Below are 144,179 nucleotides of genomic sequence, written 5' to 3' on the forward strand. Positions count from 1 at the left end.
TGAGAAATGATTCTTGCTTTCTAAGTGACGTACAAATGCTCCAGACAGCTGAGTGCTTATAAGTGTTCTGTTCCTTTCTACACTTGAAATAGTGCAGAGCACCAAAGAAAGAAATCTTACAGTAGAATGAAAATGACAGCAAGATATGGGCATCCTAAAGCAAAAGTAAAAGAAATTGCCTCCTTGCTTCACTATGTATTTTCTGTATAAAATAAGTACCCCATTTTACCTTTTGTCACTAATTTATATGCAGTAAAATATACCCAAAGGCTATTTTATTGGCAGAAATATTTAAAAAGGAAAGAAACATTAGCCCTATCTTCATATTCCTCTATTGACTTAAGTAAATAAGTTATCTAGGCCGGGCATGGTGTCTCACGCCTGTAATCCCAGCACTTTGGGAGGCTAAGGCAGGAGGATCACCTGAGGTCAGGAATTTGAGACCAGCCTGGCCAACATGGCAAAACCCTGTCTCTACTTAAAAAAAAAAAAAATTAGCCAGGCGTGGTGGTACATATCTGTAATCCCAGCTACTCGGGAAGCTGACGCACAAGAATCGCTTGGACCCAGAAGGTGGAGGTTGCAGTGAGCTGAGATCGTGCCACTTGCACTCCAGCCTGGGCAACAGAGGGAAACTGTCTTTCAAAACAGAAGAAGAAGAAGAAGGAGGAGGAGGAGAAGTAGTTATGCTTTTAAAGATACATTTTAACATCGAAGTTAATAAACAATTTCAAGCACAGTATATTTGTGTAATTTTATATTAATGTTAACAGTTGCTTAAAATAGTATCTGATTTTAATTGTGTATACTTTTCAAAAATTAGTAGTAGCAGCCAACAAGTCAAAAGATGCTCAATTTGGTCCAAAATTTGGGAAACATTCATCAAAATGAGATATTATTTTAAAATTATGAAATTATTTTTAAGGTGGATAAATCACAGTTTTATTAGGTATTTCTGGAAAATCAGCTCTCTTAATATAGGTTGGTGCAACATTTTGGAAGGGCAATTTGGCCATCTAACAATTAAAATCACACCTTGCAACTGGGAGAGGTGGCTCATACCTATAAACCCAGCATATTGGGAGGCCAAGGAGGGAAGATCACTCAAGCACAGTTCAGACCAGTCTGTGCAACATAGTGAGATCCTGCATCTACAAAAACATAAACAAAATTAGCCAGTCATGGTGACACATACATGTAGTCCTAGCTACTCAGGAGGCTGAGGTGGAGGATTGCTTGAGCCTGGCAGATCCAGGCTGTAGTGAGCTATGATCATGACACTGCACTCCAGCCTGGGTGACAGAGCAGGACCTTGTCTCAAAAAAAAAAAAAAAAAAAATTACACACTGCTTTTGATCTAACAACTCCTCTTTAGGGAATTTATTCCATGCATATAATCACATATGTGCACAAGGAAGGTCACTGCATCTGCATCCTTTTTAATAGTTAAAAAAATGGAATTAACCTAATTGCTCATCAATGAAATAATTAAATTATCTTGTGTTATACTGTCGAATACCACACAGCCATTAGAAAGAATACTGACATGAAAAGATTTCTAAATGAACTATTAAGGGAAAAAAGGAAGGCAAAGAACTGCCCAAATAGGAGGTATGAGCTGATTTGTTTCAGAAAGTGAGAAGCTGATGTAACCATAAATGTTTATATATGAGAAAAAAATTCTTAAAGGACAAGCAAGAAACTATTAATATCCCTGAGTGTAGTGAATGGGATAGAACAAGAGGTCAGAAATGGAGGAAGAAAATCTTTACTTTTTATTTTATGTCTTCCTTTGCTGCTTGAAATTTTTACCACAAACAGAGATTATGTTTATAATTTAAAAATTAATAGCACGTAATTCTCAATTATAGGGACTATTGAAACCATGGACATTTGAAACTCACAGATGAAAATTTTAACTGGCTCTCTTCCCTCTCCATTTACCCTTACATGTATAAAATGAAAAATGCCTTTTTTCATAGCAGATAAATACAGAAAAGTTTTGAACTGCCTTCCTTCTATCCCTGCATACCTCTTCTGATACAGCTGTTAATAAGTAATAAAGTTATTATCCTCAGCAAGTAACCTTGCTAGAGAATGCACAAGGAAGGGATTGGAAAATGCACATTTATTGAAAACATACCCACTATGTGCCAGGCATTGAACTAGGGCTTAGGGTCCAAATGATTCACAAAACAAACACTTGGGATAATCAGGAAGATCTGAAGAAATTATGACAAGTTAGCTCTAATTGTTTTAAAGTTCTTTATGCCCATTGCTGAATGGAGCCAGAAGGAAGGTATTCAAGCATTTTTTATAAAATTGGTGAAAGGGACATAAGTTGAAGAAAAGAAAGAGAAGACAGAATTAGACAACCACAGGTCTAGAACTGTATAATCTGAAAGGCCCTGGAGTGTTAGTTAGAAACGCAGGTTTCCAGTGCCCAACCTCAATGTACTGAATAAGACTTTCTAGAGGTGTGACCTGAGAATCTGCATTTAAGTCAAATTGTCTAAGTACTCTTTATAAGACTAAGTTTGAGAAACTCTGCTCTAAGGTTATTTCCACTCTGAAGAATAAGTCCTACCTGGAGATACTCTCCTTATGTTTATTTTCTCCTTAGATTTCTAGGAAAGTCTTAGGGCCCATATTAGGGAGTGAGCTAGATGTTAGGGAAAAAACTCAATCTGTGCTTTTTAAAATTTTGCCATCTCTCTTACATTTTGTCACAATACAGATTTTTTTAATTATCTCAAGAGATTCCAAATTTCCAATCCAATTGTTTCCTTAACATGATTATTTTCTCAGTAGCTTCATCATGAGTTTTTCCCTTAAGTTTGTGAAAGAGAAAGCTAGAGACCATGTATTTGCAGTTCATCTGTTATACTGTAATAACTGAGCATACATCTTGTCTTCTTTTGACTTTACTTGTGTTATAACTTTGATTATAGACAATTTTGTTGATAAATCATAGTCCCCTAAAATATTTGAAAGACTATTATAAATAAGGTCCTAAAGTTTAGAAGGCATCTGATCTCTCTGTAGAGTCTAGAATATTTTAGATAATAATGACGATAAGTATAAATCAATATATGACTGCCAAGTATAAACAGAATTGAATCTAGTTCAATGTGCATTTATCCATTACTTATTATACTGCAATTTGCCAAAGGGTATTAGAGGAGATAAGCTGGTTATAAGATACAGTTCTACCCTCAAAGGGCTTACAGGATGGTGAACAAGGCTCATCTATAGACTAACTTTAATAAAAGGCAAAATGACAGATTTCAAATAAAAATGCAGTAAGCAGTAAATCAAAACAATAGGAGCTTTGGAGAGTGACTATTTGTGAGGCAGGTAACCTAAGGAAAAGCAGAACAAATAAGTCAAATCTACTCTGTTTACAGATGTTGCACCCAGATTTTACTCCACCAGAGCACACCAAGCACAACAGAGAAGGCTTCACAGAGGAGCCTGGTTACAGAGAAATTTATGAGTATGAGGATTTGAGGAGAGGAGCAATGAGTAAGATAATATTTTTGTGAGGCCGTGCGCGGCGGCTCAAGCCTGTAATCCCAGCACTTTGGGAGGCCAAGTCGGGTGGATCACCTGAGTTCAGGAGTTTGAGGCCAGCCTGGTCAACATGGTGAAACCCCGTCTCTACTAAAAATTCAAAAATTAGCCCAGTGTGGTGGCGGGCGCCTGTAGCCCCAGCTACTCGGGAGGCTGAGGCAGGAGAATCGATTGAACCCGGGAGGCGGAGGTTGCAGTGAACCGAGATGGAGCCACTGCACTCCAGCCTGGGAGACACAGTGAGATTCCATCTCAAAGAAAAAAATAAAAATAAAAAAAAAGAGAGAATATTTTTGTAAAGATGTGATAATGTGACAGAGGGTAAACACTTGGTGGGAACAACAATTCTGGCCTGATACATGAGCGGAATACTACCCAAAATGATATTATTTACATTATTATTATTGTTGTTATATTGAAGAACATATCTATAAGAATTACAGAAACCAGCAAAACTAAGAAGTTGATGTCCCAAAATGGGAAGAGACCTGGGAATTTCCAAGTTTGTCACATCTGCACAGTATTATTTCTTTAAAAAGCCAAATGCCACAAAAGTTGTATTTTCTAATTTTTTTTAATAATCTTGAATTTCTGATGTGGCAAATGAGGCACAGTGATTAAAATTTAGAAATATAGGAAAAGAAAGGCACTTTAAAATATTTATTTCTCTCTGATTCTTCGGAGAAATGCTGTGAACCAACTCCAGGATTCTCTATAGAAACAGGCTGGGTGTGGTGGCTCATGCCTGTAATCCCAACACTTTGGGAGGCCGAGGCGGGCTGATCATTTGAGGTCAGTAGTTCGAAACCAGCCTGGTCAACATGGTGAAACCCTATCTCTACCAAAAATACAAAAATTTGCCTGGTGTGGTGGTGGGTGCCTGTAATCCCAGCTACTTGGGAGGCTGAGGCAGGAGAATCGCGTGAGCCCGGGAGACAGAAGTTGCAGTGAGCAGAGATCGCGCCACTGCACTCCAGCCTAGGGAGACAGAGTGAGACTCCGTCTCAAACAAACAAACAAAAGAACAATGTATAACACATTTATGCATCCAAGATTTTATTTTGCTTTATTTCACAATTATTTTCATCTTGGTTAAATTAGAAGTTAGGATAATTGAGGCTCTATTAAAAGCATTTTCTTTAAATATTATTCTCCTTATTTGCATTTGGCTTTTCCTCAAATGGAAAGGAAAACGATATCTAAATAGACAATTTTTAAAAATCCCTCCTTAATTACCTGTTCATATAAATATATGAAAATATATATGCTAGCCTTTTTTTTTTTCTGGGAAAAACTCAAGGGCTACAATTAATCCTCTTAAATGTGAGTCCCATGTTTTCTCTGCTTTTGGAATCACTTCAACATGTGGCACAGCACCTGCCTTAATATTTTTAACATTATATTGACTCCTTTTGCTGTTCCTCTCGAAGAAAATGTCTTCCTTGGAAAAGTGTGGTGTCTAACCGATCCCAATAGCGCTTTAACCCATGCTCTTTCTCTTTGCATCTGTGGGCACAGCACTGGTTCCCAGACTCTGGGGGTGGGGGTGGGGGGTTTCTACTGGACCAAACCCAGGATAGACTCCGTCCCTCACTTCTGAGATCCAGAGGCTGCCTGTCTGTTGCTGGGCTGCCCAGCCCTTTGGAAGAGAGTAGGTTGATGGAGCCTCTTCGAAATCAGGCAGCAGTGCCCGCGCCACGGCCTCTGCAGGACAGACTCCAGCATCCCCGGGGTGGGTTTCCGGAGGCCCCGCTCCCCGCCGCACCCTGGAAAGGCTCCAGAATCTCTCGGCCTGGAGGCCCCTGGCGGCCTCTGCTCCCAAGCGGGGAGTCGCAGCCAGGCTACAGCGGGCTTGATCCTCAGTGCTGGGTGGAAAAACCGCGGCGGCAAACGCCGGGCCTGCAACTGCTGGGTGTCGGCGTTGCTGGCTCGCGGGCGGCGGCGGCAGCGGCAGCGGCTCCGCGACAACAGAGGACGCGAGCAACCGGCGCAGCGCCCAGCAGGGCCTTGGCGGGGTGGAGGGGCGCAGGCTGGGTTAGCGGAGCAGAGCGGACCGATCTGGTGCCCTCCGTGGCCCGAGGCCTGCGGACCTTCTCCGTTCTCCGGCCCAGGGCGAGAGCGGGGGAAGAGACAGCGCCCCGATAAGTGGCGCACGCTCTCCGCCATCCCCGGGCCTCGCGCTTTCACCTCGCGTGCTGGGGCGAGGGCGGGGCTGCGGGGTGTACTGGGCCGGGGGTAGGAAGGACCTGCCAGGCCTTAGCCCTGAGCTATCCGTCATCCGCTAACGCCGCGCTCCCTGCATCCCTGGCTTGGCCCCCAGGCTCTGCGCCGCTTGTCTGTAGCAGACACAACTCAGCTCCCTTACTGTCCTCAGGCCCGGCTATTTCAAGAATTCCAGAAAAAGAGTGCACCGGCGTGTGCGGGCCGGTGCTGCCCGGAAAACCCGTGAAGCAGGCACGTACGGCCCGGATGCAAGCACATCTGTCCCCTCCCCCAAAGGTCTCCCCAGCTTTATTGATCGCGTGGGTGCGGGTAGGGATCTAAATTTGTCTCCCAGATTTTCTCTGAAATCGAGTCTCTTGGGAGTGAAAGTCCATATGATTACACCACGTCCATAGCAGTCGCGTTGTGTTCAAAATGGGCATGGGTGCTCGCGGCGCGGATACTGAGTTCCCCAGAGACGCGGAGTCTTTTGCCCCAGGGGCTTATTCTTGTTTTCTCAATGGAACAGGTCTTCGAATCTCCCCAGGAACATCTCAGTAAGTAGGGGTGTGCGTGTTTGTGTGTGTGCAAATGGTTCCTATGAGCTGACAGTTTAGTATTTAAAGAACAAATGGACATAAGCACAGAAGTCATGACTTTTCTATGGATAAGATTGAGATTTCTGAGATTTCCAAGACAAGGTTGACCTGTCACGGGATAGTATTTTCAATCCTTCTCATTAAAAAAAAAAAAAAAAAAAAAAAAAAAAAAAAAGCCTGCACTTCTGTAGAGATTCGTTGGACATTCTTGTTAGTATCTGAGATTACTTTGATGTTCTAAGTTGAATACAGGCATGCATTTTCATAATAGAACATTTGTCATATCGTATGTATTCCCATTGCAGATCATTTTCCCACAAAACTGTAAGCTTCTTCAAGGCAGGAAGAGCTTTTATTCGCCTCTGACTTGTCCCAAACCAAGTAGTGCCTGCAAATATCAAGTACACAATAAATGAGTGTTAATTACACCACTCACCCCCAATCCTTACATTTCCTGTAGGCTCTAAATATTTCTATGTGTGTGCAAAGGAGAAGAAATGGAGGAATGTGGACATAGGGTTCACAGACACTAAATAAACATAAAGACATGGCCATCCATGCTGATGGACATTTACCAGATAGTAATGGTGCTCAGAATCAATTTGCTAATCAAGTCTCCATAGTTTTAGGGTTGTTAGGTGCAAGAGGTAGGAATGACCTACATTATCAGGCAATTCTCTTAAAAATCAATATCTGGATATATATGTCTCCCACCCCTCAACCCCCATTTTTTCTTCCTTTCTATAGATTAGGTGTGGTGTAAACCATTATACTTGAAGTGGAAATGAGCTTGCTAACCTGTGATACCTTACCTTGGATTTACGGGTACATTTGGCTAACCTCATATTTCCGTTTCTGCATTTTTTCACTGGAATCCTAAGATAACATAAACTGGTGAAACCTGGTTTGGGTATCTAAAATACTTAACTTGGGAAAGTGAACTGCAAATATTAAAAATCATTAGCTGCCTTAATTGTTGCTTTTTCAACTCAGTGATACTATTATATCCTCTCTTCTCAGCCTTTGAATGCACTTCCCAGTCTCTTCCATGAGTAAACATTTGAAGATTAAACATTTGAAGATTCTACCTTGTTAATATGTAATATTAACTGATACTGTTTTTCATAAGGGGTTTAACTGTGCCTGGTCACCTTGTATAATGCCGCTTTAAAAACATCACCATCACTGATGCGTTATAAAACATTTATTCTGGACAACATAGTATGTAGAACACTTTCCCTTAATTACTAGAAATCTTTTGAAGAGGACACTGCCCACAATGGGAATTATTTTTATTTTAGATCCTTGTACTAAAAAAATATACTTCACTCAGAGTAAATGAAAAGACTGGGTGCCTCATCAATATCACTGTTTCTAAATTTCTGTAGACTATTCAGTTGCAAGAGAGATAGGTCTTTTGTCTAATGCTCTAACGGTAAAAAAAAAATATTAGTTTTATTAAGAACTTTAGGATTAAGCTCTTGGATTTTTGTAGCACCTCTTCTACTCTTTTGTTCAAGTGCCAAGTATTAATTCCTTTCAGCTTGTAAGTAAAATGTGGTTCAGAATGCTACCTCTATTTGTAGCATTAGGGAAAAAAATGCTGTAGATATTTATAATAATTCTCGACAATATTGTTTTATTTTAGCATCAATTTCCTCTCCTCCGTTATGATTTTTAATGGAGTCCTTATTGGTGTTTTTTTTTTCCTTGACCTACTTTCTTTTCAATAGCTTTCATATATAGCCTGTTGTCATTGTTGGTGATTTCTGTAGAGTGTAGTAGAGTCTAAATCACGGTGAAACAGAGTAGTTAGTTATCACTTATTCTAGAAATGTTTTCGTGGTTTAAAAGTCATCTGGTCTGTTCATATTCTGACTTCTTTTAAACTATGCTTTTCATGAATTTGCTCCGTTCTCCAGACTGAGGATTGAACCTCATTCTGCTCTGACCCAATTGTTCTTTTCCTTTGTCGCCTCCACCCCCTAGAGAATGTGTTTCCAGGGGACAGGCGTTCTTGGTGCTGAAGAGGAGGAGAGTCAAGTGAGACGAGATCTGGTACCTCACGCACTAGATCCCTCCTCTCCGGCCTGGTGAGAAGTCAGAGACAATTTTGACAGTTCATAGTCCTGCCTTGGCTCTCACGCTTGCGGTCCATGGGCGGGTTTTACCTTCTCTCTCTTCCTCTGCTTCTGGCCTGCTTACAGGCCAACAGCAAATGCAGCCATTGCCCGAGACCACTCAGAACTCTCCCTGTGCCATCCTCTTGGGGAACAGGAGGATATGTCCGTAGAAGACTTCGTGGACTGGGGAAAGCCACGCCGGGATCGGGACGCCGGAGAGGGTCGCCCCTCCCTAGGCTTTTTCCCGTCGCGGCGCCCACGTGACCGAGAGCAGGCCTTCACCAGCCCGCCCCTTTCGGCCGCTGCTGCCCACTTCCCGCTCGGGGTAAGTAAACCGCCGTTTTCCGCACCGCCCCAACCCCGCCCTTCTCCTTTCCCCTTGCCTTCACCTCCCTCGGGCTCTCTCGCGCCACTCTCCCCACCCCCATATCTTCCCCATCGGGCCCTTTGTACGTGCTCGGCGCCGTGCAAGCGCGCCCGGCACGTGACCCCGCCGAACGTGGCATTGTGTTATCACGTGACCCAGGTGCGTACGCGACGGAGCGGGGTGTGAAGATGGCGGACGAAGAGGCCGAGCAGGAGAGGTTGAGTCGCGGCGAAGGCGGCTGCGTCGCGGAGCTGCAGCGCCTGGGCGAGCGGCTCCAGGAGCTGGAGCGACAGCTGCGGGAGAGCCGGGTACCGGCCGTGGAAGCGGCCACCGACTACTGTCAGCAGCTGTGCCAGGTGAGGGCGCCCGGTGGTCCCCTCCCCCTTTCCCCAGCTAGAGGGGGAAGAGGGCGAGCGAGCGCCAGGCGGCCGAGAGGTGGTCGCCGCTTCCTTGGCATCATCGGCGCCTCCGCCTGGGTGGGAGCGGGAGTAGAAGGAAGGCGCCTTTGTGTGGCTGCAGTTGTGGCGGTTGTTGTCGTCTGCAGCTCCTGGCTGGGGGAAGGGAGTTGTGGTCAAGGCGGAAAATCCCCCCTCCCCTTTCCTTCCCTGAACTCGGGACTGCGCGGTCCCCGCGGCTGAGGAAATGTACACGGTGCGGATTGGAGAGAGTAGGAGGAGAATGGAGGCCAGGTTCTCTTCCTCCTCCTTTTATTGTGCACTGGGGATTACCGCGCCTCCCGCCTCTGCGCCTCTGCTTCCCACTCCGACGGGCCTCCGCCCCCACTGGTTTGATTCCTTTGCCTTCCCCTGCTTTCATCCGTCCCGCCCCCAGCCCCGGCCCTGTCCTGGCTGTCTCCGGGCCTTTGTTGTTCGAGTTTCGCCTTAGGACTGAAGGGGCCTTTGTTGATGTTCGGAGGAGCAGTCCCCGCCGACCCCTTCTAGTTGAGCTAGACGTTCGGGAGGGGGTGCTTGGCGGAGGTTGTCCCCTCCTGCCCATACTTGCTTGCTTGGTGCATCACTTCTGTGGTAAAGCTTTATCTCGTTAGTGTAGAGGAGCTGTGCCTGTACATCTGTCTCAGGTTGAGTGTCCTTTTGGGGCGGCTTTTCCAGAGTCCGTTTCTCATTTGCTTTCACCCTTCGAGGAGTATGATTTCCACTATCCTTTCTGTCCCGATCACCCCCTCACCCCTGTTTCTTGGAGTCCTTCCTATTTGGCTTCCTGATGAAGTGGGAGAAGACTGAGATTCATGAAGTGGGAGAAGACTGAGATTCATGTGGATCTGTGCTTTGGGTAGTTTCAAATCTTTTCTTTGCTTGCCCAAGGGCACTGCTCACCAGTGACTGCATTCTGACCAGAATTTGGAATGTTAATAACACTGTTTGCTAGTGATGAAAATCATTTCATCCATGGTGAAAATCGGAGAGTTTGGGACTACATTTGGACTTCATTACGAGCCTTACACTTAGGTTTAAAATTTCAAGGTAGTGTTGCTGGCTCTGGTGAAGACTTTGATTTGATTGTCTTGAGGAGGAAAAAGAAGACACAATTTACACAGGTCATATTTAGAGTTAACTTGTGAGTGTGTCATTACAGAGAATTCGTTTTGGAAAAATATTGATCTTAACGTAGAACAATGGTTGACCATTTTAGCTGAGTAGATTACATTTTCACTTATTTTTTAGCTTCCAAATATTGAAATATTTCCTTTATTATGTCGGGGATACGTGATCACATACAAAAGAATCTCCGTTGCTGTATGCACTTTATTGTCACAAATTATTTGATGGCTGTTCATAATCTTAAAAACAAAAACTGTGAGATCAAGTGGTGACGTCTAGGAGGATGTGCAATGTGAAAGCTCCCTACTTAGGTAAATAGGTCTGGTGAGTACCTGTGGCAAAATTAAAGTCTCATTCCTTTGAATTTTAATATTAAAAAATTGTTGAAATTTCTCAGTTTCTCTACCTTGCAGTACCCACTCATTCTTAATTGGTCTTTAAAGATTTATTTTAGAGATAAAAAAATTTCTCTAAGATACCCGTAATAGGAAGTATTTCATTTGTAAGTCGAATCAGTTTTTATATAATAATCAGTGAAAACTATTAAAGTCTAGCTTTGCTGAAAGACATTTTCCCCTAATAGTGTCCACTGATAGTTTTAAGGCTAATTACTGTAAATTCTTTTTTGTCAGCAGTATTTGTAAGCAGGATTAATAATTCTGGGAAAATAGAATCTCATGCAAGCTGGACTCCACCCCGCTTTTTTGTGAGTGTGTGACGTTGTAAAGTTATCACTTAAAGATTTTTATTTATTTGTTTATTTTTGAGAGATGGAGTCTTGCTCTGTCACCCGGGCTGGAGTGCAGTGGTGCGATCTCAGCTCACTGCAGCCTCCATCTCCTGGGTTCAAGCGATTTTCCTGCCTCAGCTTCCCAAGTAGCTGGGACTACAGGCGTGCGCCACCAAGCCCAGCTAATTTTTGTGTTTTTAGTAGAGATGATGTTTGGGGTTTCACTGTATGTTGGCCAGGCTGGTCTCGAACTGCTGGTCTCGAACTGCTGACCTCAAGTGATCCACCCACCTCTGTTTCCCAAAGTGCTGGGATTACAGGTGTGAGCCACCGCGTCCCGCCAGACTTGAGTTTTTTAATGAGTGAAACAGCATTTTAAAAATCAGAATGAAAGTAATTTCCTATATCAGTTTCATTAAGTGATTAGTCTTGCCACATAAATTGTTATTGATGCTACTGACAAAAAAAATCAAACACTAATGAAACAAATGCTGGATTTGTGGATTTCAAAAATTATAAAATATTTCATACACTGTAAGCTCAGAATAATTTAAATACACTTAAAAGTAATCTCCATTTGAAACGATACAGAGTGTGTCTGATTTCTTCTGGAACGTTTTCTGGGGTGGGGTTTTTTGTTTTGTTTCTCAGGTAACCTATTTATGTTAGTGATCTTGTCAAGTGGAGGTAACTTGAAACAATTGTTTATTTATGTTTATTTGCAGGGGTGGAGGTGGCTCACACCTGTAATCCCAGCAGTTTGGGAGGCCGAGTTGGGCGGATCGCTTGAGCCTGGGCAACATGGCGTGGCCCCTTCTCTACAAAAAATACAAAAAACAAAACAAATCAAAAAAATTAGCCAGGGATTAGCCAGGCGCTGTGGCGAGTGCCTGTAGTCCCAGCTACTTAGGAGGCTGAGGTGGAAGGATCATTTGAACCCGGGAGGCAGAGGTTGCAGTGAGCAGAGATGGTGCACTGTGCACACTCCAGCCCGGGTGACAGAGAAAGATCCTGTCTCAAAAAGATAAAAAATAAAAATAAAATTGTATCTTAGCAGTTATCACCTAGCATTTTGATACGAAGTTGAGTGAAGCAATGGTTAACAATTAAAGAATTTATTGGCGCAATCTAAATATAGTACCAGGGATACTAGGAGCTAGAAATTATGTCTTAGTTTCTAACCTTGAGATTATTATTTAACTTTTTCTGTTTAAGCTTTTCCTGTAAAACTGGGATAGTCACACGCTTCAAGAAGGCAAAGATGAATAAACGTTTGTCAAAGTTAATGGGCTTCAGAATTAATATTCTGTCAGTGTTGATGCTCAGTGCTTGTGTAACCCTTAGTTTTGCATTTACTTTAAAAAATGAGTTAGTTTACATTCTATGTAATTTTTATGAGCAAAAGTTCGGTTTCTGGAGAATGTGGTGAAACCCACAGAAACAGGAGTTGCTTATGATCCCTAGTTTATAGATTTTTATTTTTGAGTGAGGTAGAAGATTAATAGATTTTTTGAATTCTGAGTAGCAGAATAGAAACGAAAGGCATTAAATGTTTTTCTTATTAACAGTGTTGTTTTGCTCATTCTGGAAATAAGCCACATGCCGCCCCTTTGCTTATTTAAATGAGAATTTGCTTAAAGCTTAAGTGGGAGGAGGGAAGAGTAAGTAGAGGATGGGCATAGTAGAGCGCCCGTCATAAATTTTAAATTTTTTTTATATATTTTATTTTATTTTTGAGAGATGGGGTCTTGCTACATTGCCCAGGTATGATCATAGCACACTACAACCTCAAACTCTTAGGCTCAAGTGATCCTCCTGTCTCAGCTTTCTTTTCTTTTCTTTTCTTTTTTTTTTTTTTTTTTGAGATGGAGTTTAACTCTGTCACCCAGGCTGGTGTGCAATGGCGCAATCTGGGCTCACCACAACCTCCGCCTCTTGGGTTCAAGCAATTCTCCTGCCTCAGCCTCCCGAGTAGCTGGGATTACAGGCATGTGCCACCATGCCTGGCTAATGTTGTATTTTTACTAGAGACAGGGTTTCTCCTTGTTGGTCAGGCTGGTTCCGCCCCTCTCGGCCTCCCAAAGTGCTGGGATTACAGGCGTGAGCCACCACGCCTGGCCCTGTCTCAGCCTTCTAAGTAGCTGAGACCTCAGGCATACACCACCATGCCCAGCTCTTAAATTTCCTTGTATCTTTTCAAAGTTAGCTTTAATATGGGCAATATAACCAACTCGTTTTCTTAAAATTGACTTAGAATAAGTATATAGAATAACCAGAAGTAATTTCTTGCATTTACTTGTTTTAGGATTATTACTGTATTTATTATACAAAAATTGGTTATAATTGGAACCTTTTAGACTAGTTAATTGTATTAGACTGGGCCAGTAGTCACTCGTTCAACATTTCTGTTGAACATCTACTGTATACAGGCTAGGCAAGGATGATCATGGTCCCTGGCTTCAAAGAGTTTATAGTCCCTGGAGGAAGGTAGACAGATAATCGTAGTAAACTATGATTTATATATTTTATCACTGAGATGAGTACAGTAAAGAGGGAGGTTATTTGGGAGTTTTAAAAGAAGCATTCCAACAGAGGAGTTGTTCTAAAGAGATTTTAAAATAATAGTTCATTGGAAAAATTGGCCATTGTAATAGTTGATTTGTTGGAGTATGATATTTGCTGACAGCACTATATACTGGACTGGCTGGCTGACTGATTGTAACTGTTATTGACCATTGATCAGTAGTGATCTGGTGGCTGACGATTGTTTTAAAGGGTTGAATTACAGTCGTGTGTGTATGTGTATACATACGTACATGTGTTTGTATATATATCTGTGTGTGTGTGTGTGTGTGTGTATATATATATGTATATGCAAGGACCTAGGTTTAGATGTTACAGAGGATAAAAGATACAGGAGACTCTAATAAAAAAAAATGTGTTTGTGTGTATATATACATATATACGATGTGTGTGTGTATACATACATGTATACGGTGTGTGTGTGTATATATACATATATATGATGTGTGTGTGTGTACATATATATAATTTTCTTAGTTCATATAAGCAGGGCTTCTCAACTGGGCATAGTACTTTCCCTACCTCCAGTTCTCTCTTTGAGGGCACTTAGAAATATGTGGGATCAGGTTTTTGGATGTTGCTATGACTAGGGATGTGGTACTGGCATTTAGTGCCCATGAGCTTCAATGCTAAGTTTTCTGAAGTGATCAGGACCGTCCCAACAAATGAAAGCGTAATTCCTCTAAGTACCCTTTTCAGAAACATTGAACAGAAAGAAAAATAGTATATTTAGAAGATTTTAGTCCTTCTACTCTTTTCATATTGAGATAGTTAAGCTCCAGAAATATACTTTATTTGGAACAGGTCCAGGTAAATGATATTCAACAATATTTAAGTATAATTTATACTGACCATGAGAGGTCAAGAAACTTTCTACTTTCTTAGCAGAAATTACAAGCAATTACATAAACAGTAAAACAACTTTTACTAGGTTAAAGAGGGGTAGCAAATTCAGCATAATTATCCTGATTAAAGAAAAGATTTGACATTTTGATATAATAAATTCTGTACTTTTAAGAAAGCATTTATATGCAAGGACCTAGGTTTAGATGTTATAGGAGATAAAAGATACGGGCAACTAGTGGGATATAAATTAGTAAGATAATATTTAAATATCACTTCAAAATGACAGCTGAAAAGATGTCAAAAGGCAGTGTATTAACTAACAAATTTGTTTTGCTTTATTTTTATTTTTTTGAGACCGGGTCTCCACTCTGTCACCCAGGTGGGAGTGCAGTGACACAGTCACGGCTCACTGCATCCTTGACCAACTGGGCTTAAGCGATCCTCTTGCCTCAGCCTGAGTAGCTGGGACCACAGGTGCACATCAACATGCCTAACTTTAAAATTTTTTGTGGAGACAAGATCTCCCTACATTGCCCAGGTTGGTCTCAAACTCCTGCGCTCAAGCAGTCCTCCCACCTTGGTCTCCCAAAGTGCTGGGACTATAGGTGTGAGCCACTGCACCCAGCCTGGTTTTGCTTTTTTGTTGTTTGTTTTGTTTTGTTTTGTTTTGTTTTAAATTGAAAATGTACTAATTGAAATGGTTTTTTAAAATTCACCCTGAGAAGGGGCATACAATGAAAACTTGATCTTTTTCCCATTCTAGAGTTCCAGTCTCATTTCCACAAAGACAAATCCCCTAATGGTTTCCAGAACTAGTTTGCTCTTTTTAAGAAAATAAAGATAACTACACTGTATCTTGCTTTCCCTCCCCCCAAAAGCATCTTCTAGCTCATTCCATAGCTGCTCATGTAAGTTTTTGGCTTTCCGTATTATAGTATATAGTAATTCTAGTCTATGGCTGGGTCTAATTAATCAGTTCGTTATCAGTGGATATTTAGGAGAGTAAGTTAATTTTATGTATAGCAACTTAAAGAGTTCAAAGTAGGTAGTAAGCACTTCAGGCTGGGGTATCAGGGAAGGCTTTACTGAGGAGGTACTATTTAAGCTAGTCTTCATTACCTTTGTTAGCCATTATTGGTGCCTGATTGGTATAAGAAATAAAAACCAAATTAAAACTGTTAGAGCTACAGAATGTTTAGATTACATATTTAGGACATTTCTTTGTATATTTTATGTCTCATCAGTTTGATACAAGTTGATTCTTTTGTTTATATACATGTTACATTATAACTGCAAGATCTTTGAAACTAAGCATTTTCCTTAAAAATTAGACTTTCTTTTTGACTATTAGAGGCTATCTTAATTTGTAGGACACTTTAAATCAGAAGAAAAGACAGCTTGCTTGTTAATTAGTGATAATTACTTTAGGTATTGAGGGAGCAATAAGTCATTTAAACTTTTAGAAGTTTAGATAGTGCTCATGGGAAATAATTTTTTAAATGTTCATAATTAGTATGATTGCATGTTAGAGATAATAAATTCTACTTTGCAGAGTATGCTTATATCAATTTTAGCAAAACTAAGCTTTGCTTGCCCCCTTCTTATCCTTTTTGGTCCTAAATTAAAATGAGGGAAGAGAAGATTTATTCTGCAGCTGTACTTCATAACATTTACTAACCTGCCAAAGAGGATTTTCATAGGTTTTTAACTATAAAACTGCTGCTCTACTTATTTTCTTGAGATTCTGTCAAAGGTGAGAGGTTACATTATTTTTCCCAACTCCTACAGATAAATTCAGTTTATAAAATTAACCAATCAGTGTGAGTATCCTCTTATAGTTGTAAAATGGAAAGTTTGCTTTCATTAATATGTTTGTCTGCATACATACACTGTGACTTTTAACAATGTATTATTTTCCAGGAGAGCCTCCTGATTCATTGTTTTTCTTTTGGCATTGGCAGTTGCACAATGTATCTCAAAAGAAAAATGTTACCTTTTCCCCCTTGACTTACATTAAAAAAAGAAAGACTAAAGTCTCTAAGTATATATGTTCAGCTAAGAAGATTTGTTAAAATTCAGTTACATACATAGGGGTCGGGCGCGGTGGCTCACACCTGTAATCCTAGCACTTTGGGAGGCCGAGGCGGGCGGATCATGAAGTCAGGAGAGCGAGACCATCCTGGCTAACATGGTGAAACCCCGTCTCTACTAAAAATACAAAAAATTAGCCGGGTGTGGTGACGGGCGCCTGTTGTCCCAGCTACTCGGGAGGCTGAGGCAGGAGAATGGTGTGAACCCGGGAGGCAGAGCTTGCAGTGAGCCACGATGGCGCCACTGCACTCCAGCCTGGGTGACAGATCGAGACTTCGCCTCAAAAGAAAAACCCCCCAAAAAACTACATACATTTTAGTTACATATATCTTTTGATTTATTCTAATCAGATGTTTAAATTGTTCTTCTGTGGGAACACTAAGGTAGCTATGGAGAATTATGGAGTGGACCTCCACCCGTAAAGAGCTTGCAAAATCTATAGCATGTATCAATTGTTAAGTGACAGTATTAGATAGTAAGGCATCTAGCGGGGTAGTAAGTATGGATTAAGAGAAGTAGAGCATCTTGAAATTATTTTAGCTGAAAATTGAGCAGGAAAGGAAAACAGTATTTACATTGGATCTTGAAGGATTTTGGATAACCAAAGAGAAGTGGGAGGGATGAGAATAAAAGCTCAGATAAATGGACCAACTATTCAAACTGGCATTTTTGGAGAAAAATGCCAAGTGATAGGATTGAAAGGATAGATTAAAACCAGACTAAGACTTTAGGATGCCAAGCCAAGAAGTTTTGATTAATCTTGTAAGCGTAGATTTATGGTTACATGGCCTAAAGACTCATCCTTCTGAGTTTGAGGCATTGAAATAAAAGTTAAATTCAGAATGTTACAACCCTTGTTTCCCCCACCTCGCCCCCCCAAGTATCCTGTATCAGTTATTGTCATGTTACAAACTATCCAAAAACTTAGTACCTTTAAAAGAACAGCCATTTTTATTACTGTTCACAAGTCAGTGGGTCTGCTGAGTGGTGCTGCAGTCAGCTCTCATGTTTTCTGGGGCTGAATAGTCCCAGATGGTTTCATTCATATGTCTGGTGGTTGTCAGACAGGCTGGTCTAAAGGCTTCACTTGGGCTGGCTCATTTTTCTGTTCGTAGCCTTCTCTAGTAAGGTAGTCTGGATTTCTTTATGCAGCATCAAGAGAGTAAGTTCTTTTCCACACATGCTTTACTTTGTATGCCCCTCCTGGTGTCATATTTATAATGATGTCCCGTTAGCTACTGCCAATTAAGTGGTCAAACTCAGCCGCCTTGTGGGAAGGGGACCACACATACTATGGGTACAGGGAGATGTGATTCTTTAGGGACCATTTCTATAACACTCTACTACATGTCCCTTTTCCCTTTATTCCCTACTGTAGTGTGAGGCACTTTTATGGGACACAATGAATTTTTTCTCCTTTCAATAGCACTGCTTCTGCTTTCTTTTTTGTCACTCATCTTCTCTAACCACATCTGACTGTCCCTTCGATTGGCAAAAGTCATTCGCATTCCTGCTTTCTGATCTCAATCTCTAAATAGAAGAGAGGTATCCCCGCCCCATCACTGAGACTTTAGAAGATTTGTGGAATGACCTCTTTTTTTTTTTGATATGGAGTCTCGCTCTGTCGCACAGGCTGGAGTGCAGTGGGGTGATCTCAACTCACTGCAACCTCTGCCTCCCAGTTCAAGCGAGTCTTCTACCTCCGCCTCTCAAGTAGGTGGGACTACAGGCATGTGCCACCATGCCCGTCTAATTTTTTTTTTTTTTTTTGTAGGAGATGGGGTTTCACCATGTTGGCCAGGCTGGTCTCGAACTCCTGACCTCTTGATCCGCCTGCCTCGGCCTCCCAAAGTGCCGGGATTACAGGCGTGAGCCACCTCACCTGGCCAGAATGACCTCTTTATTTACCATGGTTGTTTACCTTGATATTAAACCTGGTCTGAATTTGTTTTGTTACATTATCTCTACCTTGTATAGTCTAATAATGACATCCTAGTTCTTGTCCCAATGAACTTGCTTTTAACATTCCTTTCGGTTTTTGAAATTCCCCAAAGTTCTGTTTTTGTCTTTCTCAGTGGCAGTCTACTTCTTGTAACAGTGTTTCTCAGATTTCAGTTTGCAGAAATCAAAAAGAGTAAGTCTGTAGATCTCAGTTAGAGTTACAAGTTATTAACCTCAGCTTATCCAGGTTGAGCATTCCAAATCTGAAATGGTAAACACTTCTGGTCCCAAGCATTTTCAGATAAGGGATACTCACCCTGGAGTAAGATATAACTTTATTTTACTTCACCATTTAGTTGTCACACTGAAACAAAATGACCACAAAACCATACTTATCTTTACTATGTGTGGCACATTCAGTTTTTCACTTATTTTAAAATGTTGCTCTTGATTTTATAATCCACCAATAGGTCATAACCCACAGTTTGAAAAATACTATTTTAGAGGGTCACTGGGATTCAATTCAGCAGTAAGTAAAAAAGTAGGCAGTTCCTATGTTTAAGCTAGTCTTTTAGTCTAGTTGGCCCAGAACATTCTTTTATTTAGGAGAAGCATCAAAATTAAAATATAGTTTTACATTTCTTTTTTTTTTTTTTTTGACATAGAGTTTCGCTCTTGTCTCCCAGGCTGGAGTGCAATGGCATGATCTCAGCTCACTGCAACCTCTGCCTCCAGGTTTAAGCGATTCTCCCGCCTCAGCTTCCTGAGTAGCTGGGACTACAGGCAGGCACCACCAAGCCTGGCTAGTTTTTGTATTTTTAGTAGAGACTAGGTTTCACCATGTTGGCCAGGCTGGTCTCAAACTCCTGACCTCAGGTGATCTGCCTGCCTTGGCCTCCCAAACTGTTGGGATTACAGGCAGGAGCCCTGTCACCTGGACAGTTTTACATTTCTTAAAGTGAATGCTAGAAACCCAACATATTATGTTCACAGAACCCGATTTGAGAAATACTGATGCATAGGAAAAAAATCTACATTTAAGCATGAACCCAGTGCGCTCTCCCTCCTTCATTGTTTACTTTTTTCAGCATTACTTTTTATTATTCTACAGGAACTTCCTGCTCCCTTTAAATTTATTAATTTCCTCACAAGCATATCTGTTCATTTTACTGCCTTTGTGACTGCTTAGATAACTTTGCAGTGTTACAATAGTGGAAAGCCAAATGGCTTTGAGTTCAACTATGAGCTCCCCCACAATCTGGGAGAAATATTTAGCTCTGTAAGTCATGCTTTCTTTGAAAAAATAAGGCTGAGGTAAGGGATGATAAACACCTACCCATAGAGGGTAGTAAGAGACACTGGTGAAGGCTCCCAGCACAGTGTCTGGCACAAGGAAGACATCATAAACAAGTAGTTTTTGAATCATTCTCAACTCTACTTGTACCTTAAAGCCCAGCATGATCACGTATTTTCCAAGTATACCCTTCTCTGGTCTGCACTTGCTCTGAGAGTTACTTTTGACTTCTGTCATTGACTATGTTATGTTGCTTGTATAGCATGGATTTTTCAGTATAATTTAACTTTATTTTCAATGTTTGAAAATTTTTTCAAGCTTTGTCAATTTTGGTTAGAAAAGTATACATGAGTCATAAATATGTATGCATTTGTTGCCTTTTGTTTCTGTATTGCATGCTCTATGTCCTCAGATTTTGGATTCCTTCATTGTACATACAATGCTTTGATGTAGTAAGTTCTCCATAAGTATTTCTTTGAGATTTTTTCTCAGAGCTTTACTTGTCCTCAGATATTAACACTTTTGAGTTTTGATTTGCCCAAGGTCCCAGAGTTAGGATATGGTTAGAATCCAGGTTCAAATTAAGTATATTTTGCTGCCTGTGTTTTCCGTGTTCTATTGTTAAAGAGTTACTTGACTCTTTTCCTGCAATAGGTTATACTGTTTTATTGTAGTAGTGTTGGAAAACTATTTTAATAGTAAAAATACTACCATTTATTTCCTTAAACTAGGAAGTGAACTGCAGGAAAAATCATTTATTTATTCCATTAGCAGTTACTTGGTGTGTGATTTGTGGCAGACACTGTACTATTGGTATAGGAAAAATTTGCTGTCACTTCAGCGAAAAACTTGCAAAAGTTAAACTTCTGAAGGCAATCCTGAAATCTTTTTTCCCTCAGTACATTTTGTTTTCAGTTAAAGTAAAGCTGACTCTTGAATCTTCTGTTTTAGGCCAGGTGCAGTGGCTCATGCCTGTAATCTCAGCACTTTGGGAGGATGAGATAGGTGGATCACCTGAGGTCAGGAGTTTGAGACCCACCTGACCAACACGGTGAAACCCCATCTGTATTAAAAATACAAAAATTAGCTGGGCTTGGTGGCACATGCCTGTAATCCCAGCTACTTGGGAGGCTGAGCCAGGAGAATCACTTGAACTAGGGAGGCGGAGGTTGCGGTGAGCCAAGATCATGCCATTGCATTCCTGCCTGGTCAACAAGAATGAAACGAAACGCTGTCTTAAAAACAAAAAACAAAAAACTTCTGTTTTAATGACAACCTTGCTGTTTGTACATTTAGTTTTCCTGTAATACTTTTGAAATTATGAGATTGAGGAGAGCTATGTTTGTCAGATATATTTTACTGCTCTTTATGTGGTTGAGAAAGTAATTTGAACTAAGATTGTGTAGGAATTCTTGGCTGATTCAGAAAATGCCACCTAACTGGCATTCAAAATTAAAGCAAATATGATTATCCAGAGTGTAGTCCTTTCTTTACCTATAGAGGCAGAACCAAAAGGACTCTTATTGTAGCTTCTGCATTGTCTTTGGTTGAAGGCACCTATCCTCACTCAGACTGTCATTGTCCAAAATCAGTAATGTTGTTTTACTTACAAGTTAGGAAATTCAGTTACCTAATTTCCATAATCTGCAAATGGGCGGAACCTTGGAGTTAGAGGCAAGACCAACCAGATTGAAGAGAAAGGGAATCAGTATTCAGAACAGGCACTGTTAGATGCTTTACTAACGATGAATTGTTTAATCTGAAGACCTATGAGATCATAGGATTCAAGAACCATTTAGTTTGTTTTAGTGTCCAAGTTAATTCAAATTGCCTTGTAGGACCTCATCATTACTACTATGTAATACTTGCTCAGTATGACCCAGTGTCATCAAAAAATGTTAAATTTTATTAAGTGATTGTTTAGGAAGACTGAGGCATATGGTTAAATGGCTAAAACTAAGCAGTGCTTTAAAAAATAAAATTTCAAATACCTGAAAAATGTCTTCATGTGGAACATTTGGCATCCTTATTGATGCCTGATACATAGGAGGTGATGTTATATATTAGCTTCGTAATAGTTTTTTTTAAGGTCGAGTTTCGCTCGTCAGGCTGGAGTGCAGTGACATGATCTTAGCTCACTGTAACCTCTGCCTCCTGGGTTCAAGTGATTCTCCTGCCTCAATCTCCCGAGTAACTGGGATTACAGGCGCGCACCACCATGCCTGGCTAATTTTTCTATTTTTAGTGGAGACGGGGTTTCACCATGTTCGCCAGGCTTGTCCTGAACTCCTGACCTCAAGTGATCCGCCCACCTCAGCCTCCCAAATTGCTGGGATTACAGGTGTGAGCCACCGTGCCTGGCCAATAACAGGTTTTATATTTAGAAAGAGGTAATTAAATTTAAAAATGTATGATCATCCCTCGGTATTCGTAGAGAATTGGCTCCAGGACCCCCCTTAGATTCCAAAATCCCTAGATGCTCAAGTCCCTTAAATGAAATGGCATAGTATTTGCATATAACCTAGCACATCCTCCCAAATACTTTCTCTGTAGATGCTATGTAAATAGTTCTTATATGGTTTTGGTTTTTTGTTTGTATTTTTATTGTTGTATTGTTACTTTTTATTGCTTTTTTTTTTAATTTTTATTTTTTTGAGACAGAGTCTTGCTCTGTTGCCCCGGCTGCAGTGCAGTGGCACCATCTCGGCTCACTGCAGCCTCCGCCTCCCGGGTTCAAGCGATTCTTGTGACTCAGCCTGCCGAGCAGCTGCAATTACAGGTGCGCCACCATGCCCAGCTAATTTTTGTATTTTTAGTGAAGACGGGGTTTCACCACGTTGGCCAGGCTAGTCTCGAACTCCTGACCTGAAGTGATCTGCTCGCCTCAGCCTCCGAAAGTGCTGGGATTACAGGTGTGAGCCATGGCGCCCAGCCTGCTTTTTTTTTTCCAGTGTATTTTCCATCGAGTTTTGTTCAATCTATGGGTATGGAACCCATGGATACTGAAGGCCCCCTGTAATTAACAATTGGCTTGGTTCCTCATTGCAGACAGTGTTATACAGATAATCAGAAAGCTATTATATCAGCTATTTGACATAAATAATCTAAATTAAGTCTAGCACTAATTTTGATTTACCAAAGTTAATTGAAGTAGTTATTTGTGATATTGAGAAAATTATTTCCAGTAAATAGGAATGATTATGCTACTTTTAAAAGATGAGCCATTAGCATTTAGTTGTTTTTTTTTGTTTTGTTTTGTTTTGAGACAGGGTCTCACTGTCACCCAGGCTGGAATGCAGTGACACCATCAGAGCTCACTTCAGTGTCCACCTCCCGGGCACAAGCGATCCTCCCACCTCAGCCTCTTGGATAGCTGGGACTACAGATGTGCGCTACCATGCCCAGCTAATTTTTGGAAATTTTAGTGGAGACAGGGTTTTGCCATGTTGCCCAGACTGGTCTTGATCTCCTGGGCTCAAGCAATTTGCCCATCTCAGACTCCCAGAGTGCTGGGATTACAGGCGTGAGCCACCGTGCCCAGCCTAGAATTTGTATATACTCAAAATAGTTTACATTTTGCATTTTTCTATATGAACATATGCATGTATTGCTGATCTTTCCCTACTTTTTGCAAATATGATAGATTTCACTATATATAAAACTTAAAACATTATACATTAACTCAAAAGCATTGTCAATTTATATTCTGAAATAATGCAAATTTTAATTTTTTTAAAAACAAAACTTCTACAAGATTATTATATTATTTTAGGAGACTAAAACATAAAAGCCTGATACTTAAGTAGTTTGAATCTGGTGATTTATTCCATGACTTAACCTATTCATATTTGTATAATCTTATTTTAAGCCTTGGCTTGGGATTTTTTTTAATTGCCTCCCTAAAATAGGATAGTGCACATTGCATAAAATGACATTGTCAATAAAATTTATATCCTCAAACTGACCATGAAGTTCATCAGCATGAAGATATTTTGTAGAAAGCATTTCTGAATGCATATGTCATAAAACTGCTTCTTTAGTAATTAAGAATTAACCCTAGTAAGTGAAGTTGAATATGTTGGCAATAAATTGATCAGTATATCCAGTATTGTGACTTGCTTATGAAATATTTTTGAAAAGATTACCTGATACTGCAAATTCTGCCTAAGGAGAAATTATTTTCAACACCAAAAGACCTTTGAGGATTTACCTATAATTGAATGAAAATATTTGTGGTGTGGGTTTTTTAATCCATGAAAAACATCCTTTATAAATCTTGTTTTATTTGAGCAAAAGAAACTACATCCTAGATTTTGTCTTTCATATATAGTTTGCTTGACAGCCCATTAGATACTGTGAATTAAAATCTTGGGATTCTTAGGATGTTGGTTTTTTCACATATTGTTTATTGTGACCTTGGCATGCCACTTGTAGCTTTTCTTTGTTTCTTTATCCTTCAAATGGGGACCTTTTATGGTTGTTATTAGAATTGATGAAAGCCATAATTATTTTAAATGATTGTTGTAATATAAAGTAACATTTTCATTTACACTTAGACTACTTTGGAAACACTTTGGATGTTTTATGTATGATATGACCTAGCATAATTTTAAAACATTAATAATTCCACTGTTTTCAAGTTACCCATGATTATCACTTTTAAAAATAACATTAAATTACTGATTAATTTGTTTGAAGCCTACCTTTTAAAGAAAGTAGGATTAGACTTTATAATAATTTATAAAAGATACTTTTGCATGTGTGTGGTGGAGGGTTTGGAGTTAGTTGATGGGAGTGAATGTGCCAGGAGATTAGTGTCTTTATAGTTGAAACCTTTCCTTTGTCCAAAATTTTAAACTAGAATTTGAGAGGCTGGGGATGAGAGAGAAGCTGGGATTATATAGTAACTAAGAGAACAGATTTTGAACTATGATTTGAATTCCAACTCTGGCACTTCCTGAAGGACTTCAGGGTTGTGGTTTTTTGTTTGTTTTTTTGTTTGTTTGTTTTTTTAATCTCTGTTCTTACATATAGACTAGAGGTAATAATATCTGCTTAAAGCTGTTGTGATTAAGGCATAATGTTTGCTGAGTACTTTGCTTATTATGGTGCTAGAATTACAGAGTAATTGTTAGCTATTAATACATTTAAGAGGAGTAGATCCAAAATGTTCCCTCATGAAATAACATTAGTTTTAAAAAGTTATTTAACCCACTATACCAAAAATGTTGTAATTTCACCAACATAAAAATTGACATAGTTTACAGTCTTTTTTGTACATCTTCAAAGTCTGGTATGTATTTTATACTGATGGCATATGTCAGCTTGGACTAGTTAACATTTCAAGGGCTGTATACTCACATGAATCTCAATTGTAATGAAATATACTGGTTTGCACCCTTTCATTGTCTGGCACATCTACTTGTAAACCAGTGGGAATGTCTGCCACTCTCCAACCTCTATATCCTATCATCTAGATTTAAATCAAGATATACCACTAGCGGAACATACTTATTATTGAACATTAAACTATGAGATTAGCACTATGTCTGGTACTAGTTAAATGGCAACAAAAATGCCTGACATGGAGAGTTCAATTCAACCATTTATCTGTTTGCAAATACTAACAAAGGTAACTGTGAATGGGCAATCTCTTTTTCTTCATAGCACTTAGCACAATTACTAATTTTCTGTAGTCTCTTATACTGTGTACTCTTTCCCCATGATACCCTATGAGGGAAGGAACTGCATCCACCTTGTTTGCTACATTTTCTTAGTGAAAGCAGTGAACAGCTGTTTTTCTCTTTAGAACAATTTATGATAGCCTATCCCAATCATTAAAAAGTAATCAGGAAATTTCCCAGTAGTCAGAATCACATTTATCTTGCTTTCATCTGACTACTCCTCCAAGACACACCAGAATCAGAATGGTTGAGACACAAATGGACAAGTAACAAAAGAACAGCTCTTTTCATCAACCTCTTAGACTTAAAGAAAAAAGAAAACAATACATATGCACCTGGTGGGAAAGAATAGTGAGTATTGTTGCCCAGGAGTCAGTGAGTGGCATGGTTCATTAGCACCCTGGAGACTAATTAAGCTTTCTTTAGAATGTTTAACCATTCTAAGTTAAACAATAGAAGTACTGTAGTAGTCATGATAAAGGGAAACCTAATACCAATAAATGCCCTGAGTTTTTCAAAATGCAGAATAAAATAGGACCAGGCATGGTGGCTCATACCTGTAATCCCAGCACTTTGGGAGGCCAAGGCAGGTGGCTTACTTGAGCCCAGGTGTTTGAGACCAGCCTGGGCAACATGGCAAAACCTCATCTTTATAAAAAATACAAAATATTAGCTGGGCGTGGTGGTGCACACCTGTAGTCCCAGCTACTCAGGAGGCTGAAATGAGAGGATCACCTGAGCCTGGGAAGTCGAGGTTGCAGTGATCCAAGATTGCACCACTGCAATCTGGGCGACAGAATGAGACTCTGTCTCAAAAAAAAAAAAAATTTTTTTTTTTAATTAAAAAATGAAATGGCATGTAATGATTAAAGGTGAAATCTGTTTCAAATAAAATTTAAAACCTATACTTAACTCATTTTTAATGATATAATATTGTATTATAATTCTTTTTGATAGTCTTAAGATTATAGGAATAACTTTATGTAGTATAAAACCTGGAAAGATGGAAGAGTTGAGAGTGACAGCAGCTCTTACTTTTTTATTCTATATACAGTAAAATGGCACTTTAATAATATTGGAATTCTCCAGATTAATTTATTGTCAGTTTTGTAATTTTGGCACAAAAAAAAAATCCAACTCCTTATCAAGTGTTCCCTGTTTTGTAAACTGCTGATGTACACTAGCATTCCATATCATTCAAAACATTTATTCATCCATTGTGTATGTCAATCTTTTAAAAACTGAATCATATTTAAAACTCCCTAAGGAAGATTACTTTTTTATTTTCTGTTTAGGCGAGCATTCCAGAAGTGGGGTAAATTTAGCTTCCTCACTGTGTTTCTTTCTTTTTTTTTCTTTCTATGGTCACTTTGATAACCGCTGGAGTCACTGCTTTGGAAAACAAGGTCCTAGTCCTGATGCTTTTTCTTTTTCTCCTCCTTTGGCTCATCTTCCCAGAGGCTATTCACATTAGTAATAATCTGTAAGTCTAACTCTTCCTTTGGGGTGACATCTGCAAAATTTGCTAGCTTGTGGTACCATCATCCACTTCATTGATCTCTGGGTCTTTCTGGTTTCTCTTTTTCTTCTTTGAAAGTTTTTCAAAAGCTTCTTCAGTGCTGGTTTATCAGAAACTTCAGAGCTCTTGGGTTGTAAACTAGTGATTGTTTTCCCTAAATGCAGAATATTTCAGTAGCATCTTAATCTAGATGAAACACTTCATATTCTGGTTCATCACCCACATTTATCTCCACAGCCTGCCACTGCTCAGCTGACATCTCAGGTTTAGGGATGGACGTATTAAAATATTTTTGTACAAAATAGCCAGTCTGACTAGAAGACACTTTGTTAACTGTACTATAACCTTTTACCCTGGTTCAGGGCAGAAAATAACAAAATCTGCTTCAATGTTAAGATTAATGTGTCCTTGATCATCATAAATATCTCCCAGTTCACCACAACTTTCATGTTATATGCAATGGGGACACCTAAAAGGCTCTCAGAATAGTGCAGGAGCTTCACATTCAGCTTCTCTGCAATGCCAGTGTATTTCCTGTTAAGGTAGCAGAGTGATGTGCTTTTGGCTGGGCCACCAGGCAGGAATTCACCAACACCCAAGCAGCAGGATAGGTCGGCAGCTCTGGGAAAGGAAGGACATGTTCAGCCTGCGGCAGCACCTCTGAACAACCTGCAGCCGTGTGGCTTGTCCAAGAACATTAATCTTAGTGTTAATAAAACACTGTTCAGTTTCTTGTCATCTAGATAGTGGTTTTACAGTTAAAAAATAGAATAGGGAAACTCCCTTTTCTCCGCAGTCTTACCTGATACCTTGATGTATAATATAAAAAAGTAACTGATGCAGAGCAGTTTGACAAGTAGTGCTCTAGAATATAACAGCACTGTTGGCAGGGGTCATGAGGGGAGTTAAAGTGTAGTTCTCTTCTGACAGTATTTTCTTCCTAAACTGGTGTTTTTTCCTCCTATTTCCTCCTTCTACTGCTTGCTTGTCTGTACTAAGATAGTGAATGTTCTTGTCCTAGAGTCATAATAAAGCCATTCCTGAAGAGTTTCATACCTTTGATTTAATTTTTAAAGACTTATGCTGCTTATTCTTGTCTTACGTACTAAGGCCCATTAAACTCATTTTTTTGGTACCTAAGATTTTAAATATATTTCTCTGGAATCATGACACTGATGTGTATATAGTATGAATAGGGGAATTATACTTTATCAGAGGAACAATATTATCAAACAGTGAAATTTATGCAAATATACTCAGTGCTAATGTTTCTAAAAATTTATTGAGAAGACCGAGGTTATCTTACACATTTCCCCAAGTCGTCATCTCAGATTTTCTCTGGACTTTTCATTTCCTTCCTGGGAAACCTAAGGAAGAAGTGGCTGTTTCCTTTCCAAAGTGCATCTTCTCGTATGTGTACTTGATCCCCACCACTTCAGAGAACCATCCCACTTTTTTGAGTCTTCGTCACTTTTCATCACTTCTGTCTTTTAGCCTATGGACGAATACATGTCTTTCTCATCTTTTTGCTTCACTGGTCATCTCTCTTCAGATTTTGCCCCTTCCTCTGACTTCTTCTCTCCTTATGTGAAACTTCTCCTTCCTAAAAAAGGTTTTCCTTAATTCTTTTTTTTCCCCTCATCGTTATTGCCAGACTTCTTGGAAAGGTATTGTTTTTATTGCCTTCATTACTTTTTCATTGCAGTTTGGATTCAACTCCTCACCATACAAAAGAAAATGTTCTCTTTTTTTGAGTTGGGGTCTCACTTTTACCCAGGAGTGCAGTGGTGCAGTCATGGCTACCTGCAGCCTTGAACTCCTGGGCTCAAGTGATTCTCCTGCCTCAGCCACCTGAGTAGCTAGGATTACAGGCCCACACCACCGTGCCTGGCTAATTTTTAAGAATTTTTTTTGTAGAGACAGTGTCTCACTATGTTGCCCAGGCTGGTCTTGAACTCCTGGCCTCAGGCGATCCTCCTGCCTTGGCTTCCCAGAGTGCTAGGAGTACAGATGTGAACCACCACCCTTGACCAAGAAAATGTTATTTTAATGGTCACCTGGTTTGGCATATCTGTAGTACTTGTAGACCTGCATAGCAACCCAGCAGTTCAAAGACTATTCATGTGCCTATACATTGTTTTAAAGAAAATTTGTCAGCATTTAAAAAATCATAAACTTTCATATTGAAATGAGAGTTTGGGGCTTTTGGAAAATCAGAAGATCTGGCAATATTGAACTAATGCCTGGCTGTGGATTGAAATGGCTTCCTGGCCAACTCCTCTTGGCTGTTTAAAATGTTTGTGACCCCACCTAGACTTACCTTCAATTTATTTACACTAGGCTCCTGGTTCTACGTTTGTGACTGTTTATTGTCTTTACTCCTTTCACCTTCTGGAAGGTAAATGGTAGCTATTATTAATATATTAAAGAGGACTAGATCCAAAAGTTTGTAGTATATGTGTGGTGGGGGGGGGCTTTCCCTCATAGGGAAGAAAAAGTATTAGCTTTTTCCCACCTGTCACTAGGTTCGTGGCTGAGTCACCTTTAACAGACTACAGATTAAGAAGAGAAAATAACACAAATTTATTTAATAAAAGTTTTACATGACATGGAAGTTTTCAGAAATGAAGACCCAAAGATACAGGGAAACCTGTGTATTTCAGTGCTTAGATTTGATGAAGAATAGACAGTGGTGGGGAAATGTGATTGGTCAAAGCAGGTAGGATCTAATGGTAATAAACTGGAGGGGAGCTTAACAAGGCCTGTTTGTGCAGATTCTTAATGTTCCTGTGTTTTCAGAGATAAGGACATTTCCTTTCCTCAGGGAATAGCGAGGGCACCTCTGGAATGAGGGTCTTATGACCTACTTTAGAGGAAGGTCAGAAAATTGTTTTATGGCCTGTTTCAGGGGAGAAGGGTGGGAGGAGGTCAGAAACCTTCCTGCTTCTGCTACTTTCTCAAATACCAAGGTACCATATTTTGGGGTAGCATTTACTGAACCCTATCACCCTCAATGTTTTCTTCCTTTCACTCTTCACTAGCAGCACTCAAGCATTTTTCCCAACTCATCATTATGTCTGAGGCAGGACTTTCTCCTCAGAAAGTGGTTCCTGATGACCTGGTTGATAATCCATACTTTACATACTCATCTTCAGCAGTCATCCACTCTGACATTATCTCCCATCACTCACTCTGGATAGGATTTCCAGGTGTCCATTATTTTTATAGACTTTTGGCCCTTGGCTTCCATTTTCAGTCACCTGTGGAACTCTTCCTCGTGGATGTTTAGTAAGTACTTCTAATTAAATATGTCTAAAATGGAACTCATCCACTTTTCCCTCCATCCTCCCACCAATAAGAAAGCCTGTTGCTATTCTGATGCACCGCCTCCCCACACACACTTAAGTTTTTAATCCTTGGCCAGGCACGGTGGCTCACGCCTGTAATCCCAGCACTTTGGGAGGCCGAGGTGGGCAGATCACCTGAGGTCAGGAGCTCAAGACCAGCTTGGCCAACATGGTGAAAACCCGTCTTTACTAAAAATACAGAATTAGCTGAGGGTGGTGGCACATGCCTGTAATCCCAGCTACTCAGGATGCTGAGGCGGGAGAATCACTTGAACCTGGGAGGCGGAGTTTGCAGTGATCCGAGATCGCACCACTGTACTCCAGCCTGGGTGACAAGCGAAACTCCATCTCAAAAAAAAAAAATGTTGAATCCTTCAGTCATTTTTAGCTCCTCCTCTCATTTCCACAGGCCAGTTACCAAGTTTTGTCAATTTTATTCCTGTACTATTTCCTGTATCCTTTGCTGCTTAAATTTGATATGTCATTACTGGCTACATAGTTTTCTTGCCATAGGAAAATTTAACAAATATTTGTTTTTTCATGAAGGTACTTTTCTGTCCTCCATTCACTTCTTTTTAAATCTGTCTTCTATACTGTCACTAAGATTATTAGTTATCCTTCCAAAGCACAGATACCATATTTGTTCCTTAAAGACTTTAAAAGACTATGTGATGTTGAAGAATTCAAATTCTGGGTTGGACACCATGAGTTAAAATCCCAACTTCACCATCTACTAGTTATGAGCTCATTTTCTTAATTTCTTTAATGAGGATAATAGTCATATCTACTTCATAGGTTTGTAAGGATTAAATGAGGCATCAGTACAGTGCACATCACATTAACAAGCACCATGTAAAATGCTATTGTTCCATGAAAACTAAAATTCAAGCTCATTAACCTTACATTCAGGAATCTTTCATGCTTCCAGTGTCCCATCCTAACTGATTGGCACCATATCTCTTATTTTTTTGTAGTCTTAGGGCTTTGTAGTCTGTTCTTATACTACAGCTTATGTATCCTCCCTCACTTCTGTGCATTTGCCTTAGCTTTCTCCTTTAGTGTTTTCTTTTTTTTTATTGACTTGGTTTCATCACATCTCTTTGCTTTAGTCTATGGTAAGGCTATTCAAATTCTACATTTTCATTAGGCCTTCCTATGCTACTAAAGGGATTTAATTACGTGTTCCTCATTCTTTTTATTGAACTATGTATGTTTTTCATAGTTTCTTTGTATTATGATTGTGTTTCTTTCTTCTACCTCCCAAGCTGGTGTTCTTAAAAAGAGGGACCATGCCTAGTTTGCTGAGTTGTAAGTAATTAAATCTTGTTGAATGGTTTTCTCCTTGAATAGGTGGTTTCAATTTTTGGAAGAAAGGTGAATTTTGTGCCTTTAAGAAGCTGTTCTTTACTGAAATTATGTTACTTTTGACTATTCTTATTTCATCTCATTTCTGAAGTGGATATCTATATTCAGGGCAAGGATTCAGTTTGATCAAACAGTTCTTATAAAGCAAATGTGAGTGTATAATAAGTAGTAGTACTCTTATTAGCTTACATTTATTAAAGTTATATGCCAGGAACTGTTACGTTTGTGTGTTGTGTATGTCTGCCTGTGTGTATAAGAGAGAGGGAAATTATTTATTTAGTCCTCAGCACCTCTCTGAAATAGGTGGTTACTATCCCTGTTTATTTATGAGACCACTAAGGTACAGAGATGTAAAATAACGACCTAGTCAAGTAACTAGGAATTTTTAACAACACAAGAAAAGCAGAACCCAAACTAAGTAAAACATTTTATTTCTTTTTTTAGGGACAGTGTGTAGGTGTGATTGTTGAAGTTTGCTTTAGGGTACTAAAGGAATTTGTGAAAGAAAACTTGAATCTTTTGAAACTTAAGTTTCAGGAAAGCAGAATGTAAGCATTTTACCCTTGTGGAGTCTGAGTGTACCCTTATTTAAGAATGTGCTAATTAGGGTTCTTCGTTCTATAGTAGTGGGAATTTCATTAGTTTTGAATTTAAGTGATGTATAGGCCCTTTAAAGTTGAACAATACATGTTTATGAACTATAGTGATAGCAATTTGTTGAAGACATTGTTTCCCAATCTTTAAATATTAATAGAAGATTAATTATTTGTTTTACTGGATTAAACAAAAACAAGTCTGTATTTGTGATATATGTGGCTTTTTTTTTTTTTTGGGAGATGGAGTCTCACTCTGTTGCCCGGGCTGGAGTGCACTGGTGTGATCTCGGCTCACTGCAACCTCCACCTCCCAGGTTCAAGAGATTTTTCCTGCCACAGCTTCCTGAGTAGCTGGGATTACAGGTGTGCACCATCATGCCCAGCTAATTTTTGTATTTTTAGTGGAGACAGGGTTTCACCATGTTGGCCAGGAGGGTCTCGAACTGCCAACCTCAGGTGATCCGCCCGCATCAGCCTCCCAAAGTGCTGGGATTACAGGAATGAGCCACTGTTCCTGGCCAATGTGGACTCTATATGGTATAAAGGAGTATGTAAACTGTGGAGAGAAGTAGGGCTATTTTCTACAGCAGTGGTCTTTAAATTTTTTAATTGGGTACCTTACCAGCAAACATTTGAATAGAAAACCTCAATATAAGTATGTCTAATTATAAATCATACGTATAAATATATATACTATTTCGGCTTATGTAGTTTTTCAAGTCTGTTTATGATGTAATTTTATGTTTTAGAACAATTTAATATAATTTTTTTTCCTGCTGTACTTCAGTGTACATCCTCTGTTTGGAAACCACTAGTTCATAGTGCTATGAGTAATGAAGTTTTCTAAGAATACATTATTAAATAACTGCCTGATTTATTTGCCCTATTTCCTCCATGTACAGAGACATTACAGCAACAGCCCAGTCAGATTTTTTCATGCTATCTTTTAGTCAGATTTAATTTACTGTGTATTTCTAGTTTATTGCTTCTGCCATGTTTTATTCTTTATGAAGATCCCCGAGTATTGAGTGTGCCAGTTATCAGATTCTCTCCCAGCTCTAAATTACCTCTTCATTACTTGATCTGCAGTATTGGAGCCTAACCCTTTAGGCCAGGGGTGTCCAATGTCTTGGCTTCCCTGGGCCACATTGAAAGAATTGTCTTGGGCCACACATAACATACACTAACAATAGCTGATGAGCTGAATTGCAAAACAAAACAAAACAAAAAAACAGAACAAAACAAAAACCTTATAATGTTTTAAGAAAGTTTTACTAATTTGCATTGGCCCGCATTCAGAGCCATCCTGGGCCACATGTTGAACAAGCTTGCCTTCGGCATTTCTTCTTTGTATGATGTTAATTTTGTGAGTAGAGAGTGCTGGAAGGACAGTGCACAAGGGCGGACTTATGGTTTTGTTTCTTCTTACTGTGAATGCATGGCTGCCAGTAGTGTGGCTATGGATATCCAGGGGTCCTCTGCCCCAGGTATGTGCCAAGAGCAGACAGACCCTTGTCTAGCTCACAGCCCCAGCCTCAGCTTAGTGACCTCCTCTCTGTAGTTTTCCCAGCATGAGGCTGCACACCCCAGACCTCTTGCCTGCCTTCTGGAGAGCCAGCTGCCAATATTCCAACTTCCCTTGCATGTCTGCTTACACTCAGGAGGGCTTTCCTCGTGCAGGCCCTGCTGGTAATGAGATTCTCAATGTCCCAACTGACTGTGTGTGCTCAACCTCGAGCCCCTTAAGCCCCAGCAACCACACAGGGAGAACTACTTTGCCATCCAGTGGGCTGCAGCCATACTTCCAATAAGGCCTGAACCCTAGTTATGGGGAGGGGGGACCCTCTTCTAAGTTTGTTCCTTCCGTGGATACCCTCACTCAGCCCTTGAGTACTTGAGTATTCTTCAGAGTCTTCATTACACATTGATAGTTATTTTCCTATTACAATTAATAATTGTAATTGAGAGTTCCCTGATTCCCCTTGCAGGACGTGTGACAGAGGTGTGGCTCACCTGCTTGGTCACCCTGCAGCTCAAACCCCTAGGGCGAACATGCAGACAGGTAGGTGCAGAGACCAGGATGGAAGCTTTGGGCTCTTGGCCCCATGGTAATGTCTAGGGGTGAGTGCCTGCAACCCCACTGTTACAAAGCTCTTTCTTTCAGCTTTGCCGTCTGCAGACGGCTTTGAGTGTTAATCAGCTCTATGGACCCTCTGCTTTATTGCAAGGAAGAGGGCCAGTGTGACAGCCTTCCATATCCCAAGCTGTTCCCTAGCGTCCTGGATCACACTCAGGCTCGAAGGATGAGTGCAAGATTTTACTGAATGGTGGAGGTGGCTCTCAGTGAGATGGATGGGGAGCCAGAAGGTGGAGGGGTGGGGGATATAATCTTCCCCTGGAGTTCAGCTGTTCTCAGCCCAACTCCTCTGAATATTCAGGTGCCTCTTTCCTCCTCTGCCATGCCACCCTGCTGCTCTCTGCCGCTCTCCACCGCTTCTCTTGACATTCAGCAGTTTGTGTGTGTGCCCACTAAGGTCTTGGGTTAAATGGGGGCAAGATGGGGGAAGTGGTGGGCCAAAGGCAACTTTTTGGGCGCAAAAACAGGAATGGCTGTCCTCTTTTAGGGCCACTGGTCTTCAGACTTGAGCGTGGGGCATTTGCCGGGGATCCGCCCTCTTCTACCCAGTATTTTCCTGTCTCCTGTTCATGTGTGTATGAAACTTTGCCTGTTCAAGTTAGGGTGTGGTTCTTTTTTTTTTTTTTTGGTTTTTTTTTGGTTTTTTTTTTTTGAGATGAAGTCTCACTCTGTAGCCTAGGCTGGAGTGCAGTGGCACTGTCTCGACTCACTGCAACCTCCGCCTCCTGGGTTCAAGCAATTCTCCTGCCTCAGCCTCCCAAGTGGCTGGGATTACAGGCACGCACCACCACACCCAGCTAATTTTTTTTATTTTTAGTAGAGACGGGGTTTCGCCATGTTGGCCCGGCTGGTCTCAAACTCCTGACCTCAGGTGATCCGCCCATCTCGGCCTCCCAAAGTGCTGAGATTACAGGCGCCCGGCGGTTCTCATTTTTTTGATTGGATCCTACCAGATGCAATGGGCTAAAGTGAATTAAATTACATATTATCCTTGTGCTTGAAAACTGAAGATTAGTACCAGTGCTTCCTCCTCAGCCACTCATATACAGGGCATATTTGGGTCACTGCTAGTCCATGGTAATTAGCTTTGTTATTAAAAAATATCATGGTTGTAAATGCAGTTATTCACTCTAGTGGAATATTACTATGTAGGAGTAGCCCTTCAAAGTCATCGATCCCAAAAATGGTTGAGCCGAGAGAATGGAATAATTGTGTAAGTGTGTTTCCATAGTTAAAAGTCTATTATATTGTAATTTAAACAAGAAACATCAAATGAGAACTTTTCAATTCTATTACTTTATTATCATGCTTGGTAGCTTAAAAAATTTCCACCTGGTTATTTCCTTTTGAGTAAATTAGCAAATGACAGTCATGTAAATTATCTTTTAAAAATTTCCCCAAGTAGGAGGCTCGGGTAAAAGAAAAGCACTCCTACACTTTTAGAGGATGTGGGGTTGGTGAGGCAGAGAGACAGAAGATGAACTATTGTGACTAATTTATTAGTGCTAACTTGTTACTAATAGATGGTTCATTTGTAGACATCTAAATATGATTGTGTTCATTTTCATATTTGGCTTTTCCTTTGAAGTTATATGTGTAAAATAGTTGGTGATGATATGTTTCTAGAAATTGAAGGAGGAAAGAATAAAAGCAAATTAACAATCACATTATTGATTCCATAGCAACGTGTTAAATTTGCTATATCCAGTAGCCTTTACATTAGTATAGAAGTAATGAACCTGCATTTTGTATTAAGTAAATTATATTATTTTTAATAAATCAGTAAAACAGCAGGACACCAGAATCTTTTTGAGAGATTTTCTACTTCCTGGTCCTACTGCTTTAACTTCACTGTTTGTGACAACTTTGTGTAGAGAGATATTATTGAAGATAAAACTGATGGCCCTGGCTCTGTAGGTGATCTTCCCAATGAAACACTGATGGAGATAGTATTTTACATAAATTTTTAAAAGCAGTGATGACTTCTGTGTAGGAGTCAGTTTTTTTAAACTTAGATTATAAATGACTGTGTATACAGTGAATGTTGCTGAAAAAGAAAAAATGCTTGCAATAAAGTTACAAATAGTCATTTCCCCCCTGCAATTGGAAGAATGACGCTTCATTCAAGTCTTTGACACCTTAGAGTCAGTAAGGGTGTTAAGTACTAGAGGAAGTTTATAATTACAAAGAGCTGCATCTAATAATCTTAAAGGCAAATAGAATGCTTTGCAATAGACAGTAACAGGGAATAAAATAATTTAAAATATATATTGCTATCAAATACTTTTTTTTTCTTACAGGCTGGCCCCTGCAGGAAAATATAACATGAAATTCAAGCATATTGTATCTAAGAAGTGACTGTTTAAAAAAATAAAATGGTCCCTTCAGTTGGGGTTGAATCATAATTCTAAAAGACACAGTCCTGAACACCATAATCCCAAATGTTGAAATCCTGAAAGATCAAAATCCCTAATGTCTGAAATCCCAAAGGATTGAAATTCCATTAATTCTGGAAAAAATAATTTTTACAAACTTTTTAAAAGATGTTTATTTACATTTTTAAAAGGGGATTTGAGAATCATAAAATACCACAGAACATAAACCACTTTACACCATAAAATAGGCAGTAATGACATACATATTTTTGCAAGCATAAATAGATACTCTAAGGATAGTCACATGGGTATAACAGTTATAAGCAGATAAGCCATATTCATAAAGAAATAGGTCACAAAGTGAAATGTGTAAATACATATCACTATGGTTGGTAATTGTATACACGCAGTATTATAACTGTAGTCATCTCAAATACCATGATGGACAACTGAGTGTTTTGATGAGGTCAGCCAAAAACTGTAGTGATTCACCACCACATATGCAGTTGCCCAGAGAGCCAAGATCTCAAGAGATTTTGTCTTTCACAAATACAGATGTAAAAAAAGGACATCTCCATTTATTGAGGAAATTTCAACGTTTTCACATATACACACAGTGCTTACACACAAAGTGAGTGTTGTGATAATACACTTTTGTAGAGTCACATTTACTAAAATGCATATAACAAATTAGAACTCTCTAAACCTTTATACAATTTATACCTCCAAAATTGGAAATGATGTGAAGATGAAAGATAGCATAGCTAATTGGCACAATGTGTGAAGGGGCAGAAGTAATACATGATTGAATAATTTGGCATGGGAGATTTCTCCTACTTTTTGCCTGCATTTTCACTTCTGTGAACTTTTGGAGAGTGGTGTACTCTACACATTTTGTAAGTATATGTTGTCTATTTGGAAGTCTGGTTATTGTTTGGCCATTGCAATTAAGTATTTTTCTGCTTTCACATCACCAGTAATAATTAGCTTTTAAACTTCTGTCTTTCACCATTAAGGAGCTTAGTGCGCTCAACTTACCATAGGCTTTTTTTTTTTTTTTTTTTTTGAGGGGACAATTCCATAGATGTCTTCCATTGTGTTGTAAGGAATACAATAAGAAGGAATGATTGGCTTCTCCAATACTAGGTCTGTATTAGGGTTCTCCAGAGAGAGAACCAATAGGATATGTATATAGATATATGAGAAGAGATTTATTAGGAGAATTCACGTAAGAGATTCTGGTGGCTGAGGAGTTCCACAACAGGCCATCTGCAAGCCAGAGACTCTGGGGTTGCAGTAGCAAAGCTCAGTCCAGTTCCTAAGGCCTCAACCAAGGAATCTGGTGGTGTAACTCTCAGTGGGAGATTGAAAGCTTCAAGGACCCTGAGGGGCTGCTTAGTGTAAGTCCTGGAGTACAAAGGCCCGTGAGCCTGAAGTTCTCATATCCAAGGAAGCAGAAGAAGTCTTGTCCTAACTCTCAGAGACCAATCCATTTTCTGTATTTGCTCTCTTGGCTTCTGGCCAATTGATGGTGCTCGCCCACAGTGAGGTCAGATCTTCCCTACCTAGTCCACTCAGACTCACCCACTAATGTCCTCTGAAAACATCCTCCCAGACACACCCAAAATAGTGCTTTAACAGGTTTTTAGGTATTCCTTAATCCAGTCAAGTTGACACCTAAAATTAAATCCATAAGTCTACCCTTTGACCACGTACCCATACGCATTTCCTTAAACTATACTTAGTTTCCAAATAAAGACATTAACAAAGGAATAGTTCCACCTAACATTGATGCAACTCATATGATGCAGATATCCTGTGTACAACCCAAAAATGTGCTAAACCTTTCCCCAGAATTCGACTTTCAGGATTTTGACATTTCAAGATTGATTTTCAGGATTTTAGACTTCCGGGATTTTGATATTTTGGATTTCAACATTTAGGATTGTGTGTTTTGGGATTATGATGAGCACTGCTTTCGTTACCGGTGTCACAATTTAATTAATACAGTAATTTAATTCTGTTGGTGTACCATTTGTATTCTAGAATATTCTAGAACTTGAAGCATACTTTCTTTGAGAGGAGGTCTTGCCCTGTAACCCAGGCTGGAGTGCAGTGGCACAATCTCACTCATTGCAACCTCTGGCTCCCGGGCTTAAGTGATTCCTCCCACCTCAGCTGGGACTACAGGTGCGTCCCATCACACCTAACTAATTTCTTGTATTTTTGATAGAGACGGGGTTTCACCATGTTGCCCAGGCTGGTCTTGAACACCTGAGCTCAAGCGATCTACCCACTTCAGCTTCCCAAGGTGCTGGGATTACAGGCATGAGCCACCACGCCCAGCCCTCTATTTTTCTTACTTTTTATTTTTTAAACATTTGCTAATTTATTATAAAGGATTTTACAAAGTATTGACAGGAAGAGATGTATAGGACAAGATATGGGGGAAAGGGGCTCAGGGACCTTCCACGCCCTGCCTGGGTACACCTCCCTCCAGAAACCTCATGCACGTTCGGCTATCCAGAAATTCCTGAACCTAGTCCTTTGGATTTTTATGAAAGTTTCATTACCTAGGCATGATTGATTACATAATTGGCCATTGGTGACCAACTTAGTCTTCAGCCCCTCTCTGCTCTCCAGAGGTTGGGGGGACGGGTGGGGATAAAAGTCTCAACCTTGTAGTCATGCTTTGGCCTTTCTGATGTCCAGCCCCTGTCCTGAAGTTACCTATGGGCTGCCAGCCATCAGTCAACTCATTAATATACAAGGATGCCTTCAGGCATATTTTTCTAGGTTATTAATGGAGGTTAAATTCCCAGACTAGTTACAAAAAGTATTTTTTAAATTCACAGTAAAACTGTAATCTTACTTTATATTCTAGGAACAGGATACTGTGTAGGAAAGACCACTGTCAAATTCAGAGTTTTGTTTTGGGAATGCCTTACCACTTCATTTTCATTCCCTCTTCCTTCTCCAGTCCTCTTTCTCAAGTAGCTGATGTTCTCATATTTTCTGTGAGTACACTTTGCATCTTCACTCAAACCTATTCCTTCAATATAGGAGAGCTCAGTTAGCTGCTAAAGAAAACAATATGAACTAACTTATGATACTGTATGGATGTGCCTTAAGTAAATAAGATTTCAGGTAGATAATAAGTATGGGGAAATGGCCAGGTGCAGTGGCTCATGCCTGTAATCCCAGCATTTTGGAAGACTGAGGTGAGAGGATCACTTGAGCCCAGGAGATTGAGGCTGCAGTGAGCCGTGATCATGCCACAGCACTACAGCCTGGGCGATAGAACAAGACCTGGTCTCAAAAAACAGGCAGGGAAGTACAGGTGATTTGGAGGAAGGATAATTTGGAGTGGAAGGATCTCCAAAGAGGCAAGCCTCTCAGTTGCTGCTGTGTCCAGTCTTTTGTTATAGTTGTTCCTGTATTCCAGAACTTAAAGTTTCTCTGAACGCGTGAACTAAAAATTTTTCCTCCAACTACTCATGTTACATTAGCAGCAAGGGTTCATGGGATAAATGAGGAGGGTAAGACTAGAGCCTTTGGTGTGTATGATTTTCTCAGTTCAGGACTGTAGTTGTATATCATTCTAGTCTTTTTTAGTTATTAATATTATATGAGCTAGTAAATTAATTTTTTCCTCACTTCAGTGACATTGCATTTAATTTCTAATCTTAAGACAAACAGTAATCCAAAGTTTTAGAAAAAAGAAATTCCTGCAGTAACTAGAAAAAGTTGTCAGTCTTCTCTGATTTAAATGTATATTAAGTACTATTAATTATGGGTCCAGGTCAATCATGATAAATATCAGTAAAGTTTAAAAGAAAATCTTGTTCAGTAACTCACTTTACTAAATCTCTGTACTCATGATAAATATCAGTAAAGTTTAAAAGAAAATCTTGTTCAGTAACTCACTTTACTAAATCTTAATGCTTGAAAACATACATATTTACAGCCAGGTCTTAAACTGGAGAGTGGTTGAATGAACCCACTCTGTGGTCAAATGTTTGATATTTGGCCAGGTACAGTGGCTCACACCTATAATCCTAGCACTTTGGGAGGCTGAGGTGGGCGGATCACCTGAGGTCAGGAGTTCAAGACCAGCCTGGCCAACATGGTGAAACCCATCTCTACTAAAAATACAAAAATTAGCCAAGTATGGTGGCGCATGCCTGTAGTCCCAGTTCAGGAGGCTGAGGTGGGAGGATCACTTGAACCCAGGTGGCGGAGGTTGGCAGTGAGCCAAGATTGCACCATTGCACTCTACCCTGGGCAACAGAGTGGGACTCTGCCTCAAAAAAAAAAAAAAAAAGTTTGATATTTGCTGTTGACTTAATGTAGTTTGATGCTCCTAGATTAAAAGCTGTGTTTACTACTTAGCTGTTTCCCTATATGAGTAGTTGCAACATTAAATTAAGCCTGTAGACCCCAGGCATGTAAATTAATGACTTGGGTAGAGAAAGGACAGTGGGGAACAAGAGAGCTCTTACCCTAATTCACCAACTGCTACCTATCTGCTTATTACTGCCATACGGGAATGCTGGCCGGTGTTTGCTGAGTCTTCTGATTTTTCAGTGAGAACTAGGTCCAGTTGCTTGTGTATAGTGTCTCAATTTTGAAATATTGGCAATTAATTCAAAATATCTGGGGGAAAAGACCCCAAAAGACTGTATGAGCCAAATAAAACATGCCTGGGGAATTTATTCTTAGATATTTTGAGCATTCTCTAGTTTGCCAGTTGTACATGAAAAACAACTGTCTGATAGTGAGTTTTGATTCTTTAATTCTACCGTGGTCTCTGTGCTTTCATCATTATTCACATACCTGGAAGTTGTACAGTTATGAATGCATTTGGAAACAGGTGTACAAATGGTCAGCATGGCTAGGGAAGGGAAACAACTCAGGCTGTTTTGATACCTTGAGCAAAGAGAAATCGCTAAGGTAAAGATACCCAACTGACAGATAATGTAGAAATCCCTTACTGTCTTCCTGGCCTTATATTTCTATTATAGGCCTCTATGCTTTAATTTATCCTGAGATCTCAGATTTTTAACCAGTATTCTAAGCTTCCAGAACTATATAAACATTGTATATATCCAAGAGTGATTTTATGAGTATTTCAGTGGAAGGATGGAGGAGAGCAAATCAGATAACACTAATTTGTAACCATGTTAACTTGAAAATTATATGATTATTTAAAGTTCTTACAAAATGCTTATGTTAAAATTAGTTTTTAGAATGTCAGTTTTCTTGTTTAATTTTCTGCATTGTATTAATATATAGCCAGCCGTACTAATTTTTTTTTATTAAACAGTTTAATTCACTGTTGTTTTGGCTGTTTTTACTTGAAAAACAACAGTGAATTAAACTGTTCAATAAAAAAATTACTATGGCTGGCTATATATTAATCTAAACAAGACTTTTTTAATACAATGTAGATAAATTATTATAGGTTTGAAAATGAACATAATAATGAAGACTTTTAAAAAGTCTTTTTCAGGCCGGGCACCGTGGCTCTTGCCTGTAATCCCAGCACTTTGGGAGGCCGAAGCGGGCCGATCACCTAAGGTCAGGAATTAGGGACCAGCCTGGACAACATGGCAAAACCCTGTCTCTACTAAAAATAACAAAAATTAGCCGGATAAGGTGGCGAGCGCCTGTAATTGCAGCTACTGGGGAGGCTGAGGCATGAGAATCGTTTGAACCCGGGAGACAGAGGTTGCAGTGAGTTGAGATCGCACCACTGCACTTCAGCCTGGGCGACAGAGTGAAACTCCAACTCAAAAATAAATAAATAAAAATAAATAAATAAAATAAAAAATGTCTTTTTCAAAATAAATTTTTTATTAGTTTTAAATTTGTAGAAGCATGGGGAAGATAGTATAGTGAGTTCACATATAGCCACAGCTTCCCATTAGTCAGATCTTATATTCACACAGTATGTGTCACAATTAATGATCCAATATTCATATATTATTATTATTATTAACTAAGTCCATACTTGATTCAGATCTCCTTAGGTTTTTCTTAATTTTTTTTTCTGTTCCAGAATCCCATCTAGGATACACATTACGTTTGTAATATCTCCTTAGGCTCCTCTGAGCATGATTATTTTCCAAACTTTTCTTTTAGGAGTAATGGCCATGTAATGTAGTATGTAGAATATATGAATTTGTCTAATATTTTTCTCATTATTAGACTGGGATTATGTTTTTTTTTTTTTACAGGGTGGGGGGAAGAAGACCACAGAGATAAAGTGCCATCATCAAAGATGTATATTCTCAACATGACTTAGCACAGTTGATGTTAACTTACCTGGCTGGTCTAATACTGTTTGTCAGATTCTACACTGTAAAGTTATTCTTCACCCTTCCCCTTCCATACTGTACTCGGAAGGAAGGAAGCCACTATTTGTAGCCCACACTTAAGAGGTTAGGCTGTTTCCTTGAGGGCAGAATCTAGATAAACTATTTGGGATTCTTCTACATGGGAAATTTTTCTTCTCCCACATTATATTTATTCAGTGATTTATTTATGTCAGTATAGACTCATGGATATTTATTTTATACTTTGGTTAATAATCCAACACCACTTTATTTTGTTGCTCAAATTGTTCCAACTTTGCCCACAGGAACTCTTTCACTTGTATGTCCCTTTGATACATTCCCTAATCTTTGTGTGTGTATGCGTGTATGCATATGTGTGTATTAGAGGGATATTCTAGTCTTTGGATTGAGAAGAAAATTTGTAAGATGTAGGTTTCATATACAGACAACCTTCCATTTTTATATCCTTGCTAACCATAATACCACATAATAACTAACAAAATTTATTGTGTTTATGCTTTACTGCTAGCTTTCTTCATTCAAGTACTTTCAGAAGCATTAATGAACATTGTCTTAGAAGTGAATATTGTTAAGAAAGATGCTAGAAGATTTTTAAGTTATTAGAGCAGTGAAGATTACCTATGCTTGCTTACAGGGAAATTTATCAGGAAATGGAGTTGTTAGGCCAGTGAATGTGTATTTTCATTTTTTATTTTATATTTTTATTTATTTATTTATTTATCTATTTTTGAGACGGAGTCTTGCTCTGTCGCCCAGGCTGGAGTGCAGTGGCACGATCTTGGCTCACTGCAACCTCTGCCTCCCGGGTTCAAGTGATTCTCCTGCCTCAGCCTCTTGCGTAGCTGGGACTACAGGTGCTTGCCACCACACCCAGCTAATTTTTGTATTTTTAGTAGAGATGAGATTTCATCATGTTGGCCAGGCTGGTCTGGAACTCCTGACCTCAGGTGATTTGCCCACCTCAGCCTCCCAGGATATGTATTTTCAAGAAGACTGGAGAAAAATTTCTCCAAAGGAACATTTAAATAGTTAATAAACATCTTTGAAGCTATCTCTCTGGTACATAGTATTAATAGTCTTTTTGCATTTTTTCTTTACTGTTTCTTCTGAAGTTATAAAAGTAACATTCTTCTTTAAAAATGAAGCGATACAAATATCTTCCTTAAATTGTTCCACTCTTCAGAGGTAGCTGTTTACAAAACTGAGTATACTAGACATTTTCCTATGCATTCACACAAATATAATTCATTTGTACTTATATGTTTATATTTAAATAGTGGGATCATATAATACATAATATTGTGTACCATACTTTTTTTTTTAACCTAATGATAAATCTTGGTCATGATTCCATATCAGTGTATTCAAAGCTACTACATCCTTAAATATAATGTTTCATAGTATGGACACTCTATAATGTGTTAAACCAGAAGTGTTCAATGTTTTGGCTTCCCAGGCCCACACTAGAAGAAGAATTGTCTTGGGCCACACATAAAATCCACTAACACTAATGATAGCTGATGAGCTTAAAAAAAAAAAATCACAAAAAACTCATAATTTTAAAAAAAATTTACAAATTTCTGTTGGGCCACATTCAGAGTCATCCTAGGCCACGGGTTGGACAAGCTTTTATTAAACAGTCTTCTATTAGTGACACTTAGATTGTTAACAATGTTTGGTTAGAGTTTGTGTCAAGATACCCTTATATTAATATCAGTATCTTTACATGTATGTGGCAATAGTTGGTTAGAATTGTTTTCTGAAACCAGAATTTTTGGTTCAGAGAGTATGCCTATGTAAAGTTTTGCATTCCCAAATTGACCTCCAAAAGTGCAGTGATAAACATTCTACAACACTTGTTTTTGAAGCTTTATAATTTATAATTACAATCATGTCTCCTTGTTGCTTTTATTTTATTTATTTATTTTGAGACAGAGTCTTGCTCTGTCACCCAGGCTGGAGTGCAGTGGCGCAATCTCGACTCACTGCAATATCCGCTTCCCGGGTTCAAGCGATTCTGGCTCAGCCTCCCAAGTAGCTGGGGTTGCAGGAGTGCCCACCACACCCAGCTAATTTTTGTATTTTACTAGAGACGGAGTTTCACCATGTTGGCCAGGCTGGTCTCGACCTCCTGACCTCAGATGATCCACCCCCCTTGGCCTCCCAAAGTGCTGGGATTACAGGTGTGAGCCACCATGCCTGGCACTTTTAATCTTTATGTACCTGATACTGGGGAGGTTTGAGAATTTGTTTCTCATAAACATTTGCTTTGTAATGGGGAAGCCTTTCTAAGGGTAACACAAACTTAGAAATGATTAAAGATTCACTGACAGATTTGACTACAAAAACATTTATAATGTCTTTATAGTGGGAACCACAAAAGGCAAAACAACAGACCGGGGAAGAAAATGCTTTTAACATAGAACTTTGTTTTTATGGTTTACGGATTAATTTATCAGAGAATGAGTTGCAGTTTCTCATTGGAACTTTTGCTGTATGTAAGAAGGTCCAATAAAATATCTCAACAGTCTTTCTAGAGCTACTGGAACAATTCTGTTATTTTAAAAAGTGAATATAAATCTAGATGCACTTTTTAGGGTGAGGGTGGTTTTTTTTCTTTAACCCTAGCGAAAATAACTTTTTTGGTAAGTTTCTTAGAATTCCATCATTGATAAGTCAGTTATTGTGCTTCCATGCATGTTGCACATTCCAATATACACTGTAATTTTTCACAAAAAGGACGATTTTACGTTTTTTATCATGGACAGTCTTCCACATACCCAGACCCCTCTAGGAAACCCTTATTCACTTAGGTTTGTGCCCTTCCGTAATTTTTTAAAGATCCTGTAATTCTGTACACACACGTAGATACATCCACACATATAGGCAATGCCTTTGTCAGTTCTGATTTTTCAAAAATGGAATTATATACTTCATTGCATTTAATTATTAAATAAATAATGGCTCATGTGAATGTTTCCATGAGAATCTTATAGTAACTGTATCACAGTTTATTCATTAATTCTCTACTGATGAACGTTTACTTTTTTGTGAGATCTTGACCATCAGGAACAGTATTGCATTGCACGTCCCTGTATTTTAAGTTCACATATACTGGTACTTTTATTTCAGTGGGCTGGATTTCCAGGGATCTTAATGGATAAGGAATAGATTTGACCAGGAATGAGTTCAATTACTGTTATATGAAGAATCTTGAAGCAAAAAACATTAAATATGAGGAAGTTATTTTCTAAAGACAGGGTTTCATTCCTGTTGCCCCAGCTGGAGTGCAGTGGCAACTCGGCTCACTGCAGCCTCCACCTTTGGGCTCAAGCAGTTCTCCTGCCCTAGCCTCCAAGTATCTGGGATGAGGGTAGTTTTAAGTACAGGTTGAGCTTCCCTAATCTAAGAACCCTAAATTAGAAATGCTTCAAAATCTTAAAGTTTTTGAACACCGACATCATGCCACAAGGGGAAAACGTACCTGAGCTTATGTAACAGGTCACACAGCTGGGTATGGTGGTATTCCTGCAATCCTAGCACTTTGGGAGGTGGAGGCAGACAGATCGCTTGAGCTCAGGAGTTTGAGACCAGCCTGGGGAATATGACGAAAAACATTTCTATCAAAAATTCAAAAATTAGCCAGGCAGTGGCACACCTGTAGTTCCAGCTACTCGGGAGGCTGAGGTGGGAGGATTGCTTGAGCCTGAGAGGTTGAGGCTGGAGTGAGCCAAGATGGCACCACTGCACTCCAGCCTGGGTGACAAAGTGAGAGACCTTCCAAAAAAAAAAAAGAAAAATGCAGGCGCAGCACAGTTTATTCAGTGTCCCCAAGGGAAAAAACAACCTGCGCCCTTCAACTGTGATGTATGTTTTCTGCACATGCATACTCAGATTCCCACACAAGCACGCCCTCCGAGGGTAATAAGACAGCTCGGTGTGCACAACCTTTGTTTCATGCACAAAGTTATTTAAAAACATTATATAAAATTACCTTCAGGCTAAGTGTAGAGTTTACATGAAACATAAATGAATTTCATGTTTAGACTTGGGTCTCATACCGAAGATATCCCATTAATGTGTATTTAGATATTCCAGAATTTGAAAAAATCTGAAACACTTCTGATCCCAAGCATTTTGGATAAAGGATACTCAGCCTGTACTAATTTATCGTAACGAAATCTAGGAACTAAGATGAGGAGAGATAGAGGAGGGAGATAAAACATCTTAAAGGTCTAATGGAGGAAGAGGAAAAACAAGAACAGAGGAAATAAACTAACCAACCTAAAGGGCTCATCCTTTAGGAGGATAACTAGGGAGAATTGGAGCACAGGAAATTCAGTGTGGAAACTTTTTCATGTCGTATGTCTAGAAAAGGCACAGCTATCAGAATGAATTTAGAACTTCTAAATAAGTTCTAAATAAGTGGAAAGCAGAATAAAAACAAACTTGGTAGCACAAATAGGGAAAAGAAAGGGGGAGATTAAGTGATAAATATGGAAGGAATAAAATTAAATGTGAATAATTTGAGTTCACTCTTAGACATAAAAATGCTGTTTACAAACACTTTTTAATTTAAAGAGTGAAAAATGAAATTTAATATTTATGTAACATTAGAAAAAAAGTTCAAATTAATGAAGCAGAAATAAATAGAATTAAAAATAAATGAATTCTTTGAAAAAGAGTAAATTTGTAAGTAAGTTTAACTTGCACATCTGACCAAGTGAAAAAAGAGAGAACAGAAGTAGGCAAAATCAGGAATAAGGAGACAACCATGGATCTAGGGGCGAGGAACTAAGTTTGCTGCTCTGTAGCACCAAATTTGAAAACAAGAAGAAATGGTGGATTTCCATTTAAAATACAAACTACTGAAATTGAGTCAAGAAAAGTCTGAATGGATACAAGTTCTATTGTTAAAACTGTTATAGGCCATAAATAAAAGCTTCCAAATTTATTTTACAAAGTAATATCAAAACCTAACAAATAATGTTTAAAAAGAAAACTGTAGGCCAATTTCACATATGACAGAATATATATGCAAAAGTTTAAATAAAATATTAGGAAATAGAATCCAGCAATATATGCGAAAAATCCTTATAACAAAACAGATGGTATTGCAGGAATTCAGTGCTGGTTCTGTACCTGAAAATGTCTATATACTATATTAAATTGAAAAGCTCATTTGAAAAAAAAAAACCTGTATTCAGTAGATGCTACAAATGGCCTTCGATAAAATCACCATTCCCAATAAAAACTCTGTAAAATGGGAATAGAGGGAAATTATCTAAATGTAATAGGGACTGTTTTAGAAAGTAATAGGACATAATTTTAAATGATAAAATCACAAAAATCTCCACTGTAAACAGGTTACAGATAGGCATCCCTGTTAGTACTATTTTTATTTAACATAGTGTTAGTAGTTTAAGACAAAGTAAAATGTTGAAGAATAGATTAAAATAACTGTGCAAAAGATAGTAAAAGGAGGATTTGCCTTTTCGCATTTTAGATTATAGCAATATGTAAACATTTAAGGAATAGAAAAGTATATTAGTAGAACAAGTAGAGAGTGAAAAAATTCTGGTACAAATTGGGAAATTAGTATATAACAACATAGTGTTAAATTCAATGGGAAAAGTTTAATAAGAGGATTTGTATCAACTGGCTGTCCAAAGATAAAAATGGACTGTCACATCACATACAAAATTGTTTTTTAGATAAAGATTTAAATACAGGCACTCCTTCATTTGCGTGGTGCACCTTGAGGTGTTGCAGAAATGATGAGAGCTGAAACTGCAAAGCAGTTTTAATACTTTATCTGTTGGAAATTTTATAGTTTTCCTGTGACCGTTAAAATTTTCATTAAACTATTAAAAACACCCATGACTGGTCATGAATGTATTGGGAAATGGAAAATAATTAATACACTAAAAATACAAAAAATAGAAAATATTTAAAATTATCTAAAAATTTGAAACATTAGAAAAATTGAGAACTAGGCAGGGCGTGGTGGCTCACGCCTGTAATTTTAGCCCTTTGGGAGGCTGAGGCAGGTGGATCACCTGAAGTCAGGAGTTCGAGACCAGCCTGGCCAACATGGGGAAACCCCGTCTCTACTAAAAATACAAAAATTAGCCGGGCATGGTGGCACATGCCTGTAATCCTTGCTAACCAGGAGGCTGAGGCAGGAGAATCGCTTGAACCCGGGAGGTGGAGGTTGCAGTGAGCCGAGATAGCACGACTGCACTCCAGCCTGGGCAGCAGAGTGAGACTCCGTCTCAAAAAAAAAAAAAAAAAGAAAAAGAAAAAAAATTGAGAATTAGGATGTTCTATTTGTAAAAAGCTTATCAAGAATACTTTCAATGATGCTTGCTTTCTAATTGTATAACTTAAGATATGGAACAAGCATCTCTTCTGTGCCTTGCCAAATTGTCATTTTCTTTTCTAAATTTGTATTAGTTTTCAACATTTTATATAGTACATTGCATTTCCAAAGTCATGAAATATTTCAGAGACCTCCTTTAATGTGATGTTTTTTTCCTCTGGGATATCTTCATCTTTTGGTCATAACCAGTTTCCAATTCCACTTTCAGCATTGCCACTTTTTGTTTCCTTGCTGCACTTTCATTTTTGTTGGTCAGTCCCCTCTTTTGACTGTTTACTTTTGTAAAATGTCAAAGTCAGTGTATCACTGGGAGACAGGAAGGCAACACAGTTACACACTTTGCTGTTCATGCATGTACTGAGTAACAAATAGGTGCCCAGTAACCAGTTGCTGTCAAATTTTGGGAAAAGTTATGTGATTGCTTACTGATCATGATGCACATCTCTTATTTACTTAGTGATTTGTGGACCAAGCGTCCAGAAGCTATGCACTTACTTAAAGTTGATTTACTGTGGTAACTAAGTGTTGAACCAGGTTGTTGCGGACTGTTATTTATACTGTGATGACTGGTACCTGTGTATTTCAGAACTGTGCAAAAGCAAAGACTGCTTGTGTTCATGACACACACACAAAATATTGAAAGATAATCTGAGAGACTGCGTATTTAGTCCTTCCTAATGAAGACTTTCTAGTCTTTATATTATTCCCAGAAAGCATAAAAAGACGGACATATTTCATAATATAAAAATGAATTTTTATAGTAAAAATAACAAAGCCAACAGGGAAAACAATAGATCCAGAAAATTATTTCTAAAACTGTTGATGAACAAAAGGTGAATTTCTGTAATATATTAAATTCTTGCAGTGTGACAAGAAAAGAGACCATCAGTGTGATAGAGCAACAGACAAAACAAATCCAAATGTCCAACAAATGAGAAAGGAGGTCAGATTCATTATTAGTTAAAGAAGTGCAAATTAGAGAAACTGTAGAATTTAATAGGCTGTATATGACTTCTTGCTAGAGGTAATATAGAGAAAGGCACTCTCAAACTTTGGTGAACATGAGAAAACAACCTTTTGGGAAAGCAATGTGGCCAGTAAAATAAACCTGGCCAGTAAATGTGTTAGTAAAATAGCGTATCTGTTTGCTTTATTCTAGCAGTTGCTCTTCTGGAAATCTATCCCATAGTAGAAAATTTAGTATTTCATTTAATTGCAGTAGGTTAGGTAGTACCATAAATGTTTTTGAAATCTGAGTACAATTTGAGAATATCAGATTTTTAACATTTGGGGTTTTTTTTTTTTTTTTAAAGCATTAAGTAAGGCTGGGCACAGTAGCTCACACCTGTAATCCCAGCACTTTGGGAGGCCAAGGCGGGTGGATTACCTGAGGTCAGGAGTTCGAGACCAGTCTGGCCAACAGGGTGAAACTCCGTCTCTACTAAAAATAAAAAAAAATTAGCTGAGCCTGGTGGCGGATGCCTGTAAGCCTAGCTACTTGGGAGGCGGAGGCAGGAGAATTGCTTGAACCCCAGAGGCGGAGGTCATGCCACTGCACTCCAGCCTGAGCAACAGAGTGAGACTCTGTTTCAAAAAAAAAAAAAAGGGCGTTCATTAGAGCCTGAGTTAGTTTCAATTTTTTATCTAAGAAGTATCTGTTTTAGTTGAAAGAAGTACATTCATTTCTAGCTTTCAACAGTAGGTGTTTTCAGTCTTTGATTCTGGGTTATGAGATTGCTACAGTTAAAGGGATTTTCAGATCATTTCTATTTTAAGAATATGTATCTTAAGAACAGGTCTCTCTGAAATGTAGTTTTTCCTGAAGATAAAAGTAATATGATTTGAATCATTGCTGTTTTAAGCAGTGTTTAATAGATACTGATTGGTATTTTCTTTTTCATCAGTTTCAAATTGATTCTATAAATTTGATAAGTTGGAGAGAAAATTCAGATAGCTAGAGATCTGTGTAACAGATGACACCAATTAGCTTAAAATTTAAATCCTGACATAACCAAGTCACCATTGCATGTTTGTTTTTTTTATTTATTTATTTATTTATTTATTTATTTATTTATTTATTTATTTTTTGAGATGGAGTCTCGATCTGTCACCCAGGCTGGAGTGCAGTGGCGTGACCTCGGCTCACTGCAACCTCCGCCTCCCGGGTTCACACCATTCTCCTGCCTTAGCCTCCCGAGTAGCTGGGACTACAGGCGTCCGTCACCACACCTGGCTAATTTTTTGTATTTTTAGTAGAGACAGGGTTTCACTGTGTTAGCCAGGATAGTCTTGATCTCCTGACCTCGTGATCCGCCTGCCTCGGCCTCCCAAAGTGCTGGGATTACAGGCGTGAGGAGCCACGCCTGGCCCATTGCATGTTTATGTGTTCCATGTTAGTCATTTTAGAAAATATTAACATTAGAACTGCTTTGTAGTTGGGAAATGGATGAGACTTAAAATAGGTTTTATAAGATACGAAGTACTTAAATATATTAGACTTGGGGAAGTTATTCTCTGTGAACTTTGCAATCTTTATCTGAAACTGTTTGAGCCAGATGTGAATCAGAATTCAGAAATGTTCTTCGTTCAAAAAAGAATATGGTGCATATATTGTATTACACAATAACTTAAAGGGTCCTTGGGTTGCGTCTCATAAACACAGCAGAATACATGAATATTCTCACTAAATGGGGTAAAAGCTATCAAATATTTCATTCCTTTTTATTGTTGAAAAATATTCAGCCATATGGATTTATTACATTTTGCTTATCCATTCAAACCATTGATGGACATTTGGCTTGTTCCTAGTTTTAGGCAGTTATAAATAGTGTTGCTGTGAACAGTCACATACTTTTCTTTTGGCCAACAAGCTTATATTCGTTTTGGGTGGATTGCTAGGAGTTGAATTGCTGGTTTGAATAGTAAACTTATGTTTAACTTTTTAAGAAACTGATTATCCAAAGTGACTGTGCCATTTTACATTCTCCTTAGCAATGCATGAGAGTTACAGTTTCTTTGTATACTCACCAACACTTGATATTGTCTTTTTAAAATTATAGCCATTCTAGTGGATGTGGTTTCTCATAGTTAAATTCGTATTTCCCTAATGGCTAATAATATTGAACATCTTTTCATGTGCATTTTCAGCCATTTATCTTCTTTGGTGAACTGTCCATTTAAATCTTTTGCCCATTTTAAAAAACCAGGTTGTCTTTTTATTAGAGTTGTAGTAGTTCTTTATGTATTCTGGATATGAGCCCTTTGTTAGATATATCATTTATAAACATTTTTTTCTCAGCCTATGGCTTGGCTTTTCATTTTTTAATGGAGTCTTTTGAAGTGCAGAAGTTTTTTATTTTGATGAATTGAAGTCCAATTTATGAACTTTATAAAAATAGATCATGTTTGGTGTTCGAAGAACTCTTCAAGAAGTTTTATAGGTTTAGTTCTTCATTTAAGTATGGTCCATTTTGGGTTTTGTGTATGATATAAGGTACGCATCTCATTTCATTTTTATGCATGTAGATATTCAGTTGTCTCAGTACCATTTCCTGCGCTGAGAATGGATCACATACCCTCTGGTTCAGCCTATATTAACATTTGTTTCTAGGAAAATGTTTTTAATTTCTTTTTCATCAAAAAGTCACTTATACAATGAATATAAATGACTAAGGGAAAACCTATTTCTGTTTAATTTTATTTCTATTCAGAGCAGTTACTAGAGAATATAGAAATTAAAGGAATCAATCACCTTTAAAGCTGGGTTTCCTACCATTGTATTTCATGTTCTGAAGTGAGGATGTATTGTGTGTGCCAACTGGCCCATGATAGACATACACAGTAGACTGTGGCACCCTTTCTGGCTTATCCCCAGCAAGTTGAGATTGAGGCTCATGCTATAATTATTTATGGCAGCTAGACTCTGCTTCTTTGAATCTAATTATGTACATCCTGGGCTTGTAGGTCTCTGAAGTTACTAGGGGTTATATTCTGTATAAGGGGGTTTACTCTTAAGGATTTTGGACCTCCCACATGATATTTAGCAATATGTTGGGCTAAAGTCTTCACTTCAGATTTGAGCCATGTATTTACCTTCATTATGACTGCTTGACTATGGGAGTCACAATGTAAAGGTACAGATCAAACAGACATACTATGTTAGTGTTTTTGGAAAGTAAGTTCAAAGCCAGAAATACTGTGGAGACTAAGCTGAAGTCAGAATTGTCCTTTTCAGAGTGTTTTATACGGAGAAACAGTTACATAGCATTATGAGAATTAATTCAGTGGATGAAACCTAAAAACATTCCCTTTCTATGTTATGTACTAGACATTTAAAAAAAAAAATCTCTGCTCCCATTAAAGTCAGGTTTCTTAGGAATTAGGTTAGCATCAAACATGCTTGTGTTTTTCCAAGATTGAAACCCTTTGTGCCAAGGCATCAATGTGGTTGCTTCTGTAAGCCTAGTTTATAGCAAAGAATATACAAGAACAGAGAAATTATGGGCCACACCATGTCAGGCTAGGGATTAGGGAGGTTTTGGGATTATGATTGATTCGTGCCATCAGAATGCTACAAAGAGAGTAGGCCCTGGAGCCAGAAGTTTTAGAATTCTCAGAAAGTCTGGAGATTGTGTTATAGCATCCATATTGGAGATTATTTAGGGATTCAAAGCTATCAGAAACTCAGTTTTGTGAATGGTTATTTCACATCCTAGCATTGAGTATATATGGGAATGTGAATCATGTTAAATTCATAATAGATTTTCTTTGAAAATGCTAAACTGCTACTGAAATAACTACTGCACTGGGCCATTTGCCAGGGATGGTAGACTGAGATATGGGGAAACAAGTGTCTCAACCAGAACAATGTGGAAATAAGATTATTGGATTTCATTACAAGTAAGAGATTCTCCTGAATTCTCACAATTTGGGAGAGAGATGATATAAAGGCAACATACTCAGAAGTAAAAATGGTGGTGGACAATCTCAACCCTGAGATTCCGAGGTAGACTTATATTTATATTATGAATTTTGTATTATGCATATGGCACTATGTATTATTTGTGACTATGAGATACAAAATGTCTTCCCAGTTTGTAGCCTTTTATTTGATTTTCTATGGGGTTTTGTTGAACAGAAATTTTTAATTCTATTGTATCTGCAGTTATTATTATCTTCCATTATGGTGTGTATTTTCTGTCTTAAGAAAACCTTCTTTGCCCTAAGGTCTTAAGATGTTCTCCTATGTTTTCATCCTAAAGTTTGTTGTTGTTGTTTTATTTTTTTCTTTGTAACGGAGTTTTGCTCTTGTTGCCCAGGCTGGAGTGCAATGGCATGATCTCGGCTCACCGCAACCTCCGCCTCCCGGGTTCAAGCGATTCTCCTGCCTCAGCTTCCCAAGTAGCTGGGATTACAGGCATGCACCACCACACCCAGCTAGTTTTTGTGTTTTAGTAGAGACGAAGTTTCTCCATGTTGGTCAGGCTGGTCTTGAACCCCCGACCTCAAGTGATCCGCCCACCTCAGCCTCCCAAAGTGCTAGGGTTACAGGCATGAGCCACCACACCTGGCCTCATCCTAAAGTTTTAAAGTATTGCTTTTCACATTCAGTTACTTGTCCATATAGGATATAGTTTTGTTATATGCTGGGAATAGTTATAATTTTTCTTTCCTGTTTAAATGGTTGTTTCAGGTTATTTATGGAATAGTCTGTACTTTCCTCACTGGTTTCTGATGGGACTTTTTTATATACCATGCTCTCACATATATGTAATTCTGTTTTAAAGCTCTTTCATTTCTGTCCTCTATGTCTATAACAAAATCACACTGTCTTAATTTCTATAGCTTTGGGATAAGTCTTGCTATCTGATTAGGGCAGATAATCTTCCAAATTCAAAAACCTGGCTCTTCAAAATTGATTTGGCCTTTTGTATGATTTTTAGAATCAACATGTCAAGTTCTGTAAATAATCCTATGGAGAATTTCATTGGCATTGCTTTGACTTTTTAAATTTGGCTCATATTGTCATCTTTAACTTGTCTTCCACTGTCTATGTATGTGGTATTTCCATTTATGCACCCTTCCTTTTATTCTTTAAATAAAGTTTTATACTTTTTTTTAAAAGATCTTATAAATACTTTGTTAGATTCATTCCTAGGTACTTCACGAGTTTTGTTATTGTGAATGTTATCTTTTTAAAAATTATAGTTTCTAACTGCTTTTTTAAAAAAATAGAATTGCAGTTGATTTTGTGTATGGATCTTATATCTAACTACTATACTGAGTTCTCTTGAAGTTCTTACGTGTGCATTGTCTGCAATGGTGGCATTTTTATTTTATCTTTCTGGTTCTTACTGCTTTTATTTCTTTTTCAGATTGTGCTGATTAGCCCTACAGTTTTGAATAGAAGCAGTGATAGACATTTTGTTTTGTTTTCTGACTTTAAAGGGAAATGCTTCTAACATTTCACACTCCCAGAATGTAGTTTGCTATGGGTTTTTCTGGATACCCTCTATCACATTAAAGAGCTTTCCTTCTGTTCCTTGTCGTAAAGAGATACTGATTCTTCTTTACCTCAAGTTGCATTTTGATTACAATATTTCCCCCTCCCCCCGCCCCATCCATGGTTTTGTTTTCTGTGGTTTTAGTTACCCTGGTACAAAAGTATTACATACAGTAAGGGGGGGAGAGGAAGAGACCACATTCACATAACTTTCATTAATACAGAATATTGTTAATTGTTCTATTTTATTATTTTTGTTAATCTCTTACTGTGCCTAATTGACAAACTATCTTAGGTATATGTATATATAGGGATAAAATAGTGTATGTAGAGTTCACTACTATCCAGGGTTTTAGGCATCCACTGAGTCTTGGAATTTATCCCCCATGAATAAATAGGGGACTACTGCATATCTTTTTAATGGTTTTGAGGTAATCATATAATTTCCTCCCTTAAAATCTGTTATTAGAGTGAATTACATTAATATATTTTCCTTTTTTTTTTTTTTTTTTTAAAGTGAGACAGGCAGGGCTCACTGTGTTGGCCAGGCTGGAGTGCAGTGGCATGATCATGGCTCACTGCAACCTTGACCTCCAAGGTTAAGGTGATCCTCCCACCTCAGCACTCCAGAGTAGCTGGGACTACAGGCACATGTTACCATACCTGGCTAACTTTTTGTATTTTTAGTAGAGACAGGGTTTTGCCGTGTTGTCCATGCTGATCTTGGACTTCTGAGCTTAAGTGATCCACCCGCCTCAGCCTACCAAAGTGCTGGGATTACAAGTGTGAGCCACTGTGCTTAGCGATTTTCCTAACTTTAAATTATCGTCACGTTTCTAGGATAACACCTACTAGGCCCAAAATACATTTAAAATGTATATTGCAACCGTTTCTCTTCCCTTCCTGAATAATTCAGTCCTGAAGCCATTATGTGGGTCAAAGCAAGGTATGTATCTGCAATGGGGGGTGGGGTGCTGCAATGGCCCAGAGTGGAATGTCAAAGCCCAGATTGAGTAGTAGCGTCATGTTGGGGGAAGGCATCAGACCCCACTCAAGATAAGGAGGGCACCATAGGGAGGTGACTGGGGTGGCTGTGTGTGGGGATTTAGGGCCCAGGTGAGATGAGTTAGGCATCCATGGGTGGGGAAGGAACTACCTGGTATGGGGAGTCAGAGCCAGAGCAGGGTGAGCAGGCATAGGGGCAGCCTGGCATAGTATGTGAGAGCCTAAGCAGAACAGGAAGGGACAACTACCTAGAGAGCCGCCTAGTTCCAGCATGCCGAGTCAAAGCCTAAGCAGAGTGAGGAGGGCAGACACTACTTTAATCAAGGGATCAAAATGAACATCATCCATAATGTGCACCACCTGATAGGATATAATGAGAAGAAATGACCATTACTTCTGTGCTGTTCTCACTAAAAATGCATAGCCTAAATCTAATCAAGAGAAAATACTAAAGCCAAATTGAGGGATATTCTACAAAATAGGTGGCCTATAATAATCTCCAATGGTGCCAGGGTCCTGAAAGAGTCTTTCAAGTGTTACTTAGGATTTAAGGAGACTGAAGGGACATGACAAATGCAAACTGTACTACTACTGTATCTTTTTCTATAAAACGTCATTGGGATAATTTGGCATATGTGAATAATGTCTGCAGATTAAATAATAGTAATGTATCAGTGTTTATTGCCTAATTCTGGTGGTCATACTGTGGTTATGTGGGAGAATGTACTTGTTTGTAGGAAATACATACTCTTTGAAGGTAGTGAGGCATTAGGTTGGCCACTAACTACCAAATAACTTAGGAAAAAAATGTCATTGTACTGTATCGCCAACTTTTCTGTAACTTTGTGATTGTTTCAAAAAATTTTTTTTTAATTTAAAGTTTATTGTAGGATTTGGTTGGTAACATTTAGGATTTTTTTTTTTTTTTTTGATACTAAGTCTCGCTCTTATCGCCCAGGCTGGAGTGCAATGGCACGATCTTGCCTCACTGCAACCTCTGCCTCCTGGGTTCAAGCGATTCTCCTGCCTCAGCCTCCCGAATAGCTGGGATTACAGGCGCCTTCCACCATGCCCAGCTAATTTTTGTATTTTTAGTAGAGACTGGGTTTCACCATGTTGGCCAGGCTGGTCTCGAACACCTGACCTCAGGCAGTCTGCCTGCCTCGGCCTCCCAAAGTGCTGGGATTACAGGCGTGAACCACTGCGCCTGGCCACATTTAGGATTTTTAAATCGCTGTGTATGTCTGAGATTGGCCTGTGATTTTTCCTTTCTCATACCGTATGTACCCAGTTTTAATCTCAAGTTTATAGTAGCCTCAAACAATGAATTAGTGAATTTTCCCACTCTTCCTTTCATCCAAAAGCTTCTGTAATAAAGAGATTATCTGTTTCCTAAAGAATTGTTTGCTGGGGTTTTTTCCCGCTCTCCGCTGTCCCCAGACATGATATCTCTCTCTGTCTTCAGGCTGTAGTGCAGTGGCAAGATCATAGCTCACTGCAACCTCGAACTCCTGGGCGGGCTCGAGCGATCCTCCAGCTTTAGCCTCCCAAGTAGCTGGGACTACAGACATGTGCCACTACACCTGGCTAATTTTTTAAATTATTGGTAGAGATGAGGTCTTACTATGTTGCTCTGGCTGGTCTTGAACCCCTGGCCTCAAATTATCCTCCCACCTTGGCTTCCCCAAGTTCTGGTATTACAGACATGAGCCACCATGCCCAGCCTGCTTGCTGGACTTTTCTATAAAAATTGTATGATAATTATTTTTTTTCTTAACCTGGATTTAGTTTCTTAATAGGTAAAAGACTATTTTTTATTCTATTTCTTTGTGAGACCATTTTAAAATGTTAGAACATTTTAGTAATGTTCTAACCATTCCCATTTTATTCAGATTTTTAAGTTATTTTCAGATAAGATGATTCTTAATAATCTTATTTCAAATAATATTATTCAGTATATTCTGATTTTAAAACATCTTTATTGCTCTTGTAGGTATGGTTCCTTTCTCATTTCCAATACTGTTGATTTGTGCCTTCTCTTTTTTTCTTGACCAGCTTTGCCAGATGACTAGATTTAGTTTTGTTGACCCTCTCTGTGTGTTTTCTTATTTTTTTAAACATCCTCACCACAATCTGTGTCTTTATTTTCTATGTCATTTATTTCTCATCTTAGTTTTATTACTTTTATGTTTTTATACTCTGAGTTTATCCTGTTCTTTGTCCAATTTAAGTTGGCTACTTAGTTATTTTCGCCAAATTTTGCGTAATAAACCACAAAAACCTTAGTAGCATTTAATGTAAGCATTATCGCTCACTCATCTGAGGTCTGGCTAAGTATCTGTTGATCTTGGCTGGACTGATAGATATGTTTCAGATTGGCTGTTACCTGATACAGGTTGGACTCAACTGGAGCAACAGGATGACATCTACCTCTCATTACCCTGCTGGGGACAGCAGGCTAATCTGGACGTATCTTCTCATTGTGAGGGCAGAAGCATAAGAGAAAACAAGATGCTTAAACTTACAGCTGTCCTGCTATCACTTCTGCCCCATTCTCTTGGTCAGAACAGGTCACATGGTTAGGAAAATATTTTCTACCATTATGATAAGTACTCCAAAGTCATGTGACAAAGGACAGGGAAACAAGGAGAGGTGAAGAATTCAATCTACCACACTTCCCACCCTCAGTACTTTGCTTTTCCAAACTCTTCATAACAGAAAAGTTAAAAGAATAGTACCACGAATACCCACATAGCTTTCACCGAGATTCCCCCTTCATTCACATTTTGCCATATTTGCTTTATCTCACATTTTATTTTCTGAATCCTTTAAGAGTTAGCCAGTATCATGACATTGCCCCCCTTATATACTTTAAGCATTTATCTCCTAAGGCCAAATACATTTTTCTGTATACTCACAACACAATCATCACACTCAGGAAATGTAATATTGACACACCACTGTTATCTAATTACAGTATATATTTAAATTTCTCCATTTGTCCCAATAATATTCTCTTTGGCTATTCTTTATTTTCTCTTTTTAAATGCAGCCAGTTTTGTTTTATTACAATATATGAATTCCTAACAATCACTTTGTCGTGCAGAATTGCACATTAAAGATCACAGGGTTTATCAAAAAAGTGTACTTAGAGACACAGCATGCAAAAACGTCATCACACACGCAGAACCTTATTGAAACAGTAGCGCAGTTTTATACCTATTAAGTAGTTAAGAAATACATAGGTAGTCTACCTTGAAAAAGATCTGAAGTTTCTTTGCAGAAGTGGGCACCAGAAGGAAAGTGGGTGTCGAAAGGGATGTAGTTTGTGAGTTAATGTGAATTAGCAGGAGGAGAGTTCTCTGAAATTGGATAGAAAGTTGTAACACCACTTGTGAATGGGTATCGCTAATAACACTCATGGTGAACAAAGGTAGCTGGTACATGTTTGATTTGCGTGCACATGTGCATTTTGCATATTCTAACAGCTCAGTTCATTTGGGTACAGTTGTCTGCGCTTTCACCTAATGTTTCCCACCAAAAAATAGTACATAAGCAAATGAGAAATTCTTGTTTTGCTCATGTTGTGTCAGAACAAATGTGTATATATGTATTTTTTTAAGCTGTAACAGAAGTGACAGTATAAACATTTGCATCTAAAACTGTCCCTCTTAAGATTGCTTTAGCTGCATCCTACGAATTTTGATAGGTTGTGTTTTTGCTGTAATTCAAGTCTAAGTATTCTCTGATTTCTATTATGGTTTCTTTTACCCCTGACTGAGAAGTACAGTTTAAAATTTCAAGTTTGTAGTTTTCTTTGTTAGGGTATTCTTTTGTTAAGTGTTTAACTTTATTGCGTTTTATTCAAAGAATGTGGAAAAATGTGAAAAAAATATAAAAAATGTGAAACATGTTCTTTATTTCATGTGACTGTCTATGTGGCCTAGTTTGAGTTCAGTTTTTGTAACTGTTTTACTTGTGTTTGTGAAGAATGTGCATTTTCTAATTGATGAGTCCAGTTTCTCCAGACGTAAATTATTGTGTTTTTTTCTTAGCTTAATTTTCTGTGTGTTTATCACCAATTCAATCCAAATTCTCCCTCAATTGTTTAAATCTCCTCTAAGCTTATTCAAGCACATTAGGTTATCTATCAATTTCATCTTGAAGAAATTTATCCAAAATCCATCTAATATGCTATAATTATTTTCCAGGCCCATTGCACAGCTGTCTTCTTGGAATCTTACTTCATTCATCTCTCTCATGTTAGAGCTCCCTTTTTTCTGTGTATCATTCTGACTCCTTTCCTGGTTTATTTTTCATTTTGGTGAAATTCTTTCTTCAGTAACATCCTGAAAAAATGTGCCTAGAAGGTAAAAAATTTTAGACCACATATGTCCGAAAATGACTTTTCTATTTTAATAGTTACAATCGTTGGATATAAATAGTTTCCCCATAGCTTTTAATGCAGTGCTTCATTTTCTTTTTGCTCCAGTGTTGCAGTTGAGAAGTCTGCTGCCTCTTCCCCCACCAATCTTATTTTGATCCTGTCTTTGTTTTTGAGCTCTGAAATTTTATGAGAAAGTACTTTGGTACAGTTCTGTTTTCAGTAATTGTGCTGGACATTCAGTGGGTCTTTTCATTCCTAAAATTCATGTTCTTAGGTTCTAGAAAATTAATTTGAATTAAATATTTTCTTATTCCCCTCAATTTCTCTATTCTGACTTCCTGGAACTCCTGTTATTAATTATGGGACCTCTAGCATTATTCTTTAAATTTTAAAATCTTTTTTCTCCTATCCATAATTTTTACTAGTCTTTTTTCCCTTAACTATTTCTTATAACATGGTGTTTTTGTTCGTAGATGTAATATGTTTTCTCACATATCGAAGAATATCAGTGATAGTTTCTTGAAATTTTACTTTCTTCCTGCATGATTTCTCTTTTTTCAAAGTTGCTTTTTTTCCCCCCTTGTTTTGATTTCTCTCAACATTAGAAGCTTTTTAAAACTGTCTACTGGTCTTTAAATACCATATTTAAGGGTATACTGCTAAAAAGGTGATTGAGAGCTCCAAGTTCATGTATGACATTTGTTGTGATTTTCACAAATAAGGGGGTCTAGTTTGTTTCAGTCCCTGATGAAGGCTTGGTTTCAGAATATTGAGTCTTTTCTTTTTGATTTCCCAGAAAAAGACTCAACTAGGGACCTGGAAGTTCAGGCAGTGAGTTGAGGGGCTTGCTGTCTATAGGGAGTATGTAAAGTTGACTTATTGCCCTGAAAAGTAAGATACTTTTCCTTGACTGTGTCCAAACACCTCTTTTTAAACTTGTTTACTGAGGAAGAGTGGCAGTACCTCGCTTGGGTTTTCTAGCTGTGGAGAGTGAGGAGGAAATCAGGGAGGCTTAACTCCTAAAATAGACTTTTCAACCAGTTATCTCATTTTTAGCCCCACTTTCACCACCGCCCTCCCCCCCCCATTTTCAGAGGCATCTGGTGCTCCCAGTTCCTGAGCCCTTTGGTGATTATGCAGAGTTAGTGGGTTTTGTTTGTTTGTTTGTTTTTGTTGTTGTTTTTACCTAAAGCCTATTTAGGAGTCACTTTTCTTGGAGTGTCAGTCTTACATATGCTCTCCAGCTTTTAAGATTTTATTTCTTTTTGTTCCATTCCCATGTTCCTATTCTTATGGATTTATGCCACTTTAAAAAAAATTACTGTAGTTTCAGTGAGGTTTGGGGAGAGGAGAGTAAGGTGCAAAATGAATGTGTCCAGTCTACCATTTCTACACAAAACCTTAAAATACATTTTAATAACTTAGAAGTTTTAAAGAGTATTTCACATTCATCAAAGGCTCCTCAGCGGGTTTAAAAGGTCAAAACTGTAAGACATTATTTGCCACCTTTCAGTCGTGTACAGTGGAGTTTTCCAAAGTTTACATGATGTGTGGTATTGCAGCAAATTAAGTGCATAAACTGATAGGAGAAACCTGCTCTTTTCTCTTGTCAGCCATTGAAGAGATTTGAAAAATGTAAAACAATGCCTCTCTTTTCACTTTTTTCAGAAAATGCATTTTTATTAAAAATATCTTATTTATGGTAATGTGATGGGTTTATAGTTATTTTAAACTTGTTTATAAGTAAGTAAAAGTCTCAGTTTTCGTTTTGAATATGGTGAATGTCAGTAGTTGTAACTCACATAAACAACTCTTTGGGATCCTCAGTAATTTTTAAGAGAGTAAAGAGTCATGAGATCAAAATGTTTGAGAACTTCTGTTCTAGAGAACTCTAGATGTAAATTGGAAGTGGAACATGAATGTAATAATATAACCATAACCAACACTCCACTAGTCTTATCTTTACATAGGACAGTAATGTAATTTAATCCCCATGTTTATTAAATGTAACACCCCGGCGGTTTTATTTGTTTTATTTTCCCTCCTAGTAATCCTTAGGGCAACTAAAGGAAGCTATCAGAAGTTAATCTATACTCTTTCTCCCTAAAGCATGTATGTTCTAGACTCTGCTGATTTAAGTAATGAGAAATAAACTTAAGAGCCAAATTGTTAAAGTGTGCATTTTTGTTCTCAGGGGGGTAAAAATTGGTTCTTAAAGAAAAAAGTTTTTTTTTAAATGTTTGTTACATGTAAACAGATACATAGTTTAATTTGTGGTATCAAAATATCATTGAGGATGATGAACAATTAGGAAAAAAAGTCAAAAGTCTCCTTAAGAGGGGACAATAATGAAAAACACCACAAGAAACACTGTGTTAGAGATCCTTTAACCTCTTACCTATTTCTTCTATCCTAGGCTTGCCCCAGAACACACACTATAGAGCAGATGCAGTAGCCACAAATAACTTTGTGGGGATCTAGTAGCTCCCTTAAAGAATGAGGTGAGGCAGGCCGAAGCGGGCGGATCACGAGGTCAAGAGATCAAGACCATCCTGGCTGACAAGGTGAAACCCCGTCTCTACTAAAAATACAAAAAGTAGCCAGGCGTGGTGGCGGGCGTCTGTAGTCCCAACTACACAGGAGGCTGAGGCAGGAGAATGGCGTGAACCCGGGAGGCGGAGCTTGCTGTGACCCGAGATCATGCCACTGCATTCCAGCCTGGGGAACAGAACAAGACTCTGTCTCAAAAACAAACAAACAAACAAACAAACAAACAAAGAATGAGGTGAGGCATGTAGCAACCACAGAGCCTGTGTCTGATCTCAGTGGGAGATCTTGGGTCATCACTCAGCCCTAGCTAGTTGCCATGCTGGGATGTGGGCCCAAAGTTGCCAATTTTTTTTTTGTTTTAAAAGAAAAGCCAGAAACCCAAGTTTTTATGTAAAATATATGACTTCTAAATATTAGAAACTAATTCAGATATTTTTTGAACAATGTGCACATCAAAACATCCATGAGCCACTAGTTTATGAACACACACATATACTCACTAGTGTAGTCCCTTCTGGTATGGTGGAGTGTGTCTTTAATATATGACTCCTTTCAGTATCCTCAACTCTGAATCATCTTGCTCCTCTTTGAATAACTTCAGTTGGTGGGCCACCACCTGTCTCGGGAGGCCAACTTGTTGTGTTTTTGGTTTACTCTAATGGTTTGGTAGTTCTGTCTTATAGGAAACAGGAAAGTGTCTCTTTTAAACTTCAACCTAGTGGTCCTGGTATGACCTGTGAGACACACAGAATAAAATTAACTCCTCTCTTATGTGACAAGCCTCTAGATTTGTGAATTTGGCTAATTTAATCTAAAATTTAATCCAAATTTTAAAAATTGGATTTACAAGTCAATTTTTATTTCTCCAGAAATGTATCACATAGTAGTTAAGAATGAACACTCTGAAGTCAGACTATGAGGATTTGAATCCCTTCTCTGCCTTTCCTAGCTCTGTGATCTTATGGCTTTTTATTTCACTACTTTTGGTTAGTTAATTTTTAATATAAGCATATTACTATAATTTACCTAATTACTGAATAGGTAGTACATGTAAAGCTCTTAGAACAACGCCTAGCACATGGTAAATATTCAGTAAATATTATTTAGTATCCAGATAAAGCATCCCTAGTTCCATCAGTCATTCATCAAAAAACAGTTTTAAATTTTCTTACCATATTTTTCTTACAGGTTACTCATTAATGGAAGCAATATGGTGCATTGCAGGAAGACATTTAGGTTTTGTTCCTTGTTTTTTCCCCTCTGTGCCCTCTCCCCCCAACTCATCTTCAAACCAGATTACAGTGACGTTTATGTTTGTCTGTTCATATGTGTATAAATATAAATATATGTGTATAGACATTCATTCATTCTTGAAGGGGTGTGGGAACAAAAACCATTGGTTTAATGGAGAAAAAAGTGTAGGACTTTGGTCAGATGCCAGTCGCAAGTACCAGGTCCCCAAGTCTGTCCAACTTGGCTACAATGTTAGGGGTTCTCACAACCCCCTCCTCGGGGTCAGTAATTTGCTAGAATAACTCACAGAACTCAGGAAAATGCTATACTTACTATTACAAGGTATTATAAAGGATACAAATGAACAGCCAGATGAAGAAGTACCTAGGGTGAGATCTGAAAGGGTTCCAAGCACCAGAGCCTGTCTCTGTGGAGTTGGGATGTGCCACCTTCCCAGCACATGGATGTGTTTTCCAACTCAGAAGCTCTTAGACTACTGTTGTTTAGGAGGTCTTGTGGAGTACATAGGCATGATTGATCAAATCACTGGCCATTGGTGATTGGGTTCAATCTCTGTGCCCCTTTACCTCCTGCAAGACTGGGGGGTGGGGCTACAAGTTCCATCTCTCTAATCATGGCATGGTCTTTGTAGTGACCAGTCCCTATCTTAAAGCTATCTAGAAGCTCCTCAGCCTAATGTTATCTCATTAACATGAAAAAGACACTTATGTAGATTTCAAGGGTTTTAGGAGCTTTGTGCTAAGAACCTAGGACAAAGACCAGTTATTTTTATTATACCATACTTGTATGCCTGCCAGTGGCACAAACTGAATTCAAAGACTGATCATGAATCTTAACATCCCTTTTGATTGAATGGTTGCATCATTGAATTCCAAATTTTCTTGTATAATCTTTCCTAGTTCATGTTGGTTCAACCAGGAACTAATCCCAGGTTTTAATTGCTCTAATCAAAATCACCATGCAAGAGAATGTTTTCATTTCTAGCAGTCCATCATTCTCTGTCATTGTCCTCTGAATGATCTAGCTGGTCAAAAGATTGGAGAGTATAACCATTTCAGATCCATAAGAAATATAAGTTCTTCTTTATTTGAGGGCTGTTTAGAAGAAAGTTAAGAATTCTTCTGTGTAGGGGTCAAAAGAAAACTTCCCTTCATCCTCTGAAGGTTCACTGAAAATCAGCTGACAAACAGCAGATTAATAGGAGAAATGGCATACAAATTTATTAATGAAAGGGAGGTGGGGAACTGTGGGTGATTTTAGAGGAGGGTTGTAAATTATTTTTAGGGGAATTCAATGGACTTGAACATACAGTGGCCTGGGACAAAGTCTATTGAGCCTGCTAAGCATTCAGTGGTTTGTGACAAAAGTCTGGCTAGGTGTGTTGACAGACTTCTGTCTTCCTGCCCTATGAGTTCAGTTAATGAAAACTCAGGGAGGGGACTGTTAGAAGTGCTTATTCCCGGTGCCACAAAGAAATAGCACTCAAACATAAATTTAATTTTCACAGAAAGGCAATTTTTACTTTCTGCAGAAAGGGTGCTCCTTGCAGATGGAACAATGGTGAGACCACACCTGGACAGGGGAGGGGAAGGAGTTCTTGTTCCTGACGCAGGTAGGCCCTACTGCTGTGTCGTTCCCGTATTGGCTAGGGTTGACCCGCACAGTCTAAGCTAATTCCAACTGGCTATTTTAAAAAGAGCAGGGGGTATGAGCCAGAGTGGTAGGGTGAGTAGTTTGGCGGGAAGGATGGTTAGAAACAGGTAACTAAAGGTGACTTAGGTCAGAGCAGGTGACCAGGGGTGACTCAGGTAAAGCAGGTGACCGGGATGAGTCAGGATGGACCAGGTGACCAGGGAACAGATGGGAACTACTGATTAGGACTGGCGGGAAAGTTGTTTACTGAAACTTAGAAGCAAGGGGGTGAAGAGAACCAGGAAGCTAAACTTTAAAATGGAGAATCAAAGAATAAGAGAGCTGAACATACTGACATACTGATTCTTTGAAGAGAAACTTGGGGTTCACTATATTTAACAGGATCAAAGGTAATTTTCTTCTTCTTTGGTGGGCCTGGACTTTAGACAGATAAGGAAACTTCACAGAACAACTTCATACTGTGTTTTGGGAGAAAGAGGATCAAGAGATGGGAAGAAACGGGAAGGTCAGAGAGACTCTGAGGCTTCTTCTTCAGCATGTCAAAGTGCCACAGTTTGGGGTATCAGTTTCTGAGCCCCAACACCTGCAAAAGTGAGTCTCTGGATTGGGATTATATGTATAATAGTGACATGATTAGGCAAATAAAAGGCTTTAATTTCTGTGTTTACATCGAAGCTGAATAATCTTGGATATAATGTAGGCAGCTTGGGTATAATGTAGGCAGCTTCATCTCATGTTCCATGTTGACCAGCTACAATGTCATTTGTTCATCATTACATTTAACAATGCCAAGAGGGTACAGAAACATGGATTCCCCTCTTCCCCAGCATCTCTATCCCTGCTTGGAACTTAGAAGATCAGGAATAGCTTTACCTTTGGGTTTCATGTGGATTGAGCTAAGGAACTTATCTCTGGTTGTTTTTATCCTCACGTAGAATCTATTTTGTACCCTGCTTGGAACTTAAAAGATCAGGAATAGCTTTACCTTTGGGTTTCATGTGGATTGAGCTAAGAAACTTATCTCTGGTTGTTTTTATCCTCACGTAGAATCTATTTTGTACCATGAAGGTTTGGGATATAATGGGATTGTGAGGTGAGGTGCAAATGTGGATGAGAGCAAATTTGTTTCAGGGTTCATCTGGGAAAGATTGCGGTGTTTTTTTCCTGGATATCTGAGAAACAAGTTTTTCCACTTCAACTTTAATGAGAAATTTTGCTGTGGAGTTGGTTTTGGACCTAGTTGAGTATCCCCCGACACCCCATCCTACATCCTGCACTGTGGCTGCAGGTTTTCTGTCCTTTGTGTCTCTAGCAATCAGTATTTGCCCTCACTTCTTAGGGGGAAAGGAAAGGAAAGGATTAGTTGAGAGCCAAGGTCTGTGAATATATGGCTACTCAGTCGGTGAGTAGTTATTTTGTTGCCCTTTAGTTTACCAGCTTACTTTTTCTGTTGCTTTCGTCTAATCACTTACTAATTCTGTTAGTTGGAAGTTAGTAGAGAGGTCAAGGTAGTAAATGCTTTGGTAGTAGAAAACAATCCCCCCCACCCCTTCCCTCCCTCCAGTTTTTAAAAGTGCTTCTGTATGCCAGAGGATACAGGCCCTCAGGAAATTTTTTTTTCCTTCAATACCCTATTTTCTAGGAAAAGACACCTGAATTTCCATATGTTTGATTAAATGAGTCTTAAACCCTGAAGTGTGGAGAGGACCAATTGTGGCAGTCTTCTGTGTTATAAAAACATTTAATTAGAATCTCTCATTTAGCGTTAACTATAGAACCTTTTAGGTAAGAGTCTTAATGTGTGTTTCTGTATAACTTATCTTTCCATTATCTCCCATCTCTTATTCAGTAAGATAAATAGCATCTTTTAAAGTAATTCTGATGAGGTAAATTTAAAATATTAATTGAAAGATGAGAAATATTTTTAATTAAAAAAACACTATTACAAAAATTACTCAACCTTATAATAATTCTTTAATATCTTTAATGTTGATTTTTATATGTTGAAAGTCTTTGGATGACTTTTTAATTGCTAGTGCTTGTCAAAAAATTATTAATTTGTATGTACTGTTATTTTTTTATGGACTGAAAAAGGACACGTCTTTGCTGACCATGCATGATTTATTTTGTTGTTCAATATTGAATTTTCTGCTGCTTCTACGAGAAATAGAAAACAGATATTATTTCAAATTCTTCACTGCATGCCTGGTCAAGTGTTACTTGCCCAGGTGTCTTTTTAAAATAACTTTTAAAACTTACTAGGGAATAGAGGAGATAACTCTTGCACTATTTAAAACTAGCCTTGATGAAATTATGCTGTTGCTGGATGAATTAATACTAATCTTTTCTCCTACAGAGAGCTGCCAAAAATATGACTATGACTTTATTTCATTTAATATTTTAATCAGTATAAACTACTTTTTGTTTTTATAAATAAAAATCTGTATTTTTCAAAATTTTTCAGGAAAAAACAGCTGATGAGTCAATGTATATTTTGATTTACATTTTGAATACTTTTTATTATTCCTTCCAAAACAGACACTCCTAGAATATGCAGAGAAATGGAAAACTTCAGAAGATCCCTTACCTTTATTGGAGGTATACACAGTGGCTATCCAAAGTTATGTTAAAGCCCGACCTTATCTTACCTCTGAATGTGAAAATGTAGCCTTGGTTCTGGAACGCTTGGCATTGTGAGTAGACCTTTGAGTAAATAAACTAGATTTAGCTTTAAAAATACATAGACACACACACACACACACACACACACACACAACATTAAATCTCAAGTCTTATAGTTTAATTTTAAATAGATTAGTTATGGGGAGTCTGCTTATGATACTAGAATTGCTGGTTTTATAATTTCCTTTGAATTTTAATAATTATTCCTCTCCTTACCAACTTTTTGTTTTTTAGAAGCTGTGTTGAACTTTTACTGTGTCTGCCTGTTGAGTTATCAGATAAACAGTGGGAACAATTTCAGACACTGGTGCAGGTGAGAATCTTTATCTTTAGATTTAATACAGGTATATCTTATGTCAGTTTTCCTTACTCTTAAAAAAATTATTCAGTTAAACTTTAAGACATCTCAATAATGACAGACATTAATTACTGATCTTATTGACACTAGTATCTTACATAGAGTAGATCTCAACAAATGTTTGCTAAATGTATATATACATTTAGATAGATTGAATAATCTTTATGATCAGATAATTAGGGCTTTGTAAGAGCAGCAAGGGAACACAAAAGAAAGTGCCCTCATTTGGATTTAGAAACAGTTAAACTGGTTTCTGAAAGTCTTCAATGTGCTTTATAAGAATTTCACATGTATCATTTAATCCTCATGAAAATTTGTGTGGCTAGGTATATTTTCCCCATTTTAAAGGTGAGGAAACTGAGGCTCATACTCCAAAATAATATATGCCCAAACTTGTCTAGCTAAGATCACATAGTAGTTATTCGAACTAAGGTTCTTTATTCCAAAGCCCATGCCTTTTCTTCTGTCTGAAAACACATGCTTTGTCTATTTTATTTAGTGTTGTTATTCTGCTTATATGAGGTACTACACAATTTAGCAGTTAGTAGTCTTGAAGTTTTTTCAAGAATGTTAAATTTTGTTTCAACACTAGAGCTGGATGTATTATGGCTTCAACTAAATTTTGATTAATTGGTTAGTTAAAAAGAATGCTCCTGCCAGCTAGTTTCGAAGCTATAGTTCTCTTTCTCTCCATTTCTCTATCCAGAGTTCTTAAAATATCTTTAGGCCTTAAGATTTTCTGTAAGAAATATATTAAAGAGGTATAGCCTTAAATTTTAGAAGCATGTAAAATAAGCTATAGTTAGGCAGAGAAATAAACTTTCCTGTTTTAATATTAAACATTAAAATCTACATCAAGTGCAACAGGCCCTTGAAGGTGGAATTCATCTTATTTAACATCATAGGATTCTGCATAATGTCTTACACATAACAGGTGCTTAATAACTGTTTGTTGAAATGAAAGTGTCTTGTCCTTTTTGTCACATTGCAACTAACTTTTTGATCATGCATATTCTACTTCAGATATCCGTAACTTGTATCTTAGGTTTTTTTTCCAAAAAGTATTTTTAGGTAAATTATTTTGAAACTTCCTATTGCTTGCCATTCAGATACACCCTACCACAGAATTAATATGCATAACCAGAATTCCAAATGCTACTGATTTTGTTTGCCATCATAAGATAAAATTTTACACTTCCCTTTTTGAAACAAAAGGACTAGTTAATACCTTTTTAGATGGATTATGAAGGAAGTAACTCTTTACATCCCTCTACATTCAGTTACTTAAAGAAAACTTAGTAAAGCACCTGAACTTTGTTGGAATGGGAATATTTGGATGGCTTTGAGAATTAGACTTTTTGTTTGAACATAGCATGCAGCTTTAAGAGTTTCTACAACACTTTGCTCCCATTTCTGAGCTTCCTCAAGGTTAGTTTATGCTTGTTTAACAGCATTTATTTTCCCTGTGTTTTAACTATTTAAACATTTCTTTACCCAGAGGATAAGCCCCATAAAGTCAGGGACTAGTTGCTCTTCTCTAGAACTTTGTTCGTAGAAATTCTCAATAAACAGTTTCTGAATTGAATAAAAACTATTGGTCTTTTGTGGACTGAAGACTATGCCCATTTCATGAACACTTGGAAACAACTAGCAGGCAAGGTTCATCATCAGCTTTAATGTGAAATTGCCAGAACTATACAATGAATAAATGAAAAAATCATGCATTTAGTTATTTTCTTTTCGTAATTCCCTTTTATTGGAATATGCATAAGTTGTCACTTAGTTCGTTATGCAAATCTTTTTATTAATGGTAGATTTGGGGGAAAACTTTTTTAAACACAGAGGATATAAAATGTGTAAGATCTTTTATGCGTATGGATATTCTGATTGCTTCCTTGAGGAATAACTTTACTCCTGGCTTAGATTTTGGGGAAGAAAAAATACAGACTTACTTCTGTAAATACATTATATTTATTTAAGATTTGTAAATGATATATTTCTTATTCTTGAAATTCATCTTTAAATATTAGAAGTAAAGGAATTGAGTACTTTGTAATGTGATGTGAAATTTTTAAGATGAAAGTCTTTTCAGAAGTTTAGTGTTATATTTAAAGCCTGATAAGCTTGCTTTTAAAAATCTGTTGTAATTCTTTGGATGTTTATTTAATATTTATAGGTAGCTCATGAAAAGCTGATGGAGAATGGCAGCTGTGAATTGCATTTTTTAGCTACTCTAGCTCAAGAGACTGGGGTGTGGAAAAACCCGGTGCTGTGCACTATTCTTTCCCAGGAACCATTGGATAAGGATAAAGGTAAATTTTCGAGAGAGAGAGAAAAAAAGAATAATTAGACTAGAAAAAATAAGTGTTAAAGTTGTTTTGATGTAATTTATCTCAAGATATTCCAAAGAAGGACCATTTAATTAAATATCTTCTGAGGTGTGCTTGAGACCCTGCGCCTTTATTTTATTTTGGGGAAGATGAATTTATATGATTATAGAATCGTAGATTAACAGATAAACTAGAATTTTTTCCCAACATCTTTTTAACAGAGGAATTCCTTCTGTAACTTCTGACAGGTGGCAATCCAGTTTATATTTGATAATTTATTTGATAGTTGGTAGAAACAGAAATAGGGTGCTGAAATGCTTTTCCTCAAAATAAAATAAGAAGTCAGTACTAGAACTCTTTAAGTCTTTTGTCTCTAAGATTAAAATGCTTTCTCAGTTTATTGCTCAGTCTTATTGTATCCCCTGCATTTTTCTTATATGAGCTCAGCCTGGTATCCTATTGAAAGTAGATGGCTAAATTACTTATATGTATAACACTTAATGTTTTTTAGAGTTTAAAATTTATATAGACCCTGAAGAAAAGTACAGTTGTATTCTAGATACTTTTCTTGAGATTATTTAGGAAAATGTGCCCAAATATCACCCTAACCTTTCCCAAGGTATTTAACTAAAGAAGTAAATTTTTTTAAAAAATTGTAATATATCTAATGGAAAAGCATGTATTTACCACTGTAAGCTTCTTCCGTCATTTATTGCTGCTTTTCTTGTTGATCAGTGGCAAATTCTAGGAAGTTTTGCTATGTGATAGCAAGTTATGATGGCCATGAGAAGGGAGTGTTAAGTCTATTGCTTGTGAGCTCTTCTGGTACTTTGATATTTACCCAAAGCCTTCCCAGCCAATCTTCAAACTTCTCTTTAGGTTGGATATTCCTACTTGATTTCTGTCTTCACCATTTTCTCCATGCTTTCTTGATAGTTCTAGCAGTGTACTTGTTTCTTAGTTTTCACAAGAGGTTTATTTTTAGTATCCCCTACCTTCATGGATATCCAAAAATTAGCTACAGTGTTCTCAAGACCTTGGAAGGAGATCCTTTCATTACTTAAAATAATAATAGTAATTTATTTATTTATTTACTTATTTATTGAGACAGAGTCTTGCTCTGTGGCCCAGGCTAGAGTGCAGTGGTGCGATCATGGCTCACCGCAGCCTCACTTCCAGACTCAAGTGATCCTTTCAGCCTCCTGAGTAGCTGGGACTGCAGACACATGCCACCACACTCAGCTAATTTTTGTATTTTTATTTTTTGTAGAGACAGGGTCTCCCTGTGTTACCCAGGCTGGTCTCGAACTCCTGGGCTCAAGCCATCCTCCCACCTCAGCGTTTCACAGTGTTAGGATTACAGGCATGACTGACCACACCCAGCCTAACAATAAATTTAAAAGTTGAGAATCTTAGATTTTTTTTTTTGCCTTGCCATATTAACTTTATTCCCAATAGATTAATACCAGTATGCTTTAGTTCTAGCACCAAAGTATACTTTCTGATCTTCTCAGCTTTTAGAAATATTAGATGTGATATATTAGTAATAATATCAAATTACAAGTTCCTCACAGTTTGGAAAGTGCTTTTATATGCATGGTTTTATTTAACCATCATAGTGAATGCTTTGAAAAAGATAGGATCCTTATTGTCCCTATTTTTCAGATGAGAAAATAGAGGCTCAGAAAGATGAGTATTTTTTTCATACCACATTACCAGTGATGAGAGGCAGAGCCAGGAATTAAAATCAGACCTCAGCCTCTCCCTATTATGCCCTGTTGCATCTAGCCTAATAAAATAGAGTTGCACCTACTCTAAATAAAGGAATAACTCCTTTCCCATTGTCAGTTTCTGAACAGCATTTTGCCAAATTCACATATTATGCTAAAGCAGGAAAAAGGAACCTTTGTCCTAGCAGAGATTTCAACTTTATTTGAAAAGATAATGTGCTTGATTTCTTTACTTGTTTGAATGTGCCTAACATTGTATCTGTTAACCAATGTCTCTGCCCATCTCTGTGCTGCTTTATTTCTTGACCTTCATCTGTCATAGCCACTGGAATAATTAGGACTATGCAGCCAGGGGAGTTTTCTGCAAATTAGATGGATTGTAGGTAGCCAAACTAATACAATACAGCTCATGAAACAACCAGAGAGATGTTACATGATTGAGAGATTTGCAGCCATAATCTAGCCTGCAGCAAGTTTGAAGAGAAGAATAAGAGCCCAGAAAATGAGTATACTTCTATGGGTTATACTCATTCGTTTGTTTATAGTGAAGCCTTTGAAGTTTTGATGTAGTATTTGAACAGTGAATAATCTGATTAATTCTGAGTTATTTTAGTTTATTTTTTTCAATTGACTGATTTTGGACCTACTAAAGCCCAGCTCAACCGAGAAATATTCTTTGATTTGGGAGAGTAAGGGTGGACAGGACTCAAAGATACTGGTTTCACTTCAACATTTGAGTATCCTAGAGTGAGGTAGCTCTAATAACTAAACCAATACAAGTCAAGTAGATGGTTTTGAATATCAAAGGAACTTTAGGCATACTTAAATATTACTTATGCCTCTCTTTAGTCATAATCTTGGGATTGGAAAGGTGCTTAATGCTCAATTATTTGTTACTCAATTTTAATTCCCCTCTAAAACATCACCGATAAATTAGCTTTTGCTCAAACACTTCTAGAGTATGGTACTTATGTAGTTCAGTCTATTCTTAGCCTGCGATTAGAAAATCTTCATTGTGAAAATTGTGAAAACTAATTTTTGGAGCTTCCAGCTTTTGGACCTGGTGCTGCCTCTAAAGCCGTAGTAAAGTATAAATCTCCCTTTCACTTGGTAGCAATTGAGATTTTTAAAGATTGCCATCATGTCTACACTTAGTCTTCTTTTCTTTTCTTTTAATTTTTTATTTTTGTGGATATATAGCAGGTGTACATATTTATGGAAGTCTTTTGTAGACTAAAAACCTTGATGTGGCATGATTATAAATCTACAATCGTGATTCCTCTTTTTTGAGTGCATTTTATGTTTTTGTAGTTCTCTTAAATGTGTAAATCTCAGCACTTCATCTGTACTCTAAATATGATCTGGCCAGTTTTGAGGTCAGAGGTATCCTCTTTCTCTTCATGCTAACAATTTATACTTAAGTTAGTGTAATGTAAGATGGCATTACGTTTTTGGGCAGCCATGTAATTCTCACAACTCAATGAGGTTACTAAAATCATTTAAAATTTTTAAAAAATAAATGCTAACTTTTAATTATGTCTTCTCAATCTACGTTTCTATACTTTTTCTTTTGGTGTACAAGTGTATTACCTTTTTCTTCCCGTGTAATTTTACCATATTAGATCCATTCTGTCTCCCCAACTTGTCAAGATTCTTTTTAATCCTGATTTTGTTATTCAAGGATTTTGTCCTTCCCAATTTCCTCTCATTTTGCAGACTTCATTTTCATATACCATATTGGCATCCAGGTTCTTCATCATAACCATAAAAAGGTCATGTCCAGAAATCAAGCTTCTGGGATACTTAAAAAAATCTTTCTGCTTGCCTTTAGTTCTTACATCCATATCCATTGATTATTATTGTTTTATCAAATATACCTATTTTCCCATAATGCTGGCCCATGGTTCTCCTTTTCTGTCTAAAGGATTTGGTGAAAGACCATAACAAGTGTTTGTGGCTGTGAAAAACTGGCTGTGACAGTTTTTCAGACTTTCCTTGTTTTTGACAAATGTTTGGCTAAAGTTCTTTTACGTAAGATTATTCAATACTGAGGTTATTCTGACCTAATTTATTTTTTACATAAAATTTTTTATTTTAGAATAGTTTTAAATTTATAGAAAAATTGTGAAGAGTTTCCATATACCCTGCACCCAGTTTTCACTCTCATTAATATCTTACATTAGTTTGGTACATTTGTCACAATTAATAAACTAATATTTATACTTTGTTATTAATTAATCCATACTTTATTCACATTTCCTTAGTTTTTACCTAATGTCCTTTTTCTATTCCAGGATTCCATCCAGGATACCACATTACATTTAGTCGTCATGTCTCCTTAGGCTCCTCTTGGCTGTGACAGTTTTTCAGACTTTCCTTGTTTTTGATGACCTTGACAGTTTTGAGGAGTACTGGTCAGGTATTTTGTAGAGTGTCCCTCAATTGAGATTTGTCTGATGTTGTTCTCATGATTAGACTGGGGTTATGGGTTTTGAGGAGGAAGACCAGAAAGGTAAAGTACCATTGCCATCACATTATATAAAGGGTATCTGTTGTCAACATGACTTATCACTGTTTTGAGGGTTTTTTTGTTTGTTTGTTTTTTGAGAAAGGGTCTCACTCCATCACTCAGGCTGGAGTGCAGTGGCATAATCCCAGCTCACTGCAACCTCCAACTCCTGGGTTCAAGCAATTCTCCCACCTCAGCCTCCCGAGTAGCTGGGACCGCAGGCATGTGCCACCATGCCTGGCTAAACTTCTTTGTATTTTTTGGTAGAGATGGGGTTTCACCTTGTTGGCCAAGCTGGTCTCGAGTTCCTAACCTCAAGTGATCCACCTGCCTCGGCCTCCCGAAATGCTGGGATTACAGGCATGAGCCACTACACCCAGCCGACTTATCACTGTTGATGTGAACGTAGACCACCTAGCTGTGGCAGCATGTGTCAGGTTTCTCCACTGTGAAGTTACTCTTTTCTCCCTTTCCATGCTATATTCTTTAGAATGAAATTACTATGTGCAGCCCATACTTGAAGTGGGAAGTTATGCTCCACCTCCTTGAGGAAGCAGTATCTACATGTTATCTGGAATTCTACACAGGAGATTTGTCTCCTCCCTATTTATTTTTTCAATCAGTCATTTATATTAGTATGGCCTTATATATATTTATTTTATACTTCGGTCATAATCTGATACTACTTTATTTTGTTGCTCAGTTTCTTCCAGTGTTGGCATGGGAGCTCTTTCCTTTGACTCTTGTGTCCCTCATCAATGGGTTTTGTTTTTTGTGTGATTACTTCCTTGCTTTCTGGCACTGTAATATGCTCCAGGCTCATCTGGCGTATTTCCTGCCTGAGTCCTGGAATCAACCGTTTCTCTAGGGAGGACTTGCTCCTTTTATTGGAGAATGGTATTAGAAACCAAGATCTGTATTAAACTAAATATGAATTCTTACTGATGTCTCCAAGTCTAATTCATTAACACAAAGATCATTGTAGCCTCCTTCCCTTGCTTATCTGTGACCTCCCACTTCAACAAAATGTCATATAATTGGAATCATACAGTATGTAGCCTTTCAGACTAGCTTTTTCCACCATTGGCCATCCATTTACTTAATCCTAGTATACCCCTATAGGAAAAAACTTTATTAATTACAGTACAGTGCTTTTGTACAGTTCTTGTTTACTTTATTCTTACATTCTCCACTCATTTCCAAAGTTACTTAGGTCAGCACCTCATTTCTCCATTCCTTTCAGTGAGGTTCTTTTCATACATTTGTAATATAGTTATTTTGTTGTATTCTGTATTCCATCTTGGGCTTTCTGAACCTCCTAAATAACTTTTTTTTCAATTTGCGTACCTTAAGATTCCCTCTTTTGTGTTGTATAGTTTTATAGATTTTGACAAATGAAAATAGTGTCGTGTGTCCACCATTACAGTAGTATACATAGTAGTTTCACTCCCTAAAAAAAAAACAAAAAAAAACTGTGTTTCATCTATCCAGCCTTCTCCCAAACACCTGACAACTACTTATCTATCTGTCATCTCTATAGTTTTGCCTTTTTCAGAATGTCATGTAATTAAAGCTTTTCATTCAAGCTTCTTTCACATAGCATTGTATATTTAACATTCATCCAGGGCTTTACGTGTCTGTTAAACCAATGAGCTATTAGCTCATTCCTTTTTATCACTAAATAATATTCCATTATATGGCTGTACCACAGTATCCATTCACCTGTTAAAGGTGAATGGCTAAACAAACTGTGGTACAGCCATGTAATGGATGCTGTTTTTGATGTATGTGCTGCCAGTTTTTGGTGATTTGAATAAAGCCGTTATAAACATTTGCATGCAGGTTTTTGTGTGGATGTCAGTTTTCAGATCAGTTGGGTGAAAATACATAGGAGTATGATGGCTATGTCATATGGTAAGACTGTGTTTAGCTTTGAAAAAAAACTGTCTTCTAAAGTGCCTGTACCATTTTGTATTCTCATCAGCAATGAATAATTCCTTTTGCCCCATACCCTTACCAGCAATTGGTATTGTCCGTTTTTGGAATTTTAGCCATTCTAATAGGCATGTAGTGATATCACATTGTTATTTTAATTTGCATTTCTGTAATGACAAATGATTCTGAACATCTTTTCATATGCATATTTGCCATCTGTATATCTTGGGTGAGGCATCTGTTCAGATCTCTTGCCTATTTCTTAATTGGGTTGTTTGTTTTCTTATTGTTGAGTTTTAACAGTTCTTTGTATATTTTGGGTACAAGTTCTTTTTCAGATATGTGTTTTGCAAATCTTTTCTTTCCCTCTTGTGAAAGAATCCTCTTGTGGCTTGTCCTTTCTCTTAAGAGCAACTTAGCAGAAGTTTTACATTTTCATAAAGTCCTACTTCCCAGTTTTTTCTTCCATGGATCATGCTTTTGGTATTTTATCTAAAAATCTCATCACCAAATCCAAGGCCATATAGATTTTTCTATGGTCTTTTCTAGAAATTTTATAGTTTCACATTTTGAGATCCATTTTGAGATGAATTTCTGTGAAAAGTGTAACTTAATTTATGTTTAGTGAATTCATCTTGGCTCTTACTAGTCTCACTTCTTTTTCTGAACAATCACAACCCATCTTTTTTAATATAATTAATTTTTAAACTCTTATTCAGGATTACATCTGTTGCCGTTTCTACAGTTTTGCAAGAAGTACCATCAGCCCCGTTTTGAAAATTACATTTTGCCATCTGTTTTCACTTATTCTATGGTGTGTTCTACTCTTAAATCTTAAGCTTATCAAAGAAGTAGAGTAGTAAGAGTAGAAGAAATATACTTTTCTCTGCTATCATAAATAGTACATAATCAAACCCAAGTAGCAGACTTTCCCAAGAAGGTCTCACCATGCTCGGTTTTATTGTTCTCAGCATTTTTGGTGAGTTAGGTGTCATCTTGGGTTTTACTTTTATTAACATTTTGCATAGGTTGTTAGCACCAGGTATCTGACACTCATGGTGCATCCTTGGTCTTAAACCTGTTTTTCCTTCTTTTGTATGTATTATTTTAAAATCTAAGCTCTAAGACAACTCCCTATTATAGTCACACTGAATTTTTTAGGCACTTTCCCTCTACTTCTATATTGGGTTAATTTACAATTGCATAAATTGCAGTTTTGTCAGCTTGCCAGTCCTTTCTTGGATCTTGAGCACTGCAGTTCTCTTTTTTCCCCCCCAGAACTCTTTTGTTTTCAAAGGAAATTTCTAAAGCTTTAGATTTTCCATGATACTTACAAATCATTCATGGTTTTGTGGGAAATAAGCCCTTATTTTAGTAATAAACTTTGCATTTTAAAGTGAAAATGGAAAAATTGCTCTTAGTTTGCTAGATATTAGCATACCTAAGATGCAATAATATTTTAGCAGGAGAGGGGATGGGAGGAGAGAGCTAGCGATAACTAATGTTGCCCAGGTAAATATGGTGAGGTCAGATCTGATTACATGCAGATTATACCCTACTATTTTATAATTAAATATAAGTATTTAATTATATGACCCAAAGTTTTCAGTTTTACTGAAAAGGATTTTTAAACGCACTCTTTGGTTTCTTAAAGCTCCTAGACAAGGACATTATTTTGTGTGTGTGTGTGTGTGTGTGTGTGTGTGTGTGTGTGTATACATATATATATATATATATATTTTTTTTTTTTTTTTTTTTTTGAGACGGAGTCTCCCTGTGTCGCCCAAGCTGGAGTGCAGTGCGTGATCTTGCCTCACTGCAACCTCCGCCTCCTGGGTTCAAGCGAATCTCCTCCCTTAGCCTCCCGAGTAGCGGGGACTACAGGCATGCACCACCATGCCCAGCTAATTTTTTGTATTTTTAGTGGAGACGGGGTTTCACTATGTTGGCCAGGCTGGTCTCAAACTCCTGACCTCAGGTGATCCACCTGCCTTGGCCTCCCAGAGTGCTGGGATTACAAACGTGTGCCACCATGCCTGGCTTTAATGGGTATATTTTATAATGTTACATGGAAAAATCTGTCAGAATTTAGTTAAATCTAATACTCATAATTAAATCTTATTTTATGCAAAAATTGTAGCATACTAAGTTCATCTATGATATGAAATACTTTCTAATCTTTGAAAGTTAATTCTATTTCCTGAAAATGTAACATCTTTCTTCAGGAAAGGGTAAGAGGTGGGGTCAAAGTTGATTATCCCTAATTGGTCATTTGGAAGTTACCATGAGCAGTAGTCTCAAATCCTGGCTATAATTAGAATTACCTGGAGAGATTTTAGATAGACCAGTGCCAGGGCCCTACCTCATACCAATTAAATTAGACTCTCTGGGCAACCAGTATTCTAGAACTTGAAGCATTGTGTTTTATTAAATGTCTTAATTTGGATTTTTTTTTGACCAACAATGCTGAATTGTGTTTTTTTAATATATTTTTAATTGTGGTAAAAAAAAAACCACACACACACAAGATAAAATGTACCATCTTAACTGTTTTTAAGTTTGGTAATGTCAAATACATTCACATTGTTGTAAACATATTTCAGAACTTTTTCATCTTGAACCCCAAGGTGAAAACTATACCCATTAAACAACAACTCCCCTTTTCCCTTAGCCCTCAGCCCCTGTAACCACTACCCTACTTTTTGTTTCTATAATTTTGAGTACTTTAGATACCTTATATAAACAGTATCATATCATATTTTTCTTTTTATGACTGACTTATTTCACTTAGCATAATGTCCTCAAGATTCATCCGTGTGGTAGCATGTGAAAGGATTTGCTTCCTTTTTAATGCTGAATAATATTCCATTGTATGTTTATACCACATTTTGTTTATTTATTTATCTGTCGTAGTTGGACATTTGGATTGCTTCCACCTCTTGGTTATTGTGAGTAGTGCTACTATAAACATGGGCATACAAACACTTCTTCAAGACCCTGCTTTCAGTTCTTCTGGGTATAACCAGAAGTGGGATAGCTGGATCGTATGGTAGCTGTATTTTAAATTTTTTGAGGAACTTCTGTACTGTTTTCCATAGAGGGTACATCATTTTACAGTCCTAACAGTATTGTACGAAGGTTCCAGTTAATCCACATCCTCACCAACACTTGTTTTCTGTTTTTTTCGTAGTAGTCATCCTACTGGGTGTGAGGTGATATCTCATTGTGATTTTCATTTGCAGTTCTCTGATGATTTTTGATGTTTTGTATGCTTGTTGGCCATTCGTATGTTATCTTTTGAGAAATATCTATTCAAGTTATTAGTCCATATTTTAATTGGATTTTGTTATTGTTGTTGAGTTAAAGGAGCTCTTTATATATTCTTGATATTAATCCCTTATCAGAGATATGATTTGCAAATATTTTCTCTCATTCCTTTTCACTCTGGTGAAAAGGTTGCCTTTTTACTGTGTTGTGTCTTTTGCACAAAAGTTTTTAAGTGTGATGTAGTTTTATTTTTGCTTTTGTTGCCTATGACACGTTTGGTGTCATAGCCAAGAAATCATTGCCAGTCTATTGTCATAAAGCTTTTCTCTATGGTTTCTTCTACGAGTTCTGTAATTTTGGATTTTTCATCTAAGTCTTTAATCCGTTTTGAGTTAATGTTTGTATATGGTGCAGGAATAGGGTCCAGCTACATTCTTTTGCATCTAGGTATCTAATTTTTCCAGCACCGTTTGTTGAAGAGACTGTTCTTTCCCCATTGAGTCACCTTGGCACCCTTGTCAAAGATCATTTGACCATATATGATAGGGTTTATTTCTGGACTCTTTTCTATTGCATTGGTCCACATGTCTGTCTTTATGCCAGTATCATCAGTGTTTGATTACTTGAGCTCTGTAATACATCTTGAATCAGGAAGTGTGAGACCTTCAACTTTGTTGTTCTTTGTCAGTTATTTTGGCTTAAAGATTCTATATGAATTTTAGGATGCATTTTTCTATTTCTGCAAAAAAAAATGCCATTGAGATTTTCATAGAGATTGTGTTAAGTCTATAGATTGCTTTGCCTAGTATGGATATCTTAATAATATTAAGTCTTATCATCCATGAACACAAGATACCTTCCCAATTACTTACGCATTTCATTTCTTTTAACAATGTTTTATAATCTTTAGTCTACAGGTCTTTCGCCTCCTCCTTGGTTAGCTTTATTCTTATTTTATTGTTTTTGTTGCAATTGTAAATGGAATTATTTTCTTAATTTCCTTTTTGAATTGTTCATTGTTAGTGTATAGATGCAACTGATATTTATGTGTGGATTTTTATATCTTGCAACTTTACCAAATTTGTTTGTTAGTTGCAGTAGTTTTTAAATGGGATCTTTAGGGCTTTCTACATACAAGATCATGTCATCTGCTAACAGATGATTTTACTTCTTTTCGATCTCAATGTCTTTTATTTTTCTTGCCTAATTGCTGAATTGTTTCTTTCTCTTTTCTTTTCTTTCTTTCTTTCTTCTCTTCTCTTCTCTTCTCTTCTCTTCTCTTCTCTTCTCTTCTCTTCTGTTCTTTTCTTTTTTGAGACGGAGTTTTTGCTCTTGTTGCCCAGGCTGGAGTGCAATGGCGCAATCTCGGCTCACTGCAACCTCCGCCTCCCGGGTTCAAGCAATTCTCCTGCCTCAGCCTCCCGAGTAGCTGGGATTACAGGCATGCGCCTCCACGCCCAGCTAATTTTGTATTTTTAGTAGAGACACGGTTTCTCCATGTTGGTCAGTCTGGTCTCAAACTCTCGACCTCAGGTGATCCACCTGCCTTGGCCTCCCAAAGTGCTGGGATTACAGGTCTGAGCCACCGTGTCCAGCCTAATTGCTGAATTATTTCCAAGAGAGAATACAAATTAAGTATTTTTAAAAAGGATAAGTGATCCTTGCTTTGAAAGCAATGGAACTGCTAGAAGGTTTTAAACAGGGAAGACAATCAAGTGTGTGCTTTAAAGTAATACCAGAAGCACCCTGGATTCTAGTGAAGTGATGGAGGTGGTAAGAGTAGACGGAGAAGACTAGCAGATTGCTAGGAAGTAGTCTGATTAGTGATTTGGGCTGGGTTGGGTTGGGTTGGAGCAATGTGGAAGTGGAGATGAAGAAGAGTTAATGGAATTGAGTATTTAGGCATTGGAAGGACACAACTAGGTGATAGATTGATGTCTGGGTGAAAAGGAGGTAGGAGAGAGCATTTTTAAGGCAGACTCCTAGGTTTCTGCCTTGAGCACAACTGAATAGATGGAAATGTGGAGATGACATGTAATGTGGTGTAGAGATTTTGTATGCTGAGTTTGAGATGCTTTTGAAACAGCTAGTCAAAGATGCTGCAAAGGAAATCATGTGCAAATCTGGGCATGAGAATAGGAACCCAGTAAATGAGTTGACCCCACTTTAGGGGGAATCTAGGACCTAGTGTAACCTGTGGTACATAGTACACAATTAATTATTGTGTAATTATTTATCACAGAAAATCAACTCATATTTTGTATTTAATTATCTTTAATGTAGGAATTAGTAGTTTCCTTTTAATATTATGAAAGTGACATGGCCAGGCGTGGGGGCTCACACCTGTAATCCCAGCACTTTGGGAGGCTGAGGCGGGCGGATCACGAGGTCAGGATATCAAGACCATCCTGGCGAACATGGTGAAACCCTGTCTCTACTAAAAGTACAAAAAAATTAGCCGGGCATGGTGGCGGGCGCCTGTAGTCCCAGCTACTTGGGAGGCTGAGGCAGGAGAATGGCATGAACCCAGGAGGCAGAGCTTGCAGTGAGCCGAGATTGTGCCACTGCACTCCAACCTGGGTGACAGAGAGACTCCGTCTTAAAAAAAAAAAAAAAAAAAAAAAGAAAGTGACATAGGAAGAAGGCTCTTTTACATTTTTAATCAAATTGGCTAAATATCATTTATTTATATTGCCATGTGAAGTAGTGTTATCTATGTCACATAGCTTTCTTGATAGGCCCAAATATAGTAAAGCCTGCTTTTCTGTTGAAGTCTGTGAATATAGAGAAAACATAAAAAGGTGACACATGAGTAAAATTATAAATATTTTATACTTTGTGGGATGCTAGTGGGAAAGGCAGACTAGGGAGTGAAATTTGATACATCTAAGCTACTCAAAGATAAGTCTGAGAAGCATGAAAACAGTCTTTGTTGCAATATTGTAACATTATAAGGAAAAACATCTTGGATTGCAGAGAAATAGGGAAAGATGCAGAGAAGTGGGGAAAAAAAAGTAGTGAAGAAGTAGAGGGAGAGAAGTGAGCTTTCAGTAGAACTGAATTGAGTGTAACCCACTTTTGATCCATTTGAATCATGAACTTCAGAATATATAATTATCTTCCTTTAAAGGCTGATGCTACTTCACAGGTTTTTACTGCTGTAAGGTGCCATTCCAATGAGAAGTAGACCCAGTAGTCAAATAGAAAAAAAAAATTCTTTTTCTTATCTCACACTGTATAAAGCTAGAAGTCAGAAGACTCATTCTACTCCTAGCTATGTCATTAACTGGCTTTATGTCCCTAGGAAGTCACTTGCCTTCTCTGAGCCTCAGTTTACTCATCTGCCAAATGATGGAACAGACAAAATGATCTATAAATTTCCTTCTACTCAAATATTCTGTGTATTTTTGAAATCCATTTTGCCGTAAGTGTGGCAGTGGTTTCCCATCATTAAGAGACAAACAAAAGCCTATGGCTTTGAAATTTGCAATATTAATATTTTTCTACATTGATTTAATGCAGAAATTACACAATTTGTCGTTCTAACTTAAATGCTGCTATTTGAGAATGCAGGGCCTATTTGAGATTGGGACCATCAGTTTTGTGAAATACTTCCCACCTTTAAGTTATTTCTTCACCATGATCTTTTAGAGTCTGTTGATTATGACTTTTTTGTGAGAATATTTGCAATAATTCCCAGACTTTGTATCTCTAGAGTTTCCTTTGGAGAAAATTGTTGAATTAGGAAACTAAAGCTCTTTATAGCCAGAATAACTTTATTATAACTTTGGTTTTTAGTCTTATATTTAAAATCTTTTGCTTTGGCAGTGAACTAAACTGTAACTGCAATGTAATTGTCCTAATAGGATAATGCAATATTAAAAAAGAAAAGTAATGCCCTTTATCTCATAAAGACATGTAGTCAGAGGCACCAGAAACATATGCTTTATTTATCTGTGCTTACCCTTTATGCCTTTTAGTGTAATGTAAAGAATAGAGGGTAGCAGGTGAAAAGGTCTAGACTTCAAGAAAAGGATTAGATTTGAGATCTTGTGTTCTATTGCTTATATGTTTATGGTTTTGATACCAACGAGCCATGATTATAGCATTTTATAGAAGAATCTTTTCTGTAGTGGAGTACAGTTAGATCTAAAAATGAAAGTACTAGAGGGCAACAAAGGATATTACAAGAAGTAAAGAACATTTCTCATTTTCTGTATTCTAACCTGCAAATTACCTACCAGATGTATCTTTCAGTCTGTTAACAAGCAGAGAAGATACTGTGTTTTATTCATGGAGCATTTTAAATGTTATTACTAAAAGCCTTCCCAAGGTTTCAGGCTAGCCATTGTCAAATAAATTTTTAAACATGATTTCTATTCTGGTAAAGAACACTCAGGAAAAATTTAAACTTGCACTTGTTAAAACTTAAATTCTCCTTCATAAATACAAAAAATAAAAATATTAATTCTTATTTGTAGATGACCAAACAAGCACTAGGGGATAGTCAGAGGTTTGAACAAAGTAGAAATGTTTTATGCATAAGTGACTGTTTTGAGTTTATTCATTGATGTTTTAAAAACAACGACATAAAACCCACAGAAGTTTATCCTTTGGCAAACTTTTCTCCCATCTTATTTATTTTTCTGTAGATATTTTGATTCATTATAAAACATCTATTTTTAAAAGTCAGATTTCAGCTTTGTAAAATGAAAAATATACCATCAGTATTGAACAAAATATTAGTTGAATCTCTTCTTCTGGAATGTCCCAATAGCTTTTTGTGGTTACTCATCATGGAAGGTTGTAATGCCCTATCATTACAGATTTTAGGGATGCTAACTGCTGGTGTTGAAGAATAACTGCTGTAGGAAAAAAATTTAGTGTAATTTTAATAACATTGACTATTAGCATTTAACACAGAATTATTTTCATCATCAACAAGTTTATTCAGCTCATTCTAAATGGTCCCTTATGTAAGGGCCAAAAGTACTTAACTTTTAAAAGTTAGCAATATAATCTCTTCTTGCTTATAAGGTCAAGTCTTTTGTGATAGCCTTACTAGCAATAATAGAAAATTGAAAAAAAGCATTTTAGTTCCCGTGTTTAAAAATATTTCTTATAAGTGTTTGTATTACAAATGAATTATTACCAAATGTTAATAATCTATTATGTCTTGTTTTTTAAAGTGAATGAATTTTTAGCTTTTGAGGGTCCCATCTTGTTGGATATGAGAATTAAACATCTAATCAAAACAAATCTGTTAAGTCAAGCAACTGCTCTAGCAAAGCTGTGTTCTGACCATCCAGAGATTGGCACAAAAGGTAGTTTTAAGCAAACTTACCTTGTCTGTCTTTGTACATCATCACCAAATGAAAAGTTAATCGAAGAGGTGAGTATGTTTTCTTTCATTAGTAATTATTTTTTAAGTTGAGAAATTAATTTTTAATTAGAATGTCTTTAATTTCCTTTTCTCTTAGATAGTGAAGAGATCATTGTCAGTCTTACATTTTTGGTATGTTCTTGAGTGGTGGCAACTTGATTCTAAGTAGCTTTTAGAATTATATGTAAACTGATTGCACCTAGTTTCTGTTTTAAATAATATACATCTTTTAAATGCTTTGGCTAAATTGTGGGAAAGATAGTGGTGGCTTAACAGTTTAGTAAAGTATCTATATTTGTCAGCTTTTGGCCTTAACTTCAATCTTGTCTGACTTCAAGATACTTGCACATCTTTTAAACTGGCTAATGTAAGTAACTTTATAGAATGTTTGTGACTTATCTCTGGAAATACTTTGAGATAAGTCATATAAATTCTATATAGAATATATATATGCACATCTATGCTATATATCATTTTGAGTACGTATTTATTTGCCTATTTAATGTAAAACCTTATTTTCTCTCTGAGACATTGTCTTTTCACTTCTAGTTTGGTATAAAGCATAGTATTCACATATTTGTATAGTTTATGACTACAAAATTCTGAGAATGGAATCATGATCCAAATGGGAATTTTGCAATTTTGCATTTTGAGGGACTTACAATTTCAAAAGGAAGTTGGAAACAGGGTAGGAGAATTAGAAGTTGTTGATCAAGAAACAGGGCGTGTATATTTAAAGAATTTAGATAAAACTATAGTAGATTGGCCGGGTGCCTGTGGCTCACGCCTGTAATCCCAGCACTTTGGGAGGCCGAGGAGGGCGGATCACGAGGTCAGGAGTTTGGGACCAGCCTGGCCAACGTAGTGAAACTCCCCTCTCTACTAAAAATACAAAAAATTAGCTGGGCATGGTGGCGGGCACCTGTAATCCCAGCTACTTGGTAGGCTGAGGCAGGAGAATCGCTTGAACCTGGGAGGTGGGGGTTGCAGTGAGCCGAGATCATGTCCAGCCTGGGTGACAGTGTGAGACTCTGTCGCAAAAAAAAAAAAAAAAAAAAAAAAAAAAAATTTTTTTAAAGAAAAACTATAGTAGGTTGATCAGTGTTCAGTGGGCACTGAAAGTGTACAGGTGTCTTATATCTGTAATATACATATCCTTTGACTCCAGAGCAATAGAGAGGAAAACAAAGGGATTGTAGGTAAAACATAAGGATATGTTAAGGGAAAAATTGAGATATAAGACAGAGAAGTAAACTAATAGAGCATGCATGATCCTCTTAGACAGAGAGGTATTGTCATCAGTCTCAAAGCAGGAATAGCCTCATACAGAAAGCTCAGTGCCACATGAGGTTTGTAATGATGATTGTGTGATTTTTTTTTCCTTGAGAATAGACAAGTAGGAAGGCAAGTGGTAGGCTTGGACCAAGATAAGAAATAAACCTGTTGGGTTTCTTACATGAGGATATTGAGGATAGTGGGAAGAGTAATGTCAGACAGTTTGTAGGCTAGATGGAGTGGAACCATGGTCTGTAGCCTAGGATACTATATCACTATTAGTTTGGACTTCAACTAATCTATACATTTTTTTCTTTATTATTTATTTTATTACAGGTAATTGGCCTTTTAATTGCTAATATATATGAGAGCAAAATAGAAGACTGACATTTTCTTATTAGTTCCAAATAACTAGATAAGTTAATTTGCAGATGTATAAAATTTATTGAAATCACCTTTGACACGTGTTGTAACATTTTAAAAAAAATCATTAGTTATTGTGCTGCTGCTTCTCAGATATTTTTCAGTGCCACGAAAGCTTTTATTATCAGTTCAGTCCCTGCCCTTAAGATTCATCTGTCCTCCCTTCCCCTTCCACAGATTTGTATTAAGTGAATGATTTTTTCTGTATAAGCATTGGGGGGGATTAGGGGGAGGTGGGATTTAAAGGTGAATAAGGGGTAGGCCCTTCACTAAAGAAGCATATCTCCTGTTAGGAAACTGACTATCTAAGCATAGAGTTGTTGGGTTAGCTTTGAAGTTGAAGACTGTGAATCTGTGTCTCAAGTAAAAATCTAGTAAAAAAAAAAAAAAATCTGTATTTCTAGCTCTCTGAATAATCCAGTCTTGCAATACTGAACCTAAGTTCCTTCTTGGTTTAATTATCCAGAGTTGAGTAACAACAGTCCAGCCTACTCTGGGAGATGATCAGGAAAATTCTGTGAAGACCCTGGGTACTTCTAATGTCATATGGAACTATTTCCCTCCCCCCACTTCTCATGTTAAGCAGGTAGAATTAAGACTTTTCATGTTCATAAGCAGGGTTCACTAAGGTTTATATACTCCATCCCAGGAAAAAAACTAGATCATATAGTGCAGAACAGGACAGATAGATGTTAAGTCTACACATACATAGCACTACACATATATAGTAACATTACTTTGTTTAAAAGTCCCTTGTTACAAAGTAACAACATTACTTTAAGTCCTTTTTTGCTTAGAGATCGATTGCTCTTTAATGTTTCTGTTATAAACACATTAGAAACTTATTCGTTGTTCCATATGAGGTGAGTTAAGATTTATTGTCCCCAACCCAGAGACATTGCCCCCTTTAGAAGAGGTGTGCACCATGTGCTCTCTCACTTGCCCACCCTACTCTTTGTCCACTTCATTAATGTACATTACTTGCCTGTTTCTTACAAGTATTTGAGGTTTGGTTTTGTTTACGTGTTCCTTAAAGGACAGTGGGAATAGACTTTGTTAGAAGGAGTCAGCAATGGCCTGGATTGGTGGTGATCTTTCTGAGGAAATCTTTGTCCAAGTGAGGCAAGGGATTGACTGTTTCCCAGGACCCTTTCGGTGTGATAGAAATAGCAGCTAGTTGATACCCCATAGGTTGGTTTTTTTTAAAAAAAAAAAAAAGAAAAGAAAAGAAATAGCAGCTAGCCTTGGTAGATGGCAGAGGAATGGGGCTGGGAGAGATTAAGTGTTTTTCTGGCCTTTCTGGAAGGAATGAACTTTGGTCTGGATTCTTGGTATAGTAGTAAAAAATTAAGTTAGCAGTGTCTAGTTTAGATCCAATATTTCTATTTGTTTTATCATTAAAATATAGAAGTTTAAAAACTAAAACTTTCTATCTTATATCTCTGTAGCTGTCTCATTTCCCTAATTAATACTCCACTAGGTAATTATTATTAAGATTAAAATTTGATATATAATCTTTCTGACATTCTTCTATGCACATAACATGCATTTTTAATACTCAAAATCGCATACACACTCCCTGGTTGCCGGTCCCTTTTCCCTCTATTATTGTGGACATGTTTCCATATCATTTCATATAGATCAACCTTATTCTTTCTCATGGCTACATAATTCCATAGTATGGATTTGTAATATCTTTAACCAGATTGGTAGACACTTACTTATATTGTTGCCTTTTACATACATCCGTGTATCCTTGTGGGGAGTATACTGGTGGGGTAAATTTCTGGAAGTGAAATTGCTGGATCAAAGAATCAACACATTTTAAATTGATAGGTTCAAACTATCCTCCAGAAAAGATTATGGCAATTTATGTTTCCAAAAACAGTATGTGAAATATCTTCTTAGAGATTATTAGTCTTAAATATTTGCTAGCCCAAGAGTTAATTTTGATTAACTCTTGATTTTATATTTTCTTAGTTATGACAGGTTTAACATTTATTTTCTATATGGAAAGCAATATTATTTTGATAAGCAAATCAATTTTTTAAACTGTTTGTTTGTTTGTTTGTTTTTTGGAGACAGAGTAAGCTTGCTCTGTTGCCCAGGCTGGAGTGCAGTGGTGTGATCTCAGCTCATGGCACCTCTGCCTCCGGGGTTCGATTAATTTTGCCTCAGCCTCCCAAGTAGCTGGGACTACAGGTGCACGCCGCCATGCCTGGCTAATTTTTTGTATTTTAGTTGAGACAGGGTTTCACTGTGTTGCTCAGGCTGGTCTCAAGCTCCTGAGCTCAGACAGTCCTCCTGTCTTGGCCTCACAAAGTGCTAGGATTACACACGTGAGCCACCGCACCCAACTGAAACTGTTTTTGAAATGTGATTACAGCCAATACTTTTTAAAAATATACTTCGTAAATTCATATAAAATATTGATAGTGTTCTATATTTTTTGAATAGTTGGCATAAAGAGCCATTTTAAAACATACAAATTATTATTTACATCTTTGAAATAATTGTTATGCTTTACAAAGGGACTTTATTCAGCATAATGTGTCTTTAGCAAACAGATCATTCTAATTGGTTTTAAATATTTTATTAAGAGTTCTAAATTTTCTGGTATTTAAATTTTTGCTCATTTGTCAGAGCAATAGAGAATAGTCCCTATATAGGTAATATACTGGTAATCTCTGAATTTTGCGTCTTTGGATTTTTAAATCTTGTTCGTTGGTGGCTATGTTTCACTTTTCATGATTTTAATTAGTAATTTACTACTTTGTATATGACTTCCTTATTCCTACGTTCTATTTAATGTCATATTTTTTCAAGACAGCCATCTAGTGGCAAATAAGAGAAATGAAGGATCCCAAGTACACCATAAAAATTGTTTCATTAGTATGCCTATGAAAAATGAAGTTTGCTGTGTTACTGAATATAGCAGATGTTTCAGTTGGTATGTTGCATGTATATGAAAAAATACACATAGGCAATCACAAATTTATATTTTTAAATATTAAGAGTAAGCTGGGTGGGTGCAGTGGCTCACACCTTAATTCCAGCACTTTGGGACACCAAAGTGGGTGTATCACCTGAGATCAGGAGTTTGAGACCAGCCTGGGCAACATGGTGAAACCCCATCTCTACGAAAATATAAAAATTAGCCAGTCGTGGTGGCACTAGCCTGTAATCCCAGCTACTCAGGAGGCTGAGGCACAAAAATCGCTTCATCCTGGGAGGTGGAGGTTGCGGTGAGTCGAGATCGCACCATTGCACTCCAGCCTGGGTGATTGAGCGAGTCTCCATCTCAAAAAAAAAAAAAAAAAAAAGTAAGCTAATGATAGTAATAACATTGGGGAAGTAAATTTCTTGCCTTATACATAATAGATAAATTTGGTACCATATGAGCACTCAGCAAGAGTGGCTTAGGTTTTATTTTTTTGTTTTTTTTTTTGTTGTTTTGTTTTTTTTCAGTAAGTATTTTTTTTATTTTTTTATTTTTTTTTTGGTTTTGATTTGTATTTTTTTTTCTTTTTTAATCATTCTTGGGTGTTTCTCGCAGAGGGGCATTTGGCAGGGTCATAGGACAATAGTGGAGGGAAGGTCAGCAGATAAACAAGTGAACAAAGGTCTCTGGTTTTCCTAGGCAGAGGACCCTGGGGCCTTCCGCAATGTTTGTATCCCTGGGTACTTGAGATTAGGGAGTGGTGATGACTCTTAACGAGCATGCTGCCTTCAAGCATCTGTTTAACAAAGCACATCTTGCACCACCCTTAATCCATTTAACCCTGAGTGGACACAGCACATGTTTCAGAGAGCACCAGGTTGGGGGTAAGGTCATAGATCAACAGCATCCCAAGGCAGAAGAATTTTTCTTAGTACAGAACAAAATGGAGTCTTCTATGTCTACTTCTTTCTACACAGACACAGCAACAATCTGATTTCTCTATCTTTTCCCCGCATTTCCCCCTTTTCTATTCGACAAAACCGTGATCGTCATCATGGCCCGTTCTCAATGAGCTGTTGAGTACACCTCCCAGACGGGGTGGCGGCCGGGCAGAAGGGCTCCTCACTTCCCAGGAGGGGCGGCCGGGCAGAGGCACCCCCCACCTCCCGGACGGGGCGGCTGGCCGGGCGGGGGCTGCCCCCCACCTCCCTCCCTGACGGGGTGGCTGGCTGGGCGGGGGCTGCCCCCCACCTCCCTCCCGGACGGGGCGGCTGGCCGGGTGGGGGCTGCCCCCCACCTGCCTCCCAGACGCGGCGGCTGGCCGGGCGGGGGCTGCCCCCCACCTCCCTCCCGGACGGGGCGGCTGCCGGGTGGAGGGGCTCCTCACTTCTCAGACGGGGCGGCCGGGCAGAGACGCTCCTCACCTCCCAGACGGGGTCGCGGCTGGGCAGAGGCGCTCCTCACATCCCAGACGGGGCGGCGGGGCAGAGGCGCTCCCCACATCTCAGACGATGGGCAACCGGGCAGAGATGCTCCTCACTTCCTAGATGGGATGGTGGCCGGGAAGAGGCGCTCCTCACTTCCCAGACTGGGCAGCCGGGCAGAGGGGCTCCTCACATCCCAGACGATGGGCAGCCAGGCGGAGACACTCCTCACTTCCCAGACGGGGTGGCGGCCGGGCAGAGGCTGCAATCTCGGCACTTTGGGAGGCCAAGGCAGGCAGCTGGGAGGTGGAGGTTGTAGCGAGCCGAGATCAGGCCACTGCACTCCAGCCTGGGCAACATTGAGCACTGAGTGAACGAGACTCCATCTGCAATCCCGGCACCTCGGGAGGCCAAGGCTGGCAGATCACTCGCGGTTAGGAGCTGGAGACCAGCCTGGCCAACACAGCGAAACCCCGTCTCCACCAAAAAAATACGAAAAACAGGCGTGGCGGCGCGCACCTGCAATCTCAGGCACTCAGCAGGCTGAGGCAGGAGAATCAGGCAGGGAGGTTGCAGTGAGCAGAGATGGCGGCAGTACAGTCCAGCTTCGGCTCGGCATGAGAGGGAGACCGTGGAAAGAGAGGGAGAGGGAGACCGTGGCGGGGGGGGCGGGGGGAGGGGGTTTTATTTTTTATTTGATTTTTTTTTTTTAATTTTTTATTTTTTCTTGAGACAGAGTTTTGCTCTTGTTGCCCAGCGTGGAGTGCAGTGGCACCATCTCAGCTCGCTGCAACCTCCACCTCCCAGGTTCAAGCAATTCTCCTGCCTCAGCCTTCCAAGTAGCTGGGATTACAGGCACCTGCTACCATGCCTGGCTAATTTTGTATTTTTAGTAGAGACAGGGTTTCACTATGTTGGTCAGGTTGGTCTCGAACTCCTGACCTCAAGTGATCCACCCCCTTGGCTTCCCAAGGTGCGGGAATTTCAGGCGTGAGCCACCGGGCCCAGCCTAAGAGTGGCTTAGGTTTTAGAAGAACAACAAAAATGATAAGATTAAAAATAAATGAGACTTTCAAGAAATACGGATTTTTATTAAACCCGAACAAGTAAAAATCTGTATTTAGCAGCATACGAATATATGGCCTTAGTATGCCTGTGCAGGTGGAATTCTGGAAAGATCACAGACTATGAAGCTAAACTTAGGTTGACATCTTGACTTTGCCACTAAGTGCATAACTTTGAGCAAGGAACTTAACTCTTAGGCCTTCTTTCTTTAAAAGAAGTATTAGCATTGGCTGAGCACTGTGGCTCATGCCTGTAATCCCAGCACTTTGGGAGGCCGAGGCAGGTGGATCACGAGGTCAGGAGATCGAGACCATCCTGGTTAACACAGTGAAACCCCATCTCTACTAAAAATACAAAACATTAGCCGGGTGTGGTGGCACGCACCTGTAGTCTCAGCTACTCAGGAGGCTAAGGCAGGAGAGTCGCCTGAACCTGGGAGGCGGAGGTTGCAGTGAGCTGAGATTGCACCACTGTACCCCAGCCTGAGCAACAGAGCAAGACTCCGTCTCATAAATAAATAAATAAATAAATAAATAAATAAATAAATAAAATAAAGTAGTGGCATCTACCAGGCAGCATTGCATGAGTGTGACAGGGTAATTGTTTAACGTAATTTTGAATAAAATATATTGTGATGACGTGGAAAGAGCTTGGTTTTTTTTTTTTTGAGACCGAGTGCTGCTGTGTCACCCAGGCTGGAATGCAGTGGTGTGATTTTGTCTCACTGCTGCCACCTCCCAGATGTAAGCGGTTTTCCCACCTCAACCTCCCGAGTAGCTGGGACTACAGGCATGCATCACCATGTCCAGCTAGTTTTTGTATGTTTTAGTAGAGATGGGATTTCACCATGTTGGCCAGGCTGGTCTCGAACTCCTGACCTCAGGTGATCCACCCACCTTGGCCTTCCAAAGTGTTTGGATTACAGGCGTGAGCCACCGTGTCCGGCCAGAGCTTGGATCTTTAATGTCAGCCAGACATGATTGGATTTGTGGCTTAACCACTTAACTAGCACATTCATCATACAGATGGTCCCCCAATTTATGATGGTTCAGCTTACTATTTTTCAGCTCTACAATGGTGCGAAAGTGATACACATTCAGTAAGTTTCTGGACGTATGATGGGGTTACATCTAGATAAACTTACTTTGAATTGAAAATATTTTAAGTCAAAAATGCACTTTCAACTTAACATTATTTTCAACTTAGGATGGGCGTATTGGAATGTAGCCCCATCATAAGTCGCAGACCATCTGTATATAAAATGTTAGTGATAATACCTACCTAGTGGGAAAGTTATGATTAATAATGTACATAAAATGTCTGACAGTGTGTTTAACATATTGTAGATATTTTTAAATCTTTATAAATATATATCCTTCAGTCTTTTTTTTATTTGCTTAAATCAAGTTGCTTATAAAGATTTGTTGAAAAAGAGGCAGACAGAGGAGTAGTGGAAACAACACTGTACCAGGTAGCATAAGACTAGATTTCAGTCTTAACTCTTCCACTAACTTCATAATTCCTGTAGGTAATCATTTATGTTGAACACACGATTTTTTTTTCTTGTCTTAGTGTTTTCTAAGAAGGCCCAATTTAATGTGTAAAATAGAACCTGTGAATCTGTTGCCCCACAGCGTTTATCCTCATTATCAAAGATTGACCTCAGGATTACTCGCATTCCCCATTTACATACTTGTTGAATCCTAAACACATTACATTTTGCACATGCACATTTTGCTTACTCAATATTTTATGAAAGAGAGAAAATCAACTAGGAGAGGCATAGTCTCTGTGGTACGTGAGCGCTAATGGTCTGTTTTGTCTTCAGTTCTTTTTGCCATCTGTCAGTTGTACCATATTGGAATTAATCTTTCTATTCTGTGGAACACTGGTAATTTGTGATTGTATGCTGTTTGTCAGATCCCTTGTCTTATAGCAGATGCTTGTAGCAATCACAGGTAAAGTCTGTTCGTTTTATATAGTACATCATTGTAATGAGGTAATAAATTTTAATTTTTTTAAAAAGAAATTATAGATGTAAGTGCATCATTAAATGAAGCAAGTTGCCTTCGTCTAGGTTATACGTACACATGCATGACTGTTGGCAAGCTTTGAGATGGAGTAAATTTATATGAAAAGAAAAATAGTGGAGATTTATAGAAAATTGAGGTGAGCTTATTTTAAAAGTGGTATAGTTACATAAAATGCTTCATACTATATTTTTCCCTCATGAATAGATACGTAGTTTATTAGTCTATACCCAGTGTACCTCTCTGTGTGTGTCTGTTGATTCTAATGCTTGTTTAAATCAGTGGATAAAAGGGGAAAAAATAAAAGTACCGCATTTTTTTTTCATGATCAGATCTGATTTAATGGGTAGAGATTGCTTATAGTTATCATCAGTTAGTTACATATAAATGCTTGTAAATTCTTAAATAGTTGGTTCTCCGGTGTTTCTTAATTTTCTCAGAATTACTATATAAATTTCTACTGGCTATAAAGAAAGGTGTTTTTTTTTTTTTTTTTAACTGCAGCCAGTCTTTGTCCCAGTAATGACAAATTATAACTGACTTGATAGTGTATGAATTAATGGCATTTTATTCATAAAAACTATCTAAATATTTAATGAAAACTAAAGGTATATTGCTCTATATTCTAATATAAAACCATTTTGTGGCATATTTCTATTGGCTTTTTCTTTAGATTTCAGAAGTTGATTGCAAAGATGCACTGGAAATGATCTGTAACTTAGAATCTGAGGGTGATGAAAAAAGCGCTCTTGTTTTGTGTACTGCATTTTTGTCACGTCAGCTCCAACAAGGAGATATGTACTGCGCTTGGTGAGTTGATCTTTGCAAAATAGTCTGTGAGAATTCATATAACTTAGGAACATAATTTAAAATCTTTTTAAGACAAAAGGCTTATATTTAGATATTACATGCTGTGCAAACTTATTATCGAGTAGTTGTTACAACTCAAAACTTTGTGTATTAAAGGCCACACAATTCCTTAGCATGCATACCAGTAATTATCTTTGGTCAGGAAATTTTTAAGTGTTAGAAAGTGAAAGAAAGACTTGTTTTGTCTAATGCCACCATAACATTTTTTTAGATATGTAAGCAATACATTTCTTTTTATGGTACATTTTCAGTTGGGCATAGCTTGTTATGTGTAATCCTTTGGGAGGCTACAGGAAACAGAGATCTTGGTTTCAGTTAATGTAAAAACTGAAGATCAGCTGCCTTAAATTAGCTTTAGCTAGCACTGACAATTTATCTGGTCAGTCAACAGCACTATTAGTCTTCAGTGTTGTGTTGATATTATGGGAATACATAAGAAAATTTGATTTATAAAATTCCAACATTTAAGAATATTTACCAAATGACAGCATACAAATGAATAATAGAACAGGCAAGGTAAATCAATGGTTGTGTAATCAATAAAGATTGAAGCTTATAAAGGATTTCTGAGCATTGAGCCTCATTATGAAGGAAAAATAGTATATGCAATACAGAGAGGCTTGGTGTGAAAGGCAGAAAGATTCTGAAGGGAGAATAAATAAGAAATATTTATCCAGGACAAGTGTAATAGGTTTTCTAGTTATACTAGCATGAAAATCAGTGATGACTAAGAAATTAATGTGTTATGTTGGTTTTTACAAAGGCATCAAAAGCTGAGTTTCATATGCTAAGCAAAAGCAGTCCATTATAAGTTCTTGAAGGGCAACATAGAAGTTTATGTTTAAGAAACACTGTTGAAGATAAGCAGTTGTGAGTTGATTGACGACTCAGTAGTGAGGGCAGAGTTGGGCAAAGAAGTAGTAGTACAGAGTTCAGACAGAAAATCAACTGGAAAGCCAGTAAATCAACTGGGAAATTACTGTGGTACAGATTGGTTTCTTCTGGGTTTTTTGTCATCATTGGTTCTTATATTCATCTAATAATAATAACCTTATTGTCCATTTTAAATTTGTTAGAAGATAAAAGAGAAATGCTGTTTAAAAATCATGTCATTGATTTTATATATATATATATTATATATACACACGCACACACATATATACGTACACACACATATCTTGAGCTTTCTTATTACATAAAGTTCACATGTGGCTCAAAGTTATCATCTGTAAAACTTGTTCCCGGGCACAGTGGCTCATGCCTGTAATCCCAGCACTGTGGGTGGCCGAGGTGGGCGGATCACCTGAGGTCAGGAGTTTGAGACCAGCCTGGCCAACATGGTGAAACCCCATCTCTACTAAAAATACAAAAATTAACCAGGCATGGCAGTGCACACTTGTAATCCCAGCTACTCAGGAGGCTGAGGCACAAGAATCGCTTGAACCCGGGTGGCAAGGTTGCAGTGAGCCGAGATTGCGTCACTGCACTTCAGCCTGGGTGACAGTGAGACTGTCTCAGAAAAAAAAAAAATGTTAGATGCTTTCCTAGTAAAAGGTAGTGCTTCTCTGGGACTGAAAAATATTAATTAATAAAATGATAAATCATATTCTGATTTTATTTGGTATTTAGAAAATTGGGATCTGTTTTCTTGCATTTTAACTTAAGCATGCATATAGGATTGGAATATAAAACCAGTTTTAATTTCAAATGTAATGACTGGACTGATGTCCATGATTATTACCTTACTGCTCCAACTTTTCTTATTATAACTTTTTTTTTTTTTAAGGGAACTTACTCTCTTTTGGAGTAAATTACAACAAAGAGTAGAACCATCTATACAAGTGTACCTTGAGAGGTGTCGTCAACTTTCTTTGTTAACGAAAACAGTATATCACATTTTCTTCCTGATTAAAGTTATTAATTCAGAGGTAAGAATAATCAGAATATTTTTAAGGTTAAAATGTGTACATTATCATTAATAAAAGACTATAACTTTTATGATTTTGGCACCCTTTTCAGTGATTTTTAAATTTTTTCAGTTAGTCCTTTGAACATTTTCTTGTTAGTCCTTTAAGATATTTGATACAGAAAAACTTAAAAATGTAGTTGAGATCCAGGGACTTGTTCTTAGCCAGAAGAAAAGTAATATGTAATACTTAAATTATATCATTCTTCTGTTTTGGTTCTAGGGGTTATACTACTTTGATAATTTGGCTATAGAAATTTAAAAAGTAGGCTGGGCGTAATGGCTCATGCCTGTAATCCCAGCACTTTGGGAAGCCAAGGCAGGCGGATCACAAGGTCAGGAGTTCGAGACCAACCTGGCCAATATAGTGAAACCCTGTCTCTACTAAAAATACAAAAATTAGCCAGGTGTGGTGGCGTGCACCTGTAATCCCAGCTACTCAGGAGGCTGAGGCAGTAGAATTGCTTGAACCCGGGAGGCGGAGGTTGCAGTGAGCTGAGATCGCGCCTCTGCACTCGAGCCTGGGCAACAGAGCGAGACTCCATCTCAAACAAACAAACAAACGAACAAAAAAAGAAATTTAAAAAGTATAAAGAAAAATACATAGTGCTAGGTTCCTCTGCTAGCAGAAGGGAAGATTACATTATCTGAAATTTTACAAACAGCCACAAATACGTGATAAAATAAAACAAACATCTTTTTTAGTGTATAGTAGCTGAGATTGCAGGAATATTTGGGCTCAAAAGGTAAAACCTAAAAACGGGAACAGAAAGCTTGAACTGATGCTGAGTCTCACCTAACCTGGAGATTGGGATATGTTGCTTCTTGCAGTAACTAAGTAGTTGGAAGTTTGATATCTACACAGGGACAGGAGATAGCTATACGGATATAAGATCCTGGGCCAGGCCAGGCTGCTCACATCCATAGTCCCAGTACTTTGGGAGGCCGAGGTGGGCGGATGACTTGAGGTCAGAAGTTTGAGATCAGCCTGGCCAACATGATGAAACCCCATCTCTACTAAAGTAAGTACAAAAATTAGCCAGAATTGGTGGCGCCTGCCTATAGTCCCTGCTGAGGTGGGAGGATGGCTTGAACCTCAGAGGCAGCGATTACGGTGAGCCGAGATTGCACCACTGCGTTCCAGCCTGGGTGACAAGCAAGATCCTGTCTCAAAAACAAAAAGCAGGCCGGACGGACATGGTGGCTCACGCCTGTAATCCCAGCATTTTGGGAGGCCAAGTCGAGTGGATCACATAAGCCCAGAAGTTCAAGACCAGCCTGGCCAACATGGCAAAACCATGCTCTACTAAAAATAAAGAAAATTAGCTGTTCATGGTGGCAGGTGCCTGTAGTCCCAGCTACTCTGGAAGCTGAGACACAGGAATCGCTTGAGCCCAGGAGGTGGAGGTTACAGTGAGCCAGAGGTTACAGTGAGCCAAGATTATACCACTGCACTCAGCCTGGGAAACAGAGCGAGACTTGGTCTTAAAAAAAAAAAAAGACCTTGGCCAGCTCTACTTGTCTACTTGGGTAGGTAGATCTGAAACAACCACTCCCTCACCACCGCCCCCTGCCACCCGCAACACACACACACACATGCGCACGCACGTGCATGCATGCATGCACAATCACTACACGAAGCTGGAACCTGTGAAGTACTGTAATTTTATTGAAAAGGTAGACTAGAAAAATAATACCGTCTAACACAGATGGATGGTAGGGAATTTTAGGTATGTCCAACTGGACTCTGGGTCAGAGGAGGAAAATCTTTAGGAAGTTATAACTACAAGTCTACCCTCATACAGATTTGGGAGCCACATTTACCCTAGCTGTGTAGTTCAGAAATCCGTATGCCAAGTAAGTTAATGTTTAAGAAGGTGAGGATGAATACCTAAGATTCCTGCAGAAGAAAATGCAGAACTGCTTTAGGAGGGACATATTGTCAACACAGGCGTCTCATAAAGCCCTGCTTAACATGAGTTCACCATTAAGATTTATAAACATACAAAACTATCTGACCTGAGTGATTTTCAGCAAAGGAATAATAGGATTACTTGCCTAATACTTTAAATAATATAATTATGGAAAAATCTAGGAAGTATATGTATTTAAACACTTAAAATTTAGGAATTAAAGTATGAGAAAGACAGTATCAAAATGACCAAGCAGATCGTAAAAAGAGTCAAAAGAACGTTTGGAAATAAACATACATAGTTATCGAAATGAAAATTTTAGCAGATGAATTATACAGATTAGACACAACTGAAGAGGGAGTTGATGAACAGAGGTTGTATATGTGCTTCCAGTTATTTTTTACTATTAAGTATTAATAAATCAGAACTCAAGTTTCATAAAGTTACTGATTTTCTTATAGTAACCTTTGTAGAAATGCAGTTGGTTTCCATGTAAATGTACACAGAAAACACCTTCCAAAGGTGCTACCATTGTGTAGAATCTAAAAACTGAGATGCAGCATGATAACAAGAAGTATTTTTAAATGAATTTTTTATTTGTTTTTTAATTGTTTTTGAAAGGAAAGACCAAAAGATACTTCCCTATCCCTCTTTATAAGTACCTTTTAAAATCTGTCATTGGTCAGTAAGTCTTAGATGTATCTTCATTTTTCTCTCCTAAAAATAATTTCATTTTCAGGAGGAAAGAATATGAATGAATCCTGCTTTCCAGTTTTTCCTCTGTCAACCTTGTTAACTTGTCCTGATTTTTCATTTATATATTGTGGTGCTGCAGTTAAAAAATAAAGTAGCTGGGCATGGGAGTGCATGCCTGAGTCCCAGGCTAGTTGGGAAGCTGAGGCTAGAGGATCACTTGAGCCGCAGATTTCAAGACCAGCCTGGGCAACACAGCAAGACCCTGTCTCCAAAACAAAACAAACAAAAACCTGAAAGGGGCCAATAATAAATTTCCTATGAAACTACTATGCAGTTTTAAATCATAGGTTGCACCACTAACTTATAAAGAGCAGCATGACAGAGTAGAGTAGAAAGAACTTGGAACTAGAAGCCAAACTGGGTATAAATCTTGACTTGCAATTGACCTTAATCACCATAGGTTTCATTATTAAATCAGATGAATCGAGGAGGTTAGGTAAAAGTGACCATCCTTCTTCAGTCTTACTCACTACTCATAAAGAGACCATGGTGGGCCAGAGGATGGGGTGCAAAATACTGGACAAGAGCTGCATTGTCCATTATGGTAGTCACATTTTAGTTGCTGAGTAGCTCCATGTTGCTAGTGGCAATCCTACTGGACAGCACAGATATAGAACATTCCCGTTATCACTAATAGTTCTGTTGGGTAACACTATTCCAGAGAGTTTGGGTTCAGAATTAGAGTATATAAAAAAGCAGTTAAAAGTATGAATAGCTTTGGAAGTTGGCAATGGCAGCAGCCTTCTTCTCTGTTGTTGCTTTTGTTGGTTCGTTGGTTTTTGAGAGAGTCTTACTCTGTCATCCAGACTGGAGTGCAATGCTGCAATCACAGCTCACTGCAGCCTCAACTTCCCAGGCTTGAGCAATGCTGTCACCTCAGCCCCCTAAGTAGCTGGGACTACAGGTGTGTACCATCACACTTGGCTAATTTTTTTATTTTTTATAGAGATGGGGTCTCACTATATTGCCCAGATTTATCTCCAACTCCTGGGCTCAAGTAATTCTCCGTGCCTTGGCCTTCCAAAGTGGTGGGATTACAGGTATGAGCCACCACACATGACCTTCGCAGCAGCCTTCTTGACAGGGATAGTATGCACCATGGTAATTGCTGTGTCCAAAAACCTTGCTTCTTGTTGCATGAAATGTTTTTCCCTTTTTTTTTCTACTTTCTGAAATCTGATCAAGCAGAGGTTTTATCTTAAAACTAGAATCATAGATGATTATTATTTTAGGACTGAAGAGACCTTAAAGTTAAGCTATAGTGATTAGATTCTGGTGTAATAACTCTCTTCATTTTCCATATAGAGGTTAACCTCGATGTAGTGATTTGAATTAACTGGTAACCTTTTTTTTTCTTTTTGTTATGGAGTCTCCCTCTGTTGCCCAGGCTGCAGTGCAGTGGTGCAATCTCGGCTCACTACAACCTCCATCTCTTAGGTACAAGCGATTCTCGTGCCTCAGCCTCTTGAGTAGCCAGGATTACAGGCGGACGCCACCATGCCCAGCTAATTTTTGTATTTTTAGTAGAGACAGGGTTTTACTTTGTTTGCCAGGCTGGTCTCGAACTCCTGACCTCAGGTGATCCGCCCGCCTCAGCCTCCCAAAGTGCTAGGATTATAGGCGTGAGCCACTGTACCCAGCCAACTGGTAACCCTTAAAAAAAAACAAAAACAAAAAAGAAACTCCAGGAATTGAAGACTATCAACCAGCTACTCATGTGTTAATTTAAAATACAGTTGGCCCTCCATATTCATAGGTTCCACATCAGTGGATTCAACCACCTACTGATTGAAAATATTCAGGGGCCAGGTGTGATGGCTCACCTGTAATTCCAGCACCTTGGAAGGCTTAAACCCAGGAGTTTGAGCCAGCCTGGGTAAAACAGTGAAACCTGATCTCTACCAAAAAAAAAAAATTAGCCAAACATAGTGGTGTGTGCCTGTAATCCCAGCTACTCAGGAGGCTGAGATGGGAGGATCACTTGAGCCTGGGAGGCAGAAATTGCAGTGAGCCAAGATCATGCCACTGAGCCAGGTTCACTCCACTGCACTTCAGCCTGGGTGACAAAGTGAGACCCTGTCTCAAAAAAGAAAAGGAAAAAAAATTCTATAGAGTTCCAAAAAGCAAAACTTGAATTTGCCACAAGTGTACTGTATTGAATCTATGCAAATGAAGTAATATGTAGCCATTGTATTAGGTATTATAAGTAATACAGAGATGAATTAAATTATGTGAGAAGATGTCCATAGTTTGTATGCAAATACTATGCCATTTTATATAAGGGACTTGAGCATTGTGGATTTTGGTATCCACAGGAATCCTGGAACCAGTGCCCCCAGATTCTAAAGGACAACTGTAATTAATGTCTTAAATCCTAATTGAGATCTGCAAAGGAATTGGAGCAGATGGCTTGGGATCTTTTTGTTTATATAGTATACTCTTCCCTAGACTCCTTGAGGTTTAAGAGTTGAAAAATACATCCCTGCCTTTAAGGATTTTGTAGTCTGTTGATGGAAGCTCAAAACCAGTAGCAATATTATATGGGTCTTTCTACTAGAGTGGAATCTTGAATATCCAGTGAGGGTACATTGCTTAGTGCAGTGCCTGGTATAAAGTAGGTGCTGAATGAATAAAAGAAGTGGGCCATAATAACCCACTTGTCTATTTTCGTTACTCACTTAGTAATGGCTAAAGAGGGAGGAGAGAGTGTTCCTAGTCACAGAAAAAAAACACATAAAGTAGTATCAAGACAAATGAGAGAATGGAATATTTGGGGAACTACAGGTAGCTCAGTTGTTTGAGTAGAGGGAAAGATAAAAGAGGAAACTAGAACAGATGAGGCAGTGGTCAGACTGTGAAGTCCTTTTCGTATTCCACACTAAGGTTTATATTTTATTCTGAAATACATGGTAATTATTTAAAGAGTTTTAAAACAGGGTAAAGCATGATGTTATGAGTGGGCAGGGAAGAACTGAATGGGATGTTACATGGGAAACTAAAAGCAACATGCAAGCCTTGGGTGGCTTTAGGTCAAGGATACTAGGCAGCCAGAGGAAAAGAACAGAAAAGGCAATGGGAAGAGGGTACAAAAGACAAACCTTTCTGTTTTCCAGAACTTACCTGGTGCTGTTCTTTTCCTGGAAAGGGATTGAGTTTCTGTTCCTCCTCTGAATTAATGTCACTTAGCTTTCTGTTCCTGTGACTCATCAATTTAAGCTTGTGCTATTAGTATTTATGATTAACTGTTATGAATTAAATAGATTTTTATGGGCAAATCACTTAATTACATTGTCTTTATAGAAAATTGTTGTGAATTCTAATTCAACTTTTAAAACTTACCTGCTGTATAGGCAGTTTATGATTTGAATATTGCCTGTTCACTTATTTTCAAGTACACACATGAAAGGTCAGAAGGAAAAAAAATTGTAAAATATAGTTTCTTTTGTTTCATTGGCATTAATGTAAAGGTTTCAGGTTTAATTATAACATGAAAATGTTTTTAAAGCAAATTTATTGAGGCTCCTCACCCTTAATGAATCAAAATGAACCTTTGAATTTAGTTGCAGACTGGATTAGAATAGAATGTCAGTGGAATTCCCCTTTTAAATAATTTTAGATGTGTCTTGTGAGCAATAAGTAGAATTCTTTAATCAGCTTTTGCCATTCCTGGAGAAAAGGCTCAGTATCCATATGATATAAAATAGTTATGTTCTGCAAGACAGATACCCTTCATCCAGAAATCCTTCATTCTCTGAATCCTGTTTGTTGTTTGTTTTGTTTTTTGTTTTTTGTTTTTTGAGTCGTTGTTTTGCTCTCGTTGCCCAGGCTGGAGTGCAGTGGCGCAGTCTCGGCTCACTGCAACCTCCGCCTCCCATGTTCAAGTGATTCTCCTGCCTTAACCTCCTCAGTAGCTGGGATTACAGGTGCCCGCCACCACGCCTGGCTAATTTTTTGTATTTTTGGTAGAGACTGGGTTTCATCATGTTGGCCAGGCTGGTCTCAAACTTCTGACCTCACATGATCCACCTGCCTCAGCCTCCCAAAGTGCAGGGATTAACAGGCATGAGCCACCACACCGGGCCTCTCTTAATCCTTTTTTAAAATTTCTCCATCATTTCCTGAATTTCTGAGTAATCACACCGCTTTTCAGAACTTTCACCAGTAAGAACTTGTACCAGTTCTTCTGACATTATTATATGTGCCTTCAGTATTACTTTTAATCATCTTTATGGTTTACTTGGCCCTTAATTCCTCCCAGACTTCTTTCTTTGTGTCTTTCTGTGTGTAGTATGCAGCTTCACAGACCACAGGTGATTTTTTTCTTTCTTGCATATCGTAATAGAGGAGTGGCCTAATTGTTCACCATTAGCAGCCCCTTAAGGCATGTAACAGAGATGCAGATGTTTTACTGTACAAGTTTTAAGGCACAGATCTATCTAGGAATAGTATAACATATACAAGTTTATATGAAATCAAGAGACACCCATATGGTCCCACTTCCTTCCCAGTTTTCATCTTCCCTGTCATTTTTTATTTTTTTATTATTATTTTTAAGAGACAGGGTCTTGCTGTGTTGCCCAGGCTGGAGTGCAGTGTGCAATCCTAGCTTACTGCAGCCTCGAATTCCCAATTTCAAGCAATCCTTCTGCCTCAGCTTTCTTTGTAGTTGGGATTACAGGCACATGCCACCATGCCCAGCTAATTTTTTTTTTTTTTTTTTTTTTTGATAGAGATGAGGTCTTTCTGTATTGCCTAGGCTGGTGTCAAACTCTTGGCCTCAATCAGTCCCTCCCACCTTGCCTTCCCAAAGCACTGGGATTACACGCATAAACCATGAGCCACCATGCCCAGCCTTTTTTTTTTTTTTTTGGGAGACAGGGTCTCACTTTTGTCATGCAGGCTGGATTGCAGTGGTGCGATCTCTGCTCACTGCAGCCTCAGCCTTCCAGGTTCAAGCGATCCTCCTTCCTCACCCCACAGGTAGCTGGGACTACAGCTGCATACCACCACACCTGGCTAATTTTTGTACTTTTTATAGAGATGGGGGTTTCCCTATGTTGCCCAGGTTGGTCTCGAACTCCTGAGATCAAGCAGTCCTCCTGCCTCGGCCTTCCAAAGTGCTTGGATTATAAGCATGAGCCACCGCACCCAGCCTAACCTATCATTTTAAAAATAGGTCTCTTCATGCTTTTCTTTCTATTCATTTTCTTTTTGGTCATTGTGCTCTTGCTGTTTCTAAAATCAAGACCAATTCAGTATCCCAGGCTCCTTTTCCTTTTTAGTAAAAATACTAAAATACTTTTGCCCTACAAGTTTAAGCTTCTGATTTAGTAAAATATTTTCTTCTTAACTTAATGAAAATAGAGGCCCTATCAGTTCTCTCTACTTATTTTCTTTGTTGCCTTTTGATCCTGTATTGTACATATTTTATTCCAATGAATGTGGCCACATCCTGTGGCTATCTTATTTCTCATTTATCATTGTTCCCTTCTGGTCTTTAAAACCCATTTTTATCTCTTTACTCCATGTGTCTTTCAAATGACTTACCTTTGTTATTGCTATCTAATAATAATAGTTCAAGATGCTAATTCAAAAGAAAAAGTTTGTTGGGCTATGTCTACTCCTACTCCTAATTCTTAAGCTGGTCCAGCCATGAGGTAGGTAATTTGACATTTGGTTTTATGATAGCACTAGAATCTCCACTATTAGGGATTAGTACCTTATTTTATAGAAGCAAACTATTTCTTTCAGTACTGATAAGTTTGGAAATATGGGGATGTTCTCAGTTTTATAATTAGATTAGGAGGGTTTTGTTTCAGTTAGATTGCTTATGCAAACAGGAAGTAAGAGTTACAATAAGGATGACATTTATTGATCATTTACTATGTGCCAGACATTATACTGAACTATAACACATATTTAATCTCCTTTAATACAGCAGTTTAATGAAGTTTAAGTGCTGTTTTGACCTCTGTTTTATAAGTGGGATGTGAAAGGTCAAAAAAGTTAAATAACTTCCAAGTTTGCCTAGCCATTAAATAATTTCATACCAAAGTCTTAGCTTCTAATACTTACACATTTTCTGCCCTTCTATGCAGTTCATTTTACATACACACATACCAGACTAAGCTGCAGTGCTTTAGAAGGGGAATCCTTTCATAAGTTGCTATTGCAAGATTTGAGAAAAACAAATCTCAATCTTAACTAAATTCTGAAATAAATTAGTGTTGATTAGTGTAGATTAAATTAACATTTCCTATTTGCTTTTTCACAGACTGAAGGGGCTGGACTTGCTACCTGTATAGAACTGTGTGTAAAAGCTCTTCGCTTGGAGTCTACAGAAAATACTGAAGTGAAAATATCTATTTGCAAGACCATTTCATGTTTGTTGCCTGATGATCTGGAAGTTAAACGTGCTTGTCAACTGAGTGAATTTCTTATTGAGCCTACAGTAGATGCGTATTATGCTGTGGAAATGTTGTATAATCAGCCAGACCAGAAATATGATGAAGAGAATCTTCCAATACCAAATTCTTTACGCTGTGAGCTGTTACTTGTATTGAAAACTCAATGGCCCTTTGATCCAGAATTCTGGGATTGGAAAACCTTGAAACGACAATGTCTTGCATTAATGGGAGAAGAAGCATCCATTGTGTCTTCAATAGATGAACTAAATGACAGTGAAGTATATGAAAAAGTGGTAGACTACCAAGAAGAGAGTAAAGAAACTTCTATGAATGGGCTTTCTGGTGGAGTTGGTGCTAATTCTGGCCTTCTTAAAGACATTGGTGATGAAAAGCAGAAGAAGAGAGAGATAAAACAGTTAAGAGAGAGGGGATTTATATCTGCTCGGTTTAGGAATTGGCAAGCCTACATGCAGTATTGTGTGTTGTGTGACAAAGAATTCCTTGGTCACAGAATAGTACGACATGCTCAGAAACATTACAAAGATGGAATTTATAGTTGCCCCATATGTGCAAAGAACTTTAATTCTAAAGAAACTTTTGTCCCTCATGTCACACTGCATGTTAAACAATCTAGTAAAGAGAGACTAGCAGCTATGAAACCATTAAGAAGATTGGGAAGGCCTCCAAAGATCACAACTACCAATGAAAATCAGAAGACTAATACTGTGGCTAAACAGGAGCAGCGACCTATAAAAAAGAATAGTCTCTATTCAACAGATTTTATAGTGTTTAATGACAATGATGGTTCAGATGATGAGAATGATGACAAAGATAAATCCTATGAGCCAGAAGTGATTCCAGTCCAGAAACCAGTACCTGTTAATGAATTTAATTGCCCTGTAACTTTTTGTAAAAAGGGCTTTAAGTACTTTAAAAATTTAATTGCTCATGTGAAGGGGCATAAAGATAATGAAGATGCCAAGCGCTTTCTTGAAATGCAGAGCAAAAAAGTTATTTGCCAGTACTGTAGGCGGCATTTTGTGAGTGTTACTCATCTCAATGATCACTTACAGATGCACTGTGGCAGTAAACCATATATCTGTATACAGATGAAATGTAAAGCTGGTTTTAATAGTTACGCCGAGCTTTTAACCCACCGAAAGGAGCATCAAGTCTTTAGAGCAAAATGTATGTTTCCTAAATGTGGAAGAATTTTTTCGGAAGCTTATTTACTATATGATCATGAAGCACAACATTATAATACGTACACTTGTAAGTTCACAGGTTGTGGTAAAGTTTATCGTTCTCAGGGTGAGCTGGAAAAGCATCTGGATGATCACAGTACTCTTCCTGAAAAAGTGCTGCCTCCTGAAGCCCAACTTAATTCATCTGGAGATTCCATTCAGCCTTCTGAAGTGAATCAGAACACAGCAGAGAATATTGAGAAAGAAAGATCTATGCTTCCTTCAGAAAATAACATTGAAAACAGCTTACTAGCAGATAGAAGTGATGCTTGGGATAAAAGCAAAGCAGAATCAGCTGTGACCAAACAAGACCAGATTTCTGCCTCTGAGCTCAGGCAAGCTGATGGACCATTGTCAAATGGTTTGGAAAACCCTGCTACTACTCCTCTACTTCAATCCAGTGAAGTAGCTGTGTCCATTAAGGTGTCTCTCAATCAGGGGATTGAGGATAACTTTGGAAAGCAAGAAAACTCAACTGTGGAAGGCAGTGGTGAAGCACTGGTCACAGACTTACATACGCCAGTTGAAGATAATTGTAATGATTTGTGTCATCCAGGTTTCCAGGAGAGAAAAGAACAAGATTGCTTTAATGATGCCCATGTTACTCAGAATTCTTTAGTAAATTCAGAAACTCTCAAAATAGGTGACCTTACCCCACAAAACTTAGAAAGACAAGTGAACAACTTGATGACCTTTTCTGTGCAAAATCAGGCAGCATTTCAAAACAATTTACCAACTTCCAAATTTGAATGTGGAGATAATGTTAAAACATCATCCAATCTTTATAATTTACCTCTTAAGACATTAGAAAGTATTGCATTTGTTCCACCGCAGTCCGACCTAAGTAATTCATTAGGAACTCCATCAGTGCCTCCAAAAGCTCCAGTTCAGAAATTCAGCTGCCAGGTCGAGGGATGTACTCGAACCTATAATTCTTCACAGAGTATTGGGAAACACATGAAGACAGCACACCCTGACCAATATGCTGCATTTAAAATGCAGCGCAAAAGTAAAAAAGGTCAGAAAGCTAACAACTTAAATACACCAAATAATGGAAAGTTTGTTTATTTTTTGCCATCACCGGTGAACAGCTCAAATCCATTTTTTACATCACAGACCAAAGCCAATGGGAATCCTGCTTGTTCGGCCCAGTTGCAGCATGTCTCGCCTCCCATTTATCCAGCTCATTTAGCAAGTGTGTCAACTCCATTGTTGTCCTCAATGGAAAGTGTCATAAATCCAAATATAACTTCTCAGGATAAAAATGAACAAGGTGGTATGTTATGTTCCCAAATGGAAAATTTACCCAGTACTGCCTTGCCAGCACAAATGGAAGATCTAACCAAAACAGTTCTGCCTTTGAATATTGACAGTGGCTCAGATCCTTTCCTTCCTTTACCTGCAGAAAGTAGTTCAATGTCTCTCTTCCCTTCACCAGCAGATAGTGGGACTAATTCTGTGTTTTCCCAACTGGAAAATAATACAAATCATTATTCCTCACAGATTGAAGGAAACACTAATTCCTCCTTTCTAAAGGGGGGTAATGGTGAAAATGCAGTTTTTCCTTCACAAGTGAATGTTGCAAATAACTTCAGTAGCACCAATGCCCAACAGTCTGCACCTGAAAAAGTTAAAAAAGACCGTGGGCGGGGCCCAAATGGGAAGGAAAGAAAACCTAAGCACAACAAAAGGGCTAAATGGCCTGCAATTATCAGAGATGGGAAATTTATCTGTAGCAGGTGTTACAGGGCTTTTACTAATCCCAGATCACTGGGTGGGCACTTATCCAAGCGATCTTACTGTAAACCACTGGATGGAGCCGAAATTGCTCAAGAACTTCTACAGAGTAATGGACAGCCTTCTCTTCTTGCCAGCATGATTCTCTCCACAAATGCAGTAAATTTGCAGCAGCCACAACAATCTACCTTCAATCCAGAAGCATGTTTTAAAGATCCATCATTTCTACAGCTTCTTGCTGAAAATCGCTCACCAACATTTTTACCAAATACATTTCCTCGATCTGGTGTGACTAACTTTAATACCAGTGTCAGTCAAGAAGGTAGTGAAATCATTAAACAGGCTTTGGAAACTGCTGGCATTCCCAGTACATTTGAGGGTGCCGAAATGCTTTCTCATGTTTCAACAGGTTGTGTCTCTGATGCATCACAAGTAAATGCAACAGTAATGCCAAATCCAACTGTGCCACCCCTGTTGCACACTGTATGCCATCCAAACACCTTGCTGACCAACCAGAATAGGACGTCAAACTCCAAAACTTCCTCCATTGAGGAATGTAGCAGCTTGCCTGTTTTTCCAACGAATGACTTACTACTGAAGACTGTTGAAAATGGTTTGTGCTCCAGTTCATTTCCTAATTCTGGTGGGCCATCACAAAATTTTACCAGTAACAGTTCTCGTGTTTCTGTTATAAGTGGTCCTCAGAACACAAGATCCAGTCATTTAAATAAAAAGGGAAACAGTGCTTCTAAGAGAAGAAAGAAAGTTGCTCCTCCACTAATTGCACCTAACGCTTCCCAAAACTTGGTAACAAGTGACTTAACAACAATGGGACTCATAGCAAAGAGTGTTGAAATCCCAACTACTAACCTTCATTCAAATGTAATTCCAACTTGTGAACCTCAGAGTTTGGTGGAAAATCTAACACAGAAATTAAATAATGTTAACAATCAGTTATTTATGACTGATGTAAAAGAGAATTTCAAAACCAGTCTTGAGTCCCATACAGTGTTAGCCCCTTTAACATTAAAAACTGAAAATGGTGATTCCCAAATGATGGCTTTGAATTCATGCACAACTTCAATAAATTCTGATTTGCAGATTTCTGAAGACAATGTTATACAAAACTTTGAAAAGACTCTTGAAATTATTAAAACTGCTATGAATTCTCAAATACTTGAGGTAAAAAGTGGATCTCAGGGTGCTGGTGAAACATCACAAAACGCTCAAATAAATTATAACATTCAGCTTCCTTCAGTAAACACTGTGCAAAATAACAAATTACCCGATTCTTCTCCGTTTTCCTCCTTTATAAGTGTCATGCCAACAAAAAGTAACATTCCTCAGTCTGAAATATCACATAAGGAGGATCAAATACAGGAAATTTTAGAAGGCTTACAGAAATTAAAATTAGAAAATGACCTATCCACTCCAGCATCACAGTGTGTACTGATAAATACATCAGTGACACTGACTCCCACGCCTGTTAAATCAACTGCAGATATCACAGTTATTCAGCCAGTTTCTGAAATGATAAACATTCAATTTAATGACAAAGTTAATAAACCCTTTGTGTGTCAAAACCAAGGCTGTAACTACAGTGCTATGACAAAGGATGCACTATTTAAGCACTATGGTAAAATTCATCAATACACTCCAGAAATGATTCTTGAAATTAAGAAGAATCAATTGAAATTTGCTCCCTTTAAATGTGTAGTACCTACATGTACAAAAACATTTACAAGAAATTCTAACCTCCGGGCACACTGTCAGTTGGTGCATCATTTTACAACTGAAGAAATGGTAAAGTTAAAAATTAAAAGGCCTTATGGAAGAAAATCTCAGAGTGAAAATGTGCCGGCCTCACGAAGTACACAAGTGAAAAAACAGCTAGCTATGACAGAGGAAAATAAAAAGGAATCTCAGCCTGCTTTAGAATTGAGAGCAGAGACCCAAAATACCCACAGTAATGTAGCAGTGATCCCAGAAAAACAAATTGTAGAAAAAAAAAGTCCTGACAAAACAGAAAGTTCTTTACAAGTGATTACAGTTACTTCAGAACAATGTAATACAAATGCACTCACAAACACACAAACCAAAGGACGGAAGATTAGGAGGCATAAAAAAGAAAAGGAGGAGAAAAAACGAAAGAAGCCAGTTTCCCAATGCCTTGAGTTTCCAACAAGATACAGTCCTTACAGACCTTATCGATGTGTTCACCAGGGATGCTTTGCTGCCTTTACGATACAGCAAAACTTGATTCTCCATTACCAGGCTGTACACAAATCAGATCTACCTGCATTTTCAGCAGAGGTCGAAGAGGAAAGTGAAGCTGGTAAAGAAAGTGAAGAAACTGAAACTAAACAAACTTTGAAAGAATTTCGATGTCAGGTAAGTGACTGTTCTCGAATTTTCCAAGCAATTACTGGCCTAATACAACACTACATGAAACTTCATGAAATGACTCCTGAAGAAATTGAAAGTATGACTGCTTCAGTGGATGTTGGGAAATTTCCATGTGACCAGTTAGAGTGTAAATCTTCATTTACTACATATTTGAACTATGTTGTTCATCTAGAGGCAGACCACGGGATTGGACTAAGGGCAAGTAAAACAGAAGAAGATGGTGTATACAAATGTGATTGTGAAGGCTGTGACCGTATATATGCAACCCGGTCGAATCTCCTCCGACACATTTTTAATAAGCATAATGACAAACATAAGGCTCATTTGATTCGTCCAAGAAGATTAACACCAGGCCAGGAAAATATGTCAAGCAAGGCAAACCAAGAAAAATCAAAGTCTAAACATCGGGGCACAAAACACAGCAGATGTGGAAAGGAAGGAATAAAAATGCCCAAGACCAAACGAAAGAAAAAAAATAATTTAGAAAACAAGAATGCAAAGATTGTGCAGATTGAAGAAAATAAGCCTTATTCTCTGAAACGTGGGAAGCATGTATATTCTATAAAGGCTAGAAATGATGCCCTGTCTGAGTGTACAAGCAGATTTGTAACCCAGTATCCATGTATGATAAAGGGATGTACTTCAGTTGTTACAAGTGAAAGCAATATAATTAGACATTATAAGTGCCATAAATTATCTAAGGCATTTACATCACAACACCGAAATCTTCTTATTGTATTCAAACGGTGTTGCAACTCACAAGTAAAGGAAACATCTGAGCAAGAAGGTGCTAAGAATGATGTGAAAGATTCTGACACGTGTGTATCAGAGAGTAATGATAATTCAAGAACAACAGCTACAGTTTCACAAAAGGAAGTTGAAAAAAATGAAAAAGATGAAATGGATGAACTAACAGAATTGTTTATTACAAAATTAATAAATGAAGATAGCACAAGTGTAGAGACCCAAGCTAATACTTCTTCAAATGTAAGTAATGATTTTCAGGAAGATAACCTCTGCCAGTCAGAAAGACAAAAAGCAAGTAATTTGAAGAGAGTTAATAAAGAAAAAAATGTCTCACAAAATAAAAAAAGGAAAGTTGAAAAAGCTGAACCAGCATCAGCAGCTGAGTTAAGTAGCGTGCGTAAAGAAGAAGAAACTGCTGTTGCCATTCAAACCACTGAGGAGCATCCTGCATCTTTTGACTGGAGCTCTTTTAAGCCAATGGGATTTGAAGTATCATTTCTGAAGTTTCTTGAGGAGTCTGCAGTGAAGCAGAAGAAAAATACTGACAAAGACCATCCAAATACTGGAAACAAAAAAGGATCCCATTCAAATTCAAGAAAAAATATTGATAAGACTGCTGTGACTAGTGGAAATCATGTATGTCCTTGTAAAGAAAGCGAAACGTTTGTACAGTTTGCCAATCCATCACAGCTTCAGTGCAGTGATAATGTAAAAATTGTTTTAGACAAGAATCTTAAAGATTGCACTGAGCTTGTCTTAAAGCAACTTCAGGAAATGAAACCTACCGTCAGTCTGAAAAAACTTGAAGTACATTCAAATGATCCAGATATGTCTGTTATGAAAGATATCAGTATAGGTAAAGCCACAGGCAGAGGTCAGTACTGATAATTAATGTAGTATAAATACATCATTTACCATTTTATTTTAAATAGGAAGCCATCAAGCATGCTAGAATTGTGAAACTTTCATTATATTTTTTTGTTGTTGACATGAATTAACCTGGCCAAAAACAAAAAAGAAAAAAAAAAACATGACATTTGTCATGTAAAACTTTTTTTATCCCTATGGGACTTAAGGAACAGAATCAGTACTTCAGTTATTGTAAATAGTGAGCTAAACCTCAAATTTCTATCACCCAGTTGCCCTTTTCATGAACTAAACAATTATCTGTGTGATTGGTATGTTTCACCAGGTCACTGCTCATGTATAACAGTACTCTTTATTTGTAGATACCTTTTTTGTATATATTTATTATTGTAAATCATGTGCTGCCACCAGCAGTCTGTAAGTCTAAACTATTAAATGACACATTTATATTTGGAATTTTAATTTTTAACTAAGCGATCAAGTTTTTTAAATTGTTCTTTTATTGTTTTAAATTAAGAACTTTTTGAACTAAAACCAGAAACTCTGCCATAGTTCATTGATTTTTACATGAAACATTTATTTACAAGATGATATCAAGATTACTTTTCACAAAATAGGCACATTATATCAACACTTTGCTCTGCTTTGTAAATTTGCCATCCAGGATTTTGGGGTGGTATTCGTGTGAAATTAAAGCAGATTCTCTAGCAGTTTCCTATAGCTACAGTTTTTTTTTTTTTCATTGCTTCTAATTGGATATAGTTACTATGAGTCCATGAAATACAATGGAAATGTGAATAAAGAATTTACTACATTGAAGATTTTAAACATTTGGTATTAAAAAAAATCCTTTGTGAATGTGATAGAAAACTAGTAGTGTGGAGCAGTGTAAATATTTGAGGTGGTGATTTGTGAAGTAGCCCAGTATTGCCTTAAATAAAATCACATTTCATTTCTTGTTTTATACATGTGATCTTATAAAGATTTTTTGTTTTGTTTTGTTTTCCATTTTCTGAGATTTATAGATTGGTGTATAGCTTTAAACTGTATAAAGTTTTGTGGAAAGATTTTTTTAAACATTTTTATAAATCTTAAAATTGATATCATCAAAGTGAGCCCATCTTGTGTTTATAAAATACAAGAGTCCTTAACATTTATAATTACATAGATAAAACACTTTCTATAAGGAAGTTGGATGTTTTGATTTTACTGTTTATAGATGTTAGATTGTACAGATTTGTCTGTATTTCTCACCATATCTAATGATACTTTTTTCATTAGATTGGTCTTCAAGAACAGTATTAGTTATAATTATTTTGGTTATTCAGTATATAGTTAGCTCTTACAGTTTAGCTTTATTCACCATATTTATACTGTGGATTCACAGCCAGAGGTAGAGGTTATTCCAGGAGAGTTGATGACCTTCATTTAAAGTCCAACTAAAATCAGTAGTAGAAACATAAGAAAACATCCTTGCAATATTTACTTTTGTTTCTGTTTGCCATAAATAGTAACATTGGTTTTTTTTATTTTGTGTTTGTTATAAAACAGTTGGATTCACAATATTATTGGCCTGAGATATTGATGATATTGTGATGGTATGAAAATGTGTACATTCCCTGTGCAACATCAGATTTGCAGGAAAAATGAAGCACTTACTGAAATCGCTGGTACTCTGAATAAATAAGCATGGTCAAGGAGTGAACTATTTTCTTTTGGAAATTTCTTTTTAATTTTTATTATTAAAGTATCATTTTATTTTTAGGGCCTTTTGGGTTTTATTGAATAGTTCATTTCACCTCTTTAAGACTTACTACCAATAAGCGTAAAACCTGACACGTTAAAATCCCTGCCCTTTGGTGAGCCCACTGTTATTTATTAAAATAAAAGTTATTTTATGGGTGATTAATACATGGGTTTTCTTTTTCCTAAATTAACAATAATTTAAATAACTGAGTAATTTTAATGTTAAATTTTTGTTAACAACTGAATGTTTCCATACAGTTTTCTTAGAAATTGACCTAGCTCTTAAAGGTGGGCACTTGGCAAAACTGCCCTATATAGCACAGTAGCAAGTAGGTTTATTTCTGATCATTGTAACTATGAGCCACTGTTAAGTGAAAATGCCAGCGTATTGGGGCTTTTCTTTTGCTCATTAGCTTAAGAAAATTTATAACTAGACATTTCTAATTGTTTTACATGTCATGGGGAAGAGTTTGCCAACATTTAATGAAATTTTTATATTCCAGGTAATGTATGCTAAAGGTAATTATGAGAGTGGGCTTTTTAGCATGAAACAAAAAAAATTAAACTATGGTAAAAAGACATGAATTTATAGAATAGCATGTTGGTAAATTTTGATATGGAATGTAATGTCTAAGTATTAAAAAATCATAAAATATATTTTTTTCATGGTATACCTTTCCCCAGCCTATTGTCTTGAGATATCTTCTACAGCCTAAATTTGCTAAAGTTTCATCACTAAAAAGTAGGAGTTTTTCCTCTTCTGAACCCGCAAAGTTTGCATATTACAGGTCAGAATTGTATTATTCAAAATACATCATCTTAAGTGAAATGTAACAGTTTTTGAAATTTTCAACGGTGTTAAATTTAACATAGGTACATTATTATTTTAAAGGGCTAAACAGATTTTTAAGGCAAATTTTTATCAAGTGAGCAGTCACAGTTGCTGTAGATAAGATGAAAGTACAATAATACTATACCTAGGGAACATCAGAAAGAATGCCCTATTTTTCTGGAAAAGGAGGTAGGTAGTTGGGAAAGTCTTTGTAGAAAATATGAGTTTTGAAAGATGAATGAATGCTCATTGGTTCAGGGGGACAAGGGAATTCCAGACTTGGGGGTAGAGCGTAATTGCGGTATTGCCAGTGGGCCACTTGGAAAGATAGGAAGTTGAAGAAGGTGAAGCTGAAGAAGCAGATGGGTGGCGGGATCAGGAGTGTTCTTGTATGCTGTATTAAGTCTTTATTTTGGTTTTTGAAAATTGTTATTGGATGCATGTACATTGAACAATTTAATCAGTATCAGTTTTAGAAAGATAATTGTCATGGTATAGTGGATAAATTGAGTAAGTTGGAGATTAGTTAGGGGGACCTAAAATAGTCCAGGCAAAAAATGATGGGAGCCAGAAGAAAGGCTAACGAAGTTGGGAAAGAGACTAATGGATAAGAGAGATAATAAAAAGTAATGTCTAAGGCAGCCTGTTTCAGCATGTTTATTGTAGTGAGATACTAGGCAGGTGGAAGGTTATTGCTGTGATGAAATAAGTTTTCTAAATTGTGTGCTGTAGTTCTCTAGCTCTCTCTCTTTTTTTTCTTTGTTTTTTTGGAGGCAGAGTCTCGCTCTGTTGCCCAGGCTGGAGTGCAGTGTTGCATGATCTCGGCTTACTGCAACTTCTGCCTCCCAAGTTCAAGTGATTCTCCTGCCTCAGCCTCCCCAGTAGCTGGGACTACAGATGCATGCTATCACACCCAGCTAATTTTGTAGTTTTGGCACAATCTCAGCTCAGTGCAACTTCCACCTCCCAGGTTCAAGTGATTCTCCTACCTCAGCCACCCAAGTAGGTGCACACCACCACACCTGGCTGATTTTATATTTTTAGTAGAGACGGTTTCACCATGTTGGCCAGGCTGGTCTTGAACTCCTGACCTCAAGTGATCCACCCACCTCCACCTCCCAAAGTGCGGGTATTACAAGCATGAGCCACCACACCCAGCCTCTCTTAAAGAATTTAATGCATGTTTGCATATTAAAGACAAAAGTTCTACTGTAAACATGTAAAAAGTTGAAAGGGAATTTTCCAGACTTAATTGACCCTGAGAACATTTTTCTTCTTTTAATGTTAATACTTAGTTATATCCCACTGAACTAGCATTCTAAAGAACACACTTCGGGAAATGCTGATCTCAAATGGCATTTATTCAACCAGGACTGATAATCAACGTGTACACCAATTCAATTGTATCAGCTGTTTGCAAATGGTGATTATTCTGATTGATCAATTTATATATCCGAATGGGTTGATTCCTTTGCTGTATTGGTTGTTAATGTTTTGAATATTACCCGGTATTCAAGTAATGCTCATTGAATTTCAAGTAATTGTGATAAAACGTTGATTAAAATCCAGTCATACTTGCCAGAAGCCCCTGCCTTTAAACATTCTTATCCTACTTCCCATTTCGCACTCTTCTCATTTCATTGAACGCATAGTAACCTTCCTTCCCCACTTCAAAGCCTCTCTGGAATGCTTATTTCTCTTATTTCTATGGCTGACTCCATATCCCGTCAGTTCACAGCTTAAATGTCACCTCATCGGAAAGACACTCAGATCATAAAGTTTCACATGCCCATTCTTTACAACAGTTTTTTAAAAAATATTTATTTTAATCTATATCTTCCAACACTACCAGTCAATGAAGAAAATGATAATAATACCTGTGTTCTTCAATGACTGCCACAATCAAACCCCATATCACTTCCAAATATTGAATTCAATTTATTTTTCTGGCCACAAACTTGTAGTTCACCTGCTCAAGATATCCCTGCTAAAAAATACTTCTACCTTATTACTACCACTTGCTGACTGTTCATCAGCTTACTCTTGTCCTCAGCTTGTTCAGCCTAGAAACTAGCTAGATCCCGTTGTTAAACGCACTCCTTTGCAAATATCCTCAGACCATACACCTCTCCCTCTGTCATGATCCCGAAAAACCCTCAAACCGTCTGTCTACTCTTGAGCAGTGGAATGGAAGAAAATTTTTCCAGGAGATAGGTTGGTAATCCCAAAACTTAAGTAGACTCAACACTACCTGGCAGTTTTTCTATAGTTTTCTGGTAACTTGCTTTCTCAGGCTTAAATGACATACATCCCTCGTTTCATGACCTTTAACCACATTTTGCTGAGGAAAAAGAAAAACAACGTGAACCTTTTCAACTTTTCACCACCAAATCAATAAACCTGCTTGTATTTGCACTGTATTCTACTTAGTAAAAACAAATTCCTCTTCTGGATTCCATCCCCCCACCGCCCATCTCCTTAAGAACTTCCTGTTGCTCTCTTGTTTCATCAATATTTCTTTTACTTGATCCTTTCCAACAGTTTATGAATAGACTCTAGTAGCTACTATTCTTGAAAAAATAGGGGTTAGACACTTTATTCATCCAACTATAACCCTATTTGTTTGGTCCCAGTTACAGCCAGTGTGACTTGTCTGCTCATATATGCTCCGTTTCCTCACTTCTGACTTAACTGCCACTTTCTGTGTTCCCACAACACTCCTAAAATTTTTTCTTGTTAGGATCACCACTGTCTTCCATGCTGCCGTATGTATTGTTTATTTTTCTGCGCCCACTCACTGCCTCAGGAGCATGCAGAAAGGTTGATGACTCCTTGAAATATTCTCTTGGTTTTCTCCTTACCTATTCTGGCTGCTCCATTTCTGATTCCATCCCTAGCTCCATTTCGAGTACCTGACCTCTGGGTCACTATTTCTCTCTACATTCTCTTTGCATGATTCTGTGAAGTTTATTATCTGATCAATGTATCTATCCTACCCATATTTATACCTCTGAAGACCAGAGTTTTCATAGTTCTCTGCTTGTATGTTCAACTGCCTACTTCATAGTTAAGTATATCATGTCCAAACCTTTATGTCCTTCGCCCTACTTTCAGTCTGCTCCTCTCCCGATATCTCTTACCTTGATAAGTGAAGTCACTACCTGGTTTTCTGAAGCTAGGCTTTTAGATGTCCTCATACCAATTCATGTTTTTTCCCTTTGTTTAGTCAAAATTGTCATTTTTACCTTCTGATTTTTTTTTTTTTTTTTTTTTTTTTGGAGACGGAGTCTTGCTCTGTCACCAGGCTGTAGTGCAGTGGTGTGACCTTGACTCACTGCAACCTCCACCTCGTCTCAGCCTCCTGTGTAGCTGGGACTACAGGCGCACACCACCACACCCAGCTAATTTTTGTACTTTTTAGTAGTGATGGGATTTCACCATTTTGGTCAGAATGGTCTTGATCTCCTGACGTCGTGATCCACCCGCCTTGGCCTCCCAAAATGCTGGGATTACAGGCATGAGCCACCGCACCCAGCTGTCATTTCTACCTTCTAAGTAGGAAGGAACCTTTCTTGTCATCATAACTCTAATCCAAATCACCATCATACTTTGCCTAAATTATTATAACAGCCTCCCTACTGGCTTGCTTCCAGAATATTCCCCACCAAGCAGACAGATTTTTTTTTTTTTCAAGTAATTTCAAAGGGAGGAAAACTCATGATTTTCCCACTGCACTTTGAGTAAAATATGTTTATTTTTTAGTAAGTTCAATAAAGGAATAATGCAGGGTATTCTCAGGATATATAATAGGGTAAGAATATGATATATACTCTGGTGAGGGAAAGCAATAAAAGGCTTACCTATAAAAGTAAAAATTAGCCGGGCACGGTGGCTCATGCCTGTAATCTCAGCACTTTGGGAGGCCAAGGCAGGCAGGCAGATTGCCTGAGGTCAGGAGTTCAAGACCAGTCTGGCCGATGTGGTGAAACCCTGTCTCTACTAAAAATGCAAAAATTAGCTGGACATGGTGGCAGGCACCTGTAATCCCAGCTACTTGGGAGGCTGAGGTAGGAGAATTGCTTGAACCCAGGAGACGGAGGTTGCAGTGAGCCGAGATCACACCACTGCACTCCAGCCTGGGCGACAGAGAGAGACTTCATCTCAAAAAAGTAAAAATTAGGGGAGGGAAGGCAGTGAAAACTCAGGCTAAGGGAAAAGCATGTGTAAAAAGCTCTGATAAGAATAGCTTTTGAGGAAATGATAGAAAGTTGCTAAGGATAAATTTAAAGTGAAGAAAGGTAAGCAAGAGCCAGATCACTTAAGTGTCTTAGGAAGACCTAATTGTTTGTATTGGACTTTATCCTAAGTAATGAGTTCACATTTGGTTTTTAAGCAGAGGAATGAGATTTCTTACACTTGGAGTTTTAAAAGTTTACTCTGGAGGGGAAGCATTCCAATGGGGAATTCAAGAAGTCTGGTTAGGAAGCCTGTCCAAGTCATCCAGGAAAGAAGATACTGGCTTGGAGTAGGTTGGTGCTGGCAGAGAGGGAGAAAAGTTGATGGACTTGAGAGATCTAAAATATTGGACAGGACTTGACCATTAAGGATTATGGGAAAGGAGATAGAGGAAGGAAATGTGAGGTTTTTGGTTTAAATAAATGGTTGAAGACATACTATTTCTTCATGAAGCTAAGATGAAGAGGAGCAGTTTTATGAATGGATGGTTGCTTAGGGAAAGAGAATATAGAAAAGGGCTGAATCCAGAAGAACTCAGTACTTAGAAGCAGATGAATAGCAAAATAGAATCATGGCAACAGTAGGATGGACGTATTTAAAGGAGGCATGTACAGCTCTGTTACATTCTGCCAACATTAGAATTCAAAGTGTCCTTTGGATTTAGTGGTAAGAAAATAATCAGTGACCTTTGCAATTACTTAGTGGAAGCCAGAAGAAGGTTGAGGATTATAGAAAGCAAGTTTAAACGCCTATTTTTGAAAGTTTGTGAAGGGGAGGGAAAGATGGACTGGTGGCTGAAAAATGTCATGGAATTTCATCAAAGTTCTTAAAATGATGGACAAAATAGAATATATTGAAGTGCCAGTGAAAGGATTTGGTAGAGGTTACGATGTGAGGAATAGCATATCTTATAAAATTCATAAGTTTCTGTCTTTAGTATTTGTGAATGTTGATGCTGTTTACCAAGATAACATAGAAGGAATTGGATTGGAGGAAAATTGGATTGGATGTTGAGTGTGAGATTCCTGTAGGTCATCCATGCAGAGATGTATAGTGATCAGTTTTTTTTTTTTTTAATTTAAGTTCAGAGGTACATGTGCAGGTTTGTTACACAGGTAAACTTGTGTCATGGGGGTTTGTTGTACAGATTATTTAATAATCACCCAAATGTTAAACCTAGTACTTATTAGTTATTACTGATCCCCTCTCTCCTCCTACCTTCCCCTTCAATAGGCCACAGTGTCTGTTGTTCCCCCTCCGTGTCCATGTGTTCTCATAACTTAGCTCCTGCTTATAAGTGAGAACATGCAGTGTTTGGTTTTCTGTTCCTGTATTAATTTGCTAAGGCTAATGGCCTCCAGCTCCATCTGTGTTCCTGCAAAGGACATGATCTCATTCTTTTATGGCTGCATTAATATTCCATGGTGTATATGTACCACATATTCTTTATCCAGTCTGCCATTGATGGGCATTTAGGTTGATTCCTTGTCTTCGCTATTGTGAATAGTGCTGCAGTGAACATACATTTTTTTGACTTTTTATAGCCATTCTGACTGGTGTGAGATGGTACTGCATTGTGGTTTTGATTTTCATTTCTCTAATGGTCAGTGATCCTGAACTTTTTTTCATATGTTTGTTGGCTGCGTGTATGTCTTTTGAAAACTGTCTGTTCGCATCCTTTGCCCACTTTTTTGAGGGTTTTTTTTCCTTGTAAATTTGCCTAAGTTCCTTATAGATGCTGGACATTAGACCTTTGTCAGATGCAAAGTTTGCAAAAATTTTCTCCCCTTTTGTAGGTTGTCTGTTTACCCTGTTGATAGTTTCTTTTGCAGTGCAGAAGCTCTTTAGTTTAATTAGATCTCATTTGTCAATTTTTGCTTTTGTTGCAATTGCTTTTGGAGTCTTTGTTATGAAATCTTTGCCCATGCCTATGTCCTGAATGATACTAAGGTGCCTTCCCAGAGTTTTGATAGTTTTGGGTTTAACATTTAAGTCTTTAATCCATCTTGAGTTAAGGAAGGGGTCCCATTTTAATCTTCTGCATGTGACCATCCACTTATCCCAGCACCATTTATTGAATGGTGTCCTTCCCCCATTGCTTGTTTTTGTCAGCTTTGTCAAAGATCAGATAGTGTTAGGTGTGTGCCCTTATTTCTGGGCTCTCTATTCTATTCCATTGGTCTATGTGCCTGTTTTTTTGCCAGTGCCATGCTGTTTTTGTTACTGTATCCCTATTGTCTAGTTTGAAGTTGGGTAGCATGATGCCTCCAACTTCGTTCTTTTTGCTTAGAATTGCCATGGCTATTTGGGCTCTTTTTTGTTTCCATATGAATTTTAAAATAGTTTTTTCAAGTACTGCGAAGAAAGTCATTGGTAGTTTAATAGGGATCGTATTCAATCTATAAATTGCTTTGGGCAGTATGGCCCTTTCAGCGATGTTGATTCTTCTTATCCGTGAGCATGGACTATTTTTCCATTTGTGTCATCTCTGATTTCTTTCTTTTTTTCTTTTTTTTTTTGAGATGGAGTTTCGCTCTTGTTGCCCAGGCTGGAGTGCGGTGGCACAATCTCGGCTCACCGCAACCTTCGCCTCCCGGGTTCAAGGGATTCTCCTGCCTCAGCCTCCCGAGTAGCTGGGATTACAGGCGTGCACCACCAAGCCTGGCTAATTTTGTGTTTTTAGTAGAGACGGGGTTTCTCCATGTTGGTCAGACTGGTCTCGAACTCCCAACCTCACGTGATCTGCCCACCTTGGCCTCCCGAAGTGCTGGGATTACAGGTGTGAGCCACCACGCCCAGCCCAATCATCTCTGGGCAGTCATTTCTTTGGGCAGTGTTTTGTAGTTCTCTTTGTGGCGATCTTTCACCTCCCTGGTTAGCTGTATTCATAGGTACTGTATTATTTTTGTGGCAGTTGTGAATGGGATTGTGTCCTGATTTGGCTTTCAGCTTGACTGTTGTTGATGTATAGTAATGCTAGTGACTCTTCTCCATTGTTTTGTATACTGAGAGTATGCTGAAGTTGTTTATCAGCTTAAGGAGCTTTTAGGCCTGGACTATGGAGTTTTCTAGATATAGGATCATGTCTGCAAACAGGAATAGTTTGACTTCCTCTCTTCCTGTTTGGATGCCCTTTATTTCTTTCTCTTGCCTGATTGCTGTGGCTAGGACTTCTAATACTGTGTTGAACAGGAGTGGTGAGAGAGGAGATCCTTCTCACGTGCCAGTTTTCAAGTGGAATGCTTCCAGCCTTTGACCATTGGGTATGATGTTGGCTGTGGGTTTATCATAAATGGTTCTTATTATTTTGAGGTATGTTCCTCCAGTGCCTAGTTTATTGAGAGTTTTTAACATGAAAGCGGTGTTGAATTTTATCAAAAGCGTTTTCTGCATCTGTTGAGATAATCATGTGGTTTTTGCCTTTAGTTCTGTTTATGTGATCAATCACATTTTTGGTTTTCATATGTTGAACCAACCTTGCATCCCATGGCTAAACCTAATTAGTGATCAGTACTTTATGTGAGACTCTGAAACTGCAGTTCTGGATTTTAAATTTCTTGAGGGCAAGTGGTCTGTCTTATTTCCAAAGCATTTAGCTCAGGATCCGGGGTATAGTTAGCATTTATTACATTTTATTGGAACTGAAGGGAGAAGCAAAATCAGTCTTTAGATCTAATATACAAGTCTGAGAGTTAGCCATTTTTAACCTTAGTTTGAGGAAAGAAAGGACAGCATGCCCAGAAAGCCCATGGAAAAAGATAGCCAAGGCGAAAATCTTGAGGAACACCAACATATAGTAGGCAGAAGAGACCAGCAAAGATGACTTGGGAAGGAAGAGTCAGGTGAGAACTAGGAAAGGGAGTGAGTGTACAGAGCATTATGGAAGCCAGAAGAGGGAGAATGATGAAGTGTCAATGGTCATGCCAAATGCCATTGAGAGATAATTAAGAGTAAGATAAAGACTACTAGAATTAACTGTTGGTGGTCATTGATCGTTAGAGAAGTTTTAAAGAATGCCAAATACTGTTTATTTTCTAGTTTAATTGAATGAGCTAAGGAAGTGAAAGCAGGTAGTTGTTACTTAGGTAAGTCGTGGATGGAACCTGGTCCCAAGAACACAGGTTGGGAGTATTAACATTACAAAGTAGGAAGGATACCTCTTAGACTAAGTCTGTTAAGTAGAAATGTTGAGCTCCTTGTCAGGAAGGAAAGAAACAACATTACCACTCAACAGCAAGCCTTAGGAAAGTAGAAAATGAAGTTTTGAATGGTGAAAATTTGAAACAAAAGATAGGAGGAAGAGCTGAGTAGGGGATATGAAAGGATTACCAATCAGCTAATAAATGCTGTTTCTCACATTCAACACCCAGGTGATTTAGGAAAGCGTAATATTTTAGTAGCACCCTCTGCATGATTCCATGGTATACCTGATAGTGTTCCTCAGTTGGATGGAAGAAGGAGGTGGTTGTGTAGTCCTGGTAGAAGTAATATGTCGATAAGTTGAGTCTGGATAGGGAAGGAAACAGCCAAGAGGACACATGAAAAGGGAGTGGTCAAGGAACTGGAGGTCTTAATGGTGACAAAGAGGGTATAGTGGGAATAAGGCTAAAAATGAGGTATGGAAGACTGGGACATTGAAATTTATGATTTTAGGAGTAATACAGTTCACAGTGTCTGGAAATGGCCATACAATTAGATTCCTGAATTCGATGTAGATTAACTTTGGTCCATTTTATTGGATGGACTGTACGCAGAAGATGCCCTTAGTAGAAACCAGTGTGAGAAGTGCTGAAGTCCTAAATTTGCTTTAGCAGGGCCAGGCCTGGTGGATCATCCCTGTAATTCCAGTGACTTGGGAGGCTGAGGTGGGACAATCGCTTGAGCCCAGGGGTTCAAGGCTGCAGTGGATTATGATCCCAGGGTAGGTGGCAGAATGAGACCCTGTCTCAAAAATAAATAAAAAATAATTGATAAGGAGTGTACCTACAGGCTGTGTAGTACACGTAAGGAGTTTGGGAAAGCAGCTTCTTGAGAGTATTGTCTTGGGAGATCCATGTTCAGTTAAGATGAAATTGCCGTATATAAGTCTGCAGCAGTAAAGAACAAGAGTTCTAGAGAGAATAGAGGGAACCTTAGGGAACATAATTAACAATATTGGCAGGCATATTTGGAGGAAGTCAGAGAAGAAGAATTGGAATAGTAGGAATGGGAGGATAGGTAATAGGAAGATTTTGGGTTTTAGTGGCCAAAAGAAAAGATAAACTTTATAATTCTTCAAGTCCAAGGAATCTGGTCTGTCTGGCCTGCCTAGGCCCTGTGCATCGGATCTGCTAGTGATAGTTAACATTTGTTGACTGCTACTATTTGCTAGGCACTGCACCAAGAACTTTTCTTGTATTTCTGCTTATTCTTACACTAACTCTAAGAGTTAAGTGCTGTTATCCCTATTTTAAGATGAGGAAATTGAGTAATATGAGGAAAGGCTACAGGTCTTACCTAAGGATTACACAGATAGTATATGGCAGAGCTGAGAGTTGAAACCAGGCAAACAGTCCAGAGCTTAGCCAAATGAGATAATAGGTTGCTTAGTATTTTTAGCTGGAAGGTTCCATAAAAATTATCCTAGTATCAGAAAAGAATTTTCTCTAGGTGATTACGAAGCAGTGTTAGGAGCTGGTTAGTAAGTGATTTTCGTTTTTTAAGGCCCACAGTATGTATATTATATATATATCATATACTATATATCATATATGTAATATATATATCATATACTATATATCACATATGTAATATATATATCATATATTCTATATATAATAGAAATTTACTTATTTGAAAATTTCAAAACCATCCTTAATAATTTATTTACTAATATATATGTGTGCATGTATATATATATGTATACCTATTCACCTTTGCTTATGGTTTAATTAACATTGGTTCCAAAGGAAAAAAAAGAATAAACTTCTGGAGCCATGAAGGAGGTGGCTGTGTTGATGAAGGTAGGGAGCACAGAACAAAGGGGCTGTCTACAAGAGGTCTGCACTGCAGTGTGTACTCTTGAACCAGAGAAGCCAAGAGAGAAATGGAAATGAGAAGCAATTGTGCAGGAGTTTAATGGACTCTGACTAGAGTAGAATTCTCTAGTCAGTGTGTATTGGGAGGGTTATAATAGAAACTTGTAGTCAGAGGTTTTGTTTGCTACCAGGTTCTTTTTGTTCCCCAGAATAGCTGTGAACATGGCAAAAGAATGTTCACTGTGCAAGCTGCACTTATACTGTCTTTAGTGCTACCACCCATAGGTCTCCTGGATCCTCCTGTTCCCCTGCGTAAGTTGGAGAAAAGAAGTGGACACGATGATGATGGCCCTCATGTCCCTAGGTCCCTCTGTAGCAGTGAGGTGTTCAAGAAGCCACTGGGCTTTTGAGGACACAAGTGTGTTTCAAACTATTCAGGAGCAGATCACACCGGGCAATTCTTCACTGGAGATGTCTGTGAGTCATCCTCTCAAGAGGAATGCCCCCTTCTTGCCAAGTCAGATTTGCTTCTTTTATATGGAGGCTTTAAGATGTTTTCTTTTTTTGTTTCTTGTTTTGAGATGGAGTCTTGCTCTGTCACCCAGGCTGGAGTGCGGTGGCACTATCTCGGCTCACTGCAAATTCCACCTCCCGAGTTCACACCATTATCCTGCCTCAGCCTCCCGAGTAGCTGGGACTACAGGTGCCTGCCACCACGCCTGGCTAATTTTTTGTATTTTTAGTAGAGACGTGGTTTCACCATGTTAGCCAGGATGGTCTCAATCTGACCTCGTGATCCGCCCACCTCGGCCTCCCAAAGTGTTGGGATTACAGGCCTGAGCCACTGCACCCGGCCGCCTTTAAGATGTTAACCAACTCCTTGACACTTAAGATTTGGATGGGAGAAGGATATACAGAGAATCAGTCTTATGTTTTTTCAGTACACTTTTACATTATCCAAATACTTAAGTCATTCTTGGCAATCCTTGTTTGCTACTTCCAACTCTATTAAAACTGATCAGCTCATTAGATTTACTGATTTGAAGATTTTAAAACCTCAGCTGCAGCATTACAAAATTTTCTCTCAAGCATGTATACTCTTAAAGGAGAATTTCTAATCAAGTATGGCAGTTGGGTGTTCATTTATGCAGTTTAAAATTTGATCCTCACAACCACCCCTGCCCCATAAAAAGAGGAAAATTTGCAACCCCATTTTATAAAGACAGTGACATGGGAAAATTTAAAGACTTTTAACAGCAAACCTATGAAATAGGTGTCTGGCCCCTAGTTCAGAATGTTCTCCATTGTCCTGGCTGATGAGTGTATTGCCATTTATTTCAAGGCAGAAGAATGAAGCTTGAGATTGTCAGAAATATATAGGGAAAGTTTTTAGGTTTTCATTGTAAATACAGGAAGTAGTGCAATACACTTCTCATTTCAGTAAATAAGGCAAAATTAGAAGTTATGTCATACATTAATGTCTTCAGTTTAAAAAGTCTTATCACTATAAAATGAGAAACAAGCAATTCTAGTTTATTTCAACAAAATCTTGAGGACCGTATGAAAGACAACATCTGCTCTGCCAGAAGTGAAAAGACCAGAAACCTAGAATGCTCTGTGTGATCATGATGTGCCCTTAGCAGCACAAAATAGAGGCTGGTTGGTTCTGTGTAATCCTTGAGCTTTAGGTGTGTGTTGTTCCCACTGCCTTTCTCTAACCTGATATCCCTGACAATGAGAGAAAAACTGAATTTTGATTTTAAAACTATAATCTGGAACCCAGCATTCCTGTGGCCTAGGTACATTTTTTTTTTCTTTTTGTTTTTACTGACCAAGCTATAACCTTTAGGCAGCTTTCCTCGGAAATACAACATCGAAGCAAAGGGCAGACATGCTCTCTTAGAGTTTTCAAGTCTCATACACAGAATTGGGCCCTCAGTTACAAAGTGCCGAGCTCAAAGATCCTGGAAGAGAAGCTTGGGAAACCCAAGGCTGAGGACTGGCTCTAGATAGAACAATAGGTAATATTTAATAAACAATCGTGTCAGCAAGTGTTCTGAGCTCTTTGTATGGCAATTCATTTCTCATAACTAAGAAAGGAATTAGCTACCACTGGAGGTAACTCAGTCTTATTTGTGTTAATCACCATCTGACTATTCCAAGGGACCAGTGTGTTCTTGCTGAGTCAGGTTAACAATCCTAGATACTGCTTGAAGGAAAATTTATATAGTAGTCAATAGCGTGTGTGTGTATGTACACACTATGTACACACACCTTCAACAAAGCAAACATTGTGGTAGATTTTATAATCCTGTCAGGGTAGTGAGAAAGACCATGTCACCATTTGGCAAAATTTACATTCAAATCCTGTTACTACCTTGCTTTCTCTTCTTTATCAGAGGCCATATTCATATTGGCTTCATCAAAAAAGTTACGTACACTCCTTTTCAGCAAACGTGTATGCATAATCAATAAATATTCAGATGTTCTTTGAGCACTTTTCTCAGAATTTTTTTTTAGGTGATTTGCTTCACTTGTAGCTGGAGTTGGGTCTGGAGTGAAATTGGAAGTACAGTAACTTACATGGCTGCATATGAAGTAAGTTTAAAAGTGGAGGTGTGTGATGAGTCTATAAAGCTTGTCAGTTTCATAGGCTAACTTAACATACATGTTGCTCAGTTACTGAATTGCACAGGATTAAGAGGCCACAAGATGGCAAACTAACACTGGAAAGGAGTATGTACAGTTAAGGTCTGAAAATTGAACCAGAAATTACCTTCCCATTATTTTTTATTTATATTTTAAAGGGGACATGGGCTAATATGTGGTAGTCATTTATATTTTGGGGTACTTATAAGTTAAACAGTTATTAAAGTACAGTTTTTTTTTATTGGGAGATGACTATGACACTTTAGCTATTGGTCCATTTTAGGATTAATAGACCAGCTTTCATAATGGAAAAAGGCTAAAGCCATCATGCTTTGATTATACATATTTAGTTATCTAATAAGCTTTAAAGAAAAGTAACGGTCATTACGTGGATATGCCAGTATTCCAAAGATCTTTGAAAAAATGTTTTACAGGAAATTTCTGGAAGACTGAATTTGGAGTTTTAAAACTGAATTCTTGCTCAGTCACTTCAGGTAACTGGGCAAGTCACTGTATCATTCTAGGTTGTAGTCTGATTCGTAAGTATTTTGAAGATTTTTTCCAATTCCAGAATATTGTGATTTTTTTTACTTCATACAACACAGTTATGCTGAAAAATTCAGAAATATGTTCATTGTTTTTGAGCAATTACTGTGGGTTAACCCCTGAAGGTAAAATGATGAAGGACATAGTTCTTGCCTGCATTCAAAATGCTTACCATTTAGAGGGGGGGATACAAATGTGTAAGCAAATAACATAGAGATAAGTGATATGATAAAGCCATGTATTGTTAATTACAACACCTAACATTTTAAAATAATCTCTACATGCCGTGCTTTGCATGAGTCATATAATCTGTACAGTGGCCCTGTGAGATATGTATTATCACTTATCCCCATTTTACATCACATTTTGCTCTCTGACAGAAATATTTGATCCAAGCCTTACAATTTCTCAAGGTGGAGAAAAGAATTAAATCACACAAAATATTAAGTACCTCACAGGTACTAACTATAATGCCATGATTTTAAAGAACATAAATCATAACCAGTTCTTTGGGACTACCAAAATTGTCTGTTGTAATGAGCTGCCCTGTCATATGTGAAATTTGTTTCTTAAAGATGATTCTGTTCATCAGAGATCTTTCTGTGGGCTCAGGTTTAGATACAGCCAATACAAAGTCTTATTTTGCCATTGTCCAATATTTAGTTACTAGAAACATGGGATCTTGAAGAGTTTAAAAGAAATTTGGAGGTCATCTAGCTGTACCTTCTATATAATCCGGAAATATTATTGAACATCTTATTCAATATTAGTGAATCTCACCACTTTATTGGGCAACCATTTCATTGAGGCAGTTCAAATTAATAAAACTTTCCAATTATTAGGTAAAAAAAAAATCTTTTTCTCTTATTTTCAGCCATTGGTCCTGGTTCTGCAACTTTGAAACACAAAATAAGTTGTCTTTGAAGCATTGGGAAAATAATTCACTACAGTCTGGACACACACCTTTGTTAATACAGGTATAAATGAGCTCAAAAAAGTCTCATACTACACTTTGCTCATGTTAAGGTGGTGGACAGCTAAAATTCCAAGAAATTAATGTCGTGAACTAATATCATCTTGGTCTCATACTAAAATCTTAAATCTTGGTGCAGAAGGATTGCTTGTTCCATTTCACCTGACTTAAATTCTGAACAAAATTATCCCCTGCTGAGATTTTTTACGTTTCAATTTTAAATGTTTCAATTCAATTTTTTAAATGTTTCAAATACTAGGCATTTCTTTTGTCTTCAGTTGATATAGGCATGCCTTCTGTGTCTTCATCCTAGTCACTAATGTGAATGTACTCTGGAACTGTTTGGAGCAGTAAGTAAAATTAACGAGTCAGTGATTTATATCAGGTAGGAGTTAAGTTGCCTCTCACATAACAACAAGCAGACAGTAGGAAAACAGGCAGTTCGAGGCTGATAAGGCAATTTCATAGTGGCATCAGTGTCCCAGAAGCCTGCCTATCTTCTTCAGAAGGTCTCACATCCATCTTCAGAGTCACCTCGTGGCAGAAAGATGTTGCCAGCAACATTAAGCTATGATGTTTCAGGCAGGAAGGGGCGGGGGCAGGAAAAAGATGCGTGCAAACTAGGTCAGCACACTTTTTAAGCAACTTTCCCCAAAGCACCTTGTTGCTTTGACAAGAAGATAGTCACACAGCTACCTCTACATGCAGAGGAGACTTTAAAATATACCTTTTTAGCTGGGCACATTGACATCCCCAACAAAATCTGGGTTAAATGGAGAGGGAAGAGGAACACAACGTTTTTTTCCAAGAAACGTTGAGCTCCTAAGTGCAGGGACCTAACCTGTGGGGATATGGGGATATAAAGAGATGAATAAGACAAAGTCCTTGATCATAATCACAGTCATTAATTTTTAATATCAAATTAATATAATTAGGAACAATCTTCTCTAAGAGAATTGGCTTATCGGGTTTGCTTATCTTCCACAGAAAGTCAAATCTCAAGTTACTGCACTTTTCTTTGAGATAAATATGAATGAAAACTCTTGGCTAACCTAGTGATTAATACCTCTTTTAATCACGGGATTACTGATCATCTATTTAGTTAACATTTTTATACCAAGAATGTGGTAGTTGTATTGCTTAATATTTGTCTGCTCTGGCCCCAATCCACAGCACAGAGTTTAATAGTGACCTTTTACAAAAGAAGAGGAATCAAGTCCACTTTTTCAATGTCCTGTTTTTGATTCATCCCCAATTCTACACAACAGCCATTCTCTCTCTTTACTCTGATAGGAGGCATTAATATCTGAAGGTTTTTTAAGATAAAGTATTAACAAATTACATATTTCCTCTGAACATTTTTTCTTTTTAATAGAAAAAAATTAAAAATTCTTTGTAGCTGGAGCAGGATTTGATACTTCACCTTTAAATAGATGGGAATATAGACCTATGTCAGTAACATCCAGAACTCATTTTACTTTGCTTTCAAACAATATTTGGGAACATTGTAGTATTTTTAAAAGATAAGCATCTCAGTTGTTTATTAGACTGTCTAACACTGTGGAAACAAGATGGGTCTGCAGAAAATTCTCAGAGCTCCTCACGGTCACCAATATCTTTTACAGCCAAAGGAAGATTTGCTTTGTGAAAAAAGGCCCAATTTATATTACAGAAAGCACTTCTGGCAGGTCTTTCCTAGAACACCTTCCTTGGGCTTTTGTCTTAAAAATTCAGTTGAATTCTGACATGTTTTGCCTCTACGTGCTCCACCACTGCTTCTTTCTTTCCTCATTAGTTTTTTTGTTTTGTTTAATACAGGGTCTTGTCCAGGCGTGGTGGCTCAGGCCTGTAATGCCAGCACTTTGGGAGGCTGAGGCGGGTGGATCACCTGAGGTCAGGAGTTCGAGACCAGCCTGGCCAACATGGCAAACCCCGTGTCTATTAAAAATACAAAAGTTAGCCGGGTATGTTGGTGGGCACCTATAATCCTAGCTACTCGGGAGGCTGAGACAGGAGAATTGCTTGAACCTGGGAGACGGAGGTTGCAGTGAGCTGAGATCATGCCACTGCACTTCACTCTAGGGGACAGAGCAAGACTACATTTCAAAAAAAAAAAGATGGGGTCTTGCTCTGTCACCCAGGCTGGATGCAGTGGCGCGATCATAGCCCACCTCAAGTTTGAATTCCTAAGCTCAAGGGATCCTCCTGCCTTGGCCTCCCAAAGTTCTGGAAATACAGGCATGAGCCACTGCACTTGCCCTCCAATCAGTCTTTTAAAGAGCTATGAAGTGCTCCTCACTTTTGTGCTCTGTGCAGTGTTAAATATACAAACAAAATAAACTAGGAATAAATCGACATCAGTGTTTAAGAAAAGTGTTACATGTATGTGATGGGATATGAGCTAGAATAAAGAGAGGCAGGGCACTATAGGCTTTTAAATTATTAAAATTTTGTATTATACAGGAAAGAAAGTTATGAAGAAGGTGGCTTTATTGGGACTCTCAGTTACAAGACACAGAAATCCAACTTGAACCAGCTTAAGCAAAAAGGAATTTATCTTTCATGTAACTAACCACAGAAAGGTTAGGGGTAGAGCCAGGCTCAGGGACAATGGGATTGAGGAGTTCAAACATCCTCAAGTCTTTGCCTTTTTCCCTTTCCTCTCTCATCTTCACAGTCTTTTTTCTAGATTGGCTTCATTCCATTGGGAAGACTGGAACCACAGCCACTTAGAGCTCTGGGCATTCTTTTGTACAAGTGCTTGAAAACATTTCCTGCCAGCTCTAATGAGAACTCCTGTGGCCAGGAACAAGGTCTGTAACTAGAAAGAGTATAGGACAAGTGCAGAGCAGTCAGAATAATCACTGCAAGCTGGGAGTGGCTTAAATGAAATTACGGAGACCTCTGTTTAGTGATCTGGGAAGACCTATGGTTGATTGTTCAGTCTGCCTGTACTAGTTGCATGTCCCTGAAGAAAAGTGACTGCTTTTTCCTCATCTCCAAGGTTACTGTCTGCTCTATGGACACCAGAAGGTTTCGGAGTAGAACAGTTGAGGTGGGCCAGTGAGACCAGGACACAGGTTTAAGATACTTCACCCTCCATGAGCCTTAACAGAAGTGGACATTTTCTTGAGTAGGAATTATGCATTAAATCTTGGGATGTACATAGCACAGTGTCTTGCTCCCAGGTGCTCAATCAATATTAATTTACCAACAAGAGAAACAATATGGTACAAATTAACTGCCAATTTCTCTCAATCAAATACTTTGGGTCCTCACTGACCCCAAGAAAGCCATCAGAATGTTCTCATAGGAAACTCACTTTGTAAATTAAGGCACTACCAGCAAGACTCAAGGAACGAAAATCACTCACCTTCCTATTTAAACATCTTCAATGCCATTGTCCTTGCTCACATTACCTTTCAGTTTCTTCTATACAAAGGGGAAATGCAAAGAATATATGGCCAAGCAGTTGGACTTTTTTGCTTAGGCAGAACTTGCCATAACTGATATGAAGAGGATGAGCTCCCCCAAAACATTTTTGGCATCAAACTCTTCCTCAGACTGACAAAGTCCCTTGTTTCCATTCCAGTTCTGCATTCTGAAACCCTGTTTTCTAGATTCTGTGCTGTGATCAGGGTCTCAAAAACCTTAAATTTTTTTTAACCACCTATTATTGTCACACACAAAATTCATGATTACCTGCATTCATGCAGGCTAGATGTTTTCATATTCAACGATAAAGTACATGTTTGTAAGCTCAAGTCCAGCAGTGATCTGTGGTATAAATTGAAGAAAGGGGTGAACCACAAATTTCACCTCTCTCTCTGTTGTCTAGAACACAGTCTTTAAGATAGAAATAATGACCACTGCTGCTGACATGGTCTGTAGACCACTTAATGACCCAAATAACCTTCATTGCGCATGACTTGTAATGAGATTATATTCTAAAGAGGGCAAGGTATGGAAGACATAATTGGTTTTTGTTAAAATTACATTTTTATGCCCTGATTTTCTGTTAAATTGTCGAGGGAGAAGAAGAATTTCTTAGCCAAGCAGTGTTGCAAATCCTGTTCTAAAGTTGTCAGAACATGTTTTATTTCACATAGTAATCATACCCACTGCAGTCTAGCAAAGATACCAATGACAGCCAAAGAGCATTGTGAAATACCCTTATTTTTATTCTGAAGAAATGTACATATGTTAAAGTATTAAATCCAAAGAGAACATATCTGTGAATTGCTAGGAAAATATAGAAAAGTAAAGAAAGTTCTAGTCTTCGAAACATTTAAAAATGTTTTAAACTTTTAAAACATTTTTGCACCACTGTAACAACATAGTACACATTTTATTATCTGTCCTAGAGGGAGATATACTAGCAAATTATAGGCGAACTATGACTTACAGTATAGTACATAGTGAATTCCTGATTATGAAAGGTTCAACAATATGAATATTTACAAAGTATTTCAATGTTCTTTTGGTTGAATAGAAGTCTTAAGTAATTATCAAGTGGGCACATTCTTTTTCTGTGGCCTCCACTTCCTATCAATGTGTTGCCTTCTGGGGGACCTGCCTTCCTTTCTGACTCTAGAGTGACCGTTTCAGATGTCTGCTGGTTCAGGCTTAAGTGGGATACCTCCCAGTAATATTTCTACTTGATTTGGAGACCACTGAAATGATAGCTTTCCTCCCTCTCCTCTAATCCACTTATATCTAAGGATCCCTGAATCGGCAAGAGGCCTGGGCTCTGTGGCCTTTTCCCTAGGCGGGACCTTCCTGTTGAATGTTCCTCCGTGTGTCCCCAGCTGGCTGCTATCCTATCCCACAGTTTTTCCCTACAGAGATTGAGTAGGACAGGGAGTGGGGCCTTGGCTGCCACTTTGGAAAGATTGCCAGTTCCTTCATTTCAGCTCGGAGGCCATCACATTTGCCTAAAGTGTCACTTTTTATATTTTCCAGTTCATTGTGCACCAATTGTAATGAGATAGTTAGAAAAAACAGAAAACTGACACAGGGTTTCTTTTTTTTTTCTTCCTGAAAAATCTAAGCTCTTAAAAGAATCCTGTTAGATTTCTTCAGACTAATTTGCAATTACCTATTCTAAAACAACTAATGTTATCCACATACTGGAGAACCCTACAACAAAACAATGAGACCTCTGTCTAGAGCTCATAACTGAAAGCATATTGACAATGTAAAAAAATTCCTCCCAAATGATACTAAGGCTGACGTGCTTTGTCTTCCAACTCAGCTTAGGCCTTGCTAAGGAGGGATGCAGGTTTTCTTTGTTTAACCCTCTTGTGTGTCACAGAGTAGCTTTGCTTCAGGTAGAGGGAGTGTGTTTATGGCCAAGTGTGAATGATGATTCTGGAGTAGGGGAGGGGTCCCTCTCCTACCACATTCAACATATCTGAGGCTGTGGCACTCACACACTGAGGACTTGAGGTTTTTTTTTTAATATTTTTGGAGACAGCACTTAATAAAGCACTTGAGAACCAAAAAACTCAGTTCAATGAAATTCAACACAATACACAAGCATGAGGTGATGACCAAGAAGAGGATGAAGATCGTCTTCTCAGTGGGTTTGGAGATGAAGCAGTCCACAGTGTTGGGACAAGGCTTCAAATCACACTTTATAAGGTAGGGAACAGTAAAGCCATCATATAGCTTATAAAATAAAACAAGGAAGCCAATTTCAAAACCAGTTTTAACAATGAGGCTGATAAGATAAGCGTACCATAGGCCCCTATCCGTTGTACCTGGGCTGACATAGAGTTTCTTTCTGTGCCTTTTCTCTCTACCCTCATGATAGGCTACATGTAAAACCACCAGAAGCGAAGGTGTGGAGACCATGATCAGTTGTAAGGCCCAAAGTCTGACTTGGGAAATGGGGAAGAAGTCATCAAAACACACATTTTCGCAACCGGGCTGTCTACTGTTGCACTCAAACTCTTTCTGCTCATCTTTCCACACGCGCTCTGCTGCCACCATGTAGACCAGCAAATGGAAGACAAACACGACAGCCAGCCAAATCCATCCAATCCCAGTGGAGTATTTATTCACTCAGGAGATCTCTGAGGAACATCCAACTCATGACTTAGGCTCAAAAGAAGGCAAGACTCTGCAAAATAAGACAATTTCATCAGGATTCATTTATTTCTATTCTACAGATCATTTCTACTATTTGAGGGATTATGTAAGATAAATTACAATTTCTGCATTATAACAACTCTGGTGGTTTAGGGCTCTCTAAGAATCCCGAAGGATATGCTGTCTTACATACAAGGAGATGATACAACTGGTCCATGGACATAATTAATCCCATGTCCACTTTAATTTGAGATGTGATTGGTCATCTACCCCACCGCCCACTACCCCATTTTCAAACAATTCTGTGGTTGGCAAAATCTTTCTAGTTTATTGCTTCCCTCTAAAGATGGATGGGTCGTGTTACTGATATGAAGAGAATTAGACATGAATATCAAGGTGATCCTGGTATCTTGAGATGTCCTTCACATACCAGATTGTTGACGCTATAGTCTCTACTCACTTTCTCTAATTCGTTAATGCCCTTCCCAGTCCTTAAGGTTTATTACCTGCCCCTGCTTCTTCTTGGTTCCCATATCCCATATCAGCAGCTCAGCTTGCCACCAATTTGATAATGAAAAGTGAAGCTCCCCAATACAAACTTCCTTAAACTCTGCTCCCTCACCCTCCAGACTGACATATTCATACCAAATTTACCTTCTTTACCCAGTTTGGAAAGAGAGTCTCCCTCTTCTTACCCCAAAATAATCATTCACACTCTATATCCCATTCTTGATCTGTCAGTTTTCTGTGTTTTATATTCTGTGGTCTTCAATCTCCCCTGTCTCCTTTCTCTCAGTATACAAATATGCTTAAGTGTTGTCCATTTTTAGTGGGGGAGAGGGAGAATCTTCATAGCTTATCTTGTTGACAGTCTTTCTTCCTTTATTCCTCATTTCTACTTCCTCAAGTGTTATTTACTCCTCAACTCATTGAGTCTAGTTTTTCTGCTCATCATTGTACTTAACGTTTATGCTAAAGTTAGCACTGTCATGCAACTGCCAAATCTTCTGGACACTTGGATTTTATGTAATTTTCCTGTGACATTTGACACTGTTGCCTGTGCTTGCATTCCTGAAACTTCTTCAGACTTGAGTTCTATACCACTCTACCCTCTCTTCTTGTTTCACGCCTCCTGATTCTTTCATCTTCGTTTTTGTTGTTCACCTCTTAAGAATTCTGTCCTTTGCTCTTTTCTTACTCTTTATGCTCTCCCTAGAAAATCTCACTCATCCCCATGGATTCGACTTCTGCTTTCACCTTCCTGACTCTCCCTAAACCTACATAGCTCCCTGCCTCATGATCATCTAAATGTCCCACAAGAATTCTGAACTTGATACATCTACAACTGAATTTATTCTTTTCCTTGCCCTTCAATTTCATTCGTATTGAATGGCATCACCAACACCCAAGCACCTGTCAGAAATCTCATATTCATCCTAGATTCCTCTCTCATGACCCTTTTTTAATTGCCCACAAAGTTCTTCAGATTCCTCCTAAATGCATCTCAAATCCATCTCCAGGTCACTGCTGAAATCTCTGTCACTCCTACAACTCTCATTAGGTTCTATTTCCAGTCTCATTATCTCCTTCTCTCCCCTTCTAGTACATCCATGATACTATTTAATTCTCTTAAACTTCTTCGCATCTCTTGCTCTTTTCTCAATAAAAGCTAATAAGAATCTGAAGAGCCTTCTTTTTCATTTCAGTGACATTTTGTTTCTGGCACCGACTGCTTCCATCTTATCATTGAACTCCGTGGGATGGGCCTGATTCATTGTTTGTTGGGTCCATGATATGCTCAGAACTCTGTTCTGTGCTTTTGAGTTGATCTCTTAAAACCACTCTGAAAGGTGGTTTTTGTTTTTGTTTTTGTTTTGTCTTTGTTTGCCTTATGATGGTGGTGGTTTTGTTCTTGCAAATGAAAAGGCAGACAGACTCAGAAATGAAGACACTTTCTCAAGGTCACAAAGTAAGATGCAGAGCAGGGCTCAAGTCTAATTTCCATTAACTGACAGCAAGGTTTCTCAACACTTGCACCATACACATTTTGGGCTGATTAATTCTTTGTTTCAGCAGCTGTCCTGTGCATTGTAGGAAGTTTAGTAGCATCTCTGGCTCCTAGCAGCTAGAAACCAGTAGCCAACCCCGTCCCCTACCATTTGTGACAACAAAAAATGTCTCCATATATTTTCAAATGTCCCCTGGAGAGAGAAGACAAAATCTTCCCAGTTGGGAGCCACTGCTTTAACTTTCTACCATAACCGGTAGATATGGGCTAGAGCTCCAGGCCTGCCATGAATTTACTTTATAATTTCTCAGGTGAAAACTTTGCCTTTTCAGGTCCTGTTTCCTATTACAATAATTAATACTTCTTGTTTTCTGCATAGACTCAGCCAAAAGAGAATCATGGAAATGGTGGTGTGAGTGGAAACGGGGAGTTAAGAAAACTGAGATGTTCCAACAGCACACATGTTGGGAGCATAATACATGTTCTCTTACAGAGGAAGCAATATAGAGCAAGCCCACATTCCAGAGCCCTGAGAAGGCAAATGAAGGCTAAGAGGTATTTTCAGGGAAAACAAAGCTACGTGTACACAATGCCCTATTCAGCAGGGAATAAATACTTCAATGTCCTTGGTTTTCAGAACACAAACAAAATTGTATTAAATAAAAAGGATTCTTAAGCCTACCGGAAAGGTTAATGTCTTTATGAATTATTAAAACAAAGCCCCAAAGATTAAAAAGGAAAAAAATATGTTTCCCTATGACATGTATCATTGGGCGTTTGTCTGTATTACTCAAGAGGATATTTATATAATCTTACTAAACATTTGAAAGTACCTCGTTGGGCATTTTAGAGGTAGGAGGAAGGTAAGAGACTGTGTTGCTAAAAGAAAGGCAACAAAAAAAAAGTGACTGATCTTTGAATAGAATCAGAGGATGATGGCATCAAATGTCATAATTATGATTTTATTTTATAAATGTCCATCCTATTTTTTTAAAAAAAATTTTTTTCAGATGGAGTGTTGCTCTGTTGCCCAGGCTAGAGTGCAGTGGTGCAATTTCAGCTCACTACAACCTCCGCCTCCCGGGTTCAAGCGATTCTCCTGCCTCAGCCTCCCAAGTAGCTGGGATTGCAGGTGCCCACCACCACGGCTGGCTAATTTTTGTATTTCTAGTAGAGACGGAGTTTCACCATATTGACTAGGCTGGTCTCGAATTCCTGACCTTGCGATCTGCCCACCTCAGCCTCCCAAAGTGCTGGGATTACAGGCATGAGCCACCGTGCCTGGCCCCTATTTTCAAATTTTTTGCTGATGGAAAGACAATGGCATTCTTATTCTTTACAATAAGAATATACAAAATTAAATCTGAAAAAAATAAACCTAATAAACACTATGAAATCAGAGACCTATCACTCTTTCATATGTATATATTTGGTTCTTGTAACAATTGGAGAAAGCTGTTTATAGAATAATGTTTACAAAGCAAGCCAATTAACGGACATCTGGAAGGTTACCATGTCGGAAAATCATATAGTGAATCCTTTTAAATCTTTCTTGCCTCTACATATATGTCAATGACTCCCAAATTATGTATCTCCAGTGCGGACCTCTCATCTCTGACTTTCAGCTGCCTTCTTATCATCTCCAATAGGATGTCATCTCATAAACTTAAAATATTCAAAAGTGAAATCTTGCCAGTACTTTCTTCACTTTATGAAGCACCATCCAAAGCACTGATCGTTCTCAGTGTTCTCTGCTTCAGTAAACTGCACCACCATCCGCCCAAGTGTTGAAGCCAGAAACTTGGAAGTCATTCTTCATCCTTCTCTCTGCCTCAAACCCCACATCCAATCTACATTCAAGGCCAAAGTTTTTACCTTTGAAATACATACCAAAACTTTTCACTCTTTTCATCTGCGCTTCCACCCTCTAATCCATGCCACCTTCATCTCCTGCCTGGAACACCATAATAGTTTCCTGTCACTCTGTTTCTCATTCTTGCCCCCTCCAACCCATTATCCATTCAGTTTAACTTTTAAAATGGAGACTGTATATTCTCATTTCTCTGCCCTACCATGGTTTTCTGTTGCATTGAGGGTAGGGGGAAAAAGGCCAAACACTTATCTGGACAACAATAGCCTGTGTAGTGGGTGCCCATGCCTGCATCTCCAACCTTGTCTTGCACATCTCCAAAGGATACTGGATTCCAGACATGCTTTCCTTCTTTCAGTTTCTCCTTTAGACACTACATCCATTCTGTTCCTCCTTCCTGCAATACTCCGGTCCCCTTAACCTGAATCAGAGTGGCTTTCCCTGACCCCACTAATCTAAATTAGGTCTTCCTTGGTATTCTTGTTCATTATGTTGGCTTTTTTTCCCTCATGCCACTTATAAGTTGTAATCATATACTTGTTTTTGTGATTAATATCTGTACAGACCACCTGTTCTTTAAGAGAAGGAACTAGAGTTGCCAGATGAAGCAAAAATGTAGAATGCACAGGAAATTTTGAATTTCAGATACTACTCATAACAATTGATTCTCATGCCAATTTACCAAGCAAGCTTCTGAGTAATAATTTTTTTCATGCTGAAATTGTTTATGCTGTGCAAGGAAGTCCTCCTGAAATTAGATACGAGAGTTCCAGTTCCTGGAGATGCATTTTATAGATCAGGTCCCTGAGCTTGGCTCATGTGGATGAATCCCTTAGAATAGATTGAGTAAACAATGTGCCTGACTTTCTGAACTTTTGGAACTGAGTGCCAGTTCTGATTGTGGTGACACTGTTGAAACCCCTGTTGAGCAGCCCACTTGTTCTTCTCTTATTGCAGGATGAGCTTTGCACCAGCAACTTCTTGCCCAACACTGGAGGCTTTAACTTCCTGCGAGGTTCAGGCAATGTCAAGCTGGCCTCTGGAAGGAAGACAGGCAAGGCTACCTGCATAAATACTGTCCAAAAAGCCCTTGCACTGCTGGGAGCCAGAGAGCTGCTTCGTCATTCCCCAAAAGTGCTGGTTTGAAACTTGTGTTCGAGGAGCACTGGATTTCCAATTGCCTTGCAGACTGCCAGCGACACTCCCTGAAAAATCCTTCAGCCTTCATACCCAGCTCCTTTCACCTCTTAGTAACAATAATGCTCATCCTTGGGCACTTGACCATTTATGCAGCATTTCACAGCATCTCATCCAATGCTTACCTCCATCCTCAGTAGTAAGCAGGATGTATGGTACAACCTTCATTTTAGTGATGGAAGAACTGAAAAACTCAAAGAGGTGGGATACTCATCCAACACTCCCAATAAGTCAGTAGCAAATCCAGCAGTAGAAGAACCCAAGTTCTGCCTGGCTAGTTTCTACTCTCCCCTGAGTGCTGGATTCTTTGGTACATTCATAACTCTGTTCTGCCTTGCACACAAATCATCTAACCCCTGAAGAAAAGCATTTCCTCCCAGGGGCATCTTTCCATCTCTGAGTCCTGTTGTGCCTGCTGACACTAGCAAACTCTCATTCCCCATCTGAATGAGGCATTTTTATTTTTGAAGATGGCCTATTTGGAAAATCCCTAAAACAGTGTTTCCCAAACCCAGGATCTGTGGCCCACTGAGGGTTTGTTGTTATATTCTTAAGTGTCTACAAGAAGTTTATATGTACGTTCATATTCCTAAGCTTTTAAAAAACAAACAGAAAAGCAAAAAAGCTGAATGACCAGCTCATATTTCCGGACTGCCAGAGGATTTCAGCATTTCTGCACTCATATTTATGAGCATTCTGCAAACTACACAGCACTCAGGCCCAA

The 144,179-nt window shown here is 38.2% G+C and overlaps 2 protein-coding genes and 1 pseudogene across 7 annotated transcripts; 1 reads left to right on the plus strand and 2 right to left on the minus strand.

Annotated features, from left to right (window-relative positions):
- The first annotated feature begins 5,170 nt into the window (after window positions 1–5,170).
- Window positions 5,171–116,993, plus strand: ZNF292 (zinc finger protein 292). Of its 6 annotated transcripts, none has more exons than XM_055391150.2 (10): window positions 5,177–6,332; window positions 8,652–8,822; window positions 9,024–9,220; window positions 69,562–69,716; window positions 69,940–70,018; window positions 72,240–72,375; window positions 87,024–87,226; window positions 97,049–97,185; window positions 99,032–99,173; window positions 108,155–116,993. In XM_055391150.2, the coding sequence occupies exons 3-10, from the start codon at window positions 9,053–9,055 to the stop codon at window positions 115,304–115,306; spliced, it is 8,172 nt and encodes a 2,723-aa protein (XP_055247125.1). In that variant the 5' UTR covers window positions 5,177–6,332; window positions 8,652–8,822; window positions 9,024–9,052; the 3' UTR covers window positions 115,307–116,993. The 6 variants fall into 6 exon arrangements, with proteins under 6 accessions (XP_030868090.2, XP_055247125.1, XP_055247126.1 ...); XM_055391151.2 differs by lacking the exons at window positions 5,177–6,332; window positions 8,652–8,822; window positions 9,024–9,220 and adding exons at window positions 63,329–64,130; window positions 66,902–66,982; window positions 67,449–67,614; XM_031012230.3 differs by having other exon boundaries at window positions 5,171–8,822.
- LOC101129301 (DNA-directed RNA polymerase I subunit RPA43-like) lies at window positions 26,865–30,285 on the minus strand (annotated as a pseudogene).
- Window positions 116,994–137,579: 20,586 nt separating the features above from the next.
- On the minus strand, window positions 137,580–138,384 carry GJB7 (gap junction protein beta 7). The gene is given in 2 exon segments (XM_019028829.3): window positions 137,580–138,354; window positions 138,356–138,384. Coding segments are annotated over 2 exon segments (804 nt in total).
- Between the last annotated feature and the right edge of the window lie 5,795 nt (window positions 138,385–144,179).

This window comes from Gorilla gorilla, chromosome 5 (genome assembly GCF_029281585.2).
Source record: "Gorilla gorilla gorilla isolate KB3781 chromosome 5, NHGRI_mGorGor1-v2.1_pri, whole genome shotgun sequence".
Taxonomy (NCBI): domain Eukaryota; kingdom Metazoa; phylum Chordata; class Mammalia; order Primates; family Hominidae; genus Gorilla; species Gorilla gorilla.

What these genes read in the sequence shown, in the direction of transcription:
- ZNF292 (XM_031012230.3), top strand. Translation starts at nt 9,053, where the DNA reads ATGGCGGACGAAGAGGCCGAGCAGGAGAGGTTGAGTCGCGGCGAAGGC. An exon ending in ACTGTCAGCAGCTGTGCCAG is followed by an intron (nt 9,221 to 69,561) that starts GTGAGGGCGCCC and finishes CTTCCAAAACAG; the next exon opens with ACACTCCTAGAATATGCAGA. An exon ending in AATTTCAGACACTGGTGCAG is followed by an intron (nt 70,019 to 72,239) that starts GTGAGAATCTTT and finishes TAATATTTATAG; the next exon opens with GTAGCTCATGAAAAGCTGAT.